Genomic DNA, 144,179 nt, shown 5'->3' on the forward strand with positions numbered 1-144,179 from the left:
GGCTCAATAATCTTAAAGGATTTGGGAGACTTTAGAACCAGCATTTTAAAAAAAGAATTCATTGCCTTCCTTTTCTCAGGCAAAATAGAGTAACTAATGCAAACACGTCTTTCCACATCATCAAATCTAACTCATAAGTAGAAATTCTCCAGAATTCTAGCCCTAAAATTTTGAGATTCTAAAGACATTTAGATAACCCTAAAGTATGGTTAACATAGCTCATGACAGTCTATAATCAAGTCAATTGAACTTATTTTTAACATCACTAATACCATCAACCTCAAAATTTACAGTGAATTTTCCATAGACGTCTGTGTAGATATAATCCTTTAAACTATTTTGCATATTGCAAAGGATTGTACCGTGATTATATAACATAAAAAGGAATTTAAATGGTGCATGGTACAGTAACCTCATCGTTATGACAGCTTATTTTTAATTTCTATGTAGAAAAATTAGGCTACCTAGAACCTTGCAGGTTCCCTGCAAATAGATTAGTGCAGAGTATACTTGTCAGCTACAAATTTGCTTTCCCTTATACTCTGTCTCCTTTCAACTCAAAAAACAAAAAACAAAAAAACAAAAAAAACCCAAAAGAACAAATTCTGGCTTGGTGTTTTTCTAGTTTTACAACACAAAATTTAGTAACACAAAATTGGACAGGATTCAAGCAGGTCTTTTCTATTCTCATCATAGAAGATTAATAGTAAAAGGAGAACATGGAAAACAGGAATTTGGATTCAAGTCAAACGGATCTCAAAGTATAAATGTCTCAACAGTGTTCACTCTCTAACTTAAAGATACTAACATTTTCATAAAACTCCAAAAAATTTTTTTTCCTAGGGCCTGTTAACACCATGGCTAGCGGTTGGGTGGCTCAAGTGTTCATTATCCAGCCCTTTCTATCCTAATGCCATCCCAGGCCGGGCTGGGCATATAGTTATACAGCTGCTGGGTTTCACTCCAAGAAGTGGGGATAGTGAAGTGAGGCCCATGTCTAATTTGTTTAATAGGTTATAAACAGCTTTGGGATATTTCAGGACAAAAGACTGCATTTAAAAGTAAGATATTATTATAAAGAGTTGTGATAAAAGTAATAATAATGAGTAGTGTTCTAATAAAATACAAACAAAGGAAATGAGAACATGTATCTTTAATAATGTATCTTTAATAATCTGATGTTAACACAGCAAACCAAACAAAATAAATAACTGAAACCAGCTTTTTGCTTCCTCTTCAGAATTGACAATGACTTGCCCATTGAATATATTTAGGTATTTTTCAGGGGGCGGTATGTGAAAACTATCCCATGTGATAAGGGAATAAAAAAAAATTAATAGTTCCTATATTTCCTCAGTACATTTGAATCTAACTCCAGCATTTACTGAAAGGAAATAGCAACTTGGTTGGGTACACAGTGTAAACCTACATGCTGTTGATTGCCAAGAAAAAAAAAAAATAGTACTTCCTCTCTTCTAGCCAGTTCTTCCTCTCCTTATGGAAAAGAAAAAAGAAAAAAAAGAGGGCCCAGGTCAGAAAGGATTCTTTGGGCGCATGAATAGTATCTGATAACCTTCTCTTGGAGGTACTTCTAATTAATGTGAGATTTGAAAAATGCATATTTTCTTTTGTGATAGATAGGGAACTGGCAAAGAGCTTCTAAATCTAGAGCTGTGTCCAGAAGGCAATGCAAGGTACTCAGGTGTTCATATTCTCAAAGGCAGAAACTGCCCTGTGGAATGATTCTCAAATGATGATAAAAATAAGTTAATAATAACAACGTGTGTTTATCATAAATTAAGGGGCCTTTCCAACCCCCACGTTTCCTTCCTCTGACACATATGTATTTGAGTCCATGTGTGTGACAATGTGTGTGTGTGTGTTTGTGTGTGTTTGTGTTGTTTCTCTGATCCTTGTGACCAGATACTCCAATGGACATTACCAACAGGAAATGCAGGGTGTGAGTGTCTGGAGGTGGTTGTGCTGGCATTAGACAAAGCAAACCTTGAGAAGCAGGAACCTCTTCCAGGAAGTGGGGGGCTGGGAAGTGTCCTGCTTCTTTGTTAGTCTGTTTGTAAAGAGTTGTCCTTGAAGCAAATAGGGGTTGGGATTTTCTCCTGGGAGAAAGAAGTAGAATTTAGACAAAGTGAGGCTTAATTCATGGTGTAATCTTGCTCCAGAAAAGAATTAGAAATTATTCTCTTTTCACCGATGAATGGTTTGGCTGACAATTAAATGCACATATAAGGTGCTGACATAGATTTGCTGAATTTATTGTAATGGGAATTAAATAAGTGACTCTATGTATTATAGAACTTGAAGGGAATTACCAAGAGAATAAGACTCAGTATATCTGTTGTATTTACAAAATTTACAAAATCATTCATAGAATTCTAGATTTCCCCATTATGGTAAAATGTCTAGGTTGTCAATAGATGAGAACTGTTTCCCTGTACCTTGGGGATCTTAGGTATAAAATGTGGATATCGACCGAATGTTGTCCACTCATGCTTCTCTCATACAGCTCTGTGGACCTTTCTGTAAATAAATCTCTGGCCAGACCCTGTGCTGGGTGGTCAGGGTACGCTGCTCATGCTTGATTTCTCAAAGGGAATGCACACACTCTGCAAGCCTCTCTGTAAACGAACAAACAAAATCTAACTTCGCTCTGAGTATTTAATGAATGGAAGGAAATGACCTACTTACTGTCCTGTATATTTTACTGTGGCAAATGAGTTTAATTACTTCAGATGTAGAAAGCTTTGAGTGGAGATTACATTTAGGTAAAGATGAAAGAAAAATATATACAGATTGGCATACATATTAGAACAATGGCTCCAGATATTCTCTGTCACAATGCAGTATTCACGAAGTACTTTTTAGTCTGAAAAGCACTGTCGTGGGGATTATCTCATTTGTGCATTGAAACTAGTTTTGGGCCACGACAGATTGGGTGCTATGCGTTGTCACTAATACTCCTACTTCCTGTTTGAAGAAGCTGAGGCTCAGCTGGAGATGGTGACCTTCCAGGTCTCACAGCTAGTAGGTGCTGAAGTGGAGACTAGAATCCAAGCCTTCTGATTCCACTCTACTTCAATGATTCCCAGTTTCTTCCACTCCAGTGCTCACCTCTCTGCTTTCAAAGTCAAGTTTGCCGTCAATAACGTCTACTCTGAGCAGCATCAGAAAGTGACCTACACAGAAACAGGTCTTCTCCCCTCTACAGGAATGCTCTTCTATACCCTGTTACAGGGCTGACACCTTTCCATCTTTCAAGTCCCAGTTCCAAGGTTACCTTCTAGAGATTTTTGTGACTCTCCTCTCAAAAGAAGCTTTCCACTTCCATACCACACCCAGTTATGTTTTATCACAGTGTCCTGTTTATTTCCTTTACAGTACTTATTACGTCTGTATAATTACCTTGTTGTGTGTTTGTTTACTTGTTATCTTTCTCCTCCATGACACAGCAGGCTTCATGAGGGGAGGAAGCTCACTGCTCTGCCCTCAGCACCCATAGCAGTGTCTGATACCTAGTAGATGTTCAGTAAAGACAGTAGCTCGGGAAACAGAACACACACGACTAAATAAAGTCATTCTAAGGCTTACAAAGAGAAAAGGAAGAAATTTCATATCCTAGCTGAACCTTTATTCTTTATTTTATCTTGAGAAAATGATTTTAACCTCTGCTGTGGGCTAAATTATGCCCTCTCCAAAATTCATGTTGAAGTTCTGTCCCACAGTATCTCAGAATGTGACTACATTTGGAGGTACGGTTTTTAAAGCAAGTAAGTTAAAATGAGGTCATTAGCTGAGCCCTATTCCAATATTACTGGCATCCTAATAAGAGGAGGAAATTTAGACACAGACATGTACAGAGGGAAGATGATGTGAAGATACAGGGAGAAGATGACCATCAACACGCCAAGGAGAGAGTCATTGGAAGAAACCAACCATGCTGACACTGCGATCATATATTTCCAGCCTCTAGAATTGTGAGAAAACATATTTCTGTTTTTAAGCCACCTGGTCTTGGGTGCTTTGTTATGGCAGCCTTCGCAAACTGATAGAAACCATCTCTAAAATGGTCACTATTATTAAATGAGGATTAATGACATAATATATATAAATGGGTATAACAGTGATGGTAACAGAGGAATTTCTCAAAAAATACTAGCCACAAATTTTCTACTTTCTTCCTAGACTCTAATTCCTTTATATGTTATAGTTATCAGTACCATAATCTTAGTGGATATCAGTACCATAATCTTACTGGAAATAGTTCAGAATTATGCACATCTACCTAATTTTGAAGTAGCACAATGATGGCCTTATATTAAGCATTTAATAAATGTCTTTCTGAGGGGAGAACGCAGCAGTTGCACAATCACCAGGCTTGTTCCAGCCTTCATGCCTCTGTGCATGTTTTTTCTCTTGCTTGGGATACTCTTCCCCAGATCTCTGCATGACTGTTTCCTTCTCATCATTCCCTTTCCACCTCAAATATTACTCATCAGAGACACTTTCTCTGACCCCCAACCCAAACCACATTCTATTATTTCCCCTTCCTCCATCGTCTTCACAGCACTTACCACTCTGAATGTTTATCAAACATTTATTCTTTTACTATTTACTGTCTGCTTTACTCCATGAGACACTAAACTCTATGACAGCAGGGACCTTAATATGTTCATTACTCTCTACCAGTACTTGGATCAAAATTGTTGGTCATTAAAATAGTCAGTGAATCCAGGAAGTGATGATGGAATGGAGAAGATTACTTCAAGGAAAGCTGAGTTCTGGGGAAAGGGTTACTTAAATTTTATTCTGGCCTTATGCTCCAGGGATGTGGTTTCCTAGAGAAGAGAGAAACTGAGGTGCTGAGGAAAAACAATAGTTAATGGGAGAAAGCCAGATAGATGGATGTCCACAGCCCAGCTTTGCCACTAATTTGGTACACTCCTTGGGGAAATCACTCAACCTCTCTAAGCCTCACTCTCAGCATAAAAGATTAGGACTAATACAACCACCCTCCAGAATTGTTGGAAAGATGAAATGAAGTAATGCTTTCAAAGCACAAGGCAAATAGATCAATAAATAATGTCAATTATTTTTAACAGAGAAACTAAAAGGGCAAGCCTTTCAATCTTTTGACCTAATAAAAGGAGTTTAAAGTAAGTGTAAAAACTTAAGAGCCTTGATGACAGTGTAATGCAAAGAGCTAGTGAGTCTTACCCCATCTGGAAAATGTAGACTAGATTTCTGATGCCCTGTTCCTGAGGGTCCCTCTTGATTCTATTGGCCTTCCTTAGATCACAACAAGTCCTACATAATGATTCTTTTACCAGAAGAAGCATCTTTATACTAATAAAAATTACCCAATTTTAAGAAAGAAGTTATTGAAATTGTTTAATATTTAATTACTTAATATTAATATCATGAGAAGAGGATTTTAAAAGAGCCCAAAGACACATTTTAGCAGCATCGTCACCTTCAGTGCCAAGCTGCTGTGACATTTTTCATCTATGACTTAAGGGTGGGAGAGGACTCACAATGCATCTTGTGTCAATTTATGCTGATTTCAGCAGGCTGACCCAAGGGTCGCACCCACATGAAAGATGTGTTCAGGATGTGTGCTAATGTTCCTCACTCTTTATTCTTATGAATGTATGCCGAGTGATGGCAAGTCATCATTTTCCCATGAGCAGCCACCTAGTTTTTTCTCAGACTTCTGAATCATGAGGTGGCCTGGGGCCATTTTCTCAACAGAAGCAGTCACTTGGGAAAGAAAAAGTGCCATGAGCATCCTTTCCTCATCCCCTCTTCCTCTCCTAAACATCCCCAAGGAAAGACACCAGGAGCCAAGTTTATGAGAGATAATACTAAAAAGGACCAGGATATTTATTTGTTAGAGCTAAGCATACTCCAAGAGAATGATGAATATAGTTCTTGAACTTAGTTCTTGCCACATTTCAGTCTTTGTCCTGTCTTGTCTAAAGAGTGGACTAATTGTACACTCTCTCCACAAAGTAAACCCTTTTGTGTCCACTGACCCTTCTGGAGAGCTGTGGCTCCCTGTCTTCAAGAATCTTCCAGACAGCTTCTTTTTTCCTCAGCTTTTCTTCCACCCTCCTTCCCCAAGTAAGAATTCTATAGATCTGAAGAATGATAATTTTCTTTTCTGTAGAGTCCTTGAGTTAGAAGAGAAGAAAGAGAGAGAGAGAGAGAGAGAGAGAGAGAGAAAGCAAGCAAGCTAATTTTTCATCTCCCTCTGAAAGTAAAGATTTTTGGGACAAAAATATCTTGAGTCCTATATTCAACATCTAAGAAATCTCCATTATTTTGTCCATGGATTACTTCCAACCAAATACATTCTTGCCTTTCAATTTGCATCTAGTCTTTTGAAAGCAAATTTTATAATGTCACTTCCTTTTCTTAAACCCCTTAGTCACTACTCATCATCCTCCAAGTGAAAGTCAAACACCATAATTTGGCCAAGAAGTCTCCTCCTAATTTGGGCCCTCCCTCTCCTACATAGTCTACTTCTTTTCCTTGCACCCAAACACAGAACTGGCTGTGTTTTCTGTTTCTGGCCTTCTGTGTGCTGCTACTAAAACCTAACATAGCAATTCTCAATCCTGGGCAGTCTTTGAGACACCGTGTCGCAGAAAAACTGCTTGGGAATCCCTGGGGGTGAATTTAGACAGCTTCCCAAGTGACTTTAAAGTGCAGCCAGTATTGAGAACCACCAGACTGGATTCTCAGCTCTGGCTGCACATTACAGTCACTTGGAGAACTTCTGAAGTCCTAGTGGCCAGCCCATATTCAGATCTATTACATTAGAATCACCATGCACAGGCCTCAGACATCAATATTATTTTTAAAGTTCTTTAGGTACTTGCAATTTTGAGAAGCATGGGCCTCAAGGGTTCTTTCCTACAATTGCTGCATAACTTTAATGAATTCTTTAGTTCTCAGACTAAATGGAACTTTCTGAGAAGCCTTCCTGAATCAGTTGCTCCTCCTGAGGACTCACGCAACACTCTTATGCAATGATGACTTGACTCCCTATTTATTCATTTGTGTTCCCATCAGGTGGCAAGCCTCTTGAGGGCATGGACCAAGTGGAACCTTCAGTATCTAGGACAGGGCCTGTCATAGTAAGTACATAGCCTCCAGCAATGTGTCCTTTGTGTCAAGCACTATGCTAGGACCACCAAAGGGTTTCTGGATCATAGAGTTTCTAGTGCTCTCCAAAATTACCCCATTCTTCCATTCTTTCTAAGGATAAAATGTGGCAACAATTCTGCAGCCTAGTCCTCTGCATCAGAACCATGATACAGATGTGCAAGAGATAGATCATAGCCCTGCCCACCTCTTAGTTTAACAAGGAAATCCTCCAACAGGAGGAACTCCTATGAGAACTATTTTCAACCCTAAAAACATTGACTTTAGCCCGTTAGGTTTCCAAATTAAAAATCCAAAAAGTGAGAACATCAGTAAGGATAATGAGGAAAGGTTAATTTTCAGAACAAATTCTAGACACACCTGCTTTGATTTAAATCATCGCTATGAAGATAAGTAGGCTTCATCTGGAATGTTCTAAACGAAACCTGTGAAGAGTTGACTTAAGGAAACACCACTGGAGTCACTGATTCCATTATACATAAAAGTGTAAGGATAACCATGGCAAGAAGATCCTGACTAAACAAGTCTCATAGCAATTGTATATATGTTCTTACTTTTAATCCCTACAGCAAAATGCTTCTTTCTAGGACTTAAATCCAGATCATATGGCAGGTCTGGATTTAAGTTCTAGCTTTGCCACCAGCTGTGTGAATTGGGGCAAGTTATTTACCCTTTCTGAACCTCAGCCTCCTAGTCTATGAAATGTGAACAATTAGGTGATCCATCTCATAGGTCTGTTGTGATAATCAAATGAGATCATTCAAGTAAATTACTTAGCATAGTGTCTGGCCTATGGTTATGTAACATAAATATTTGCCATTGTTTTTACGATCTCTAGCCAGAAATGAAAAGCCCATAGAAGAATTGCTTCCAATGAATGGTAAGTGGGCTAAGACAAAGACCAGGGATTTCATTGAAATCCCTTCTTGGTGATGCATGTTTAGACTGAGCGATTGCAGTGAACCGCAGGGGCACAAGCTTCATTTCTAGTCCTCACTGGAATTCAGCCCTTTTAAAAGACTTTCCATGAATACTCAACCACAGTGTTCATTCTTGCATACCTCATTGTTTTTCCTTTCTTTTCCTCTTTTTATGTGAATGGGTATGAAGACTGAAATTCTGGAGATGTCTTGCCACAGTTAAATATTAGATCCAAGGACTTTCAGGTTTCTTCAACTTCGTATTAATGGATCATTGTCCTGGTACAACCACCGCCGCTGGATTTCTCTCAGATTCATATTTATAGGACTCTTTTAAGTAAATGGAAATAGATAACTAATTAGGAAATTATTATGGGATGTATAAAACGCTTCAGAGTAGTAGAAATATTAGGATCTGTCTGCTATAATTTTTAAAAGTACATTCAGCTTCATAAAAAGTAATTTTTATATCATTGCAAATGGTGATACTGCATCTATTTAAGTTGAACGTATTTGCTGAAGCATCATTTTGGAGAAAAAATGAGGTGGAATGTGTGTTGGATAGAGAGAAGGCAATGTGTATTTGGAGGAATGGGGTTGTCAGGGGGAGGGAAACTACTAACTTTGTCTGAGTTGGGGTATCCATATGAAAATATATGATACTGAAGATAATTGTCATATCATAAATTTCCTAAGGCCAAAATCCATGGGTAGCAACATTAATTCAGGTCCAGTGAATTCATAATGATCCCAGAGGATCAGAAAACCAGACATCTAATATGTTACCTTTTCTCCAATTCCTCCTCGAGACCTCTTGATGCTGTGTTGGTGAAAAATTTGTGCTGCAACTCATTTTGCCTCCTCTAGACAAGATGATCTCTCCAAATATTCACCATATGTAAATAGTTCTCTACCCACGCTAGCTTGGCTGGTATTCTGACAATCCCTGCTGAGAACTCTGCTGCCTGACATACGATATCCAGCCTGCAGTCCAAGTGCCCAGGAACACGATGCTGGGAAAGAGAACCACATGTCTGACAATGTTTCACCGAGCCTGCCACTTCCAACAGGGTTTGTAGAGCTGGAACTAACTACAAGAGATGATGTTCATCCTGGCATGCACTAGCCGCTCTTTCACCCTGGCCAGTTCAGCCCTGGCAAAGAAGACGCTGCAGTTGTCTTTAGGTATGCACACTATACCACTGAAAAGGAAAGCATTGGCCTGGTTCCAGAACAAATTCAAAACCATGTTGACCACTACAGAGATTATTAGGCTTCATTGTTTGCCACAGTTGGTGGAGGGACCAGTCCTGGTTTTATATCCATGCCCATAATATTGACCTGACTCAGTTAGTTCATCCTTATACCCAATCCTTCTGGTCACATGAAATCCCATCATTTCTGCTGGGAAAGTCTATTATGAGCAACTCTCTTTAGTAGAGAGCTTGGAATAATGCAGTCCTTGCTATGGTAAATATATGGCTCAATGCTGTTTGGCTTAGTACTATATGTTTTTGGATTTATCAATCAATGCCACTATAAATTGAGCCTAGTAACCAATTGGCAGATTGGTGCCTCACTGACTCCAATTTGGAAACCAATCCTAGATTCTCAGATGGAAACCTTGCTGAAATACAATGAGCTGCATGCATAGTCAGTTACTCTACTGTTTTTACTGAGTTCTATGCTCTTCTGGATCTCAGAAAACACAGCAAGAAGGTAGCCACCTGTTAGACAAGGAGAGAGGTCCCAGAAGAGACCAAACCTGCCGACGCCTTGATCTTGGACCTCCAGCCTCCAGAACTGTGAGAAAATAAGTTTTTGTTGTTTAAGCTGCCTAATCTGTGGTATTTTTTTATGGCAGCGCTAGCAAACTAATGCACCTAGGGAAAAATTGTAATGACTTTAAGACAAATGGCTGAAGGGAGAAGAAAAAGGTGAAGTAACATTTTTAGACTGTTGTTTGGGTTTTTCTTATTTCTTCTGTTCTGTAAAACTATTGCGACTCTTAACTGTCAGAAAAAAAAAAAACCTGTTATATTATTGTTTTTTAAAGATTCCCTTTCAGGAGTTTCTATTTGTTTAGGCCTTATCTTTTATGGGGGATTTTTCCAGTTAGTACTTTGTTCTTCACACATTTCAGAAGCATAAGGGAATGGATAAGAGAACAGGCTCTCATCTGCGACACTGACTAGTTCTAAAACCTTGACCTCTCTGACCTCTATGAATGTACACAGCCTTTTCACAGCTCCCCGTAAGTCTGTATAGGGGACTTGGGATTCATCCTTCTTCCCTCTTTTCCAGCTACAATACTTTGTCATGACTTAATCTCCACTTTAGTAGTGCTATCAAAATATTGTTTATAAACATATATCATCGTATGTAAACCATTACAAAAGTAGAAGTCATTTTTTAGTTATAACATGTGGATTCATCTATGTTCAATTCTGTAAACTGTAGAAGATGAGAGTTTGACAAAATGTTATAAGTTGGGGACTGAGATTTTTCGTAGAGAAAAGAATCATCTGTAATACTCAGTAAAAACCATCTGTTAAGGCAACAGACCTTGTTCATGAAGGAATAAAATCCTCACATAAATCACTGTAGAAGGAAACAGAGTGAGGGACCACATCTGCTTAGGGATCCCATCTGGCAGCCTCCTACTTTCGGTGTATCTGACTTCGTGACACTTGCAACTGTTCAGAACTATCAGATCACCTCAGAGGAACTCGGCCCATGCTACACAACTAAGTCCCACACTATCTTTCTTTTCGTTATTTATTTTTAGTTGTAGTGTTTTTTTGTTTTGTTTTGTTTTGGGTTTTTTTTTTTTTTTTTTTTTTTGCATAAATGGGTAAAGCAGAGAGGACAGAAGGAATATACGGTATTTTTGTAGTTGCTTCCTTTCTTTTCCTCCTTTATTCTTAGTCCATTATGGAACTTTATGTCACCCAGACATTTGTCAATTACAAAGATAATAGTAATAACTTAATTTTTCCATTTGTATTATAATTCAACAGATACCTTGACTTTTATAAGACGCAGTTTTCTAATCTGTAAAGTGGGCATAAAAACACTTGGACATTGTGGGATTCAGTGTGACTGGGCACCTTCGAGCTTCTAGCTCAGGGCCTGGCCTATGGCCAGTGCTCACAAATGTTAGCTATGACCCTGGTTACTGTTAGACATAGACCCATGTGTTACCCCAACAAAGACACTGAATATTGTATTCCACTTTCAGGTGTGGCAGTGCAACTGTGGTTGTTCCATCTTCAGGTTTCTGAGATTTGTATTTCTCATTCATCCATCTAGTCATGTATTTATTAACTGCATGTTAGGTACTAAGCAGATTCACTATAGAGAATTCTTGTTTGCTCAAGACTTTGATTTATGCACTTAAGGTTCACAGAAAAACCTCACTCTTGATCCTAATGTTCTTTTGTTTTCTATTCTTCCTTGAATTGTGAGATCCATTTAAAAAAGTCTATTTGCTATGATTATATCTGTTTGACTTTTATGTAGTTTTCAATGATACCGCATTAGTCACTCTATGTAGTTTTCTCCGTGTTAGTCACCATGTATTAGGCTATCCGTTTGACAGCAGAGACCAAAGTATCATTCCTAGAACAAATTTCAAATGTAGCTGACATCCTTTCATCTCGGGCTTTAGACATAGTAGCTTAAAGTTTACCTACCTTACTGATCTTACGTTCCCCTCTTTACTGCTTTTATCCTGGGCATTTTTTTTTGAGCGAGGCTTCTCTCAGCAGAAGCTTTATCTTTCTATGCCAGCTTCTCTCCCAACTTCTCTCCGCTACCTTGACTTCTCCTGTAGTTGCACCCTTTTGCCCACATCATTCACTGCAGTCAAGCATACACAAACTACAGAAGTTTCTGTAGTGATGAAAATATGCACATGTACATGTAAATGTACATTAATATATGTACATATATGTAGATATGTGTGTGCATACTTACTAATATGATAGTCACTAGCCATATGTGGTTATTAAATGTTTGAAATGTAGCTAGTGAAGAAATGTGTTCTTGATTTTAGTTTACCCCATTTAAAATAATTACACATGGCTAGTAGCTACTGTATTGAACAACATAGCTCTACTACTTATGAGATTATTGGAGAATACAACTAGATACTGGTAAGGAACTCTCAGAGGCCCATGGGACCCGCCTGTTTTTGATCAGACGAGACCCACCCTATGATTTTGTCTCATGGAGGAGAAAGTTGAAAGTAAAAAGTAGCAAACTTTTCTCCTTAGTTTTCCCTCCTCTTATTTCTTCATTGGGCTAATTAACAGCTGTTAGTGCATTCTGCTTTGGACCTAGATAAATGTATCATCTGAAATATTCCCAGCATCTCTGAAAGATAGGTATTACCTACTTTTTATAGACAAGGCTCAGAATAGTAATTTGCTTGATGTTGCAAAATTAAGAAGCCACAGACTTGAGACTTAAACCAAGGTCTCTGCCATAAAGAAATCCCCTTTGTGCTGCCTCTACTCTCCAATCTGTGACGCACATCCGTCTTTGAGACTGTCATCATTGCAGTCAAAACACTGCCTGCTACCCAACAAGCCTGACTTCTTGGTCTGATTATCAATTAATACTTTCCCAGCCTTTTCACTGCTCCACATATTTCTTTCCTAGGTTTTTCTCACTCTTGTATTTTTTCCCATAAAGGCCACCATCTACTCAGTCCTTCTGGTTTTACTGCCTTATATCTCTATCCAGCTGGCATGGTATGTATTAAACTGGATCACACTGCATTTCCTTATCATGTTTCCTACATGACTAAGTGATGTACAACTGAGCTTTCGCTGCAGCTCCACAGATTCCTGTCCTAGTTTCCCAGAGTCCATAATTATATTTGAACACTGACAACTCCACCTTGAGTAATAGTCTCCTCCTGAAACTCACCAGTTATTCCTTAAGGAAATGTGATGCTCTTTTAGAGCTCCCAAAATTTTTTGCCATTAATTTGCAAGAGGCTTATAAAAAATCCAGTGGCTATACACGCTTAGCTCCTCCTCACAATTCATTGATGTGTTACTACCCCACCCCCCATTTTACTAGTGAAGAAACAGAGGCCCAGCATGATTTATTCAATTGGCAGCAAATATATCAGGAAATCACAAGAGGATCTAAAAATGAAAGCTTGGTCAAGGTGTAGGATGAAATTAAGGCACTATTCCCAAAAGTGTTAAAAAGTTACCCCTTCCTAACAAAAGCAGGGGTATTTATGTCCAAGCAATTCTTGGAAATGAAAGTAGGCAGAACTGGAAATACTACTTCAGACCACACACCAGGCTGCTGCTCACAATGAACTGGCCCTGGAAATTTTTCCAGACCAATGTAGCTCATCTCCTTAGGCGCACGGTCTGCTGAAGGCAGTGAGTTAGGGGAAGCAGTAATAGCAGGACCTTTTTCCTCCTAAGTGTGGCTAGACTTCTGAAAATACTCCGACAGCAGCATAAAAACAACATCTCGATGCATAGGTAAATCTAGGGTTTTTGTAATACAAGTGGTATATAATGCCTGTAAATGTGTTCTGTAATGGAGTTGGGAAAGGTTTGATTTAAGCCAGTTGACTTATCTTACTAGATTGCTGAGAGGTTTCTGTGGGCTATTATTTCCAGAGCTCATCCTGGGTGAGGCCTAAGTTATCTTCCTGAGTCAAAAAGTACTTTAGAGTACGGGAAGTCAACAACATTATCTTCTAAGGTTTCTTCATTATTTGCATAAAGCAAACTTCCATTATACTACATAAATTTAATGGAACTTCCTTTTAAATCTTCATTGGATTTTTTTTTTTCATCACCCACTTGCAAGGTCAATAGCAGCTATCCCAGCATGGGAAAGCATTGTCCAAAAGCAACAAGAGCAGTGTTGTATAAATGTAGATCTAAGAATTTTTCTCGGCATAACTCATCACTACTCATGAAGAAAACTTAGAAAGACATGGAGGGCATTGGCTTGTCCAGCATCAATATCCAGGTCAGCTAGTCTGAAAATGAAGTGGAAAGAGACCAAGTGTGGCAGTGATGGGAGCAACATGTTAAGGCTTTTAAAAACAATATTAATAAAAATATAAACAAGCAGCACTAAACTACTATATTAGTTGCCGTAACAAATTACTACAAACTGGGTTTCTTAAAACAACAGAACTTATTCTCCCATAGTTCTGGAGGCCAGAAGTCTGAAAGCAAAGCATGAACAGTGTTGGTTTCTTCTGGAGGTTCTAGGGAAGAATCTGCTCTATGCCTCTGTCCTGGCTTCTGGTGGTTTCCAGCAATCCTTGGCATTTCTTGGCACATAGCCAAATTACTCTAATCTCTATCTTACTACAATCCTTAAATGTCATTCCATTTCACAATGACATTCATCACATGGCCTTTCCTCTGCATTCACATGACCTGTTTTAAAGAGCACATCATTTGAATTTTGGGCCCACTCTAATCCACTTTGACCTCATCTTAATTTAACTAATTACATCCAAAGAGACCTTTTTTCCAAATAGGGTCACTTTCTGAAGTTCCAGATAGACATGAATTTAGAGGATGTTATTCAATCAGTATAACCACTTTAGTAATTATCAGTATTCCCTTATCTCAAAACTCTGTGTAGAGATTTGAGATACGGTAGTTGGATTGGGAATCTGGAGGTCTGGTTATGCTACAAGCTTGTTCTGACATTGAACTTGACAGCACCTTAGTCATTCACACTTTAATGAGGGAGTTGGAGGAGTTCATAGTACTTATCATGGGATCAGTGAATGAGCTTCAAGGACTCCATCAATCTTCTAAAATTGTATGCACGTTGTTGTGTCCAGCATGCGTATGCTTTCATCAAAATAGAATTTTACAAGGGGTCTGGACCAAAAAGGCTAAAAAAAAATTACACCAAATCTCCTGTAAAGTCTACCAAACCATTCTGATTTCTAGATGTATATTATCTGTTGTTATGTTTCCCTAGTTTTAGGATACATTCAGAGTTTCTGGATAGCGCATTAAAAGTCTAGCCCTTAAGATTATTTTATTTTGAAATGTTTCTGGCTCATTCATTTCTAATCTGTCTCTTTCTACATAACCCACAAGTGGATAAGTTTCTACTTTTCTCATGTTTTATTCAATAGAAAATGTAAATGAAACTCAGAATGGAGAGAAAACAAGCTAAGTCAGCAAATGGGGAAGAAAAAAACACAGTTGAACAGGTTTACAGCTAGATATGCAGGGTTTGGTATCAAAGGATTTAGAATGGAGCTGGTGAAAGGAGAGAAGGAGGGCAGAGGAGGAAATGTGGGGATTGTTGCAGGATTTGGAGCTTTAGAGCAGGACCCACTTTCCCTTCACACTCTGGAATGTCACCTGTCTGATATGTTAGTGTCTGCCTAGTAAATAACAACTTCTTAGTTGTCAAAAATAATTCCTTTTGATGCCCACCCTTACCAGATCTCACAGGCTCAACTGTGTTTTACAAGAACACACTCCCCCTGTCCTTCAGGGGCACCCGTTATGTATGTCCACATACTGACATTGCCGGCGCTTGAGGAGCCATAGAGAGTTCCATTCACAGATTGTCTTGTCTCCTCTTATTTTCTCCTCTTTTAAAGATTTAAGCTAATTTTAATTTTTTTTATTTCTTTGGAGACCTCCCACAAAAAGATAAGCCAGTAGAGGAAAGGTGAATTCTAGTCTACAAACTATATTGCTACTTTTCTATTAGTTGAAGAAGATGTGGTCCAGAGGAGTGATTTTAGCTATATATGTCTTTTCTTATCCTGTTGCCACAGAAAATCAAATTAATCTTTTCAATTGCTATAATATAGAGTCGAAAATTCGCCTTTACTCTGTGAAACTGAGTTTAAAATAATAAAAAGGAAAAAAAGGAAAAAATTTTTCTTCATGGTAGTTTGCGATTGACTTTCCTAATTTTTTAGACCTAATTTCCATTTCTATGAATATAATAGAAAGAGTGAAAAATACACCAAGTAACAAAACAATTTTTATTAGTTTTTTTTAAAAATTCTACTCTAGCCTAAGAATGTTTCAGAGACTCATATGTTCTTCATCAAAGAGTTTATTCCTCTCATGTGTTCTTGGATTGACACTACTGAGTGTTCCTTTGAAAGTAACACTCTCAAAAAAAGCTCCAGAAAAAGGCATTTAGAAAAATCATCAGATTTGTATGGAAGCACAAAAGACCCTGAAACAGCAAAGCCATCCTAAAAAAAAAGAACGAGGCTGGAGTCATCACTCTGCCCAACTTCAAATTATACTACAATGTGACAATAATTGAAGCAGCATGCTACTGGAAGAAAAACAGGCACACAGAGCAGTGGAACAGAATCGAGAGTACAGAAGTAAACCCATGTATATATGGGAAAATAATTTTTGACAAAAGAGCCAAAAACATACAGTAAAGAAAGGAAAGCCTCTTCAAAAAACGGTGCTGGGAAAATTGGAAAGCCATCTGCAAAAGAATGAAAGTAGAATATTGTGTATCACTACATACCAAAATTAACTCAAAATGGATTAAGGACCTGAATATAAGACCTGAAACAATAAAATGTGTAGAAGAAAACATAGGAACTAAACTCAAGGACCTTGGACTTAAAGAGGATTTTATGAATTTGACCTCAAAGGCTAGGGAAGTAAAAGCAAAAATAAATGAATGGGACTGCATCAAACTAAAAAGCGTCTGCACAGCAAAAGAAACCATCAACGAGGTAAAAAGACAACCATCCAAATGGGAAAAGATATTTGCAAGCGAGACCTCCAATAAGGGCCTAGTATCCAAAATATATAAAGAATTTATACAACTCAATAACAACAAAAAAATAAATGATCCAAACAAAAATGGGTAGAGGACCTGAACAGAAACTTCTCCCGAGAAGACACACAAATGGCCAACAAATATTAGAAAAGATGCTCAGTGTCTCTAGCTATTAGGGAAATGCAAATCAAAACCACAAATGAGATACCATCTCACACCTGTTAGAATACAGGACAAGTAATAACAAGTGTTGGAGAGGACGCAGAGAAAAAGGAACGCTCATGCACTGCTGGTGGGACTGCAAATTGGTACAGCCACTATGGAAAACAGGATGGAGGTTCCTCAAAAAACTAAAAATTGATCTACCATACGATCCAACAATGCCTTTACTGGGTATTTACCCCAAAGACTTGAAAACCATATCCGAAAAGATATTTGCACGCCGATGTTCATAGCAGCATTATTCACAGTAGCCAGGACTTGGAAGCAACTGAAGTGTCCTTCAATAGATGACTGGCTAAAGAAGCTGTGGTACATATATACACAGCCATAAGAAGAGATGAAATACTGCCATTTGCGACAATGTGGATAGACCTCAAAATAATCAATGCAAAGCGAAATAAGCCAGATAGAAAAAGTCGAAAACCACGTGATATCACTTAGATGTGGGATATAAAACTAAAAGCAACAAATGAACAGAACAAACGGAGACTCATGGACATGGACAATAGACTAGTGGTTACCAGAGGGTGGAGGGGATGGGGAAGGGGGAAGGTAGATGCGTTAAAAGGGGTCAAATATGTGGTGACAGAAAGAAATCTATGGGCAGCGAACACACAATGCAATATATATATGTCTTACTGCTAAATTGTACACTTGATACTTACTGGATTTCATTAACCAATGTCACCATAATAAAATAATTGATTAATTTAAAAAATTATAATAACCAATGGAAAAATAAAAAAGAAGTGAGTGCTAAGTCTGCTGCCAGGAGTAGACTTTCTGTACATCCTTTAAAAAACAAAACAAAACAAAACAGTAAACTATGGTATAGCCTGAAACCCCCAGTGCATGCTGAGTTTGTAATTATTTTTAAAGGTCAGTGAAAAAATTACGCAGGTTTGAAATGGAACTCTTAATTATATTGTCCAGGAAATGGATCCCAGGCAGGCAAGATTTGAAATCAAGAAAATAGGCTTGATCTTTGAAGCTTGAAATAAAAGGTAATAGGTGGGATGAAAAAAATGCAAGGGAAACTGCAATCCCTAAAGAGTTGCTGATGACGCAGACAGTGCCGAGAAAGACTACCAGGGTGTCCACATGGCCATTGTCAGTCTTATCCTCCTTTTAAATACTTAGAGTCAATTGATGTCAGTTAAAAACTTAAAACAAAATTGCTTTAGCTATTTTAGATTTGCCATTATAGCTTTCTTATGATCAGTTTGTCACTTTCTAGAGAGCTGATAATAGCCAACCAACTAATATGCTTTGTATTGGGATAGAGTCTAGAATAAACACACATGTGCACACACACACACACACACGCAAATATATATATATATGTTTTTTCTAAGTGGAAGAACAGAAAGCATGTTACCTAGATGAAAGCTTTCTGAGAGGAGATTTTACCAAATAAATTAAAAGTTTTGTGAATAACTTCAGGTTCACAGTTTTTAACAGATTTTTTTAAAATTTTTTTGTAATACTATATTTAAGTAAGATCAGCACAACCGAAGTCATTTATAATTAAGTCCTATGCTCTATTACAGTTTTCCTATTGTTATAGTTTTGTTTAATTTTCTATCTCTAAAAACTTGCAATTCAGGGGCCATCACAACACAGACAAAGCTGAGGCTAAGGATTTCATCTTACATAGCTAATTTCATGAATCTTTACTAATTCAATGATATCTCTGATAGTAATAACTTCTCATTTTCTTTCTGTGTTCTCCCCTCCCTGCTCCAGATCCTTTCATAAGATATGGAGCCCACTATGTAAAACATACAATAATGTCATCAATAGGGATGGAGTAGCTGGAAGGGTTTTTCCTATCAACTTAAATATACAAGTAGCAGTGCTGTTCAAGTATTAAAATGTGAAAGTTATGACGATACCACAAGGAAGGAGTAGTGGCCAAGGTAAATTTCAATTAAATTCATGTCAGAAATTATTTCCTCCAGTGGAAAGTTTCCCCAAAGGAACTAGGAAAAGCCATTGACAGAACCCTTTGAAAGAGAGGGGCCAAAATGTAAAGGAAGCTTATCATCCACACAGAGAACTGAAAATACAGATATCTTTAATAACCCTAGTTTACATGTGTGATAAAGAAGAAAAACAGAAACTGATTAAATATTTATTTAGTTATCGTAAATGACCTTGTGTATTCTAAATCCTAATGACTTTGCGTGCTTAAAATAGAATTCAAAAATAAATAGATCTGTGTAGTACCTTTTTCAGCATTGTGTTACAGAATCACACCAGAGATTTTCCTTCCTACCACACGTGTTGATGATCTGGCACCTTCTACTTAGGCCTAAGGAATCTCGAACAATAAATTGGTTTAGTCCCTGTTAGTGAAACTTCTGCTTGTTCGCCTTAAAATTTGGCTGCCCTTAGAATAGACTTGGACATTAGCTTTCAAGTTTCCTTCAAGATAAAGTGGCATTTAGTAAATAATGGCTTGAATATTTCTCAACATTGGGTGGTACAAAGCTACGATGAAACTCTTCCCAGTGCATGTAATTGTTTACATTAATCAGAGTTTATCTAGAGACCTAAATAATTTGGTAGAATTCTGAAGCTCACTGACTTGAAGTAGCAAGTTAAAATATTTTAAATCAGTATTTCTCAACCTCAACTTACAGAAATTTTGGATTTGATAATTCTTTGTTATCGGGAGCTGTCCTGTGCATTGCATATGATCTATGTATATTACATGGCCTTTTGTAGCTGTCTTTTGAAAATGTAAAAGAGACTTTTATTGATTTAGCAGAGAGCAGAAAATCATTCTCATGTCTAGATAATCTGATTGCTTAGTTCTGCTTGTTTACCTGCAGCATCAGCTAAATGATTTCCTTTTGCTTCCATTATGGTAGCATTAGAATGTCCTGGAATTTCGATAATTGCCAATTGGCTTGGTTGATGTATAAAATTTAATAAATCTGCAGCCTGTTTTCCATTCTTAATGGACTGCCCTGAGGAAGTTAAGAAGCCTCATTGCTTCCATAGCTTTCCAAAGTCATGAGCTACACCAAAGGCATAGCGAATATGAGTATAAATATTGGCTATTTGATCTTTGGCCAGTTAACAAGCTCAAGTTAGAGCAATTAATTCAGCCTGTTGCGAAATAAGAACTTTCAATTACATCTACCATGGAAGTTATTGCATATCCAGCTTGGTAATGCTTTGAGATAAGATCCATCTGTAAACCAAATGAAGTCAGCATTATCAATTGGAGTTTCCTGTAAATTATTCCTAGTAGCAAGGAGTTGTCAGTAAGTAAAATGCACTTATGGGTGTCTTCATCTTGTAAAAAGGGTAGTAAAGTTGCTGGGTTAAGACTGTTACATCAAGCTGAAGTAATATTAGGCACAGAAAGCAGGAGTACTTCCTAAGAAGCCAGTCAGCTGACCAAGTAATGCTGAGTATGGTGAGAGCTGAGCAAAAATTCAACAGAATGAGAAACATAAAAGGTTAAAGGAGAACCCCTAAGTATCTCTTCTGTTCGTTTGCATGACATGAGTGCAGCAGAGATGGCTGTCAGGGAGGGTGCCTATTTGTTACTCAGTCTAATTGCTGGATATAATACCCAATAGGTCTATGATGATCTCCATGATTCTGAGTTAGAACTCTGAAAGCATTTCCTTTATTCTTATTTATGAAAAGAAAGAAAGTTTATAATTAGGGTGTCCCAAAGTGAGAGCTCTAGATAATTTTCATTTAGAGCTTCTTCAGGGTTTCTGTTCAGGGTTCCATTAGATTGGATCAGATCAACCTGATTTTAATACGCATATAGATGTTGAGTCATTAATGAAAAATTCAGAACCCAGTTGAGACAATATCCAGTCAATTCTACAAAACCTATAAGCTCCTTCTTAGTTCTTGCCAGAGAAAAAGATAAGATTCCTCTGAATCTTTCAGGGTTAATTAGCAGCCCATCTTTATATATAAGATAGCCAAGGTCTTTTACAATGGACAAACAAAATTGAAGCTTGTTCTTTGAGACCTTTGTAATGGGTAACTTGTGTCCTTCTGGGAGTCCAGGAAGGCACTAGAGCACGAAAATACATTATCTGTATGACATATTAGAGTGGAATCCCTGCAAAATCAACATTATTTAAAGCAGCCTTTAGTGTTTGAGAGAAATAGGTGGGACTGTATATCCCTGGGGCATTACAGTCTACAGTCTAAGTAAATTGGTGATCTTGCCAGGTGAAGTCAAAGAGATATTGACTGTCTTTTTCTACAGGAATGCTGAAAAGGCACTACATAAATCTATTACTGAAAAATATTGGCAGTCCACAGGAATAGCTGGTAATAGGGTATGTAGTATCTGTACTGGAAAGAGCCTAGAGCTCCAGAGAAATGTCCTGTAGCAAGCATCCAGTCTTGTGATTAGTTTCCTCTTGTGGAGGTTCTTTTAAAATCATGATGTTCTCAATTGGTTCAGCATCTGATTCATTGGGTTCTAACTACATTTCACCCTTCTGAGAAAAGGATATGTGGGCATCATGGGTTTCAAGAAAGTCTTGCTCTATCAGGTGAACTGGGGCAGATTCGATGAGCGAAAATGGATGTTGCCCTGTAACATTCCATAGCTGAAAGGGAATAGGTTCTGATTTTAAAATTGGACATTGTTGATTGGATATCTCTACCACTTGTACAGAAGTTTTGCTCTAAAGGAGAGGGTGACTTAATTGGGTAGGGTTAGGAAGAGATAAAGTAGCCCAAGTATCTTCAAGGGCCTTAGTGGTTTTCCCTTTTGGATATTTCAATTTCTAAATTATTGGTAAGAAGGGGAAATGCCCTCTCACAATCCTCAGAGCAGTCCTATGCTTTCTTCTGTTCCCTTTCTTTTTCTAAATCCCATTTCAGTGTTCTACAATTTTTAAGTTGACCTGGCTTCTTTCTACAGTAAAAGCGGACTCTCATTTCCCTGGTCATTGAAAAAGCTTTCAGAAGGTCTGACCTGATTGCTTAGTTGCTGGAGCTGTAAATTCATAATTTTAGTAGCTTTATTCTTTTTCTTCTTTTTCAATTTAAATACTTGATTGGCCAGAATTGCTAGTTTATCAGCACGCGTTGTCAGCCAGTTTAATTCATATTGTTTAATTAGCGTTACAAGCTCCTCATCTAATCCAGAAATGCTACACTGAACATCGAATCATTTTGATGATCCTTAAAACTGTCTGGAGACAATCCTGAATATTGTTTGAAATTTTTTTTCAAATCATTCAAAGAAAGCAAGTTTGGTTTCCTTAGATTTTGTCTACGTTGTTAGATTTTTGTTTAGTCTATTTTCCTGGGGAAAATCTCAGGAATGGCTTGATGAAGCTCTTGGGCTAATTCTCTGCATTTTTCCCAGCCTTTCTGTCTGTCTCTGTCTCTCTCTGTCTCTGCCTCTCTGTCTTTCTGTCTCTGTCTGTTTGTCTGTCTCTCTCTCTCTCTTTCTCTCTCTCCTTTATAGGAGTTTTCCAGCAGATCTTACTAGCCATTCTGCTGCTTTGCTCTCAGAAACCAATAGGTGTATGAGTTGGAACAGGTCAGAAAAGACAAGATCATATATCCTAACAATTAAATTTCATTGCAAACCAAACAGGGTCTTGGAGAGGATCAGGAAAATCTGTAGTTAGATTCCTTAATTCTGCTTCAGTCTAAGGAGAGCAAATCATTGCTGGTTTCCCTCGTCCTGAAACTGGCTTTTCTCTAAAGGGAGGTGCCAGAATTTCTGGTTCTTCTAGCGTATCCTGATGTCTTTCTGTTCTCAGTTTCCCCTGTGTCAGTAGTGAATGGTGGTGGAGGAATTGTAAAGGAGGGAAGAAGAGGAAGAGAAAGAGAGGGCAAGTTTGGAAAAGGAAGCTCAGAAAGTAGTAGGGTGTTTGGAGAACAGGGAATGAGGGGTGCTGGCATTGATTGAGCAGTTTTGGAAGCCTTCTTTGGTTCAGAGACAGTCTCTAAAAGTTTCTTATTAACTTCTTGAAGAGAAGAAAGTTTTTCTGTGCTTCTTTTAGAGGCTTCTATCTTCCAATAAAGGTAAGCGTCCCATTCATTCCATTCAGTTTTAGAGCCTGCGTTTTCCAATTGAGCACACACACAAAAATTAATTTAGAGGTATTAAGAGAGCCCCATTTCAGCCGCCTTAAGTTGATACCACTTTTACTTAGCTCTCTCCACTTCTATAGATACTCACAAGTGGAGGCTCTGTGCAAATTATACTTAAAATTTGCTGGAGGACTAAAGGGAGGCTGGCTGTCATGAGGCTCCTTGGCCTCAATGGCTCAATTTCTCATGTTAATTTTAATTTTTCTTTTGTGCCACTTTTAAAAAGCTGAAATTGAAAGCAGCCACATAAGAACAGCTCAAATAGAGTCAGGAACTGATACCTACAGCAGGTAGGTTCGGGATTCCAAAAAAAGGGACTCACCAAGTTCACCCGATGCAAAGCAAAGAGTCAGTGAAGTGTATTGGGCCCTTGTTGGTACCTAGCACCAAATTCTGGTCCATGGGGTAATCCTGGGTGGGCTTCTTCAGAATCCTGCTACATTATGCCATGTAATATAAGAAATGTCCAAACATGTAGAGAATTTTTTTTTTTTAAGCGAGGTAACCCTTGGTTGACCTCAGAGATTGAAAAGACCTTGTCAGTTTACAATCCCTTATTTTTTATTTTTTACACCTACAGCACCTGGGCTTCCTAGGTGGTCTCCCATCCAAGTACTAACCAAGCCCAACCCTGCTTAGCTTCCGAGATCAGATGAGATCGGGCTTGTTCAGCATGGCATGGCTGTAGACCATGTAGAATTTTTATATGTTTATTTGAGTCAGACAGAGGCAAGATCTGGAGGCAAGACTCAACAGAGTAGACAAATACTTTGGAGAGTAACAGTTTGCAGTTTCTTTTATTCTTTTGAGATTAAGGAGGGAGCATAAGGAAGATTATATGAAGGAATCAGATTACTTCCTACAGGTTTTAGAAGGAGGGATCTGAAAGTATGGGCATTTCAAAGGTGGTTAACCTAGGTGATCAGAGACAATGGACATGGCTTGCTTAAGGCAAAGAAGGAAATTACATGCCTGGGGTGTGATTACCCACCATAACCTGCTGAGTGAATGTTTTCACTTCTCGTTTTATTGCTAAGCTTGCCTATGCATATACCCATGGCCTGAATATACAGCAGCATCCATGACCTCTATGAATAGATGCCATAGTACTTTCCTTATTCGAAGTTGGGACAACCAAAAAATGTCTCCAAACATTGACAAATATCCCCTCAGAGACAAAATCACCCCTAGTTGAGAAGCATTGCTTTAAATCATGGCAGAAAAGCAAAAGAATTCACTTTACAATCTTATTTTTCTTTTCCTCTTAAATTTACTCACAATAGCTTCTGGAAACCCCTTTTTTCCCTTTTATTTCTGAAAATGTGATAAATCTTTGACAAATGTGTGTTTTAACTTTCTTTGTATGAGGGATGAATCCCAAAGATTCCCACCTTCCTGCCTTGTCCATCGCCCATCCCAAGCTGCTCAGACATACCGTCTACTCTAAAGGGAGAAAAAACCCTCTCCTGTTCAAAAAGGAGCCCTTCATCCTGTACTCTGCTCTACCTTGCCACTGTGACAGATGGGCTGCTGCTTAGAGGGTGGGGATGCTTCCTAGAAGCATGGACTTTATCTTCTTTGTGTCCTGCAGCTCCCCAGCTGGAAGGACCCCAATAGCTACTTTGAAGGGATGTTCTAGGAGTTCCTGAGACTAAGCTTGGGGTGGTGGTAGAGTTTTGGGGAGGAGCTTGGAAGAGATTTAAAGACTCCTACTGTTTGGGCCACCTGAACTTAAACAAGACAATGGGACTCATTGTTTATTAATGAAAGGGGAAACATTTTTTATTCTTTTCTACATATCACCTCTGCAGGGCACAAGTTTTGAGCATTCCTTTAAGTTAAGCAAGTCAACTTTAATTAAAAAAAGTATTTCAAGAACATATTTAGTCTTTTTTTCTGAAAGGGCTTTTCATCCTTCCCCAACTTACTAGTAGCCTGCTGGAAGTATTTTTTCAATGACTTTGAATAGATAATGAGCAAAAAAAAGTAAATTAGGTCTTCTCCCTCTTATTTACCTTCTATGTTTACATCTAAAGCTGCAGAATGCAAAGACAAATTATTATTTGCATTATTAAACATGAGCAAAGTTCATGAAGTTTTCTTTACTGAGCTAGTCTGTTTTATACTGTAGCTTTTTAAAAAAAATTAAAATATACAGTACATTGGTTAGACATCTATATAGTTAGTAAAATTATTCCCCCAATTGCTCCCTCCCTCCCCTGACCCTCCACTTAGCCAATGTATTAATGTTAATTGCATTCCCTGTGTCGTGCTCCCCATCCCCATAACCAACTATCAACTACTAATTTATACTTCTTTAACCCTTCACCTCATTCTAGTAGCCCCCCAACCCCTCTCCCCTCTGTCTGTCACCAAATTGTCCACTATATTTGTGAGTCTGTTTTAGATTTGTTTGTTCTTTTTATTCCTTAAATTTCACATATAAGTGAAATCATATAGTGTTTATCTTTCCCTGTCTGACTAAAATATCTTCTAGGTTCATCAAAGCAACATCTTTTTCCATTCCCTTCCTTTTCACATGTAGGGGTCTTGTTTCCTTATCCTTTCAGCCACTCGATCTTTTGGTTGGAGCACTTAATTCTTTTCCATTCAAGGTACTTATTAATAGGAATGTAGTTGTTGCCATTCTTTATTCCTGTTTTTGATACATGTTTTTTTCTTCTTAAAGAAGTCCCTCCAACATTTCCTATAATTCTGGCTTGGTAGTGATAAATTCCTTTAGTTTATTTTTGTCTGGGAAGCTCTTTATCTGTCCTTCAACTCTAAATGATAGCTTTGCTGGATAAATTATTCTTGGTTGTTTATCCTGGGTCTTCACCCTGCCAAATATTTTTTGCCAGGCCCTTCTGTCCTCCATAGTTTCTTTTGAGAAATCACCTGCCAGTCGTATAGGTGTTCCCTTATATGTAATTATTTGTTTTTCTCTTGTTGCTTTTAATATTCTTTCTTTGTATTTAACCTTTGGCATTTTAATTATGATGTGTCTTGGTGTGGGCCTCTTTGGATCCCTGATTTTTGGAATCTTCTGAGCTTCCTGGGTTTTATGTCCATTTCCTTCACCAGGTTAGGGAAGTTTCCCATCATTATTTCTTCAAACAGCTCTTCAGCATCTTGATTTTCTTCAGTTACTCTGATCAGACGAATATTTGGAGCCTTAATGGTGTCCCATATCCTCCTTAAATTATTTTTATAGTCTTGGCATCTTTTTTCTTGCCATCCTTATTGAGTGTCCTGACTGGCTTTCCTGTCCTCTAGACACTGCATGTGATCCTCTTCTTTATTCACTCTGTTTATTCCTTTGTTTATTCCATTTAATATATTCCTCATCTCAGATAATGTATTCTCCATTTCAGTCTGGTTCCCTTTTATAATTTCCATTTCCATTTCCATCTCTTTGTTGGAGTTCTCTACACTTCCCAAAAGTTCATTGAGCATCTTTATAACTAGTGTTTTGAACTCTGCATCTGTTAGATTACTCAACTCCATTATATCTGGATCTCTGTTCTGTTCTGTCATATGGTTTTTGCTTGTCTTCCCATTTTGGCTGTCTTTCTATGTCTGTTTCTATGTACTAAGCAAAGCTCCTAAGTCTCCCAGTCTTATTAGTGTGGATTTGTGACGTAGGTGTCCAGTGGCACAGTCCTGAAAGGAGTTCACCTGCAGGCCAAATTTAGCCCAAGCCTCTACCCCTCCAGGTCCACCTGTTAAGGTTCAGCAAGCAATCCACAGATGCTGTGCTTATAGTTGCCTCAAAAGGCCACACCAGAAACTGAGGCCAGCTGCCTCCACCAGTGTGAGTCTCAGCAAGGAGCACCAGACTCGCTGAGGATTCACTTGGATGTGGCTTGGGTAGGGGGGCCGAGTTGGGGGAGGTGGGGTGTCAAGGAATCCTCTGGTAGGAGCAACCTTTATTATCCAGTTTGATGATATCACTGCTATGGTGGCACAGTGTCTGGCGCACTGGTAGTGGGGAGGGCTCAACCAGAAACAATGGGTACCGCTGGCACTTCCGTACCGAGCGAGTCTCACCTTAGCCCTCACTCCGACAATGTCTCCCTGTAAGTCCCTGGTGCCCCTGCGTGCAGCCGAATTGGCACTGGTGCTCAGAGCAAGCAGGTCTGTCACCACAAAAATCTACTCGCAGACGCGGCCCCTTTAGGAGGTGTCTGTCTCTGCAGCAGCCTCCATCTCACTCAGCTGCTCAGGACTGGGCAGCCCTGCATCCTCACCCCATCCTACATTCTGCTGTTGCAGGGTACTTTCTTGGATTTCTCCGTAGTTGAATGGCTTGTTCATCTAGATCCTAGGTGATTTTTCCTTGCTGTTGTTCCTTGTTTCCATCACAACTTTGATTTGGTCGCCAGAGGGATGAACAGAGCCTCTATTACCTACGCTATTTTTTTCTCTCCAATTGAAACTATAAACGCCTGTCGGAGTCTCTGCGAGTCCCCCTATAATGCAGCTTTTGACTCTGTATACCACACCTAACACCAATGTAGAGCATGAATTATGACAAAGCACCACAAAGTGATGGCAGCTTATAATAATAATAACACAGATACCATTCGTTGTATATTCACTTTGTGCCAAAGATTGCGCTAGTTATTTTTAATTTTTAAATAATATTTAATCACATATAGTTCTCACTGCAGCCCTATAAATTAGGTCCTATCATTCTATTTTTGAGATAAGAAAAGTGAGGCTTAGAGAAGATAAGGTCACATATTTTAAGTGACAGAGTAGGAATTCAGACTCAATTGTGACTATCCTCAAAGCCTCATAGGTACGTAGACAGATAAAACAGCATGATGTTACAGGATGCTACGCACTCTTCCCTTAATTCCTGGAAAAGAACACCTTAACATGAAAGTTGGCTCCCAAAGGTAGTCAATGAATAGAAGACCCTCTTTACCTTAGGAGGTATTTCTTCTAGTGTGATCCAATGAATAGCTGCTAAATGTCTTTTACTGTTAAAAAAGTAGATTCATGAGTCTTATTTCAGATCTAATGGTTCGGAATCTCTGTAAAGGGTGGGAAACAAGCCCAGGTATAAGTATTAAAAAAAAAATGTTCTTTTGCCCAGGAATGTTTCTGAACTATTGACATACACTGTCTAAGGAGATCTACTCACCGGGCTGCATTATCTCTGGTTTTCTCCTCCAGACCGCCTGCCCCAGGAGGAAAGATGGCTGGATTCCTGCAGACTCTCTTGCCCTCCAGCTTCTGGGTGAGTTCAGGCATGGGGATAGGGGGAGGGTGGCAATAATAAGGGATCAAGGGAGGGGAAAAATTAAAAGACAAGGGATTTAATCCTCAGTTTCCCTTTCAGTCCATTCATTGTAGATTTGCTGCCTCAAGCTCCCAAAGGCCCTAACACCTGTTAGGCAGCCCTTTCCACATAAGGAAATCTTTAGCATCCAGAAACCACACCCTTCTTTTGTCTATTTAGGCTCTGGATATAAGTGCTTCTTTCTGTCGTTAGCTCCAAGGTACCAGACTATCTTCCCTTAGTTTTTTCAGAGTCTTTCCACATCTCTATAAATAGCTCCATTTGTTCAGTTTTCTCCAGTGTCTCCATTTGAGAGTGACCTCTGGTTCCTGGCAGAACCCTGATCTCAACCCTGACAAATATGACATAAACAGCTATAATTTATCTATGTCTTTTGGGTTATTCTTTCTACATTGCACGTATTAGGGACTTGATACCCTTAAGATGCCTCATCTGTTATAGAAATAGTATACTTTCCTCTCTAGCTGTTGTAAGGAATAATAAAGTAAATATATAAATTGCATAACATGTGCCTACTACAGACTTTCTGTTAATGTTATTTCCTGTCCTGCCCACAGCATGCTGCCTCTATCTCATCACTAATGTAATGTGACTGGACTCTAAGGCATTGCTTATTAACTTCAGGCCCTCCTTACTCCTTGCCATCCTCTCTCCCCCAGCCATCTACCAACGCTTCCCATCAGAGGAGCCTTCATTCACTGTCTTTCCTGGTTTTCTCAATCTTACTGAATGTTCATTCACTCCAAGAGCTACCCTGTTAACTTCCACAGTCTCTAAGCTATCTCCTGTCTGTCTCGGCACCAGACCTTCCCACTAACTCTAAATTAACCCTTATTTTTCCTACTGCCCCAAATTGCAGGCATCTTCAGACTTAGCCCTCAGAACTTGCCTGAACTAAACTTCAGTTTAATGGAAGCCTGTTGTTTTTCATCTACCAGATATTGTCCCTATAATCCAATATTTTTCTGAATCCCAGTCATGCTTCTAAACAATAATCTTTCACCACCTGGAGCTTTGCAACCCTCTCCTAGACTCTCATTCTACATCTATCCTCAGGCCATTGCAGCTGTCCAAGTATTCATGTGCAGGTGATAGACCTTCTTAGCCTAGAATCAGCAGAAATTTTTTTCTCTAACCTAGAAGAAAACTTGGGGAGATTGAATAGAATCTGTTCACTTGAGCACCAAACATGTGCCAGGCACTCTGCTAAGCACTAAAGGTAGTTGATTCTGCCCACAGCACAGGCAAGAATACAAGAATAAGTCAGGTTCTCTTCACTCAATCATTTCATAATTCCTAAGAATTAACCAGTGAATTTTCAAAGAAGACAATTGGACTTGTGGAAAATGACAGAGCCCATATCTACAACTTATCTACAACTGAATCATTATACAGGTTACTCTATATACTTATAACCAATGAACTATAAAAATTTACAGTGGGTTATAATACCAATAAGTACTGTCAACACCTGCCTAACCCATTCTAGTTTAGCCATCCATGATTTAGATGGAATATGAATCTGTACTAGAATACTTGCTTCCTGCCTCTACATTCTGATTCCTCTGTCTCAGAAAGGAATAATCAATTCTTTTGATTATGCCCTTATTTATAACATAAAGTATCTGAGTCATGGTCAGTTAGTAGTGCCACAAGGGTTCCTACAGGGTTTTCTTTAAATGTTGACTCTACTTGTCTAGACTTCTGTACTGTTAAAATTATTTTTTAAATTAAAAAAAAAAAAAAGGGAAGCCACTTCATTGAGGGAAGAAAGAATCAAGATTTGGAGATTGTTATGCACCCAGTATTTTACCCAGGACAACTCGTTTAAGCCTTATAATAAACTTAAGAAATAGTAGTGCACTAGAGCTGGTATGCCCTGGTTTGTGAATGACAATTATTAACAACTCTGTCCAGTTCCATGTGCCTATGAAAGCATGTTGAAATCTTGAAATCAGCCATAGTGGGAGTATTCACACCATGGAAATTACTAAATTCTGTAAATCAGTGGTCCTTTTTTCCCTGAAAGAACTGGTTGTAAAATATTTATAAGCATAACACTGGGTATGATGGCTGTAATTTAGAGATGAGAAAAATTAGGAAAGAGAGGTTTTTAAATTTGTTTTCAAAATTTTGTTGATATTTTTGCTTTCCACAAGGGCCATAGGATAGTAAACAGGAAGCCCAGGACTTCAGATCAGTGTTGAATGAATCTAAAATTAGTTTTGTTTCTAGTATTCATGCTACCTCTTTAAAAGGATTAATTGCTATCTATTGTCCAAACCATTTTTCTCGCCCCCATCATTGGTGTATTTGTAATGATAAGGAACATCAATTATGATTAATTAGCTGACCATTTATAAGTGGGAAATAATTCTACCTAACTTTAGGGGTTAAGAGAAAATACTAGTGAAAGTCAACAATAAAAAGAGCTAATTGCAGTTTAATTCTAAGTAGAAAAAAATGGGGACAGAAAAGGTAGCTAATTTGGGGATCCCTGCATTCTATTAAATAGGAAATTGCTAGAAATTGAATATATGAGGCATCTATGTATTAACCAACCAAAGTGTGAGAATATTTCCTCAGGATAGAAAACATTGAACCTAATTTGTCTAATTTGACATTTATCTCTCAAATCAGTATTCATTACCTCTAACCTCAAGTAAACACTTTTAAAAATTATTCCCTGTTTGTACAATTTTTGTCCAATTTTGCATATTTTAAACATCCATATTCCATACACACATGTGGAGTTATGCAGAATTTTCCCTCTGCAGACAACCATACAAATAGTAATGCATGCATAGCCCAAAATGGAAGCTTGCAATGTGTGGAGAATGTGGAAGGATGACATGGATTTTAGTGGAGCAACTGTTTTCTTGTTGTTGTTGTTGTTGTTGTTGTTTTTATAGCAATAATACTAATAGCTCAAAAGTGATCACAATTATAGATATTTAGTAAAACACTGTGCTAGAGATTATGGACATGTGCATTAAAGTACACACATGTAAAATCTCACCACCATACTAGAGATGAAAACGTGACAACTAGGTAACCATGGAGACAGAAGCAGAGACAGCAGCTACTAACTCTGAATACCAATTAACAGCTAGCATTTCTTTATGTTACTAAAATTGGTTGCCAGAGCAACTCACAGGATTGGCTTAGGTTATCAAATGAATTACATACTGAATCCAAAAAGTCAGATTCTTTAGAATTTTGTAGATCTTAACTTAGAGAAATTCTGGGTGGAGATTCATGCTACTCTCAAGATAGTATCTGTTGTCTCTGATTTTTCCCTTGTCATTCTTCCTCCTTTTCTTTCCTTTAAAATCTTCCTTAGGCAGAACTAGGATACATACCTTAACATTTTCATTTATGTTAGCATCGAAAATAAATAAAATGAAGCCACTATCCAATAAATTCTTTTAATATAAACAAACACAAGGTTATATCTACATAAAATGGTTGCTCCCTGGGTAGCTACAATTTATCAAGCAACTACTATCTATGCGAGAGAGGCTTCACATATTGTATTTAGTCTTCAAAAAAAACCTGGACATAAAAATATTAACTATGATTTGCTGAGAAGCAAATATTAAATTGAATTGTTTGCCACAGGCAGGATTCATCCTGAAATCTGGTTGTCTTCCAGAGTCTATGATACAAGCAACAGCAGAGCCCAGTGAATAAGAGCCAGCTTGTCTTAACTCAGTTTCCCACTCCATAGCTTGGTAACCTTGAACAAGAGATCTAACTGCTCTAGTTTAGTGCTCTATTTTACTGAGTTTTTAACTGAGATTTTCTCACCACCTCTACTACAACCACCCCGCTCCAAACCACCTCTTTGCCCTAGGTTATTACAACAGCTTCCCAGCTTCTCCCCAATACCCAGCATGATACTAATAAAACATGTTAGTTCATGTTATTTTTCTTGTGACTCTAATCTCTTAGGATTGTAGTGAGATTGAATGAGAAATTCCCTATAAGAAAATCAGCCTAGCCCCACACATGGTGTAAGCTAAGCATTCACTCATCGGACAGATATTATTGAATACCTACTATGTGCTCAGTGCTGGGGAGATAGCAGTGAACAATACCGAGAAGTATCCCAGACCTTGCAGAGATTCCCTGAAAATACAAAATATGTCAGTTCATGGTAAGTGCTAAGAGAAAAACTTAAAGCATGGGAGGCAAATGAGAAGGGGGAGTCTAAACGGTTCCATGGGATGACTGGAGAAGGCCTCTCTGAGAAGGTGACATTTGATGAAGACCTGATTAGTGAGTGTGTGAGCCATGTAAATGTGTGGGGAAAGAGTACCCCAGGTGGAGAGCTCAGCAAGCGTCGAGTCTGCCTCAGGAACAGGTGCTTGGCATCTGTGAGGAGGAGAGTCTGAAGAGTGGTAGGTTAGAGACATTGTGGAGGGAGGTGCACATCACTTGGAGCCTTGTGGAACATACCAAAGGCTTTGGCTCTTACTTTCAGAGAAATAAGTGGTCACTGAAAATTATCGTGAGCTGATTGTGTTTTGTTAGGATGCTCTGGCTGCTGGTGACAGTTGGGAATCTGTTGGAATAATCCATGGCAGATGGGCTGATGATTTGGTGGCTGCAGCAGAGGTGTCAAAAGTGGTAGGGATGCTCAGTAAAACTTCTCAGTAAGTGATGGCTATTACAACACTCTCTGACATTGTCTCTATATTTTAAGCTGAATTAATGAATCGGTTTAGACAAACTACCACTTGGTTCCATGTTTATGCCCTGTCAGTTCATGCTAAGCAATCAAGCCTACTTGTATTATAGTCGATTTATAATATTCTGACTTACAGTGAATGGTTTCCTGGTCATGTTTTTCTTTTAACACTTTGTCACTGTTTACCCACAGTGCTATAAAACATTAAATAATTAATATGAAAATTATATGGTGGTTGCCACAGGTGGAAGGTAGGGGATGTGAGAGGTGGGTGAATATGGTCAACGGTATAAACTTCCACTTATAAGTTCTGGGATATAATGTACAGCCTGGTGACTATATTTAACAATACTGTATCATATATTTAAAAGCTGCTAAAAGAATAGACCTTAAACATTCTCATCACAAGAAAAATAAATTATAACTATAAGATGATGGATGTTAACGAAACTTATTGTAATTATTTTTCTACATATATGTATATCAAATCACTATGTTACACACCTTAAACCAATACAATGCTTTATGTCAATTATATTTTAATAAACTAAAGGGGAAGAAATGAGCAGATAAAGTTTAAAAAAGCAAATAGAACTGAAATTGAAAAAATATAATGGTTAAAAATACTCAATAAAGTGTTAGAGGATAAATAAAAATTAAAAATAAATAAAATTTATTTTAATGAAAAAAGTAAACTATGTAAATATTCGATTGAAAGCTATAAAGCAAAATCACTCCCCTTATGAAAGATTGTCTTTCCTATCATGCCTTGTGACTAGAAAACACAAAATGGTGAAGTGATACCTGAGATTTTTACTGAAGCAAGTTCAGTAAGCAGAAAGTAATGTATTACTTGAGCTAGTCCTTTAATAAGATGCAATGTATTAACGTCACTGCCCTTTCAATAAAGCTCCGTGAATGGATACAATAGTAAAGTTATGATCGATGGCATTTTTTTTGTTGTTTCTCAAAGCTTTTCTCTAATATACCACATTTCCTCATGAGAAATAATAAGAAAGCTGTTCTCTGTTCTTTACTGAGAAGAATTAAAGATTTGTCAAATATGACAGCCTTGAGCCTTCTACTGAGAGCTCTTGTTTATTTCCTGAACCTTAACTAAATCTTCCTAGAGTCTAAGAATCAATCATATTCCATACGTACACCTGATCTTAAAATGATACAAAATGTAACATGTATTAAACTCACTGTTCAAACTTTTAAGGTTTTTATTTGTGTAGGCAATCAGGAACAAGTAAGGACTTTTGTCCTAATAATAATATTGTTAATAAAACAGCTGTTAACAGTGTTGAAAGTAAGTATAGCATTTACTTTGTGCCAGGCATTGTTCTCTGTGCTTTAAGTCTAACTCATATACAGTGGTCACTACAATCCTATGAGTGAGGTACTGTTGGCATCATCCCCATCTACAACTGAGGAAAGCAAGCACAGTGAAATTTAATTATTTACTCTAGATTACTCAATAAGTAGTACAGTTGCAAGTCAAACCATGTAGTCTGACTTCAGACTCTGTGTTCTTAACCCTGACACCCCACTGCCTATCACCATGTAGAACAGGATAATATTTAAAAATATTACCCCATTTCATTCTTCTTGGACTTCCATCCCTAAGCTTCCCTCACCCTTACCACCTGCAGTCAAGCTGGAAATGACTTTTGCTTTCCAAAAGCCCAAGCCTTTATAGATACTTATACAAATTGCAGACTCTTAAAACGAAACAGATTGCAAAATAGGGGTTGAGGGCAGAATCACTTAAGTTATAGTTATAAATGTGAGCTTGTGACCCAAGATTTATATACACGAATCTACGACGTAGATTAGATGTCTATCTTAAACAGAACATCACAATCAGTATTACACTGATAATTAAGAAACCTAGCATAATCCTTTCCCACAGCCAATATAGCATTTTGTTGCCCTTCTTAGAATATTTTAAATGACTACCAGCATATATAAAGGATGACAAATCAGTTCACAACAGTCTTACTCTAGTATCTAATGCCTAACATATACCTCATTTTGTGTACAAATAGACTTGACCCTGAAGTGCTTTGTAAATAAATTTTATAGCTGAAAAAGACTGCAAATAACCAAATAATGTGGAAGCTGTCTTCCTTATTGTTAATTGATGGTTTTATTTCCATATCATAAACATTGGCTGGATGAATATTGTTCTGGCATATATACTCTGTTCTGAAGTTGGCAGAGAAGAAAATAAAATGCAAACGTGGCAGACAAAAACCCTTAAGTTCTTCAAAATCATAAATTGACGTTACAGATCACAGTCTCCCAAACTGCTAGAAGTTAAAAAATAAAAAAGTCCTCTTAATAGGAAAGAAATTAGTAGAAAAGGCATTCTTACTTTTATGAGAAGACTCCAGAAATACAGCAATGATTAAACTAAACAGTTTGAAAATGAGCATACAGTGTTCCTGATATTGGCAAGATTCTCCAGCAGCAGTCATCAGCTCTCATGTGCTTCTTGTGAGGTTAAAAGTAATTATCTGAAACCCAGCTTCCCAACTATCAGGTGCTCACATCAGTATAATCTGGCAAGCTGAAAGGAATAGAGAGTTCTAGTTCAGAAAATATTTTAATCAGTTAATTCTATTATGCTTCCTACTGATTACCTTTTTAAATGTGGATATCGCAGTCTGTTAGTGATTCAAATGGAATTTAAGATATTGTTGTGGGTTTATCATAATGGATACCTATCATAATGGTATCGAAGCATGGATAAATAAGAAGTGTTTAACAGAGTGCTGTAGAAGAGAGAATTTATGAAGTGTCTGAATATATCTGACTTCTTGACTAGCAGAACAGCATAGTGGCCAAGTTTACAGATTCTAGACCCAGACACTCTGAGTCCCTATCTCAGCTGTGCCACTTACCAGCTACACGAGCCCAGGCAAGTTACTCAAAACTTTGTGCCTCAGTGTCCCCATTAGACCAAATGGGTATACTAATAGTATTAATATAGAATTACCTGAGAATAAATGAATTATATAGTAAGTGTTTAGAATAGGGATTAACACATAACAAATGATATGTAAGCAGTAACTATGATTATTGGCCATGAGATAAATGAACAATGTGGTCTAGCCTCTCTTTTTTAAAAAACCATATTATATATAATCACCCTTGTAAATGTTTGAAAAAACATACATATATAGTTCATGAGTTCTTACTAAGTACTGTTATAAGCAGTACACATATTTTAAGTCATTAAATTTAGGAAGAAGATGTATAACAAAATATTTTATTAGAACTTGGATGGAAATAAAAGATATTCTCCATTAATAATTATTATTTTAAAAATTACTTACTATAGCACTTATAGAGCTAGGTCATGGGAGATGTATAAAGTTTCCACTAATCAATGTAGGGATAAAAAGTAACCTTTATGAAGCACAGAATGACATACTGAATTAACTATGCAGCATACAACTTGAAATTCTTAGTGTTCAAGACTAAAGCTGGCACGGTCTCCTTAACTGCTAGCAAAGCTATTTTAAATGCAGGTTAACTAAAGGCCAGACTGGAACCAAGCTAATTTAGGGTCAAATCAAGCTAATTTAAACACATATACTCCAAATCCAAAAGGCATGCCTATTATCCCTTTCTCCTTTCCATACAAGAATATCTCAATCTGTTCTTGTATCAGCATAATTAGCAACTTATGTCACCCTGGCTCTGAGATAAATACTAATTAAAGAACATTTTTCTGCCAGTAAACACTTGCCTCTCAAACCGGCACTTTGAAATATGTTATCACCTGGTTCTATAAAAAGTAAGCTGGGTGGGGTGGCTTCTGAGACCTGCTGGGATAATATTTGCACTATCCTAGTGGGTGCTTCTTTTGCATACAAGCCTTCTTGCAAATATAGCTCACAATTGTCAATACGAAGCACAGGGAAATGAGTTTCTGTGGAGAAAACAGAACTGTTTGCTTATTCTCACAGATCCGGCAATTCTGTGCCCCCAACTCGTTGGCATGGAGTGACAGCTGGCCATTCCAGGGTGGACAAAAACATTTCCCCCTGGCATGTTCTCTCCACTGGCCTATGTTGAACAGAGGCCAAGTCCATTTATAGTTATTTCAAGGACAGACTTAAGATTTATTTCAAGGGCTCTAACAATATTAGCTTTTCTAAGGAAGCACGGCGTGATACCCACTATTGGTTGGCTCAGAGACTTAAGCCTACAACGTCTCTACAAGTTGGGCAAACTTTCGTAATTATAAAACACACACTCCTGCTATCCAGAAGCCTTAACAAAACAACTCAAAATCAATGTACATTTTCTTCATTTCCTTTGGCATAAACTTCCTCAGAGCTCTCTCAAGTTTCTTGATAGCAGAAGGAGGTTAAATAAATGTTGAAAACAAACCATTAGACTTGCTGGGCTGGATTTTTGAATAGCCTCCAAATTCCACCATGGCCACTTCTTTCTGATGCGCCCATTTTAATCCTAGGATATTAAAGCAGTTGGTAAACATTAACTTACAGATCCTCTTAAAAATCTTTCTGGGTGGTAGAAGTCTGAGCTCACAAGTGGAGAGTGTGTTGACAGGCCTTCCGTCTGGAACTCAGGGCTAATACCTGGCAGTATCACATTCAGAGGGGCAGATGCATTTCCACTTTTCACAGGGGATTGTGTCTGCTGTAATGTGATAGTTCAAGTGCCTGGCTTAGGGCCTGCTTCATCGCAGATGCTCAATATAGCTTTGTTGACTGAATGAAACTGCACTTTATTAAAACAATATTTTCTTTTGCTACTTTGTGGTGTCACTTAAAGTCTAAATCAGGAACAGTGGGGTCCAAATTAATTGGGAAAAATCTACTTTTTAAAAATTTTAGTATAGTTGGCATACATTGTATATGAATTGCAAGTATACAACATAATGATTTGACATTTATACATTTTACCACATGATCACCACACTGTCTAGTAACCGCTGGTCACCATTCGAAGTTATCACACTATCATTGACTATGTCTCCCTTCACCGTTTTCACCCATCCTTCCACCTCACTTCCTCTGGCAATCAGGAATTTATTCAATTCTTCTGAAGGTGAAATGCCTATGTTCATGGAATAAAAATTAGAATCTTATTTCTTTAAAAACAGTTGAACTATTTTCTCCCCCCACCCCGCCTCTAGCTTTAATGAGAGAGAACTGAATAAGTAAAATTGTAGGATATTTAAAGTAAGAGAAACACTAAGAGAAATAATTAGCCATACAATGCGAGTCTAGATGTGGTAGCTTATTGCTCTGTTAATAATATGCATCATAGCTTCTCCTTTCTATAAACTATGTGCATTTACCTTTAAAAAATTAGACAGAAAGAAGGCACACATGATTTTGAGATGCTGTTGTTGTTGCCAACACCAAAACATAACTACGTGATTTTGCCAAAAACAAGCAATAATAAAGTTCACATCATCACCCTAATAAATACTACTTATAACTACAGTTTCTAACAATTACCTTTCTAGCCTCTTTCAACTATAATTTAATATTGTTAAAATTCCCACAAAACTTAACTTTGGTAAAGGTTTAACTGTTAGTGTCAGGGCAAATATTCTCAAATCATTAATTTAAACTTTTTTTTTTTTAATGTATGAGGCATTAGTGAGATATACCATACCCAATAACTTAAACATAGAGAAAATAATATTGTCATTTCAGAGTTAAACTAGCAAAATACATATATTCTGTGTGATTGACCATTTGCGGCAATTAACTAAGAACTTGTCTGTAAGTCTGTGTCTCTCCACCCAGGACTCCTGTCAGAATGCTCTGGAGAAATCTCAGAGAACCAGGCTGGATAAGATTGTATTTTAGTAGGCAATAACTTAATCAATTGCACTGTATTGTATTGGGGGAAATTCTAACACCAGCAGTTAAGTGAAAAGCCTACCTGTACCCTGTGAAAGCAGAGATGAGCATCACCAGAAAAAGGCTGCTCTTAGGTACCCAATCAAGGTGGCATTTGCCTTTTTTGATGCTTTAAGTTCCAGGGTCTGGCCCTCAAATTTATAGTTTGATCTTTTGGCACACAGATTGTATGGATCTTTGGGATTCTCAATGTCCACACTCACAGAGATTGCTGTATTAAAATTCAGTTAAAGAACTGAAATGTCTGGATCAGTCAGTTAATATATTCTTTCTTAGAAGATAAGCTACATGCAAAGCCACATTTTCATTTGATTTGGTAAACTAGGACAAGAAAAAGGAGATTATTAGATAGCAAGAGTGTTTAGCAGTGTCAGGGGTATCATAAATGGTCACATCTATTGGAAAGTACATCTCTTGCTGGCTGGACAGGACACTACTCTCCTAATTTGTGCTTGAGTGGGCCTGGCTTATTTTTTTTTTCTACCTATGGTTTAGTGGTTCCCAGTCCTGAGTGGGCAGCAGAATGTCTTACTGAGCTTTGAAACAGCAAAAATTTATCAATCCCCCACACCCTCTCCAATCTAAGATCAATTGATTTATAATGGGAGTGACTCTCAGAAATCTTCTTGTTTAAGAGATTCTGATACAGACAGTCTTATTATTTGGTAACATTTGTTCTTTGAAATCAGAAAGACTTGAATCAAAATTCTGGGTCTGTTACTTAGAAAAATTAACTTGGGGGGGGCTGAAAAAATTTTCAGAGCCTCTGTTTCTTCATCTGAAAACCAGGTATGATAATGCCTACTTATCAAATAATATTTGTAAATCCAATGCCAGCTAAGCATTCAGTAAAATAGATAGCTATTTACTAACTATCCCCATATAGGGTGTAAACAATTGATTAGGTTGTTGCTTATTAAACTACATTCCTGGATCTCTGAGAAATTTTCCAGTCATTCTGATTGGAGTCTTAGGTGTAGAGATACATGATTAAAAATTCTTGGTTGATTCTCATAGATGGCTAACTACACAAAATGGGTGGGTTTTACTAGTTTAATGCTGCAAAAGTAGTCTTGTTTTCCCCATTCTCAAGTTCTTGGGGATGGACGTTTCTGCAATGCCACAAAATATAGATAAAAAGTCTTTTTGTCTATATTTTTATTACAAAAGACTCAAAGCTCATATCAGTGGGTTGAAAATGTTTCAACAGAAAAAATCTCATCAGAGTTATCTTTTAAGAAAATTTTAATATGAAGCTTGTGGTTGAAATATAGATAGAGTAGTGATTGTTAGCAACTTTAATTTCAAATAATAAGTAAAGGATGTGTGAGATCATTTTGCTCTTTAGATACACTCAGAGAAAAACAGAAGTTGGTAGAAAAAACAGGATAAATGGTGTGGGAAAGTAACATACAGGGCAATACACTTCCTGACGCCAAATAACTCCTGCTAGTCTAAAACTATAAAAGCAACTCACAGAAGTTCCTCATTCACTGAGAGTTACTTTGATCCTGGAGAGAATCTAGTTTACTTTATAACAAGTTGTGTATAATCTATGTTTCTTCGGGTTCCATGAGCCTGGAGGTTATAAATGCTATGATACTAACAGAAATAAACCTTGCTTCTATAGACATTCCCATCCAATCCTGTGTGATTGCCATCTGCCTCAAGGCATCAATCTGGTATTTCTGGGAATGCTCATGAAACTTCTCACACGGCCAGCGACAAGGATTGCCAGTGGCCACGTGGCCTGTACCATCTTGTCAGTCCTCTTATTTTAGGCACCTTTGGTACTATCTGCTCTGTGCCAGATATCTGGTTCACTACGTGCTCTCTCTGAAGACCAACCTCTAGCTATTTGTCCCACAAACTTTGGCTGCTACTGATATAGTGAAGCCATCTTTGTCACAAACCAGGAGGAAAATGCTGAAGTTCTAGAGAAAAAAAGATCACTCTCTAGCTTCGGTGTTAAACTTTGGAACATGTGTATAAAACATTGCTACAAATGCTCCAAATCTTCCAGAAGATTCAGTGAAAATAGACCTTTCAGTATTGACTCACAGCACCATTCTCCCGTTCCCCACTTTGTCGGGATCAACACTTGATTCCATAGGGAGTTCCAGACACAGATACTGCTCTCTTCTCATAGCCGCATACGTGTGCACACACACACGCGCGCGCACACACACACACACACACACACACACACACACACACACACACACACACACCCCTACACTAGTCTTTGTTTGTTATTAGGGCCAGGTTATTTTCCTAATTCCATTTTACCTTAAGATCACCTCTCTACTGGAGGATACTTTGTCCTTAAGTAAATTGATTCTGGTGACCAGTCTCACCAGTTCATTAGTTTTAAGATCTGAAGCCTAGCAACCAACAGCCTAAAATCAAAACTGGGGCTTATTAAATGAGAAAGATGAACATAGAGGTATTAGAAAACACTAAGAAATGTGACAAGGAATACTAATTTTTTCCATTAAAAAATAACCAGCCAGGCAATACGCCCCCCAGGACTATTCTATTCAGGCTATTCCTCTACTTTTATTACATGTGCTCGTATGTATGTTAACCACTGATTTCAAGTAGATGCTGATAGCAGCTTGTGCTGACTCTCCCCAAGTGTGCCTGAAAAGAACATATGTGACCTGTTATCTTTTCTCAGCGGATATATCACTCTCCATTTTACCAGTCCTGGCAGGGTAAAAGGAGAATCCATGAAACTACAAGATTGAAAATAAACCCTCCTTGCTTTAAGAGAAGCCACTGACCAAGGCAAGCAGACTGATGACAGATGTCTTACATTCAAAACAATCCTGATCCACTTCCAGAGATTCAGAAAACTCCAAGCATGAACTGTTTCACTTTACATCTCATAGCATCGCAAGTCTGTTTTCAGTCACTCATCAATTTCCAATGAGTAATTACTTTTTTATATCACTCGATATTTCACTCTTCTTAAATATATCATATATGTGTCTTTTCTTGGTCTTGCGTAAATTTTTTTTTGCAAGGACACTCATGAGCTTGTTCCAGGGAGTGAACATCTTAAATGTCATTACATGTCTAAATATGACAAATTGAATTAGAGGAAATATAAAGAGTCACATGACTCGATGTTAACAAGGAGAATGTTTAAACTGTACTGTAAAGAAACATACTATAAGAATTGTCACAAGCATCAGCATGCAAATATTTCAACACCATTACTTCAAATAATTGCCATTTTTGAAAATTTCAAAGGATGTTTAATTTAACTGAACTCGAGTTAGGCAGCCTCTTTTTATTTCTAAGTAGCATGTGTTCTGCAGACAAATCCAAATCCAGGAAGCTAAGCCAAAGCTACACTTGCAATTTGAAAAATGCAAACCATCTCTGTGAAGCTGCTTCTAAGTCAATGTCCAGATCATGTTTAAGTTGTTTTATTTCTGTATAACTTTGGATTTGTGAGTTAATGGTTATTTTTGCAATGCCTTTGCTATTTATGCAACACATCCACAGTTTTTGCAATTCAGGAAAAATTCCCTTAAAAATTGAGATTAAAAAAAATAATAAAATGTGTTTTGCAATGAATGTGGTGGATGGAAGTAGTGTAGTAGGAACTATGAACCTTACACAGTATAATTCTGTTTCACATTCTAAAGGCATGGTAGTTTTGATTGTGTGAAAAGTGATGGATCTAGGCTTTTCAGCTCTCAGGGTAGGCTGGTAGATGAAAAGGTTCTGGAGGTCTTAGGCCAAAGTTGGCAAAAAGTATTTTAATACTTATCTTCCCATTAGGATATGTACTATATGTTGTTATCAATATTATATTTAGCTATTTGCATCAAAATAACATTATCTTGTATTTACGATATAAATTATGGTTTGTTGCTTTCACATATATTCTATCATTTGATCCATGCAAGACAAGCAATATTATTTTCATTTGTTGGATGACAAAGTTAAATAAAGCCCAGAGTACTCTGTGCTAGAAGGTGATGCTACAGCAGAGAATGGATAGTGAAGTCATAAATTGCTGAACCTCAAAGTGGGAACTATCCGGAGCTTGAAGGAGAGAGCAGAGGGATTTATGCATCCCTTTTTTGTAAGAAGGAGTCTCTTCCCTGCTTCCCTTCCCAAGACACAAATTTATAATAATGCAATCTCAGAGAATAAACATTAGAAAGAAATTCGCATTCATGTCACCTAAAATATAAAAAATCAAATTAGCTTACTTTTCTGAAACCATAGGTGCTTAAACCACACAAATACTAATATTTTATATTGGTCTTATTAAAATTCAGTTACTGTATACACATCGATCTTTTTTTCCTTCCGTATCTCTTGGGTTGAGACAGGAAGAGTTGTGAGCCTGGAGTTCATCTACTTCTCCAGGGACATCCCTTGTCCGCTAAGTAGATACAATCCCACAGGAAAGTGACACCATGGAAAGGCAGCATTTTCTCCAAAGCCCCTGGAACAGCTGCCAATAAGAGCTGCAGTTTAGAAGAGACTCCAGGGCAAATAAATGTAGTGACTGAGTGGCTAACTGCAACAGAAGAGCTTTGCTTCCCATCTTCTCGGGAATTCTAGAGGTCAAGTCTCTGTGCCTCAATTCGGCCCAACAATGTCATTCATAAAATAAGAATATAGATTTAAACAAAAAGTAACCCAAGCCATTTGACCTTCTATCTCCATCCTAGTATCAAGTCCCACTTAACTTTTATAAAGGCATAATTATTATTCATGAGACATTGTTTTTGTCTAAATTCTTTAAGGTGACTAAAGCAAAGGTGAGTAATATATGCCAAACCCTTTCCTGTGGAGTGCTATACAAAGTTTATTTTTTTAATTGACTCAACTCCTTTAAAAATAAAACAGAAATATAAACCAATGCCATAAGTGCACAAACACATGAGATCATGCTTCCACTTCTTATTATGTTAGATGTGTGGAAGGGGAGAATGAGGACAGCAGAAAGGGTGAAGGGGAACAACAACACGGAAACAATAAGAGTAAAGTTTCTGATAAGAGTGCAAAAGTGAGGTCACATCCTGCCTCTAACTTTTATTCAGTTATCTAATAATTAGTCAGTCAATCCCTAAATTTCAAGATAATCATCTGTATTACATAATGAGAAAAGTCTACTGTAGTGAAAATTAATTGCTGGAGTATAAGAAATTAGAGAGGACCCCACACTTAGAAGGACCTGCACTTGGTTTAATGTTCTATTACTTGATGTTTCCATTCTTCATAATTCATGAACAAGGGGCCTTGTATTTTTATTTTACACTGAGCCACACAAATTATATAGCTGGTCTTGGATGTCTTGGCAAGCTCCAGGCTATAGCCCAGCTAACCTCCATTTTAAAAAGTGTGTGTGTGTGTGTGTGTGTGTGTGTGTGTGTGTGTACAATCCTTGAAAAGAAGCTATGTTAGAGTATTTTCAAAAATAAAGTATTCTTATATTTGGAAACTATAATCTTCTCAATTTACCTGCTCTATCTGTGATATAGTTTATATTATTATAAAATATATTGTTTTAGAGGATGAAGAGAAAATGTATTAAAAAGATATAAATGAAAAAAACAATTATTTTTCGTTATAAATAACTTTGAAGATAAGAATGGCAATTATAAATATGTGAACACTCGTGCATCTGGCATTTTTAGCTCTTTGGACAGTCTGAGCTGGAGGAGAAATGGATTCTGAGAGGTTCTGGGATGAAGTGAATATAGCATCAGAGAATAATTCAAAGAAATTCTCCACATTTATCAATTTATTCAGGTTTACCTTAACATCTTTCCCCAAATCAACTTTCTTACTCCCAATCTCATCTTTATTTCTAGGTCTTTTCTAATTTGAGACTATATGTATAATGTCAGCTGCTCACTATGAGAATTGTTCATCACAGAAGCCTCCTCATTTCCTTACTTAGCGCTAGCTGGTAGTCTAGACTCAAGCAGTTATGGCCTCAAGGGACTGTCATTTTTCTCAGAAGTCGATTTTATTATTCTAAGCATTTGTTTTTTGGCTCTAAGTCAAGAATTATATGTTGAATTGTGTCCCCACACAAAAAGTTATGTTGAAGTTTTCATGCCTAATACTTCAGAATGTGGCCTTATTTGGAGAAAGTTCTTTACAGAGGGACTCAGGTTAAAATTAGGTCATTAAAATGAGCCCTAACTTAATATGCCTGATATTTTTATTATAAAAAGGAAATTTGGACTCAAAGATCGACGTAGAGGGACATAGGAAGAAGATGGCTATCTATAAGCCAAAGAAAGAGGCCTGTACCAGAAGGGAAGGTCCCGCAGCACTCGGAACCAACCCTGCTGACATCTTGCACTTGGAATTCTAGCCTCCAGAACTATGAGATAATACATTTATGTTGTTTAAGATGCTCAGTTTGTGGTACTTTGAACAGCAACCCTAACAAACTAAACAACTAGTATTTCAAAAATCTTTAAAAGAATACTTTTGTGGTTTCCTGCAGTGGTGATTTTCAGTTATGACATCTTAACACACTGATGTGTGACTGCTTGTGAGGTTTATCATAAATCATTGTTCTAATTAATAATAGTTGAAGTAATAGACTATTCTGAAAGATTTTCTTATCTTACATATAAGATTTGATTAAAATTCTCCCTATAATAAAATCCATACTCTTACCAATGTAAATTCTCATATGTTCCCTTGAAAGTTACAGAAATAAAAATATAGCTAATGTGCGTGGGATTGCAAACTACCCTGGGTATGCTTAGTAAAGTGTTTAGCACATGTGACTACTGACTGCCTATAAGAAAAAAAAATATTTGCACCTGCTCTCCATAAGATAAGACCAGCTTTCTAACTCTAATTTACAGTTATAATATACCCATTTTGGAAAAAGTTACCTCACCTGGGATTCTATTTTCTGAACAACTGGTATATTGTTTTAGGACATTGTTTCTCTTTCTGATATTATCATTATGGAATTTGTACCAATACAATCTATATCTATATGATGTTACTAGGCTACAGTAGTCAAAAGGGAGAAATTTACCATAACCAATACCGCATAACAATATTGGATGCATTTTTACTAAATTAACAAACTTGTTCAGAAGAAAAAACCAATAGTCAGATACTAGACATCATTGCTACAATCTATAAATTTAATAAAAATATTTTCGAGACAGTTTAAAAACATCATTTTGAAAACAATAAATTTTGATTCATTGATAATTATTATTTAATATTCATTTTCCAGTCAATTTAGATTGCTCATAGCTAGATATTTTGGAGCTTATGTGATATTTAAAAAGTACTTACCTGTAGCATTAATTTAAAGATCAGAAAACTAAATAAAACACTGTAATGGGGCTCCCTTTTCAAATAACAGTCTCTCATAGAATTACATTATTCTCCTCCAGTACTGAACATACTCCATAGAGTTATTTTAAATAGTCATTTCCCAAACTTTTTTGATTTAAAAATCACATATGATGTTCTGAACCTTCGTAGCACTTTTTAGTCTTTTTATCATATTTGCAGGATATTGACTAAGAAATGGTTTTAATAAAAATCTTTTATTTTAGAGATAAGACTAAAGATCATGCTTTTGAAAACTGAGTTTCACTTCAACGTAATTTTTAGTAATATTCATTCTACATAAAAAACAAAATTGCAACCTTCCACATATACCATGCAAAAGCATGCAATTTAATTTACTTGAAATCAATTATTTCATAACAGAATACATTTCAGACAAACTTTTAAATGAAAGATTATGTTGGTTTAGTGACAATGCATATGAAAATGTAGATTGAAATTTAACATGGTTTAGCAATCAAAACTAGAATAAATCTGCTTTTATAACTATTAAAACATCAACTGAGAATTATTTGTTTAAATTTTGGAGGCTTATATTTATGTCTTTTATCTAAAATACTAGTTGAGAGAAGTTTTAAACTACTATTGCAAGCATTTCTTTTTATATTGCCCGCTTTGGTGTGGCTAGTCTTTATTCCCAATAAACGAAAGTCCAAATTTGATATAATAATAATCTATTTGCTTTAAAAATATCTTTTGAAAGCTGTAAAGCCATCTTCTTATTATAAAAAACTTTGTAATTATGACTATAACTTACAGATAAGGCAAAGATCACTGAAGCAAATGTATAGAATTATTATTGTTTTTGTTTGTCCTTAACTTCTATAAGACCAAAGTTTCTTATGATTTCTGCCTTTCAACAATGGTCAGTTCTAAATCTGAACTAAACAATCAATGTCTATAAATAAAGAATACTCAAAGCTGTACAATTGTAAATAGAGGTAGAGGTGGTTAGCTGAGTCATGATTATATTTATCACAGCTCTCCTGCCTTCTTACCCTGACTGTTTAGTAGGCTCCTGGAGGCTCTCATACTATTGTTTTAAAAGGAAAGAAATAGTAAAATGATATGAATTATTTTAGGATTGCATTAAGATGACAGACTGGGTATACATACATGCATCTATTTGTCCCCTCTCTCCTCAAATACTTTGAAATGAGGGGAAAAAAATCCATATTTTTAAAAGAAAAACTCACTAAACTATTAGAATAGAATCTTCCTAGCAGACTAGAAGTCTTAAGAAATTCCTTAAATTTTGGAATCGAATTGGGTGGGAATAACAGAGACACAAGACTAGAGGGCATCGAACCACAAAACACAATAGGAGATGATTGGCAAACTGTTTGGGGAATGCTCAAAATTTAAAATCAACCAATTAAAAGAGCAGGAGGGTCCCTGGGGGGTGATGAAAAGGATCATCATTTGTGTTAGTCTTTTTAAGAGCAGAGGAATTCCGCGCCCCCCCGGCCCCTCCACACACACACCCGGACTAAAGTGGTAAGGATGAGTGGAGAACACAGAAAGCAGAATGGTGCTCTAGGTAGTCAGTGATCCCAGGAAGAAATAAAGCCACCGCATGCAGAGGACTGGCCCTCAGAATAACACAGCAAAACATGTGTGCCACCTGCCTCACCAGAGGCAAGTCCTATAATTAGCTGACACTCACCAGTGGATGAGCATCGCTCTCAGATACTCTCAGAATTATATCACCCTTAAAGCAGGTGACAACGTATAACATCTCAAGTTAATAAACAAAACAAAACAAGCCAAAAGTCTATTATTTAAAGTTATGGTGATTAAGTACCGGAATAACTATGAACCCAAACATTTAAAAGGAAAAGAATACTACAGTGGTTCTGGGCTGGGAGCGGGTGGCAAGAAGCTGTTGCTTTTCATTCAGTAAAGTTTGATCTTGGATTTTGTTTTTCTTCTCGTTTTAAAACATACATTATGGGAAATTAATAAGATTATTAATTTGATTTGTGTGATTTTTAAAAACCATCATCCATGCATAAAAAGAAATTCAAGAAAATATTTTCATTAAAATAGCAGCAAAACTTCAAAATACCTTGGAAAGGATCTTATAAGAATTGAGCAGACTTTATAATGAAAACTGCAATACCTAGGAGTATAAAAGTAGGCTTGAGTATATTAGAGGAAAATCCACATTACTCGATGAGAATAAACAATCATAAAACTATGTCAATTTTGCCAAGATTAATCTAAAAAATAATGAAAATTCCATGAGGGTGTTTTAAAAAATTAAATTTGAGAAGGTCCATGTTGATTTCACCTTATAGAGATGTGCAAGAATATCTAATCATTGCCCTCCCCCACCCTCAAAGGGCACTGAAGGGAACTTACTCAACAGAGAGAAAAATATATATGATAAAATTATAACAATTATAAGAATCATAATGGCAAAGAAATAGATAAGGGGGTCAATGAAACAAAATAAAGTACAATGACAGGCCCAAATATGACTATTACTAGAATGATTAAAGTGGTACTTCTCATCAGTGAAGAAAAGAAAGACCATCCTATAAATTATATTGGAGTAATTTTTATCTATTTGTTTTTTTAAAAAGTTTCTACCTGATGTTATATATAAAAACCATATTACATATGGATTAAAACATACGTTTACAAATAAAACTATAACAGTATTTGAAGATAATATAAAATTTTTTCTTTAATATTTTTTGGGGATGGGAAACAGCTTACATAAATCCCAGAAATCAAAAAGGAAAACATAAACCTGTGAATTTATGCATATGTTTAGGAAAGGGACTAAGATTGGGGCAGGAGGTAGGAAATATGTACTTCATTATTATTTTGTATTATTTGAATACTTTACAGTTATATTAAGTCCATATATTATCTATGTTGTTTACCTGTAAAAATACAGAATCAGCAACATCTCACCAACCAGCAACTTCTTACAATTGCCTGTATATGAGTTTCTAGATCACCTTTAGGAACCCTGACAGACTCGCTGAGTTAAGACAACTAAACTTCGTCAATGGTGTTAGCCTGCTCCCTGAAGCAAGGCATGTGCAGGTGAAGAAATGATCAGAAGCTTGGGCTGAGTTTCATATCAAATCTGTTTATTACTCATATGATATACCAGTTATCTGGGACTTGTTTATTCAAAATGGGAAGATAGTTTTGCAAGAAAATTACCTGGTTACTAGCATTATAGTCATATAGAATTTGTAAGATGATAAATGTATCCTTGGCTTTTAACTTTTGTTTTCTTTGAAACTTTCTTCACTTCCAAAGCACTCAAAGGGGATTAGCTCATGAAAAAAATATCATCTTATGATCCCCCTTTGATGGATAACGAAACTGAGACTTTGAGAAGTTAAATAATTTCATTCACGTTTACTCAGTGGAAGAACTGGGATGCAAGCCAAGCCCTCTGCCTCCATAGCATGGGCTCCTCTGTGTGGAATAAGACCGAGAATCTCTTTATTAGCATAAAATCATTATAATGCAGAAGACATAGAAAATGGGGGAAAAGGAGCTACTAGGGAACTAATTTCTCCACAGAGCATGACTTACTATATTTGTCTTCTCCTATTTATCGTTTCTACCCTTATTATAATGATATATCTACCTTCAGTGCATCTCCTTTTCAGGTGTCAGTATTTGGATTAGAAAATATTTTAGTTTTCAACAGTCAGAATTCAGCTTCGTGAGATACTGGGAATTAAATATATGAGAGGATTTACATGGATCAGTTACAATAGATCACTCTTCAGTGTTCTTCAAAATTATCAGTCATTTCTACTATGAATCAAATTCAACCTATGCACTTCCACTGCTGCCAAGAGTTAGTTTCTTATCACTCTGCTGAATTCCTTTCAATTTCTCCATTTGAAGTCATTGGTCTCACTTAGTTCTTCAAACTGATTTCCCTTTGCTCATTCTGAATAATTGTCAGGAAAGCTATTATCAAAAGATTTTTCTCTCCTGCCAAGGAAAGGTTTCAATAGCAAAATACTGCATGTTGCTTCAGATTGCATGCTTGTGTCACTTTCATAAACTGAATTGAAATGGTGACACACTATCCCTATAAGGACTGTAACATGATACCCCAACCAAGCTGTTTATTCTTGCTACAACAACTATAGAATAATATTTATTTGGCTTTTATAAAGTGTATCAAGTGACGGGGGGTCAGCCTAAGTAGGATGCTGAATAACACCTCTGCTATATGCATTAAGCTTCAACACTTTTTCTCTTGCATTTATTTACTAAATTACAGATGCTCAAAAGAAAAAGGATCTTGAAGTATCTACCTGCCTGTCCTCTTGATGTAAGTGTTGGTCTCTCTTAAAATAATTCTAGAAATTGTTCAAATGAGATATCTGTACTCCCGGCATATTCACAATAGCTAAGGTATGGAAACAACTTAAGTGTCCATCAATGTAGTATTTATTACAGGGTTTATTGTCATTTTTCATGAAGGAATATCAGGTACTGTTTCAAATACAAATACTTTACATAGTAAACACTGAATTTCCCTTCTACCTGCCACTCCAACTAATAAAGTATCAAAATCTCAGACTGTCTGATTTCCCTGTTACTGTCAGCTCATCAAAAGATTACACCATCTGGTAATTGTCTTCGGGCAGAAATTTAATTAGTACAGGGTCTACAATTGACACCAATGGAAAATGACTTTGGGGAAGAATATGAAGTAGAAGGAACACTCAGTTTCTTCTTTATCGATCAAATAAATCTTGCTTTCCTTTTTTTTTTTTTTTTTTAATAAGGGCAGTTGTAGTTGTTCTACCTGTCAGGATTCCTCCAATTTTAAGGTCATTGATGTCCATCACTGGCAGATGACATTGTTTCTGTTAAACTAATGGACATTGTCTATTTTCTTTAAATCATCCCTATTTATGTTAAACTAATGGACACTGTCTACTTTCTTTAAATCAATGCCTATTTCATGAAAGGCAGATCTAAAGATTTGTTTCTTTGTTGTTTATTCGTTGGTTGCTTGGTTCGTTTGTTTTTTGAAGCAGATCACCGGGTTTCATGTCTTACTGAATTAAATATACTGTTTTTGACAAGATACTAGAGCTAATTAAGCTGTGTTTGACATGGTCCTAGCCTCTTCATCTGTACTGTGAAAGGCCGGCCTAAAAGCTGTCTAAATCCATGAAATCAAAAGAGATCAGAACAAAGACATGATTTCCTCTCAAGTTGAAATGGAAATGAATGTGTTCCTGGTATCTGTTAATCTGCCTAAAACCAAGTCGATCATTTCAGAAGCTTTCAGCACTCTATCGAAGTGACAGAGGTGGTGAGGTTGCAAAACTGAAAAGCACTTACAACTTCTATTGACTAGATAAATAATCTTCATGACTCAGTGTGACGAAGCCAACCAAAAACAGAAGTAAAATGTTCATATATCAGTCCATTAGTAGGATTTGAATTCCATCAGAGGAACAACAACAAAAAAATAGATGAATAGACAACACTGGGAGGATATCAACACAAGTTATTTAATAATGATTCTCCTCATTGTTAGGTCACTCGCTCCCAGACATGTTTCACTAAATTGTTGCATGTCTATTTAGTTTAAATGCAAATTTTGCATGGATACACAAAATAGTATATATGAGCCTAGTAATGTGCTGGGTGCTTTATACATATGAGCTTCTTTATTTTGCCCAAGAATATTTTGATTCAGTTTTTATCATCACTGTTTTTTAAAGATGAGAAAACCGAGAGTTAATAGAATTCAAAAAACAATTTCTCAACTATTCAGAACTACTAAGTAGTGAGTACAGGATTCAAATCCTCATCTATATAACCCACAGCCCATATTCTTAATCATTTATACATGTAAAGGAACCTTCTTAAAGCTCTAATTATGATAATATAATCTTAGAGGAAAAAACAAAGTAGGTTGTGTGTTGTGAATTTTCTGATGCAATATAATTATGGTTTTTTCCATTCAAAAAAAAGAAGCAGCATTAGACTAATTATGCTTAGAGCCCAGCTAAAGAGCATATCTTGATTTAAAATATAAAAGAAATCATGAACAACTCATGGTAGACATCCCAACCTGGCCAGAGAAACATTTTCTTGTTTTTCTTAGTAGTAAGTCTCTGTGAATGTGGATTTAAGCCACGGAAGCTTTGACTATGTTTTACTAGGATATAAGGAAATAAAAAAGAATCCCTACTTCTGATGTAGTAGCTTAGATGAAAGAGGTTGATGAGAGGTTCTAATGTAAGTATGATGAATTCTGCTGTAATCTGAGGAAGCCTATGGACCTTTTCTCAGAATGATGTTTTTAAATTCATAAAATGATATACATAGAATTACAAAGAAAGCCAATTTTACAGAAGTTTAGTTATCAAGAGAATTTTAAGTGTGATACATTAATATACGAAATTCGTTATTATGCATTAAGCAATTAGGTCCATTCTTATAGCTACCACACATTTGAAGCAGGGGTGAATGCAAAAATATTGGAATATCTGTAACAATTGTAATGTGATACGAACCAATATGTGATTTCTGTTGGTGGCAGATTTGCAGAAACTGCTAAAACTGTGACATCATTCATAATTAAAAGTAATGCTAATTTTTTCTTTGAGTTTAATAAGAATAAAGATATACTTTCCCATCCAAGTTTACCCAGGGGTTTCAGGGATATTATATTAGGACCTCTGCCCTAAGGAATGATAGCTGGTAAGAGGGAGTGATAGAGAGGAGGCACCATAAGAAATCAGGGACTGGGCTGCTGTGGCTCATATTTTGCTTGTGCAAATGATGCTTTGAAACTCAACTCAACGCTGATGACTTCTTCCACAAAACAAGCCAAGAAATAAACAAACAAAAAATAAATGCTCATCCTAGCCAAGGAAGGCCCCAAGAGAAGTCATCAATGTCACATCTTTGCTAGCCACCGTGACACAGATTTTGAAAGTTACCTTATATGAGGGAAAAGAATGGAAAATATTTGGGAGGAGATATTTTGTGCCACTTAAATCTTTTACTATTTTCTGTATAACTCTAAAATAAGTAAGCTACTCCCTTAAAATGCTTAACATACACAATGCCGAAATCAGATGGTGGCCAAAGAGATTTACAATAGATTTTCTATCTACTGGCCAACAAATAATTATTGTAATATAGTAAAATCCAATTAATAAAAGAAGAATAGATGATTCAAAACATTTAATAACTAATAAACTAATGAGTAAATAAATGGAAAAGAGAAAGCTCTACATTACATAAATTGCCAACTAATAATGTGAAAGAAATGTTGCAGTTATAAAATCACCACTTTGCAACTAACAGTAATAATTAATTCAGGCAAGAATCCTCAGTGGATGAGTAGTAAGTAAAAGCTTAATAATCAACAGTATATTTACATGGTATCAAAGTATTGTCTCGTAATTACTTATTAATTACAAAGAGCAAAATTAGTAATTTTATGGTGTAAAAACTTGGAAGACACTACCTTAGCCAACATTACCAATAATGAAAAAAATTAATCTTATACACCTCCTAATTGGGACTCAGTAACACTTAAAAAGTCTTCTTAAAAATGCTTAACCCAAATCAAATATGAAAGAACTCCATACAAACTTAAATTGAAGGGCATTCTATACAAACAACTGGTTAATACTTTTGTTCCTCCTTCCCTCCCTTTCTCTCTCATTCTCTCTGTCTTTCCCTCTCTCTTCTTCACTCCCACCTTTGTTAAACTAACCATGTTTTCTTTTTCTCTCTTCCTTTTCTCTCTTCTATGACTTTGGGAGATATACATTCATTTCTATTCCTTTAAGTATTACCTTTACACTGGAATATGCACATTTGACTTAAAGTCTAAAATTAGTCAACATTTCTACCCTCCTTTCAAACAACGTGAGAGTTTTTAGAAAACTTTACATCTAAACCTCTCATCTTCTGAATGACATGCTATCGTTTGTCGTCCAGTATTTTCGTATCACTTTCTTTTCATACCTCCCAAGTTAGTTGTTATTATATTTGTGGTTTTACACAGTGCACATTTAGATGTGTCCATGTTTACCTTTTTTTAAAAAAAGTTTACCATTATTACTTGCATTTCATGATATCCTTTTTGGTTCAATTTTCTTCTTCTAGAAGTATATTCATTAGTAGTTCTCATGGAATTTTAGAGGATCTATAAATGGTAAATACCACTAGTACTTGCCAAAAATGTGTTTGCTTCACTCTAATGTTGAAAGATATTTTGGCTGCACATAGAATTCTAGATTGAGAGAGTTCTTTTCTCTGTTCTTTTTTTGAGAATTTTCTTTATAGCAAACTAAAGATGGTATTTCCTTCTTGTCTGGTTTTTGTGTGTGTGTGTGTGTGTGTACAAATAAACCAGAGGATAGTATATATATTTGTTTTTAAAAAAACTCTTGGTACGAGAAAGAGCTCTGGGACATTTAAATATGGTAGCTGAAATTTAAAATGTAATGAAGATTTGGACTATCTGCATCAATAAGCTTTTCCTGATGTATGTTTTCTATCACTGCTGTAACAAATTTCCAAAATCTGGTGGCTTAAAACAACCCAAGTTGGTTTATATTCTGGAGGTCAGTTGTCCGGCTGGTTCTCACTAGGCTAAAAGCAAACTGTGGTCAGCCTTCTTTCTAGAGACTCTAGGTGAGAATCAGTTTCCTTGCCTTTTCTAGCTTCTAGAAACCATTCACATTAGCTGCCTCACATTTCCCTTCCTTCATCTTCAAAGTCAGCCATGGTGAGTCGAGTCCTTCTCACATTACACTATTCTGACCTCTTCTGCTCCCTTCCTCTTCTATAAGTAAGGATCCTTGTAATTATATTGGGCCCACTCAGATAATTCAGGATAATCTCTCTAGTTTAAAGTCAGTGGATTAGCAAACTTAATTTCATTGGTAACCTTTAATTTTAAAGTGTACCGCTTGTAATATGTGAGGGTGTTGCCTCTGAAAATATAATAGAATCAAATAATTAGGAGAAGTCACTAGGAAATTAAGCATGGGTACCTCTTCAATGGCACAAATTCTTGTGAGCACCTTGGATTTCATTAATCCCACAATAAAATGATGTATTGGAATTAAACCTTGAATGTAATACTACAACAGATGCTGACCATCTTGAATATCTTTACTAGCTGTAGTTGTTTTGCACAATTGGAATGTCAACTCTTTAACCTTCTTTGTCTGAATTCTATATATCCTTCTGGGCTCAACTTTGGTCCTTTTTTACCATAAAACCTTTAAAAATTTTTTTCGACTGCAAGGCATTTTCCCTTTTCTAAACTCTTCTCAGACTTATAGTCCATATTTTATAATGTTGCTTCTAATTAGATATTTTATATTATCGTTTACTATTGTTTCATCATCACAGTCATCAACAGAGCTCCCATCTACTGAACCTCACTATGGGATCATGATGAGCATTATCTCGCTTAACTCTCATAACTACCTTCCTGGGTAGTTATTGTCATCTGCAGTTTGCAGAGGAGGAAATGGAGACTCAGAAGATTACATTTGGGATCCGGGTTCAGATAGCCCAGAAGTGAGAGGAGAGGAATTTGAACCTGAATCTGTCTGACATGAATTTGGTGCATCTGATCTCTTTTCTGTACTTACTACTCCAGATGATGCTTGTTTTGCTTTTAGACTATAAGCTCCCTCATGGTGGGGACTTTCGTTACTTTTCCTGAAACTCCCACAGCACCTATCACAGACTTAAGCATACAGCAGGAACCCAATATAAACACTGAATAAACAGATTTGGCACAAACATGAACTTGAAGCAGAATAGTGCTGTAAGCATTACAAATAACCCCAGCTTTAGTTTGTTGCATGAGTGAAGCAGTTATATAGCAAGTTGAAGTACTTATTTAAAAAGCTTTTGCTTTGTGCCTTTAAGGGATGCCCTGTAGGTTAGGAAACTTTTGGCAATTCCCTTTACAGTTTTGGAAAGAGGACTAGATAACCTCAGTCAAGAGTAGTAACCTAGGTGAAACAATGTAGCCAGGTGACTACCAATGCCTGTAACCACGTAATCTACATAGTTTCCTCCTCCAACCAGTTGTCACTAAAAGAATTGCAAATAATTTCACACAAAAGAGTAGTATGTGGTTATGTCTCAATTTCTGTGAGCCTGCTCGCTGCAGCCCTCAGCCAGTCCTTCAGGGAAATTTAAAGTGCTAGATCACAGAGCCATGCCCCAGAATAAAATTCCAGAGCATTTATACTTGTGTTTAATGATAATGATTAAAGATTAAAAAAGACTCTTTAATGTACACAGATGATGCATTTTCTTAGCCATGTAGCAACATATCATTTCTTAGATCAGAGCATCTTCTAGTATGAAGTATTCCAAGTCTGTGCCTTGCCCAAAGGGGCACAGACGCGCCCAAACACATTTCTCAGACATTCATGCACTTTGTGCTCATGTGGTTGCAGGAGGACAGATAAAAACCCTCCTGTGTACTCTGTGTCCTTTAGGCACTGCTGCTTTAGGCAAATTGGCCAAACTCAGACTTGGACAAGCAGATGGAATGAGGGAAAGAGGAAAGATGCCATTGCTGAAAAGCAGGCCCTTGGGCTAAGGTAAGGCTTGTAGAAAACCCCAGGCAATGAGGAAAGGCACCAACGAATATTTCCTGTCCCTATGTGAACATCCTGCTTTGTTTCTGAATTCGGTGGTTGGCATGGTGAAGGTGTTTGTGGGTTGGAGGAAGCCATTTTTTAGCTCACTGACACAGGATCCTTATATAAAATGAGTATATAGCTGGGTCCAAGAAATAAGCAGAATTATAAAGTTGGCAAAGCCTTTAGAGTTATTCTTATTGAACCGAGTCTTTGTCCGGCCTACTTTTTTCTTTTACTCTTTCTGCCCGGCTCTCTGGGTCTGGATTGGGTCTGTCATGTGGCAGAATCCACCACTTTGGCCGCCCAAATGCTGTCTCCCACAGTCTTGTTGCATTTTCCTGTGTCCCATCCCCTTGGCATTGTGCTCTAGCTAGACTGCCAGTCCATTACCAGAGCTTCCCAAGCCACATGCCCGTGTACACTTAGAAGGAGTGAAAGATGGTCTAAAATGGTCATCCCTCAGCTTTGGGGACAGTCAGGGCCTGGATATGAGAGATACCCTCTTCCATACCATCACCAAATACACCTTCGAGGCACAGACAGCTTCCTCTATTTGCCCCAGTGAGTCATGTAACTATTGCCATGAGTGGGAAGATTCAGATGGCACTATCAATTGCTGCCAGTATGATCAATGATAAAAATTCCTGACTGCAGCACTTCTTAATCTTTGGTGTGCATCATATTTACTGACTGAGCTTTTTAAAATCTTGTTGCATGTCCTCTAGAACCAAAATTCTAATTCAATGTACAGAGTGAGAATCTGCATTTTAATAAACTCTCAGTGCTATTTTTATGAACACTGTATTTGTCAAGATAGATGAGGCGTTTGTAGCAAATAATCCCCAAACCTGGAAGGTTTATTTCTTGTTCACATTACATGTGTTTTCAACACATTGGCTGTGCTTACAGGATGGAAGTGGGGGAATCACAAATGAGGAAACCGAGGCCCACTTAGGTAAACTGACTTCTCAAAATCACAGAGACAGTTAGAGGGATACAGTCCTCATTCTTCATCTGGCACTTTTCCCACTATTCGTGCTATATTCCTTTTTCAAGCTTTAACATGAGTTAAGAGAGAATTGTTCCCTCGATAAAACCCTGACGTATTAGGAAAACAGTTATAGGGAGTTGGAGTCAGGACTGAGATGAAGGTTGAAGGAGAGGCAGCCAATGTCACTGAAAAATTTTAGGTAGGATATTATCTTTCTCTAGTGTATTAAAGAGTTTTTAAATCTGGGAATTAAGAATCTTAACATAGTATAAAATCATAACTGCTGAATTTGGGAGAGATATTACAGATTACCAAATCTAATTTCCAGATGAGACTAATGAGTCCCCTGAATGGATCCTAATCATGACAGATCTATGATGAAAACCCAACTTGATTGATGTCAGTGGTCTTTCTGCTACTTTGCCTTCCTGAGTCCTTGGTATTCTTTCCTGTTATGCCTTATAGTATCCTAGTAAAGGAAACTCATGATCTTTCACCTCTGAGAAAGTACTTTTCTGTGTAGCAAAATTATCCACTTAGCCCACATTGCTCTCCATATCCGTACGGGTGCTTCTTCTAGTGCCCTTAGAGATTCAGATAATCAGGCAAGAGATTCTAGGCATCTGTCACGTACTAATCACTCACATAATTCTGGGTACTAGTTGGTTCTCAATAAATGACTGACAATGGATGGAATAAAAGAGAATCTGCATTTTCATGAGCTCCATGGATCAGTCTACTGCATACTGCATTAATCAAGATAAGTTAGTCTTCTTTGGCAAACAGCCCTAACGGCTGATCTTTTTTTCATGTACCAGCAGTAACATATTGAGGAATTTTTTTTTATATCTTGGATAACTCTCTAAAGTTTAATATGCTATAATTTCTTTCAAACCCCAGCCTGTGTTATTTATCTCCGCAGACCTAGAACAGTGCCTGGTGAATAGTATATCCCAGCTGAATGGATGAAGGACTGTCTACCCCTCTCCACCTTCCACACCCTCCCCTTCCACACCCTCCACATCTTCTTCCCTGCATAATCCTAGGGGTCCTCAGTAGCTCGTCAGAAATCTTGTAGGTGTCAAGGAGCTGAGCAGTCCGGTGGTGTTTGTAAATATAAACAGGGTCTGCTACTCCACATGAGAATTCAGACAAAGGACATGGAATCTGTGTCAGGGCAGCTAGCATTAGCAATGCATTTCACAACAGACTCCTTGGAATGCTGTCTTTTCCATAAGGTAGCCCAGCTCATATCAAGCTTTGCTGTGTTTCTCAGATCTTATGTCCACCCCCCTTTCTGCTCTTCCTCCTCCTCAAATGTCCTCTATGTCACTCCTGGTGTATACATGCGTCATTAGCAACCTCTCGCTGCAGCTGTGGCAGAAACGTTGCTTTCATCTATGAATAGATTTTAACATCCTCCTTCAAGCTTCCTCTCAGGGCTGCACTGACTCAGCTACGCTGGGAACAGGGAGTGCTTTGATTGACAGTGAGCTTTACCATTTTAAGGTGTAATGATAAGAATACAAGAAGAAAGGTGCAAGAAGTCCCGGCTTTACGGAAACCTCCCTAAAGAAATAAATTTATCATGACCATCTAGGCAAAGGAGACAAAAAGAAAGACAATAAGCAACTAGAGAGCTATTGTGAGTTGTTGTGGGCGAAGTGGTACTTTGGGATATAAAATTACTGATTTGAAAAAAAAAAAGACATCTTTCAGATTTGAGCTTTGATCCAAAGATGAAAAAGAAATTGCCTCCCCTGAGAAAGGACATTTAGAAAGCCATTTGCAAGTAGACAAGCTGGGGGCAAAGAGGATTTCCAGAAGGCAAATCTGGGTCATCTGTTCATGAGTGATGGGTGCTAAGGCTCTCACACTGAATTTACAGCTACACCTTTAATTAGTGACAGGATACAGTCACAGCAGCAGCCAGCTGCAAAACCTGCCTCTACGGGCTTTTACAGACAAGAAGAATGATTTCTGGCTCAGGCAGACACAGCTGCTCCATGCACCCAGAATGTGTGGGGACAAACCTGGCTTGAGCCTTACGTAGGATGAAACCAGCCAAAGAGGTTTTTCCAGAAAGAGGTAACCTCATGGCTGTTATTAAAAGGACAATGGATTCACCCAATAGAAATGTTTGGTGGTGTCTGCTTAATTGTTCTCAGGCAGTTATTACTGCAATTAGGAACCTGCAACATTGCAAAACCTCGTCTAGACTAGTATTTAAAAGAACCTGTTTGTGATTGGTTTTGTTGGAGAGAGCAGATAAACAGTTCAAACCAGTCTCAGTCTGGTGTTTATTCAATCTTTCTCTATTTCTCTCTCTAAATTTAGACTATAGCCTCTCCTGGCTCTTCATGAAGGTAAGGTGCTTTTTGAGGAACACACTAAGATGCTCCCTTCATAACACCTGCCTTCAGCTCCAACATGCAACACTTCTATTTATGAATATATTTAGTGTTCCTATAAGCAATGACTATTAAGGTTTTGGTTTTTATTTTCTTTATCTGGAGACTGTACCCATAAACTAAAATGAGAGGGGAAACTTCAGAAAGGGTCAAGTGGGGTTTAGAAACACGGTGATGGGAAGATATCCATGTCTAAGAACACCGCTTCATAAAAATCCCCTCTGCCTCAGATCCTTTGACTATACACTGCTGGGGGTTTCTCCTGCTACTTACTGTGAAACTTCTTTGTCTCCTCTATCTCTAACCAGCCTTACTATCAATTCACCCTTTTTTCTAAAGCCATTGTCAAGTGGAGTTCAATTCACTTTCTTAATTTCATGCTGAATTTTTTCTTCTCCGAAAGATTACAGCATTTTATATCTATTCCATTCATCTGTGCACTTAGCTATGTGGATCCTTGAGTTGTTACTTAACAGTTTGATGGGTATACAGTATCTTCCCAATTATATTTTAAGTACTTGGGAACAATGATATAATCAGGAGTCTCTGGCATCAACAGATTCTAATATATAAGAGGCCTTTAAGAAATACTTGTAGTTTGAAGATGCTTTTTTTAATTAATAAAAAAAAATATTGAGCAGTTTTAAGTTTACAAAAAAAAAAGAAAAAAAACAAAAACTGAGCAGAAAGTACAGAGTTCTCAAATACCCCCATCCCATCATATCCCCACTCCCAGTTTCCCCTATTACTGACATCTGACATTAGTGTGGTATATTTGTTATAATTGATGAACCGATATTGATACATTATGAACTAAAGGCCATAATTTATATCCACTCTTTGAGTTGTACATTTTATAGATTTTGACAATGTATAATGTCATATATCCACCATTATAGAATCATACAAAAGTGTCACTGCCCTAAAAGTCCCCAGTGCTCCACCTGTTTACCCCCACCCCTACACACACACACACACACACACACAAACCTGGGCAGCCACTGATCTTTTCACTGTCTCTATAGTTTTATTTTTCTCAGAATGCCATATGGTTGGAATTGCACAGTGGGATGTGATGAGTGAAGACTGGGAATTAAGATTTAAAGACTAAAAAGTTATGATTTCTTCACTTTCAGGGGTTAAGTCCTATGAATAAATTATGGTTTAGTGACTAAAGGAGAAGTTTACTGATTGGCCTGTATTACCAAGTAATTATTGACATATTGTACCGCGGCTCTCCCTCTGTCCATACACAGATCTAGCATTATGACCCACAGAGAACCCCAGCATCCGTGAGCTGTGGAGGTATAAAGTTGCTCCAACAATACTTTCATTAAGAGGAGAATTTTATAATTTTAAAATTCTATATTGACGTATAAATGCCAGTAAGTAGAAATTATACTTTAGGCTATATCATACGGGAAGAAGATTGGTTACATTTCAGCAGGAGTTTGAAAAGATTATATTACCATGTTACTTACTTGAAGAATGATATTTTGGAATCAAAGCTCCAACATAGCTATAAGACTAAAGGAGGTTTTTTTTTTTTTTTTTTGGTACCTGAAAATAGATGGCTTGGTATTTTCTAAAGGAAACAGAACTATGCATTGGATCACGATTTAAATCTTTATATTTCCACAAAGTAATAACTAAACTAAGGTGATCAGACTGTGTAGTGCTCACTCATGCTTCATATTTCAAGTTGCAAGCAGATTATAATAACTAGATTCAGCATTCCATTTTCTGAGATATAATATTAGCTATGTTAATAGTTTTATTTTATTAATATTAATCTTAAAGAAGTTGGTGGTTTTTCTCCTAGGCTTCATGACTAAAGTTAGATAATATTGGCTTCACTGGCCCAACTGTTAAGATTTCTCTGAGTGTGAGTAATCAAGAAAGTAGAAATGATGTAGATAGCTTTTACTTTTTAAAACAAAATTGTAAAATTATTTCCAGGGCTGAAATTTTGCCTGTGCTTACACATGTGGCTGTGCTGCTTGTTAAAATACTGAAATTCTTCCATAGAAATTGATAAATAGTTATTGTTTAGAGCTCCCCAAATGTCCTCCCAGAACCTTAGCTGACTCAGAGCTTCCCCTGGACCCTCCCCCTTTCCAGGTCCCCATTAGAGTAGATAGTATGCAAAAATGGTCACAGTCACTTTCTTCTTTATATCCACATCCCTTTGTAATATGACTTGCTGTTTGTCCCATCAAGAGGTGGAGTCTCTTTTTTCTTGAATTTGTTTTGACCTTGGGACATGATTTTACCAGTAGAATGCAGTGTAAATGATATGTAATATAAACGTAGGCCTAAACAGGTCTTGTGCACATCTACTCCCTCTCACTCAGAAACATACTCTGGAGTCAAGAACAAGCCCAAGATACCCTGGTGGAAGATGAGAAACCAAGTGGAATAATGACGAATTGTCCCAATTCAGGCCGACTCAGCCCAGACTGTACTGCAACTGATGGAAGATGGAGGAGTATGCCCAGCTAAGAGCAGAAGAACCACCCAGCCGAGAGAAGCCCAAACGACTGAAACTCAGATCTATGAGCTAAATAAGTGGTCATTATTTTAAGCCACTAGGTTTTAAGATACTTTGTTATACAGGAACATTTATTGCACATTTATAAGTTTATATATAATTTATATTATCCATATAGAAATCAGTAAGTAATATACCAATGATCCAGCATCTAATAGAAGGGTAGCAATTGGAACAGCAGAGGTCCTCCAGAAACCTGCTTCCATGCCAATTCCAGTCTCGTTTTGATTGGTCGATCCTCATGGTAAGCAATAATTTCCTTAGGAGGGAGAATCTGAGCTTTTACATTTTAAAGTTCTATATCGAGTTTTCAAAGGCAAGTAAGTAGAAATTATACTTTAGGCCAGACAGTATGGAAAGATTTGTCACATTTCAGAAGGTACCTTTGAACTGGTAATCTAGTGTAGTAACTCAAAATCTGTACTGCATACATGAAAGTTATGAGATGTGCTTGTTTAAAATATTGTTTGAGTACCAGACCATAACTACAGAATTAGATTCTTTGGAGAAGGAAGGCAAAGGAATCTGCATCCTTCAAAATCTCCCCAGGTGATTCTGAAGTAAACTAAAGTTTGGTTAGTAAACTAAAGTGGTTACTGAAGGAATCTGGCTGGATGTCCAGCACCATCTAAGGAAACAATTCACAGACAGTGACAACCTGCCCCTCCCAGAGTCTATGGACCCCAAGAAGAAAGATTCATTTGATATGAATCCCAAGAAGGAATTTATCTGCTGAGATGCACTGTCCATGGTCAACCAAGGACCCAAATTTTATAAATAGTGAGAGTCTAGCAGCCATCTGCTGACAGCAGCTTCTCATGTACTCTGTATTTCAGGAAGAACCTCACACCAAACTCTCAATTTCCCACACTATGCTTCTTGTTAGGCCATCTGAGTCAACTATTGTAAGGTTTCACCTTTTGACCAATGTATTGAGAGCGGCCTGGACTGTGCAAGTCCAATCAAGCAGACCTGTGTGGATTTGGACACCTCATTTATATGAAACGAACCTAATTAGGAACCTAAATGGGAACTTTCTCATAAAACGCAGAGCACAGTTTTGGTTTCTGCTGGAGGCTGGCACCTCCCCAATTTGCAAACTGAACAGTCTCTCCTTTCTCGCTCCAGTGCCTTTTGGACTTGTTAACAGTCTATCTCCATTCTGGAACTAAGTAAGGGAGACCCCCCTCCTACACCTCTTCACCCCCATCCTCCCGCTCCAGAGAGAAGAGCCACTTAGTAGAAGTTCCAGTAGAGGGGGAGACCTCATCCTTTTTTTATCAAAGCAGCAGAAGATTCCTGGAACCAGAAATTTCCTTTGGGCCTGTTCTTCACCCTAACATTTCCCAGAGGGAAGGAGTGTTTGAGTAAGTAGTTGAACTCTTAATTATGTAATTTTTACCTCTTTACCACAGAAAACCAGGTTACATACACACCAAGAGTTTATTATCTAGATTTTCTTCCGTGAAACTACTTTAGGGCCAAAAAGTACTACTACACTATATCAGAAGGTGACTTCTTGATGCTTCAAAGCCCAATAAGACCTGTGTAGGATAGGCTAGAAAATTCAAGGCCTCAAATCATTCTTTTTTTGTCTGTTTCCCTCTTGCTAGAGTTCTCTTGTTAAGTTCACAAGAAATAGGACAAATAACTGTGCCTTGAAAGAAAAGGGATCAGACCCAAAATAAAACCAGGCAGGTATAGAAAGGAGTAGGCTATGGAATTACAAAGGCTTTATTTAGGGGAATTTGGAAATCCCTAGGCAAACCTGGAGTTCCCCAAAGTTTCTAAAGGGAAGTGGCTGAACCTCCTTCTAGCCTTTTATCTTATCTGTAAGACAAAAGATGATGCTGGAATTGCACCCCAGGGCTATTTCTAGCATTCTTTCACTAAGGAGTTCTTTGTCTTCTTGGGATAAGCTACTACCATTCTGGAGTCTGGTGCATTTGGAATGTTTGCTGTCAGGTAAAAAATCTCCATTATTTGATTGAGGAAGGAAGTTTTAGAGTCTCCATCTGAAGGGTATTTATTAGTATATGACATAAGATTTGAATTTGGCACGCTCAAGAAAAAAAGGATCTGTTGGAAACACTAAGGCCTCTTTTTTTAACCATTTTCTGATTCAAAGATAATGTTTCCCGTGCTCCTTTCTCTCTTTATAGATGGAAAGTCAAGTGTAAAATACAGACGACTCTAAATCTAATTCAATTTTAACCTCATCACAGCACTGATTTTCTAGGCTTGAGCAAATTGAACCACTGGGGTACTTTGACCACTATTAAAATACCCCAGATTATAATATGCAGTTTCTTTTCAACCTTTCTCCTTAGATTCAAATTCTCCCAGTGCCTTTAATTATCATAATGAATTTTTAACTGTGCCTTCATCACACAAGTTCAAGAGGCAAATGTTTGCAAAATGCAGTATTGCCAGTGTTCCAGAAGCTGCCTGGTGTTGTTGCTTCTCTCCTTAACTCTCAGGCCTTCTGCTGTTGCGATGGTGTGGTGTGCGCATGTGCAAGCCACCATGTGCGGTATGCATGCGTGCATGCAAGTGTAGTGTGTGCTTGTGCGTGGGGGGTGTGTGTGTCTGGGGCTTGAAGAGTGAAGGTGCAATGTCTGTTTTCTAGAGCAATATCAACTCATTAATTTATGCAAAAATTTATTTTCCTCTTTTCATTCAGTTTCAATTTAATTATTTGAACTTCTAAAATAACTTCACTATTTACTCATAACATGTGACTTGTCATTAGCCCTGATCAGCTTGAAAAGTGGAGACAATTGGTCTTTTATCACCACCAAATATAAGGAATCGGTATTTTACAATGGAGAAATTACTAGCATTTAACATTGTATATCTATACTATTATTGAACTGACTGAAATATAGGATTGATCTTTGTATATAGTAAATTCTAATAAGAAAGACAACTGAAAAATAGAGAAGGGTAAAAGAAATACTAAGAATAAAGCCTAGTTAAATGGAAAAAGCAATTTCTTAAATATTGAAACTTACCAACCTTAATAAAATTTGAAAGAAAGTGATGAAAGGTGATGCCCACATGAACCAGAATTAGTATCCTTTGCTTAGGAAAATCACCAATTCAATATCTAATCTTAATGTGGAGACAAAAACAGGAGTCTTAGTCATTATTCATTAAGTACTGGGAGGAAACTACTACTTTAAATAAATGAACAAATGAACGAATAAATAAATAAATACTAGGTTAAATATAAACCAGTAGTCTCTAAATAAGTACTAAATTTCCTCCCCCAGAAGAAACAGTTGTATGTTGTGTTCTTTTAGATAATCTGCTTTTCCAGGGAAAGACATCCCAATCTTGCTTAAAATATCAAACAATTATACATACAAAATAAAATAACAAAAAAATCAAACAACAACAACAACAACAAAACCCCATGATGGTGAATTTAGTTTGTACCAGAAGTATAGCTAGAAACTCTAAAAAATTGCTTGTGTACAGCAATAGCGCCAATGGCCTTGGTGCCAGGTCCTTTGTACACAATCTCTTCATGCACTGTTAAGTTTCTTCTTGGCAGCAACCTATCAAGGACTGAAGTGTAGTGAATGTAGTATTCTGAAGCTTGTTCGCTAAAGCCATAAATAAGAGTGGCCAGTGCCATTATTCATGTCTGTTGGCTGAATATTACTCCTGGAAAATACTTGGACACCGGACATTTTTCTTAACAAATTCTGGTCAGTAGTGACTTGGAATGAATCTTAATTCATTTCTTTGGATTTTGGTGAAACAAAAAAACAATTTTAATCACCTCCCTTTTGACAAATCCAGGGCATCTTTTATATTACCTAAACCTACTTAATTAATGTGGCAGAGATTTAAAACAGAGTAGGTTCTTGCCATGTTTAGAAAAATATTTATTTTCTAGATTCTAGAATCACATACCCCAATTTTAATATTTTTTATTTAAATCAATATTACATAAGGTGGATTTTTTGGCAAAGCGCCATGTTTTATAAACATGCATGCCTTGTACATAAAAGTCACAAAATATTTTAAGTGTTATTCTATATTTCTGTATTTAATTTAAAGTTGTATTCTATGTTTTTCTAGAAACATTTTGGATATATTGGACAGAAATGTATAGGAAGAATTGTCCTTGGAATTATATCATTTTTAATTTTTATTTTTTTTGTTCATGTTTGCCCATCATAAGGTCTATACTACTCTCTTTCTCTCTCTCTCTTCTTCTCTAAAGACAAAATTTTATTAATCTGTCTGGTCTATAGATATCTGTCTTTGAGTTGTGGTTTGTTATTCAGAATCTTCTTATGAAATCAAAGCTCTTCTGCATCAAGGACTGAACTCAGGAAGCAATCCATTTGCTGTAGAGAAAAAGGATGTTTGTTTCCTGGCTAGATTAGCTGGTAGGACGTACAAATAATCTTCTTGCTAGGAAAAGAACACACTAAAAAACAATACTATTTTTTTCTGCAATCTTCTCTTCCACAGATAAAGACAGTTCCTGTTACATATCTTGAAAACTTTGTTGATGAGTCATATACAATAAACTTCTTCAACCTTGCACAGAAGGTCCAAAAATTTAATTACCTACAGAATTTTATTAATTTGTCTGTACCCATAGGGATATGTGAAAAAAATTATAAAGAAACTCTTCTTATTCACTATGAGCCTTGATTGAATCTTAATAATTAACAAGTGGCTGTTTTCAAAACTACTCTTTAGAAGAAAAGCATTAATCTTAGAAGTCGTACAATCTGTTTTTAGTTCTAACCCATCTAGAAACTCAAACTCAAAAAATTCATGGCTTCTTCCCTATTTGGCCTTTCTTCTTTTAACTGCTACCTAGCTACCCAAGCTGGACATCTGGGTTCATCCTTAAATCCTTCCTCTTCCATGATCTTCAAATTTATACCTTTTAAATAGTTCTCCAGTGCATTTACATCTCTGCATATGAGCAGTCATTAACCTAATTGGGACTCATCTGTCTACTGGACTATTGTAGTCATGTCTGAATTGGTTTTTCTCTCTCTATTCTTAGTATCCTAAGTCCATCTTCAACAAAGATAGGAGAATGATATGCCTAAAACTGGATATTTGACAATGCCACTTCTATAGTGATAACACAGCAATGCTCTCTTGTCATCCATTATTTTATAAACTTCAAGCTCTTTCCCATTCCTTAAAAGGTCTTCATGGCATAGCACTTTCTTTTCTACATTACATAACTTTGTGAATTTTGTTAATAATGCTGGTCATTCAATCCCTTCTAGTCCTACGTCCTCTAATCTCTACATCCTCTAGTCCTACTCCTGACCCTTTTACATAATTTCTAACCTTTTAGGTGTAACCTTTTCTAGGAAGCTTCTTTCATTTTCATTCCTACGTCTGGACTAATGTAACTATTTGCCTCTGGGTTTCCAAATATTCCTTGAATATCTCTACAATTGGACTCACTACATTGAATTATAATTTTTGTTTATATATGTGTCTCTCATTATAAAGCTAGAGCTGAGACATTTATGCCTGTTCTTATAGAATACCTGTCACAAGATAAATGCACACTCAATGTTGGCTAAATGAATTTGGTCTTTAATAAGTCATGGAGTTTAAATGAAAGATTATAAAATCTTGAGATATATTATTCAGGGAACCCATGAAATTACTTATTTTATCAACAAACCAGGTGATGATAATTTCTAAATCTCAGAGCTGTTGTGAAGATTATATAAAGTAAAATAGAAAATGAAGTACAAATTTCATCTTAAAAATCTATCCTTTCTTCAGTACTTACCATCTCAGCAAATAGGCTATCAATACTTCTGTTAGAATTTTAATATTATCCTTTATAGCTCCCTCTTCCTCATTCCTACATTGAGAATCATGTTGATTCTACCTCAAAAATATATCCGAATCCCCTACTTTTTTGTTACACTACCACTATCCTTGTCCCGGACATCATTTTTGTTTTGACTGTAACAGCATCCTAACTCGTTATTCTTATTTCCATTCTTGCCTTATTTCAACCTTTTCTCATTTCAACAGTCAGAATAGTTCTTAAAATAAAATTATTATCATAACTTTCAATGCTTTAAACCTTATAAAGACTTTGTATTTTCCGGAGTGACACTTCTTACCTGGCTGACTTCTACTGAATCTTTTCAAGTTCAATGTCACAACCTCAAGGATGTCTTGCCTGATCCCCAAGCCCTAATTATGTTCCTATTATATTGCACCATAGTATGCTAAATATTTTCTTCTTAATATTAATCACAATTGTGGTAACAATAATTTTTGTATCTCTATATTCATGGTTTGATTCCTTTATTAAATGATATGTTCCGTGAAAACAGAGATAATATCTGTCTTGTTTCCTGCTCTCTCCCTAGTGCTTAATACAATGCCTGGGATATGCAGGGCACTCAAAATATATTTGTAAAATAAATGGCATAACATTCATAGCACATAACATTGTTGATATATAAAGTGGCTTTTTTTTTCTTTTCATTCTGTAAAAAACATTAAAGATAAACAGCAGTTTCAGCGAATGGATTTAAGTAAATCAGTAGATACATATGGAGTAAAAGAGAAATTTTTTCAATGTCTTTTCTGTCTCTAAGATCCCATGGTTTATCAAAAGTTATCTAATATTATAACACTTTAAATTCTTTCACTAAATAAAATATAAAAAAAGAACATAGCTATTATTCACCAATCATTTAATTAAAAGGCTTAAAGTCCATGTGTATTAGTTTGCTAAAGCTGCCATAACTAAGTAGCACAAACCAGATGGCTTAACCAAAAAGTTTATTGTCTTACGGTTCTAAAGGCTAAAAGTTTGAGATCAAGATGTCAACAGGTTATGGGAGGTGAACACACAGTGCAAATATATATATGCCTTACTGTTAAAGTGTACGGCTGAAACTTATTGGATTTCGTTAATCAATGTCACTATAAAAAAATATTAAATAAATAAATAAATAGATAGATAGATAAAGAAAGAGAGAGAGAGAGAGACATAGAGAGAGAGAGAGAGAGAGAGAGAGAGAGAGAGAGAGAGAGAGAGAAAGAAAGAAAGAAAGAAAGAAAGAAAGTAAGTAAGTAAGTAAGTAAGTAAGTCGACAGGGTTGGTTTCTTCTGCGAGTTGTGAGGGAGAATCTTCTCCAAGCCTCTATTCTTGCTGCCGGTGGTTGGCTGGCAATCTTTGGCATCCCTTGGCTTGTAGAAGCATCGCCATGATCTCTGCATTGATGTTCACAGACATTCTCTCTGTATGTGTGTCTGTTTCCAAATTTCCTCTTTTTCATGAGAACACCAGTCATCTTGAATTAGTGCTTACCCTAATGACCTCATTTTAACTTATCATTAAAGGATTTCTTGTTAATTAATATAAAAGAGATAAAGTTCTTATTACCAACGAGTGATAAAATAGTTCTAGGATCCATTGACAAGAGAAGAGCCCTACCTAGGAGAGAAGGCTGAAACAGATTTGGTTTAGTAGGCCAGAAGTTTGTTACTCAGATAAGTAGTATACATGAATCCTATATGAACAACTGTTTCAGGAGTTTAAGAGAAGGAGAGCCCAAGAATAATCTAGCTACAGGAGCTTCGGAAGATGGAATAGACAAAGATAAGATGTAGAGACTACAAGAATCTAAGGAATCCAGAGACAAGGATGCCTGGATCAGAAAAAGGCTAAACTAGAATAGCAGAATAGAAGGATCTAGAATTTCCAGAACTCGATTATTTTGGAATTTAGCATGAGGATGGAGAATAGGATGGTATGGGGAGTTATATAATATATCTCCATCTTTCCCAGATTCTGAACCAATATAGAAGAAGGAGACATGGTCAGACAGATATTTGGGCAGTGGAGTGGGGAGGCTTTTAACTAGTGATAGAGGTTTGTTGTTGTTGGTGGTGGTGGTGGTGGATAAGAACAATGTATCTGGTTAAATGGGCTTGCTAATTCTTCTCTCCCAAATTTAAAAGCTGCTCACTCTATGTGCAAGAGACAAATGAGCCCATCCTAGAAATAGGCCACTTTTTAAAAGATTCCGGAATGGACTAAACTATATAATCTAGGTTTTGTTCTCTCCATCTCACCAATTAGATAGACCATTTCTCCCATAGGAGAAGTATGGAGTGAAGGGCTAAAGTTTCATTATCATCATAATGAAGAAAGCTCCCCTTTTCCTGGGCTCAAATAGGAAAACAGAGAGTAGGAAAGACTACTGGTAGAATATATTTCTTATGTTGAACTCCTATATAATCTGCATACATATTATTTTCTTATTAGTATCATTCTGCCTTCATTAGTGATTACCTACAATAGAGCAGGCATTATTTCGCTAAGGAAAGAAACGTCCTCAAGTTACCTGCTCTTTCATTGTGATTATCCTAGTTTTAATAAATTGTTTCCCTATTAATATTAAATTGATACAGGAATTTTTTTCATTCAAATCTCGAGTTATCGCATTGCAGGGTATTATATTGATCATTGAGTTTGAATAATTGTATAAATCTCATGAGGATATTCTTCTACATTGTATCAACTTTAATTCTTATTAATAAAAATTAAACTATAGGTGATGCATATTTAATAAGGAAATTTCTCTTAGTATAGGTACAATGTGTCTATGGTATAATTTATAGTCAAAGGAGAATTTTTCAATGTGTATGTTTTATTAACTTAATATCCAAAGAGTGGCCTCTTCTGTCATGTCCTGCTTTTTCTTAAGATCTGATTGGTACTGTCCTAGTGTTTTAAACTTCGGCAGTGCCTACATGATGCCAACTAATGTACTCAGCGAAAACTAATCAGCCCTGTTGTTGGTTTCTTGTAGAACAAGCAATAGGTTGCTAGAGACTATAGTTCTTGTTGTCAGCTAGTTCTGGTCATGCATATGGTTTTATTCAGTTGTCTCCTTTAGTTTATGTTTTCTTATCAAAAAAAAAAAATCTTAACTGGTATGAGACAAAAATTTTTTCTTAAAGAATATATACTAAACTTAGGGAGTCTGCCTGCCCTAGAATGTGCCCTGCTGTTACATAAATTTCAGTTATGACATTAGTTAATAAAACTTTTGTAGATTTGGGTCCCCCAAATGAATTAATTTTCTTGACTCGTAAAACATGTAATCAGTGGTTCCTAAGCCATATGAGACTTTATGGATGAAAACTTTCAAGTTGCGCTGAATTGAAATATTAAGTTGCGCTTAATATTGAAATATTAAGTTTTCAATATTCGCCAGAAGTCTGTTTGCCTACTATCCTTTAGATCAGAACAAACAAACAAACAAACAAACAAACAAACAAAACCAGAAATTTAAATTTCAAAGAGAGCTCATACTTAAATGGAGTACTAATTCATCATTTTATAGTTGATATTTTTCTTTTGTTATAGTTAAATGTCTATGTTAGTGTCTATATAATCAATTAATCCAAATGAATAAATTTTATTGAATAAATAGAATTTTTTTGACTAACCAATGATTAACTTCATTTATACATAGGGACGATCTTGAGGATTTGACTGGTAGCTGATAATCTAACCCAGTAAATTTATTTAAGCTTTCTGAAGTTGTTAGTTCTAGATCAATTTAGTGCTATCAGTGTCTTTGTAATCAAACAAGCAAACATCTTCTTTTTGTATTTGGTTTTGCTCATAAAGTCTAACAAAAATTTTTAAAAAGTCTCAAGGCAAAATTGCCCTAATGCCTCAAAGACTACAAACTAATATTTTGAGGGGAGTTAGGTAAGTGTACTCTCAGTATTTCATACCCTAATCCTACAAGATATGTTCCTCAGAAAGAAATTATAGCAGCTTATTTTACATAACTAAAAATATAATAGTGTGTGGTATATAAACAGAGGTTTTGGAAAAAGACTCTTCATAAGAATCTCTTGGGCAGTTACAAAAAAATGTAGCTCCCTGGTCTCATTCCCAGAGATTCTGATTTAGCAACAGATATTTTTAAGGAGGGGCCACCAGAGAAACAGGGCTTTTCCAGAAATTGACCACTTAAACCTCTTCTTAAAAGTCAAATATCTTTCAGCCTCACAAATATTGATCATCTAAAAAACATCGCTAAACATGAGGCAGAGAAAGGAACACTAGTAAGTAGCCAAAAAGATATCTTCCTGGCTCTAGCATGGCAGATGTTGTTTTTGACTAAATGGTAATGAGCAGTCAGCAAATAGCTCCCCTATAAAATGCTGAAACTATTTTCCAGGGAAGCCCAACTTTCCATTTTAGAGAAATGTGACTATTTGCATTACTTTATCTATAATCTCAAAGCAAACTCCCTTGGGAGCCAAATCTCTTATTTAGTTTCTACCAAGTAAAAAGGTTTTCCTTGTTGGTAATTAAAGAGAAAAGAGGAAGGAGGACAGACAAGTAAACTAGAAACAGTATTTGCCCGGGGAGTAGAAGCCATTTATTTTGAGAAGTAGAGAGCCGTAGGATATTCTTAGATATAAAACTGAGAAGTTCGGTTGAGCTGTCCCAGTGTTGTCTAAAAAAATAATTGACTTAATCTCTGATGCACACTATGCTTTTCCTGATCCTTTGAGGCACAGAGCAGGAAATGCAATGCCAAGTTAGCCTTACATTGCCCAAGACGGGAGAAAAGTGAGTCCCCTGTACTTAGAGAAGTAAGAGACAGCGAATCACACCATTTGCTTCCTTCTTCATCTGGAAAACGCTCACATGTCTCTTTAAGGACAAAATTGCCTCTAATCCAAATATCGTATTTTTAAGGCCACAGATTCTTAAAAGAATAGTACAGATCAGCCTTCTCAGGAGCACAGTCAGATACCGCATAATGGCTAATGAGCACTTGCAACTCTATTTAGCCAGCAACTTCTCCTATCACATAACCCTGTTCCTCAGGAGTTCCAGTAGATAACAGCACAAAGGACCGACATTTGACCTTGGCCCTTTGGTGTTCAGCCTCCAAGCGAGTTGTAGTTTCAGTATGTTTGTTTTAGATCTACCTGGATCTGCCTGTGGCTGTGAAGACCTGTCAGAAGGCAGATTGAATAAATGCTATCTCTATGTCCCTAGGATGCCTCAGGAGTAGGGCCATAGGGGCAGCAAACTGTGCAATTCAATTAACTACTTAGACCAGGTATTAACCTCCCAGTCAACTTGAGACCATCAAAACACAGACACTATTAAGCAAACGGTTAAAATTAAAACTCTCAGTCTGAGTCACTGAAAAAACATAATGCTGCCAAGTAGATAACTTTAAGTCCTTGAAAACTAGAACACCATTTTTATTATGACCTTTGAAAAAGAATGAAATATTTTCTTTAATGTAAAAGGCTATTTAGTAATGTGGACTATTTATGGGTTTGCCCACACTCGATGCATGTTTACTTCCTTGTGTAAAACAATACAGCCAGGAAACCAAGTGGATCTGAACACTATTTAAGATGCAAGGTAAGGAGCTAGCAAATAAACTGCCCTAGACTGGTGATAAGTACTGTGTCTGTCCACCCCGCCCCTTCACCATTGAAGCCACCTGGAACTGGAGATGAATAAGTATCGGCTATTTTAGGTTGCAAATGATAAGGATTCCAGAGAGAGAATATTTTACATTTTGTTTGGGTACTTTTCAGATATGCAGTTGTGCAATTTTGGCTCAGCACTTTGCATGTTTGTTAATTCATAATTGATTAAACACCTGCTATGTGCCAGGTCTGTAACACATTGGAATTAGAAAGCCAGAGAAAAACCCTACCTGCCCTTGGGGAATCTCACATTTTAGGGAGAGATTCAGAGATGAACACTGATATTTCATTACAAGATTTGCAAGTTAACTGAGGGGTGAGGGCTGGCACTATGGCAGCGCCTAGAGAGCTTGTGGAGGCCAGCAGGGAAGGCCTCTGGTGTGAGGTGACTATGAAATAAGGATTTTGGCTGAGGGAGGAGCATAGCAGAGGTACCAAGGAAAACTTAGACCAGGTAAGGAGCTACAAATATTGTAGTTTAGTCTGACTAAACAAGGGAATAATATGAGATGAGGCCAGGAAAATAAGCAGGGACCAGATTATGCTAAGGAGTTTGAATTTTATCCTGAGGGCAATAGGCAGCCACTGAAGGATTCTAATGGAAAGTGACATGATCAGATTGGCAGTTTAGAAAATTCATTCTAGCAGCCTTAGGAAGGATAAATTGGAAGGAAATAATTTTGGAGGCAGGACAAGATGGTTAAGAAGCTATTATAGCTAGAAGAAGGAACTTGAAAAGGAACTGAATAAATCTGCGTTGCTGAGCAACATCAGCACATACATGACTGTGTGCAGTTGTGAAGCATGAACAATGTATGCAACAAGCATTTGCAAAAATTATGTCCATATGGTTTTTGAGGATATGTGTCTACACTAACAGACATGATTTACTCATTTCCATGTATCTTTTAAACATATTCCTGAGCACAGGTGTTTGTGTATAGTTCTATGCAAGGCTTGACAATTGCTATTTCATAAATTTCCATAAAATTGGGTTTGGGGAAAAGAGATTAATGAGGGTCTTCTTTCCCAGAATGTAAATTTACACACTGCTTTCCTTATTGGAAAAATTATGATATGAAAAAAAGTGTCCACTTACTGGTATAGTTGGCTTTCTTCTAGTCAAGCTTGTGTTTCTCTTGTTGCAGCCCAGTAACAGAGTCACAGACAATAGGCACTAGGTCTTGGACTATATTTGACTAGCAATAATCCAGATCATTGTGTGGCTGCCAAATTCATCTGATGAAACTATCCCAAGGAACCTGTAACAAAATATTTCATGAGCCCATAAATGCATCATAATTAATAAATATTTCACTAAGGAATAAAGAAGTTTACATAAACATGTTTGAAATTTTTGAATGAGATACAGAAATCTTCTTTTTAAAAATTTTCACCATATGTTGTATTCCAAAATGAAGTTTACTTTTTTATTTAGAGTTCTGAAGTAGATCGAGTGCTACAATTATACTCTGATTTTGAATACTATACTTACAGGAGTTATGATGATTACATTATTCGATGATTTTTGGGCACATGATATATTTAGTTCACGTTAACAGCTTTTTAATATAACCTTTAAAAGTTGCTTTATATAACCTTTATAAGGTGCTTCCTAGAATTATATAGAATTATATACATATTAAACTAAAATAATAGAAAAGAAGAGAATCAAATGAACAATTACCCAGTTCTTCATAGCTAATAACTTTAATAAGGTTTTCATGGGATATTTCGAAGCTATTTTGAAAAGCACGATTCCCAAGTGTAATACAGTTCTGAGGTCAATAATGTTTTTGTCAAAGTCTATGCTTGATACAAAGACATTTACCAATAGCGTACAGAAGAAGCTTTGTTTACAACATCTCTAGATATCTTTCTTCTTCCTTCTTTTCTTTTCTCTTTCTGTCGTTCTCTCTCTCTCTCTCTCTCCTTCCTGATCTGTCCAAAACAAAGTCTAGCGCCTTTCTAAATTCTAAGAAGGCAAGGACACTGTTATTTAACTTAATGTTTATAGTTTGGCCAGGAGCAATTTCAAACTCAGTAGAGATATTATAACTTTTAATTTCGTGTATACCCTTTACAGTACATTGAGATTTCTTATATGATTTTGAAAACTGCAGGAGGCTGATGCCCATTGGTCTTAGAACATAATTTTGCAATTTTGAATGATGTTAATAAAGGTTTATAGTTGTTATATTTTTGCCCATTGCCTATCAGATGCTTGGTCAGGAATGCAACATGTATCTGTCTAATGAAGCAGGAACTATTTATATGGGGTTAAACTTTTTAATTCAAAAATGTTTACTGAGCACCAATTCTGAACAAGTAATTAGAAAAAGTCTTAGCCCTGTTTCTGAAAGGTACTAATGGAAAAAGTGTTATTTTTCCATTTAAACTATAATTCTGCTCCAAAAATAAAGAGCAAAAATTATAAATGTCTTTTTTTTTTTTTCCTCTCTAGAATCAATAGGCAATTACACTGAGCTGGGAGGTCACCTTAATATATGAGTTAACCGTTCAGCAGACAACACATAATTTTACATGCCTCTTTAAACATATGCTATTACAGTCACTTCTGAATTCATGAGAAAATTTTATTTATATATCATTAAAAATGTTCTCCCTAACTTACAAACTAAAGGATGTTAGATGTTCAAATAATTCTTTGAAAAGATAAATTATTTTCAATTTCTCTTTCAGGGGATAATATTGAGGTTCACTGAAAAAAATATTTTTGTTGATATTTGGCACCTGGAATAATCTTAACATCACAACCTTAAAGATATTACTTCAATCCTTACTCTGTATCATTATGCAGGTAACAATGCAGTTTGGTTAAGTAGTTTAATAACATCATCTTTCGCATTCTGATAGCCTTCTGAATTCCAGTGCAGAGTTGTTATTCTCATTTTACCATTGAGAAAACTGAAGGTAAGAGAGCTAAAAGATTTGAAGCGTGGACTTGAAGTTGTCTGCCTGGGTTCAAATCTTCACGCCACGACTTGTTAAATGTATGTGATTTGGGGCAAGGTACTTAATTTATTTTATATCAGTTTCCCCTTCAGTGAAATGGGAGTTAATAGCACCTAACTTACTGGATCGGATCGTTATGACAACTTGAGTTAGTTAATGTATGTTAGGTACTTAGAACAGTACGTAACACCTAGTAATGCTGCATCCATGTCAGAATTGAACCCGGATTTCTGACTGTATGTCTAGCATTTCTTTCATTATAGTAGTGTTTCAGTTTTGTCTTATCTCACTACTTCCCGTGGTTGTTGGTGGGATACTGAAATGTAGAGAAAGAGTTACTACAGAAATATGCTCTTATGCTATAGTTTCTACAACTTCTTGAATTAAAAACTATCTATTTAATAATAATGTCAATATAAACTATTTAGTAAGCCTTCATATTGGCCAGGCTCAGTACCAACTGCTTTACTCATATTTTTCTACTCAATTCTCACAATAGATCTATTAATCCTCATTTTACAAGTGACGAGACAAGACGTAGGCACTAAGACCTGAAATTATGCAGCTAATAAGAGGATAGTGATACATATCAAAAAGGAGTTTCACATCTGACTTGATAATGGTATCTGTGGAATGAAGCAAGAATGTGCTTAATTATATCAAGTGATCTGATACTCAATGCTTATCTTTGCCAGAGGCCACTGGCCTGGCAGTTACATTACACTGAAAAACTGAAATCACAGCTAAAACCCTTATGAACTTTCAGTTTTAGCAACAACTATTTGTCACTGGTGAATACCCAGTATGGGCTTCAGTATAAGTTGAAAATTGAAAGCGAGGAGAAAGTAAGTTAACAGGCTTATTAACCCATCCACGGTCTTCTGTAAATTATTTTTTCCTACTGTTATGGACTAAATGTATTTTCCCCAAATTCATATGTTGAAATCTAATTCCCAATGTAATCACTTTGGGAAATGATTAGGTCATGAGGGTGGAGCTCTCATGAATGGGATTAGAGTCCTTATAAGAAGAGGCTAGAGAGCTCACTCATTCTTTTTTCTCCATATGAAGACACAGTGAGAAATCGGCCATCTGGAAATATGGCTTTACATCTTTCTAAGAGTGACTATAAAACCTATTTGGGGGCTCTGTGGGTATGGTTGAGAGAACTTGTATGCCTCTTCACATCTCATCCTACCTTGAGAAGCTGCTGACTCCACCCCAGGGGTAGACTAGTCCTGACTAACTTTGTGCCCACTTAGAATGTGGGTATAGCCTCAAACTCTTTAATCTTCTCTACTTTAAATTTACCCAACAACTCCTCAGTACTGTCCCCTGACCTAAAAGGTGAAAGAAAAGGGAAAATGCCTGGTCGGGGTAGGAAAGGGGAAGAGAATGTTAAATATGGTTTTACTATTGCCTTCTTATAATTGGCTGATATCCTGCCTCGGAAGGAAGCCCCCCACTTCTGATTTCTACATGCTGAATTGGTCCATCTAATCCTATTGCTTCTTGATTTCTTGTCTGAACCTCACTATCTCAGCTTCGCTGCTGCACTAATCCATCAGAGCACAGCAATGACTGCTAATGGAGAAGGGGATGGGAGATGACAAGAAGAAGAAAAAAATTTCCTCTAGTTGATACAATGTCTTGCAAAGACTTCTGCACATTCTTCATAGATCACCTCATTTATCTTTACTGCAACCCTAGTGACAGAGGAACTGCAATTATATGGTAATTCTACTTTAGAAGGAATGCAGTGACAATGCAGAGACTGTGACTTGCCCAGATTCAATCAAATTCACGAATAGAATTGTCTGAGTTCTGTTTATTGTTGGTGTGTAATAAGTATTAAGGTATTTCTGATGACACTCAATGAAGACTGCAAGCATTAATATTTAAGGAGCAAGAAAACTGAGCTGACCTTGATTCTACCCTGCCTCATGTCCAGTCTTCAGTCACTTACTTCCCATGTCCTTCCATAACAAAACACAACTTGATTCTGATGATAAAGAACCTAACTATGCCAGGTGTGAAAGGATCAGTGGCTGTAAAAACATTGGAATAACTCAATTGGTCAAAGAAGGGAAAAGTATATAACAGAGGGCTTTATATCTAACAAATTGCAAGTGTATTTAATGATGATGAACTGAGAAGAGGTAAATGAGTTTCAATATTCTGATGTTCAAAGAAAAATATGTTTGGAAAATTCCTAAAATGTTGTTATTTTATCTATATTTTTAGCCACACTGAACTTTTAGGCTCACCAAACTTCTGTATTCCGGCATCCCTGTTGTCCCAAAGGTTAGACTTGAAATAAAATTCATTTTTTTTTTTCCAATGAGGAATCTAGATCCAGATAGCTTATGTGAGTTACTCAAAGACAGAGTTATTAATGTGTTGTAGCTAAGCTGAAAACTTTTTTTCCTAGACTTCTCCTCTTCATCCTGCTAATCTAATTGATCACTTCCTTTAAATTTGAGTTCGATCCTGTTTTAAAAAAGTTTTCCTAAGTAATTCTGATCCTTGATCACTGCTTTAAACATTTGAGTATCATGGTTATATTCTAAATTCTAAAGCAGATGTTAAATCCATTTCATTAAGTAACTGTTTTTTAAAAGTGTAAATCTTTTTTTACTACAAAAACTTTGTAACAATACTTCTCTTTTATTTGGCAAAAAGGCTAGCCCAATTTTATATATAGTAAGTGGGAAATGTTACTTTGCTATTGGGAATTTTTTTCAGGTTTAAGACGTAAATAACTAAGGCATTTTCTTTGATAATTTAGGGTGACTGATAAGCCTGTTGATATTATAATTTTTGTTATATTTCATCGTCCTACCAGTCTATCACATGGTAAGCTTATGTCTACAGATATTTCTGTTTGAATAAAATAAGAGTTTGTATTTTAACTGGAACATCATTTCATGGTAAATTAAGGAAATCCAAAGTATTAATCTTATGGATAAATATGTAGAATAACAGACTCTATGTGTAGTAAAAAGATAGGCCAATGTATCTAACAATTTAATGAGAATCAACAGTTATTCTTTTTATTTGTTACATTGAACAATGGCAAGATGGATTAACTAAAGCTAGATTGTCTTTTGCTACAGGTATAGTAGATGTGAATTGAACTGAGGATGCTAAAGGGTGTTTAGTGGTGTTACAAAGAAGTGTTAAGGTGCTACATCAGCATTCTGTCTGCCAGCAGAATCTAAATGCAACTAGTGAGAAAGAACACAGCAGGCAAAGAAAACATAGTAGCAGGTTCAAGTTCAAGAAAAGACAAAAATGCTATTCTCAAGATAAGAAATGGGGATGTATGCAGTATTCTGAAGAATATGTTGAAGGTAAGCACAGTCTTGTAAGGCTATTTACAAAAAGTGCTTTAAGTGTGTACTGGAATAAAGACTAAAAGCTATCTGCAATTAAGAACAGGGGCCTTGAAATGACACAGATGCATTTTAGCATACAACCACATCAACCAAGAAACCTTCATGGTTCCTCCAGAAGAAGATCAACAGAACTGAATAGTATACTAGACTCAGTTAGGGAGAATTACCAGATCCTTAGTGAAAATTCATCTTGGGTGTCCAATATTTAAATATGTAAAAATGTAAGTTAATACACTGAAAACAGTTCCCTGACAGAGATCCACGGATTACTGCCAATATGACAGGGCTTTAAGTATGTGCTATTGTCTGCTTTCCTACCTCCTCTGTGCGGGGGATTGTAGAAAAATGATGCAAATGCCCTGTCTATAATAGAATAATGAAACCTTAATGTTTTTCTTAAACCAATAACCAGTCTTTTCAATCATAAACCCTAAAGTTTCACCCTGAAAGGAAAGGCTATATGCTATAGACTAAATGTTTGTGTCCACCCCCCCACCCCCAATTCATATGTCAAATGCTAATAATACCCAATGTGATGGTATTTGGATATGGCCCTGTAAGAGATTAGATCATGATAGTAGAGCTCTCATGAATGGGATTAATGACATTTTAAAAGAGACCCCAAGACAGCAATCTTGCCCTTCCCTCATGTGAGGACACAGCAAGAAGACAGCTATCTGTGAACCGGGTAGCAGGCTCTCACCAGAAATGAATTCCTTTCAGCAGTAATTTATCCAAGGCTGGATAACAGGGATGAATCTGCTGGCATCTTGATCTGGACTTCCCAGCCTCAAGATCTGTAATAAATGTTTGTTGTTTATAAGCCACCAGTCTATGGCATTGTTATAGCAGCTCGAATGTAGTAACTCCCCATATCTAAGATTTTGGAACCCCTGGAGTCCCACCAAAATTTGGGCTACTTTAACAAAGCATCACAAATTGGGTGGCTTATACTAACAGAAATTTATTCTCTCACATTTCTAGAAGCTAGATGTCCAAAATCAAGTGTTTCGATTTTGGACATCTAGCTTCTAGAAATGTGAGAGAATAAATTGAGAGAAAAAAATGTGAGAGCATAAAGAGGAATAACTGTTCCTCTTCGAGGGCCTTAGGGTAGAATCCTTCCTTGTCTCTTCTAGCTTCTGGTTGATGCCAGCAATCCTGGACATGTCACCTTCTAGTAATCTTGACCCAGATTAGCTAGCTATACTAAATTGGTTTCTTTCACTTCTGCAGAGAGGTAGCCATGCATTTTTGTTTTTTATCCAGAGCGTTTGTGTTTACCTCTGCCCTGGGTTTTATCTTGAGGTTGGTAGCTTTTCATACCGAAACTATAAAACATCAAGGCAGAGCACACGAGGACTAGAATGAATTCCTTCAGCAGTAATTTACCCAAGGCTGGATAACAGGGATGTTTGCCAAATTAAATAATTTCGGTTGGCTGACACAAGGATTCCTATCCCCTTGCCCACCTCTCTCTCTTCTCTGCTTTCTGATATACGTTGTAATCCTAGAATCAGCATACTGTCCCTCCTTTCCAAGTCATAAACTAAAATATCTTTTACTGTGAGCCTTGATATTCAGAAAGATTAACAGTTTGTTATTTGGTTCTGATGAAAAGTGGACCCTTCAGAAGTAGCATCTATCAATTTCTCTCAGCATCCAGCCTGAGATTCTAGGGCTGCTGAGAGAAGCACGGTCATTCCGATATAACGAGTCTCTATGTGTCCCAGCAGAGTCTGTCCTGAGACTATAGTCCCAAATTCCTATTTCTGTGTATTGACCAAGGGATCCCAAGGAAAATCTATTTTCCATTCTGCCCAACCATTATCTCCTGCTTCTTTCTACTCCCAGCTGAAAAACTTTCTTCCTCCATTATAATAGATGGCAATTTTCATGTGCCTACTGACTGCCAGCATTATGCCTTGTGTTTTACATAGATGTAAGTATTATTTCCATTTTATGAGGAAATTGATCATCATAGGAGTTAGGGATGTATTAAGGATATTACACAGCAACAAGTAGCAAAACTGGAAAGTTTAACTCAATCTGGCTGACTTTCAAATCTCAAACCACCCTTCTACCTCACCATTCTATATTATGATGATTTTCTCCTTAAAAATTTCTTTTTCAGATTTATTTCAAAGTTCACAAGTATACATGCTCAAGTACTGAAGTTTGCCAAAATAAAGTCCCAGATCTCCCTGGCACTGTCCTACCATTCCTCTACCTCAGTTTCACCAACACAAAGATGTACAAAGCTTATCAATATGAATGATTTCATGTTTATCCTTCTGTATTGTTCTCTATGCATATAAATATGTACATATATAAATAAGTGAGTGTTTTTCCTATTTAAAAATGAATGGTGCTATATATATTGTCCTCAATTTGATCTTCATATTTAGTTTACATGGCTATTCCTCTAGGTAAATTCTTATGCAGCTAATTTATTCTTTAAATGGTTATATAATTTTCTACAGAATAACTGATTTAGAAATTTTTGAATCATTCAAACATTGATGAGAAACTGTATTTTTCCTATGCTTTCTTGGTTGGTTTGTTGCTTTTGGCCATTATAAATAAAGCTAAAGTTTACATGTTTATGCATGTATCCTTTTATTTATTATGTACTTTTATTTCCATAGAATAGATTCCCCAAAGCAAAAGTGTACTAATATATTTATTTAATAGAAATTTCCAGCTACCATTCCAAAAATTTTGTAGCAAATCATTTCCCATCAACAATGTATAGAGTACCCATTTCCCTATATCATTATCAGCACTGGATATTACCTATTTTTTAATTTTTTTGCAAAGCTAAGGGTGAAAATGGCTTCCATTCAGTTTTTGCAAAACTGTTTTAAGTTTTAGCACAAGATTAACTTCCCTGGCAAACCCTTGTTTTGCAGTCAAGAAAAAAAAAATGTACGCGTATGCTTGTATGCTTTCCAAAAGACAAAAGAAATAACAGTGTTTGAAGGTAAAGGAGACAGATGGCTGTTTAAACCTAAGAAAATCAATATGTGTGATGATAGAACTTTAATATATAGACATTTCTCTTTCATTGAGCAGCCAGATGTTGGCACTGGGTCCTTGTCTATGAAATCAGGAAAATAATCCCTGACTCTTAATTACTAAGAGGAGAATAGGAAGTTCAATGAGTTCATATCTTTAGCACATTCGGACACCCCTGAGAAAAGATGCTTTGGACATGCAAGATGTTTTATTTTTGTTCTATAGATTACATAATGCAATTTCAAAGTATGCAGTACCTATTTTCTAAGGAACTCCGAAAATTGTACTTTGTGTATAAAAAGAATCTCATTAAAAAAATCTTTTGCACCTATTATATAAGATGCATATCATAACTAGATGTTTTTCAGCTTTATTCTCATCGCAAGAGGCTGCTGACATCCTCTATCTAATGTGTTTCTAATTCTACTTAGGGGATATTGCATTCTAAAGTCTTTGAGCAGGAAAAAAAAAAAAAAAGGATGAGAATGGTTAAAAAGAGGTCCAAGATATTCAAATGGTGGGTTTTCCATGGGTATGTGGAGCTGTCCAGTTGGTGTAAAAATTTCTCTTGAGTAAGGATAGTCAACCAAAGGTGTTTCTAATTGTACTCAATAATGTGTATCTTTTGAACAATTCTAAACAAGTAAGATGAAATGTTCCTAGTCTCAGGTAAAAGTCACTGGAATTATTTTCTACAGAAAGAATAAACATTTATCCACTGGGAACAATTATGAAACATGTCACTTCGAATGTTCATTCTGGGCAGAATGCTCACAAGAGGATTGGCCTGAGAGCAGATTAGTTAGGACAGTCTCCACAATGTCAGAATAACTGGTCAATTCTTCCAATTGTTCCAGTAAAAATGACTCTCAGATAAGCTGTTTGGTTTCCTAGAGACATGCGTAAGTCACACTTACATTTACCATTTAATGAGTGTTCTAAGAAAAAAATAAAAACAGGTAATACCACAAATGCTATTGTTTGAAGGTGATACTTCTTAAGCACTATTTTCTAATCTACCTCATTGTATTTATGAATATTCCAGTCTAGCAAAGAATATGTATATTTACATCTGTAAGTGTAAGCATAGATTGCAGCCAGACAATTACTTTATCAAACTGCATCTGGTTGATTGTTGTAAGAGAAAGGAACAGTCTCTAGAAAGATAAAAGTGGGGTGGTGAATAGACTGCCACAGCCAGGATCAACAAGAAGATGAGTTTTGGAGGCAGATAGATTTGAATCATCAGAACCTGAGGTTATTGGTTCTGAGAGTTAGGAGAGGGATTTAATTTGTATAGCCTCTATTCCCTCATCCACCCTCTTTGTTTTTCCTCTGACGTGCTTTAGGGTCTTTGCTCTGCCTTTTCCCTGGGCCTGGAACTCTCTTTCTGCAAGTATGCACATAGCTAAATCCCTCACCTCAGTCAAATCTTTGATCAAATGTCATCTTTTCAATGAGGCCTACTTGTCTGCCTTGTCAGCCCACATCCTACCAGGAACTATTTATTTCCTTGTTCTTTTTATTTTTAAATATTATGTACACCTTCTAAGATATTTTAACATATATTTATTTAACTTTAATATCTACCATCTATTTTTCCCCTCCAATATAATCTCCACAGTGGCAGGAAAGTATAGTTTCATTCCTGATATATCTCAATACCTAGAATTGTGCCTGGAAAATAGTGAGTGCTTAAACAAATCTGGTGAATGATAAATAAAATACCTGCTAGGGTTTCTGGTACATTAATAGATTCGCAAACATATTACTTCCCTTCTCTTCCCTTGAAGCAGCTAAATATCTAAATACAGATTATTGCTTAAGCCTTTCTTGCTATTATTTAACATCATATGTATAAATACAATTGAGTCTTGAATGTTTCTGCTATTTTCTTTAAAGGTACAATCATCTGTAGGACTTAAAAAAATAATAACACTGTATATAATAAGGATTTAGAAATGACAGCTGCCTCAATGGAATAGATAATCTATCTTTTTAAAAAATACCAAAAGGGAAATTCCATGATCCCCTTCAAGTACTTATTTAATGCTTACCAACTCTCCAGTGTCTACCTTCCATGTATTTCATGTGTCCAATTTTTTCCTTGTATTGTTTTCATCGATTATATTTTTGTCTGGTAGATTTCCAATATAGTTAGAGGAATCTTTATCTTATATAGTCTTCGTGTAAAAAGAACCTTTTCAGTCTAACTTTCCTGTTGACCCATGTAGATTATTCTTTGGTTTAAGTCCAAAGGTTGACATTTTCCAGACCTCTCTTTGAATTAGATATTTGTCGCAGGTTGGGTTGCCAGGAAGCAGACACTGAGATGATGTTAACACAAAACAGGAAAAGAATTACTAGGTAGTAACACCTGAAAAAGAAAAAAGAGATGAAGCGTGACTGAGCAGAGGAAGCTGTCAGGCTGGAATGAACCTAAGAAAGTCTACCATCAGGGTAGAGATCACTCGTTATAAGAGTCCTGCTTTTGGCCTTGTACCTGTACCACCACTTAACTTAGTCATTAGCTTGGTATCATTCCAGGAAGAAAGTACCTCAGCTCTACACCTAAGGAGCAACCAGAAGGCACTTAAAATAGACATGAGATGTTGTTCTTTACATATATGTCTTGCATGTTTCCTGTAAACAGGATACATAACTTTCTACTGAGGTGCTACAATAACTCTCTGTAACATACTCATGCCTTTGAGTTTTAACAATACTTTCATTTATTTAATCTCATTTTTTCACAGTAATCTGGTCATACAGCTAGGGAATAGAGGCTCGACTTTACTATGAGTAAACTCAGGTTTAGAGAAATTAAATGTCTTCATTTGCCATAGTTAAATTATTAGTAACTGGAAGAGATAGGACTCATGCCCAGATTTTCTTGCTCCAAATATTATCACCTTGATATTTCTTATCTTGTTTTTTCTCAAAAACACACACAGTCACAAGCAATAATTTTTCCTTTATTCCCTTTATTCCAATTTAACATCATCAAGATATTTGTTCTACATATGCACATTTTTATATTGATATACTTGCATTCTGCTAATCTCTGGGTATGTGATTAACACATTAATAAGTAGAAAAATGAGAACTCACAAGTAATACAAATACAAATATAGTTAGCTTTGCTGTTTTCTATGAAAATTTTCTGCAATTCTGCTGACAGAAAAAGGTATGGCATATTTTCCTCTGCTATTTGATTACCTTTACCTTCTTTCTAAGTTAGGGTTCAAGAAAAAAGCAATGACAAAATAAATCTAATAAGAGGAATAAAGAGAAGTCATTTAAGTAATCTACACCCTGGGAAAGAAATCCTTGACAAGTTTTCCTACTTTAGATCTATATATGGAAAAGCCGTAATTACTCACTGTGTCCAATAAACCCTGATATGATTTTTGAAGAGTTCCCTACAAGCAATCTTTTCACTTCATCTCCAACTCTAATTATTTAATCATTATTTAATCATATGGAATTTAGTGCCTTCCACGTATGCTGACTTGGAGGGCAAAAAAGTACATTAAATTATATTTCGAAAGGGGAAACATTTAATTTCAAGTTTTAGTGGTGGAAATTAAGGCTGGTTGTTTTCGTTAGAGCAAATTGAAACATGAGTGGTAATGAGTGGTGTGAATTTGAATACAAAGTGAGGGACCCTGATGAGAGAAGTCAATCACTTGCATCTTAATAAGCAGGATGATTATACTTGACCTTGGAAATTGTTTGTTTGGATACTTATACTTCCACTTTAGTCAGAGCTACATAGTTGGTGCCTGGACATAAAGGTTGAGACAATAGATGAGGGGAGATCTCCTTTGACCATTAATTGTCCTTACATAGGACTTGACAACCCTAAAATCCAAAACCTAAGTCTTTTCTAGAAAATATAATCTTTCTCTGGATAGAGACCAAGTAAATAATGGGAATAAAAAAATATTCCCCTCAGGTCTGCATTAGCTGATCTCACTCCTTTAAGACCAACAGTAATGCTCAGGGTTATGATCAGAGGAGCATGTCTAAGTTGATCAAGATTAAAAGAACCAGTGCTCCTTTAGCGCATTCCTTGTGTCCTGGCTGATCCTGCTGGAAGCTTGTTCTGAGTTTCTGCCTAAATTCCAAACTGCTGATTTTGGATCCCTGACCTATAACCCTGTCTCTGTCTGTGATAAATCCCAAATAGAGCAGACCCTATGCCATCACTAGCCTCCCTCACCTGGTATCTGCCTACCATTACCTCATTACTTAATGGCTTAGGAATTCCTTCCATGCTCCTATGGGGATTTCAGGACCTTACATAAAAAGGAACTATGTTCAAAATCCCAAATTAAGTATCACCTTACTTGAATAAAAAAGGCTCATACATATACCTTCTCATCTCAAGTGCACCGTTCAATTGTGCAAGCCACAGATGGTGATTTTTGCATTGGTTCGGTCAAAGAGGATGTAAAGATTTTCCAGTATAAGATATAGTAGGCCAGATCTTGCTCTGTGAACAACCTTCACTTTGGGAGGCAAAACTATGTGGAAGATAGACTTCTGTGAATAAAAATTAGTGCAACTGCCAAAGCCTGAGTTTTTGTCCACAGCTGTCTCTAATCACTTGGCAGCAAAAAATGATTCTAAAACCAGACCATAGCTTTCAGAAAAAGCAGGATTTCTTTGCACAAGTATCCAATAACAATAATCTAGAAATATCGGTCATTTTAATGACATCACTATAGATCCTAACACTGGATTGTAGCTACAGCTCAACTCAGTCATCTCAGCATTGGCTTAGTTTGAAACGATAATACCATATATTTTTTCAGAACCTCAGAGCTCTCCAAGAGTTCTCATGTGCATTACTTTGCTTTTATTAGGAAGGCATGCCAAGGACAGATTTTGCCATTTCAAAGACAGAGAAAGTAAAGATCATATTAACTTAAATAACAACCCCAAATCACTATTATTAGATGGCAATACTAGGATTTAAATCAACATTTTACCAACTCCAAAATTCACTTTATAGAAAACTAAAGTGCAACTTCCAAAAGCTAGTTCACAGCAGAGCCCAGTTAAGAAACTAGAATTTTCAGCCCTTAAAGATTATTTGTATTATACAACAGATTCTCAGGGTATTTTTATATATTTATAAAGTTTTGAGTTTCCATAGATAAGAAACTAGTTGTCAACTTAGTGTTAACAGAATTCACTCAAACTATGGAAGAGAAATAACAATAAAGTCCTCAAGTGAAATATCTGTACAATTGCAATGTGATAACCACTGAAATATTTCCCTAATATGGAGAAGAGGAACATATTAATTAATCACAGCTTAATGAAGTATCTTCAAAGATAATTTTTTCTGTGTTTACAATTTTCTATAAGGAATTTTTTATGTGAACAAATTCTTGCAAATCAAAGACATAGCCTCTACAAGGGAATTCACCCACACAAGACAAAATTCTTATGATAAGAATGTAAGTGATGATAGAAACTGAACCTGTGAAATAATATGATTTTGTTTCTACAAGTCTTTCCAGATAAAAATTTCCTGATTAATTCTGCTCAGATCCACGGGAATATTCTAAAGTAGGCCAACCCTCATCTTTCTTTCTCCTAGCTAGGACTGGTTTTTATTTTCCATATCTAAACAATGTTTCCTATTATTTTTAGATACACACTGGTTGATATCACTGTTCTGTTTTGAATGAGAATCCATTAACTGTCAACTTCATTTGCCAGTGAATGTGTTCCAAGAGACTAAAACAATTTGAGATAAATTTTCTTTTATAGAAAAGTAAATGATGATGGAAACAAAACTGCCAAACTACCAGAGGAAAAAGGTTTTAATCATTTAACTCTGGTTCTAGCATGTTATAGGAAACATTGAAGAATCAGCAGAAGCTTTATTTAGCCCAACAGGAAAAAACACTAATATTTGGATTTCTTGTCGTATTCAATTTTAGTTTCCTAACACATAGACAATTTTGCTTTACTCTCAACTCTCAGAAAAGAGATGAGCAATTACCTTAGTCAAAAGCTGTTTTTGTAAAAGGTTATTTTGATGGTCCCGATGAAACTGTTAAAAATAGTCTTGCTTTCAGAACTGGCAAAGGAAAAGGGTTTTATCAAACTTAGAAAACAGTTGCATGATTGGATCAGAATTTCAATACAATGTCAGACCTTTGGAAATTCTAGATAAAAATTTTGCTTGAAATAGAAAAGGCAAAAAAAACCAACTCAAAATGGACAATAAACATATACTCTTTATGAAACTAAGAAAGAAAGATATCAGCTAACCACAGGTTTTTATTAAGCTTTCCTATTTAAAATGTCCATGAATTTAACAGATCTTTTTATTTTATTGAAGTCTCTACTGAAATCTCACTAATATGGTTGTAATTCATTTCTCGACTTAGTTCACATCTCTTACTACTACTGACATTTTATAATAGAGTTTATGAAATTCTCCCAGATGTTCCACTTATTTATGTTGCTTTTACCCAGATTTTGAATTTTGTGAGAATGGAGATTGGTTCTTGTTTAATTTAACTAACCTCACAGTGCCCTGATGTTCAACAAAACATCTATTGATTTAAAAGAGATCACTATTTTTTTTCAGGTTAGCCAAGATTACCTTAACTCCATCTTGTTTGCCACATTTCTATTAGGTAGAAGACAATTATAACTATATTCTACATATTTACTCAAGAGGACACGGTGAATTATTAAAAATGATGAAAATGTGCAGGGCTCCTTTCTCTCAGTCTGTAATGTTAGTTCATGATCCTCAAATACATTTTGTGGTTTTATTATCAAAACCTATTAAGATGCCTCAGGGCTCTTCCAGAGATCATATGTGTTGATGAGACAAATGTGTGCAACATGTTAAAGGATGTCTGATCAAAAGATGCTTTCAAAGTATAAATATTAATTTAACATCTCGGCCTTGGTTTGCTGAAACTGGTGATATGCACAGTTACTAAGTCTCCTAAAAGAAACATAAAAAAAAAAAATTAAACATGAATGAAATTGTCCTGGATGCCTTTTATGTTACCAGATTTTGGTGCCCAAAGTTAACCCCAAATCTTCAGCATTTGCCATGTCGAGATTGGTCAGAATGGGCAAAAGTTAAAAGATTGCCCTTTTACAGATGATGAAATAGCTGGATCTCCCTGGCAAGCTCTAGTGTAATTTGCCTAGAAAATGACTATATACTACTAGCTCAACACGCTGGTAAAAGGAAGCAGGCTTTAACCAGCTGGAAATGTACACTGGGCAAGTTCAGTTCCTGGGTGGTGTTCTATTCGTTCTCTTCATCTTGCATTATTAGCCCCATGCTCTCAATCAACAAGGCTGGGATTTCCTGCTTTAATGAGCCACAATGCCAAAATTCTGGCAGGGTGCTTTTCTCTGTGTGTCATCATGTAACGACAGGTCCAGAGAGAGAGGAGCTCTTCTGAAATTGTTGCAGATTTTACTCCAAGAGAAATAAAACTTATGCTCACACAAAAACTTGTACACAAATGTTTACAACAGATCTATCCTCAAGTTTCCTGACCAGGTGAATGGATAAACAATCTGTGGTACAAGGAATACTCAGTATAAAAGAACAACATATTGCTACATGCATATCATGGATGAATCTTCAAGTCATTTTGCTGAGTGAAAGTAGTTGACTCAAAAGATGACATAATATATGATTTCACTTATATGACTTTCTCAAAAAGTCAAAACTATTGTGATAGAAAACAGATTAGTAGGTGTCAGGAGTTAGGGGTAGAGGAGAGTTTTGTTATGAAGGGGCAGCATGGAAGATATTTTTTGTGATGATATAATGGTTCTCTCCTCTGATTGTGGTGGTGGTTACACAAATCTAGACATGTATTAACATTCATAAAACTGTATAACAAAAGAAAAAGTAAGTTTTAATCTATGATAATTATAAAAATATAATTTATTATAAAAATAATAAACAAGATATATATATATATATATATTATACACACATATGCACACACACACACACACACACACACACACACACATGCATTCACACACACTACTTTTTCTTCTGGAATCTCAATAGGATCTTCCCAGGGTAAAACTGGCATATCCTTCCTAGGGTTAAATCTGGTGGTGATGATAATAATGATGCCGTCATCAAGTATTCGATCTGTGCTAAACATTGTTCTAAGCCCTTCACAGGCATTATCCACATTGCATATTCATAGCAACTCCGAGGAAGTAGGTCTCATTAGGATCTCCATTGTATAGTGGAAAAAACTGAAGCATAGAGATGTTAAATAATTTGCTCAAGATCACTCAGCTAGTGAGTGGCTGACTTTGTGTTCGAATTGAAGCAGTCTGGCTACTATCTGTGCCCCCTAACCATACTGCTATACTTCCTCTTCCTAAGGTCTGCTGGGTAAACCTTACAAATAAAGAAACTCTATTCAAACACCTTGGCTAGACTTCATATCTCTAAACTCTTATGAAGGCAATACAGACACAAGATCCTTCGTTTTTCCTTCTTCCCTTCAGCTATACCCTCTATTCCTCCTTTTTCCGAAGATGTATTACTAGAGCTCAAACATTTTAATAGTTTGTAGTTAAGTATTTGAGTACAGTGTCTGGATCTGAAAAACGATCATCTGCCATCTTCCTGTTGCTAACATAGGTTAGATTTTAAAAATATTTTGCTTTTAGCGTCATATTGTTTTGTGAGAGGATGACACATATCACTGTGAGAGGGTCATGTAAATGCAACTAGTTCCAAGCAGAAAGAATTAACTAATAATTTATCTTTATCATTTACAGAAACACAAGATGATTAAGTTTGGATCTGTTTAATTTCTATTACCCTATTTTACCACTGAATATTAAACTGAAGTAGGATTTTAATATCTAAAGAGAAAACACTATACAATAGAAAAAGTATTATTTATTTTAGATATTGAAATTTCCTCCCTCAGTTTTGTTGATATTTAAGTTATTTGCATTTTATCATTATTCGTCATGTCAAATACAACTGTCCTCACCATGCTTACCTCTCCAAACATACTAAATAGCAGTACAAAGAGTAAAGTTGTTACCAATAATAAATCTGTCTTCCTACCCGAGAGAAAAAATTTATGGTTGCGGATTTCCCCCACTGTGACGTATAGCTCGGGTCTCACTTCAAGTCCAGAAAAATGGAGCCAAGCAGCCCATCTGAAATAATATAGAAGGGCTCAAGCAATGATAGGAATTTTAGCTTCAGGATATAGTGGTGCACCATGAGGGCAGGAAGAAATAAAAAGAACGAGCATCACAGAAATGAACAATAGAAAAATACAGGAAGGCAGATCATGGCTGCTGAATGACAAACTGGCAAAGCCAGACAAGGACACCTTAAAACAGGCTCTGAAATCAAAGGGTCCACTTGGTGGATATTAGTAGTGGGGTTCCTTTTCTCTCTTTTTAAATGGAGAAACAACAGAATGACTGTGACCAAATTATTCAAACTAACTCAGCTTGAATAACTATTTGTATAATTTATTGGTATCAACTAAGCTACTAAGGGAAGTCCTAAGAAGTCTGACTGCCTCATGTATAATGAGCTGATAAATGTGGAAGACACTCATTCTTTCCATAAGCCCAGAAGAAAGGGACAATAGAGAAACATCTGAGAAAACATGTATCATGCCACTCCCCTGCCTGCAACCTTCCAAAGGCTTCTCCTCACACTTAGAATAAGACCCAACTAAAACAAGTCAGTCTAGATGGCCAAGATCATAAATGCAATAGCCTATCTTATAAAGGCATTTCTAGGAAGACGAGAAATAGAATGTAGAAACAATCACCTTTGACCAGCCTACTTCTAACTGATTTCCAACACATCAATGTGGTATTATAGAATAGAGAATTTGGAATACAGAATTAAACAATGGTGCTTACTGTATCAAAACTGAAATATTAAAGTGTTAGCCTACTACGGGAATTTGATTTTATAATATTTACTCATCAGGATTCTCAAAGAAGGATGAAAATATTTCAAATAAATGCTTCCATTAACAGCTCTCAAATTTTGTCATTATATGGGAAGTATATTCCTGCTCACAGTAATATATTTTACATTCTTATTTTAATTTAGCCTTTAGAATATATATGATATATATATTTACAGAGCATTGACAAGGAGTTTTGACAGAATAAAGAATTCAATTCCTGCTTTTTTGGAGTCGGGGGGGTTCTTATTTTGTAGACTATCAGAAGTGCTCTTCTCAAGGGCTTAAAGCATGAGGTAGAAGAAGGGGCTGTCAGTCCCCATGGACCTTTCACACAGCATTGACATCACTTTGCAGGAGGGGATTATTTTCTCATGCTGAGTTTCATAAACACGATGGACTCTTCTACTTCTTCCTGGATCCACATCAAACCCTAGTGCAGCCTTTTTGAAGCTGTAAACATTTGCCGTACAACATTAGCATGCCACACACGGCCTGAAACACCGCCTGCTCTCCACAAAAGCCCAGGCAGGAAGGAAGCTTCACATTTGTGATTCATAAAGGGCCACAGAATAGCCCAATTTCTCTGAGATTTTTTTTTTCCTTCTCAAATCTACCTTAGAGTTTATATTTCTGTCATAAGCCAACAGAAATAAATGCATGACATGATGAAAGCTGTGGAAAAGGAAGCCTCCCACACTCATTCACTATTAGTGGAAGGATAAACTGATATAGCCTTTCTTGAGGGCAATTTTGTAACATGCATCAAAGCCCTTAAAAATAGCATATTTTAACCAGAGTCCCACTACTATGAATACAACCAAAGGAGATAATCAGACAATTGAAAATATGGACCTTTTAGGGCATTCGTTCCAATGTTGTTTATAATAACATAAAATAGAAACAGCCACCTAAATGCTTAACAATAAGAGACTTCTTAAATAAATAGCGGTGTATTCCTGCAAAGGATACCCTGTAGCCGGTAAACTCTTGATGCCAATCTATTTTTTTGACCTACAAATTTTAAAAAATCATTAAATAGAAATAGTCTGTTGCCATTAAAAATTTTTAATTATATAAACATAATGTAATTGCATAGGAAAAGTTATGAAGAATTTATGTATTGAAATGTTATGTGTAGCAATATATGGTTACTGTTGGATAGGAGGATTGTGGATTTTTTTCCTTAATTTTTATAATTATATTTTTATCTTCTGTGATGTGGAAAATGGTAGCTCTTTCTGTTTTGAAGAAAAATAACTGAGGGGAAAGTAGTAGAGATTTTTTTTTTCTTTCCGCTTTCAGACCTCTGATTCAGAGTAACAGTAGTCCCCTTTTTTTGCAGCTCAGACAGAAATAGACCAACAGGTTTTGCTATTTTCTATCAATCAGATGGCTCTGGGAAGGCTTAGGAAGAGTCAGACTACAAGGCCAAAGGACTGATAGGGAATTGAGGGGAATCTCGAGTAGTAAATGGCCTCTTTGCAGGTTGTGTGACTTATACATATCTCAGAAGTTGTTGCTTAGAGACAATGCTAAGTTGTGTGTGGTGGAGGTGGGGGACGGTGGGGGCGATACGAGGATGGAGAGCTTTCTGTGTGAAGACACATAGAGGGTTTCCGCAGAAGGCCGGGCACTGGTGAACCACCAGTTTCTCACAGATCCTCAAGGAACAGCTTCCTTCCTAGGGGACTTCACAGACTGCAGGTGTGTCCTACTATACACTATGCATTAACACAGCACATTTACATGGAATTTCAGTTGTCAGTTGTGCATAAGACCAAAGGGAGGTGCTAATGACTCTGTGTCTATATTAGATACAAGATTATGTAATGGACTAATACTCTTTCTTGCGTAAAAGTGCTTTGCATCCATCAAAACAGATTCATGATTATTTCAAAGCCATTTAATCAAATATAAGGCTAAGATAAGCAAATTATTAGCTATTTAACTTGACCTGGTGTATTTTATTCTAATTTTGCTTCAACGACACCTGTGAAAAATTTTAAGCAGGAAATTAGTAATATTACTATCAAAACAATTTAGTAACTTTCAAGACATTTGAAGAGGCATTTCATGAAATCTATTCTAGCCATTTTATAAGGGTCAAATTCAACCCAGAAATATCTATCTCGGTTTTTCTTTTCTAATAGTAAATTTCATGAAAAAATAAGTCTGTTTCAAAACTATTAACTCGGCAGCTATTTTTGTCCTCAGAGATATAAAATTTAATGTTCTTCTGTATAATAAGTACTTTTATAGCATTATATATCTTAAGATTAAATAATGTTTACCCATCATTCCCCAATCTCACCACAAATCCTAAAACCAATAAGTTTGAAACATAAAAATTCCAATACTTGACTAAACTGGCAAAATCATAACTTTCTGGCAAAATAGTCGATGTCTGTCTTAAAAATATCTTTGAAGGGACCCGTAATATAGCCAGAATTACTTTTGATTAGAATGTTGTCTTTATACTATGTTCTGATCCTGTCTTTTTATCTACTTCTACCCCCTGAAGAATTCAATCTATTTTATAACTTCAATCTCAAGAGTGAGAAGTTTTGGAGCAACAGGGGGGACATGGCTGGTCCTACAGTTGAGATTATTTCTCTATCAATAAGACAGAATAATCCTACTGCCATAGGAGAGACATTTGAGCTTGACTTTACATCTACCATTGACATTTGTGGCTATGTCTATAGCTACAAATTTTTTCATCTATAAAATGGGAGATGCAACTAGATGATCTATATGATATTGCTGGAATATATGGAATTCAATAGAAACGTTTTTCCTTATTCTCAGACAATTCAGGATGTGATTAGGACTTCAGAGGAACTCATGTGAATATTCACAATTATGGTCTAATTCTAGAAAGTGGGCTAAATGTATACTGACGACAGCAAATAATCTATAGGATTATTTACTTTAGTGAATCTGTAATAGTTATTTTTTTATTTTATGTCTCTTTTTAAATTTTGATTAATTATTATAATTGTAATTATGTGATCTAAATCAGTGATTCTCAGCCAGAAGTTATTTTGGCCTCCAAGAAACATTTGGCAATACCTAAAGACATCTAATTGTCACAACTTGGAGAGGAATGGGATCCTACTGGCATCTGGTTGGTAGAGGCCAAGCATTCTGTTAAAGCATTCTACAATGCATAGAACAGCCCCCCATAACAGCACGTTAGCCAGCCCCAAATGTCAATAGACTCAGGTAGAGAAACTGGACTAAATAAAGAAACTGTGGTATTTGTGTTCTTGTCATTTGCATTTTTCCTAAATGTAGAGAGTCAAACAAAATTTCAGTTATCTAAGGGCTCCATTTAAATGAGTACTTGTAGAAACAAGTAATCAATAATGACCAAAAATCAAGCAAACGAATAAACAAACAAAGTAAGCAAACCTGTTAAATTTGGATAAACTTTTTCAAGCCAGCTTACATTGTACAGAGAAACAAAGATGAAATTTTTTACTTCTCAGCTAGGCTGCTAGTTCTCCCTATAAAAAGTCCTTTAAATAAGTCTGTGTCATATCATGAAGACCAGCCTAAATTTTCTCATGGTATTCATAGTTAGTGAATATTTAGTAAAGAAGCATTAAATATCTGAGTTGTGAAAAATAGAGACCATTCAGCACACAAATCCAATAGAAACAATTAAAAGACACATTTATAGTGCTAATTTTAAAAATTATGTTCTGTTTATCTTTAGCTGTACCACCAGGAATAAATGAAATATTTGCAAACTGGGCCGCACGTGCACCCTGTCTCTCTTGGGCTAAGCCTAGGACTTCCCAACAATCATTTCACAACTATGCTATTTGTAGGAGTGTATTTCCTTGAACTTCCTTATAACGCGCCCCTGCTATTGTGACATAAATTTATCTTTGTCATTCTCAGCTGAAATATGCAAAGCTCTTGCTGATGTCATCTGGGAAATAGATGACCTGCTGGCTAAATATATACTGCATGGCTTTACAAACTATCACTCTTCAGATTCAGAACTTAGTTTTTGGTATGTTGGGCTTATGAACCTCACAATTTAAAAGGAAATGTTTCCAGGACAACAATCCTGTCTTCTAATGATCATGTGATTTTTTTTTTCCATTTTAGTGAAGACTTGACTTCATCTGAGACATTTGAAAATTCACAATAACAAAACACAAAAATAGGGCACTATTTTGCTAGTTTTCAAAGAAGCTTTTTCCCGGTCCCTGTTTTAAGCATTGATATATATTTTTCTAAAGTAGGTCCAGATAGTTAACAGCTTAATTGTCTTTTTATTTTTAAGAACATTCAAATTCATGTGAAAATATAAAGTGTATAAGTCAAAACTAAATACAATTTCTTTATTGTGTAGCATTATTTTTTAAAGATAATGTCTTATTTTTTTCTTTGTACTTTTACCTTAATTTACCTTATTGTTTTCTACCTTAGTTCTACCTAAACTTTCTAAGTTCTTATTTATTTATTTATTTATTTTATTTCAGGGAATATGGCAATACAGGCTTTCCAAAATTTCACAGATATTGTCCTATTCGATGTTAAACATGTTAAAATACAGTGATGGTCAGCATTGAACTCTATTAATTTAAAGACCAAATTTTACTGGTGTAATGAAGATTGAAGACATAGATTGAGCATATCAGGAGAATTGATTGACAACCAAGAATTAGCACAACACTAAAGAGAGTCTATGTACTTAAAAGAAGCTGTTGAGATAACTTGATATTATGTAAAGTATGCTGGAAACTAAAAGAAGTTAAGATACCACAGTATGCTCCCTTAGAAATTTTCTTTTTTCCTTTAATCAAGAATTCTTATTGGGTACCTATTATGGGCTACACAGTATGATAATCACTGGAGATAGAGAACTGAATCAGGCATTGTCCTTACCTTCTGAGAGCTCCTGTGTAGGTGCCTAAGGACTACAGGTAATAAGGTGAAAGCATATATTGTGTCCAATGCAATCAAAAAGAGTAGTCGATTTTTCTCCTGGGTAGTCAAATGCTGGAAAAATGTGACTAGGAGGCAATATGGAGATTTATAGGAAGTTATTTTTTTGTATAAAAACTAAAAACTTTTTTCCATAAAAATGGATAAAGGCATTTTAAATAATAATTAATATGTGCATATTAATTATAACTATGGAAAATATAAGTTATGAACAGGGTTCTGAAATTTATTTGATCCCTTTTCTTTTGTAAAGTTGCCTGCATTTAATAAAGTTTTAATTGACAATGAGAAAGAAAGTCGCTTATAGTCTCTTTAATTTTCTAAGTCCTTAAAATAAGGATTCTTACATACACTCTAAATGTGGAGAGGAAATAGAACTAACTTTTTGAGAGACACTATGCTCTTAGTTTTATGTATTTATGGTCCATTTATTTAATCCTTTCTTCAATTCTATGATTTAAAAAGATTCTTATAGAATTAAGAAAAGTGAGACATAGAAGGATTACACAATACATGCTAGAAGGAAGAGTCCAATGGATCCTAAAGACTACCTTTCTCACCATACTAATTTTTTAGATTAATAAATTCAGTAAAATAAAAGAATTATGTTTTAGCAATGCAATAATTCTCATTTTAAAAGTTCATTGAATGGCTATTAAGCTGCTACATATTAGCCGTGTCCCTTCGGGGATGTTTCTGGTCTCAGTTTCCTCCTCTGTAAATTGAAGACGTTGTACAGGAGGTTTGCTAAGCAGGTCTGAGATGCTATGCCTCAATGGTTTATGATGGTATATTATTCTGAATAGTCAAAAAGTATACACTTTAGAAACATCTTTCATCATACCAAATAACGAAAATTTTATAGTCCCTGAGGAAATGTACTGCTCCAATTTGCTTGAAGTGGGACTGTGGGCACTTAAATGGATAATAAGTGTTTAAAATATTTTAATTCCTGTTAACATTGATGACATACTCATTTGACTTCTCTTAGTTTGTGCTTATATCATATGCAAAAGCAAAATAAATGAGTAAAAATAAGGGTAATGGCTGATGTATAATTTTGTTTTCAAATTACATGTTTGATATTGTTCATTTGGCTCATTTAAAAAAGGAATTAGACTTTTTTAAAAGTAATTTTCTACAAAGTTCATTATAAATAACATTTAATTCAACAAGGTTGACTGAGCACTTTTTATGAGGTCAGTGTATATCACCTTCATAGGTCTGTAGGTCCAAACTACCTATACTATAAATTGTTTAATATTTTCAATTAACACTGACTTGGAGTTTTAACCTAAATATGTTTATTTTGGAAGAAAATTCAATAAATATAGATCACTTGCCATAATTATAAACTAAAGGTAGAAATAAACTACATTCTTTTTTTTAAATGTCTGCTCATGTATCACCTAAAGCCATATTAAATTCTACCACCAGTAACATGTCTGTAAATATTGTATGCTAGGATTGTGGGAGCACATCCCAGCCCACTTCACCCAAAATGGTCTAATCAAACTAGCTCTCATCAGAATATCTCTAACCAGCTATGTACTTGACAATTAGGTACTTTTATTTAGACTATAAAACTGATGATTATTCAGGACAAATAAATTGGTTATAACCTGACATGTCATAGTAACTTTATTTTATCTGCTTTATTTAGGATTCTTGTAAACACATCCAAAGATAAAGGCATGCGCTAAGTATTGGCTTTCAGTAAAGTGATAAAGCTAGCAGCTTGCCTTTGAGAACCCCCATCCCAACTACCCACTCTCTTATCACCAACCTAATTGTCAAATCCAGGCCATGTTTTCCTTCCACATTATCCACTCTGCTTTCCTGATGCCCTAGGGATCCTTTTCGCTTTTCAAAATCTTCAGAAAAGAATTTGAAACACATTTACACTAAGCTGATACAGTTTAAAGGTTTCTGTCTCCCAGCGATTACTGCCGTCAAGAAGGGTGAAAGTCAACAGTACAAAGTCTAGTGTAGTATAGTATCCTTGGGTTTGAATTCTACTGCCCCCTTAACCTACCCTGCACACCATCATCCCACACCAGTTAATATCTACATGATACTGAGCAAGTTATATAAATTCTCTAAGCATGTTTCCTTATTGGCAAAGTGGGAATAATAATATTTCCTTCCTCATAAGTTTGTTATGAGACTTTAATGAGATAATGTAAAGTGCTTAACATAGTGCCTGGTATAAAGTGTAAACATCATAAACAAGAGCTGATATTATTATTATATAACAGTCCACTAAAGAGGGAGATTGGCCCTAGCCCTAAGTGAAATTCAAAACATTCTGTAAACTACAGTTAGAACCATTATGTTGTTTAGCAAATGTTTGTTTACAACTAGCTTTATTTGTCAAGGTATTAGTTTATCTCCTGAAAAAAGTGATGTAATTAATAGAAATGACTCAACAAGTTTGCAGGAATACTATTCAGAAGTGGAACACTTTAAATCTATTTTACTCACACAGAAAAGTTACAAAAATACATTTTATAAACAAAAAGTCATTCTTCTTTCTTGCTTTCTACTCCGCTCTCTTGTAAGGGCTGAACTTACCTTTCCAATTATTTCTATAATATGTGTACAAAGGTTATTGTGACAGACCTGTCTGGACTAAAGTCTTGTTTCTACTCTTGTGGGAGTTGTGGGAGAATTACTGAGAATCTGGAAAACTGGCAAGAGTTTAGCTTTACAAGTTCCTCAAACAGAAATAAAGCAAAAGGTTGCAATCAGCACATGACATGTGTTATTTCCTGAATGTGAAGATGTTTATTCTGATTCCTTCCACGGGGTCCTGTTCCAGGGTTATCAACTGAGAAAATCATCTCTAACTGCTGTTGTTGTTGTTTAGGGGATTCCCCACTCTTCTGAAAGCACCTGCTGGTTGACATGGGAGGAAAGGTCATGAAAAAGTCAACAATGTGACAGCCACTTCCCGAGACATCCTGATTTTATCCAACTGAACCTGTTATAAATAGCAGTTAGATAGGTAGTACTAATAAGATTTAGAAGACTTAGCATAGGCTCTGGCTAGAAACTGATTCTTTTTATCTTGGGCATTAGTGAATTCACATACTATTGTATACACTCCATCGTCTCTATCTCTAATCTATCTTTTGCTTCTTACGACCAGCCAAGATGATTCTTTTAAGCTTGACTTTCTGTAGTTTGTATTATAGAAAAAAAGATTAAACAGGTGTTATATTTTATTTAATGTAATTTTTCAAATTATATTTAACCTTATTTGACATGGCCACCAAATAGTGTCCATCTTTCATTATCTGGCCTCACCCCTTTAAGAGTCACTAGCTCAGAAGTTTTAGACTTATCTTCATTCCATAGAAGGCCCAAGAGCCAAGTTTAAGAAAACTGTTTTTATCCCAGTTTCAACATAAAAGGAACTGAACACGCAGGATGGAAATCAAACCTATATGCAGACCCTTCTGGTCATCCTAAGGTGATGCAAGGGACCACCAGCCATCACAAAAGCATGACGAAGCCCACAAGAATAAGCACAGACCAGAAGTTTCTATCTGAATAATTCATAGAGTATTAGCTTCCAGAAAATGCTAAAAGGATGTTTTTAAAGTAATATTTGGTAGTAATGTTGTATACGTGGTTTGTTTTTTCCTTCAATATAGTGTTTCAAGAACATCTCTAACGTTTAGCTAGTAGAAGAAGTATTAGAATTTATCAGGAATGTGAGAACATGTGGCCAAGTCTTAGATGATAAGAGTTTTTGAACACATACCAGGTGCTCAGAGGAGTAAAAGGTTCCCCTCCCTTGTAGAGAGTCAATCTAGTGGAAAACTTCTTAACTGAGGGAAATAATAATGGACAAAGAATCCTGATGTCCTTACCGACAATATTTTTAAAGAGAAAAGCAATGCTGTATGGTTATAGGAATCTTTAATTTTATTGGAAATTGATATACTGCAATGAGCTTCATTTACATTAAAATTGTATTAGAGGCTTACTATGTAACAAAATATCTCTGGGCCTTTGTTTCGTCATCTCTAAAGATAAGCAGTTAGGTGAACTCTCAGCTTCCTTCTAGCTCTACTATTCTAGACCCATTATTATATATTTCGACAATATATAGAACAAAGTTCATTGTTTGACAAAGTACTCGTTATTTTTCTAAAAGTTACACATAGATGCATATTATGATACTATATTTTAGTTGGGAGGTGCTAGTTGTGAAGATTATACCTTATTCTAATTCTTAGTCTTATTATACGGATTTTGAGAGAGGCGTTTAGTTTTCAACAACAAATATATGTCGAGCGCCCACTGTCTATGGCATTTAAGTTGATGCAGGATCAGACAATGGTGTTAAAGAAGAAAGTGTTCCTGTGTCTGAGACCTTCCAACGCTGCTGCTCTGAGCCCTGTCCCTGCCTGGCCAGTGCAGAATGGTGAGGGTGACCCACCCTCTGACCTTATCAGCTGCCTTCAACCTGGGAGAATGGCTGTTCCTAGTCCCATTGTTCAGTACTTCCTGAATCTACTTGCTCCCTCTGACTCACCAAACATGAAATCATAACTAAGGAAGCTTCAAAGGGACCATGGAAAGCCCTAGCTAGACACACACAATTTAAATAATAAAATGGTGTTAACTATAACAGGGCTATAAACAAAATCGAGGCAGCTGTGGTATGTTAAGACTTGCCCCCTCATAATGCTGGGATCCCTTAGGCTGTTCCCCAAGGACTTACAAATCTAAACCAACCTACCCATTTTTTCAATCAGTACAAAAATTATGCTCCAACAGTAACAGTTCTCTGTATGTGTCATGCTTGTTTCTAACTTTTTCCTTTGAACTTACAGTATCATATGCCTACTATGCCTTTTTCATCTTTCTACTCCACCTGATAAAGCCTTCTTTTCCTATGAAGCCAGATAAAATGCCAAGTGCTCTGTGAAGCCTTTCTTGATAACCCTGAATAGTTAGCGATGCCCTCTCTCTTACTACCTGTTCACATTTCCATCAAAACCTTACTGGAATTCTCAGTTGATATCTTTCTCTCTGCCACCAAATTTTAGCTACTTAAGGAAATGGCTTTTATTTTATTTATTTCTGGATCCCTAAAACTTTCTGGTCCTCGAAGCTCAAAGTTTGTTTAATAAATGAACAAATTCTGGCTTCTGCTTCAAAGCAGAGATGACTTAAATAAGAGTGTCCATAACTAAATGGGGATGGAGGGGTAGGGCTGGGTAGTGAACCAGAGTAGTTACCTCTAGACAAACTAGAGAGGTTCAGGGTGCCTCCCCACAACACACATCCAGTTAGTGAGAGAAGACAAAAAGCAAATCTCAATTTAGTGCTCTTTTCATTAATTGTGCTCATAAAAATTGAATAATATAAGAGTGAAAGTTGATATCTTCACCCAGTGTGTTTTGTTTCTCTCTGATGAATGTTGGAGGAAAAAATTGGGATAATAGAATGATCAGTAAGTTGAGGGGTCACCTAGGCCCACTTGAGAAAACATGGGCTTTTAAGCTTCAATAGGCTACAACTGAGATTAAAATTTTTTAAATTTAAATTAAAATTTTTCAATTAGAGTTGACATTGAATTTTATTTTATATTAGTTTCATGTGTATAACATAGTGGTTAGACATTGATATAATTTATAACTTACCAAGTGATCCACGCCCCCCGCCCCCACCCCCGCAATTACTCTGGTATCCACTTGACACTATACATAGTTATCACAATGTTATTGACTATATTCCCTATGCTGTACTTCACATCCTCGTAACTATTTTATAACCACCAATTTGTACTTCTTAACCCCTTCATCTTTTTCACCCAGCCCCCAACCCCCTCCTCTCTGGCAAGCATCAGTTTGTTCTCTCTATGAGTTTATTTCTGGTTTGTTTGTTCATTTATTTTGTTCTTTAGATTCACATATAAGTAAGATCATGTAGTATTTGTCTTTCTCTGTCTGACTTACTGAAATTAAAAGTTAAAAAAAAAAGCAAAATGAAACAAAGATCTTCTTCATCTACCTTGTCCAGTTCCAGAGTAAGAAAAGAAGGTGTGGGAGAAAAGCTAGAAAAAGTCTTCTCTAAACATCATATGAACCTTTTCAGACTTTTGCAGAACTTTAAGAAGTGCGGAAGAAGTGAAGGATTATCATTTTAAAAAATGAACACTTGCTGCTGTAACAAACACCCCCAAATCTCAATGGTTTAATGAGTCAGATTCCTGTCTCCCTTACATTAAGTAGGGAGAAGTGGGAGCTCTGCTCCAAGCCAATGCCCAGCTGGAAGCACACAACTGATCATGGGAAAGTGTTTAGAGTACAGGCCTGGAAATACTGCTTATCAATTTCCTGATGTTTCATTGTCTAGAAAGCAATAAAAAGGCCCCTTCTATCAGTAAAGGGGCTGGTTAATGTAAGGTCACTGTTTCTAAAAAGAGAGGAAGCCAAAATTCTCTCACAGAAGAAAAGTAAAAAGGGAAGGGAAAAGAAGTTCAGAAAGTGCTCAGGAGAAGTTTGCACTCTCTGGATTCTTTTACATAAAGTATTTCACACAGCTGAAGAATGGAATATATATAAATATGGGATGATCTCAACATAGATGAAGACACGACCATATAAGTTCCATTCTTCAGCCGTATGTGCGTGTGTGTGTGTCTGTACGTGTGTGTGTATGTGTGTGTGTGTGCGTGTGCCAAAGTTCAGGTCCAGGGTATATAAAAGGACAGAAAAGATTTAAAAACATATATTAAAATATATTTATACCAGTTATATGCTATCCTTTTAGCAAACTCTGGTTTCTTGTCATATGCAAATTATCTGGGTCTCACACTGCATGCCTTTCTCCTTGTAGGCCATTTTCTTTCATGGCTCTTCAGTTTGGGGAATATACTGTTCCTTCTGCCTATTTCAATGAGAAAAAATAGTGATTAATTCTAATCTGTTTTGTCCCACCTCTCAACTTTTTTCTTATCTTCCAGCCGACCGCTACTATTTTGTCAAGACCTAGGCAAGTTCTCTCAGCCTCTTGTACTCATTTCTGTTAGAGCACTTACTGAATGGTAATTATTTTGTTAGTGTGTTTGTTTCCCTTGTTAAACTGTGAGTTTCCTGAAGTTTTCCTTGCATATCCAGTGCCTCATAGAGCTCCAGGCATAGAAGAGTTAGTATGAACATATAAATTATTGACCAAACAGAGAAACTTTTGAGTGAAAGGGTGAAGTACTAATAATTATATTAAACTGTAGGAGGAAACTGGGGCTATCCTTAGAAAATGGAGACAGATATGCTCCATGAATATGTGTTGAACAAGAATACAAGCTCTCTTCCAGCAATTCTCTTTTTTTGTTGTTAGTTTGACATTGCTTTTTCCTGTTTCTCTATTACTTAGACCATGTTTGGCACATAGATGGTGTACAATAAAAATTTGTTGATTAAATGAACGACTGGGAGAAAACAAATATGTGGCAGTTATACAAGTTCTGGTCCAAAACCCTTCACCAGCTTTCTTCTCACTTTTCCACTCAATATGTTCCTGTAACAGCTTTTCATAACACAGTGGACTTCCCATACTGTCTTTCCGTAACTCTAGAAGGACTCGAACTCCCCTTCTAATGCAACATGGCACATAAATCCATGATTCTTAAAATAGGAAACAAACCTGCTACAGAGAATGAGCTATTTTGATTCAGGGATTTCGTCAAAGTGATTCAATATTGTCATGCTAGGTTAGAGGCCCCAGCTTGCCGTCCTCCCCCTACCCCCACCAAGAACCTTTTTTAAACCATCCTGACATATCTCCCCACCTAGATGTGGGCACAGAGTTAAGCGGCAGGAGCAGTGGGAGGCAGAATAATTCTCTCTGTTCCATTTTGATGGCTGTCACCCAGAAGCAGCTGCTGCTAGGGAAGAATGAGGAGGTGAGGGATGTTGAGGCCATTACAATCAGAGGAAGAAAGGGAGGGGCTGATGGCATTGAGAAAGACTATGTTGAATTCCACTGAGTCATCACCCATAAGAACTGAATGTCAGAAATAAGAGATTGTGTGCTTGTGGAAACAGGTGATGGTGAGGGTGAAGGTGAGCTGTCTTAGCCTTTCGGAAGCATCATGGAGAGATTTGGGGAAGCTACATTAGAATCGTAGAATTAATTATTTCTGAAGTCAAGGTCAATTAAGATCCCAGAAGCTGAGGCTACTGGCCCAAGCAGGAAACCCCTCCTGAGCAGCGCACATCCTCCTCTTTCTGGGCAGGTTGTGAAGCAGAAGCGCAATCTTCCATGCCCTAATTAGCACTCTTGATTTGACAAGGGTGGCTCCCTTTCTAAAGTTTCCTCTCTGTGTTATTTTACACAAGAAAGACCACAGCCTCAGTTCCTCTTCAGTTTCATGGAAGAATGTCAGCAAATTACAATTATTCAGGATCAAAATTTCGTAAGCTTGGCTGCAGAATATTCATGATGCAAAAACAATCGCAAAAGGCTTTGCTGTGCTGCTTTATTGACACAGCCTTCCTGTCCCCACATCTTGCTTCCTCTCAGGAAAGTGGGACGTGTTGGATGATTTCCCAGCTTCTATTTGGAGAGGAAGTCTACAGGTTTTCCACCATCCAGCCCCCGCCAATCTGCGCTTGCGAGAAACACCTGCGACCAAAGGCGATGCCCATTCTCTTTTGTGCATTTGCAGCTATCAAAATAAATGAGCCATTTTGAATGGGAAAATTACATATTTTTTTCAGAGTAACCTCACTCTCCACATGTGCACAAAGATGCACATGCCCTGATGTTTTATGTATATTGCCCATGACCAGAATTACGAGTCAGGCATTTTGCCTTCAAAACCAATGTTAATAATCGTCTCGAAAGAAAGGATTACTAAAAGATCTCATGTGTGGGCATTTTTCCCCTATACAATACTAATAATTCTTGCTGGATATAAGTCCTTTTCCCACCTACTCATGCATTTCCATGCCGAACATCTGTCTCAGAAGCTGGCATTCTATAAAAAAAACAACAAAAAAGATAGTGCTGTGTTTCTCACCCAACTGCTCATCCTGCCAGGACTCTCAAGTTGGCTCAGACACCCCAGGAGCTTATGACAGCTTTACGCTCAGCCTGAGGCTTGACGCAGGGATAAAGAGTGTGCTGCTTGCTCATATGGATGTTCATCTATTGCTTATTATTTGTAACCCCGGCTTTGAGAATGGAAATAGTCATTTGAAATTTCTTTGATGGGAAAACAAACAAACAAACAGGAATTCACAGGCAAAAAAAAACGTGATCACTAGATTAAAGGAGCCTCAGTGCCTCAGTGGCACTCTAATGTGTCTCCCTCTAGTGTGTCTGCTATTGGGGCATCTATAGCTGAGTTTATAATGGTGGCACGAGAGGAGTAAGAATGAATATAAATAGGTCTGTGTACATGAAGATAGATTGCTCAGTGCTACTGAACCCAACTCCACTCTAGAATTTCCTCAGTCAACATGACTGGGTTTGATAAGAACCAAGAACATAGTACATGACCATCCTTTCTCAGACTTCCTGACACTAAAAGAGACCCCCACACCAAAAGTAACCATATCCTGTTTCATCAATCACTCTTCAGGGACTGGTCACTTCCTTTAAAGTGAGTCAGTGTCAGGAGATCAAAACTTCAGATAGTGTCGTTCCTGTGTCCCTTTCTGCTCAGACTGACATCATAGAAATATCCACTCCAGTATCCATCTCCTCCAAATCTCCCTGAAGTTTTTAGTCTTCTTGCATAATACTCATCTCATGCCTTCACTAGAGTTTTTAGATTATTTTAATATCATTCAACTCAGAAAATGTCACGTTTTCCCTTTACATTGATTTTTGCCATCCTTCCCAAGCTCACTTTCTTTTCTGTTATTCTGAAGTCTACCAATTCTTTGAAGTCCCAACAGAAGTCCTTCTCCCAAAATTAAGGCCATACTAATTTTTCCCTCAGTAAGCCCTGAACTCAGTTGGCAGTGGTCATGTTCTGCCTTCCATCGTTAGTCACTTTTTATATATACGTATCTTGCCAATCAGATAGATTGGGAATTTTCTTAAGAGTCAACAATTTTCCTTGCAACAGTTTATATTTCCAACAAAGTCTAAAATATGCTAAGTTCTCTATTAGAGAATTTGAATGGTAGAGCAATAGGAGTATTGATGGCTGGCCAGTGAACTTACCTCCCGTATCAATTAAAAAGAATCATAGTCATGAGGCATGACCTTCAATCTCCTTTCCCTTCTTTCACACCTTTAAACAACAAACACTCTTTCCTTTTTTTCTTTTCTTAATTATAACAGCACTAATTGTCTCTTGCACAAAGCCAATCCCTCTACATGTTTTAATAATTCTATTTCTTCCATCCTCCTGCCATAGATTGTTCACTCTTTCCTGTGATTCCTTATTTATTTTTCATCTATAAAATAGCCCTTCCTTGACCTCAAATTTCAGTTATTCGGTTACTTCACTTCCAGCCTCATTCAGTTTCTCAGAAGACTGATCTTTATGTGCTATTTCCATTTCTTTCTCTTTTTATTTTCAACTTTCTGCCACCTGGTTTCAGCCCTACCACTCCACAAAACTTGCTTTAAGTTCATTGATCATCTCCTAGTTGTACAATACAATCAGCATTTTTGTAGTCTATCATATAGGTCTCCTTGCTATATTGGACGTTGTTGATCATTTTCTTCTTGAAACATCCTACTTACTTGGCTTCTTTACCTTGAACCTTCTGGTTTTCCTCCTACTTCTCTAATATTTTTCTTCTTCAAATCTTGCATTGGCTCTTCTTCCTTGAAACCCCTTAAATGTTGACTTTTCCAAGGAGTCTATGTACATACAATTTCTCTTTATACATATTTTAAGGTAACAACTCTGGATGCATGAGATTAATTCTTACTGAAGTAATAATAATTATTACCAATAGTCATGGAGCACTTTATACCAGATATTGTCCTGAGTATTTTATATGTATTAACTCGATTCTCATACACATTCAGTTTCATTTGAGGCTGTACCCCCATCCTTGTATTTAGTGTCATTGCATTTTTACCAAGTATTCATAATCTGTGCATGTATCTGTTTTCATCACTAGGTTATTAGCTCTTAAACATAAGGACTTGTATCTATTTTTCTGAATTTGCAATGCCTTGTATAGTGCTTGATATAAAATAGGCACTTTATAAATGTTTGTTTTAATGAATACATTAGTGAACAAATAAATGAGTGAATAGATATAAATCATGGTTTTTCTTTTTCCATGAGTTATTTTTCAACAGAGTATGTGCACACATGTACACACACACAATCTTAAATAAGAGAATGTTCCTGTTTGTACTGCTGGACATTTTATAGCCATAAGTACTAATTACATGTTTATATTCCTTAAAGCAAGACAAGCATTATAGAAAACACTACTAAATTTCATAGTATTGTCCCCTATATGTTTTTCTATCTTCCTTCACCAAAATTTCCACTTATATTTTCCTAATGCAAAAAGTCTATTCAGTCATTGCATGTGCTCACTAGCAATTGTATTATGTTAGGATTAGCTGCATGTTATAGAAAAACCTACCATAATAGTGGCTTAAGAACAATGGAAATTTATTTTTATCTCACATTAAAGAATTCCTAAGTAGGCAGTCCAGGACTGATATGGCAGTTCCAAGGTTATGAGAAATATAGGTTCCTCCTATTTTGCTGTTCCTTGATGCATTGCCTCAAAGTCCATGATGGCTTCTGGAAATTTAGGTATTATATCTGCATTCCAGATAGCAGGAAGAAGGAAAATGAGAAAAACAGTTTGCCCCCTGCTTTTAAGAATGCTTCCTGGAAATCCCATACAACATACCTATTAACAACCCACACTGGCAGCCAGGACAATAGTAAATACAGTTTTTGCTTATTTGCTTGTGGTTTTGTTGTTGTCGATGTTGTTTTAGTTAAGGGTAGTGTGAGAAGTGAAAAATTTGAATTTTATTCTTAAGGATTTTATTCTTAAGGTGCAGTGGATATTGATGTAGGCAAACAATGGTCTCTTCTACAATTTAGTCTGAATATATGGAAAATATAGAAATCTCAGAAGTATTGGTGAACAATCTATGATGAGCTAAAGAATGACCTAGAGGTGATTGTTATCTAAATGGTGGACCTGAAAATAAAACCAAGAACAAATAAACAGAGTGAAGCTGCACATCTGGCCTCAGAGAACTGAGAGTCGAGAGTAGTGAATTCAATTTACTGAACCAAAAAATGTATTGTGGTCTTTCTGTCATTATTTAAATAGCAAATATCAAGCAGTTGATACACGCGTTTTGGTTATATATATTTCTTAACAAATATTGAGATTATAAAGATAATGAGATTTGTTTACATGCCAATTTTTTGGATTGACCTATTACTTTAGACGAGTGTTTCTCAAACTTAACTATGCTTAGGAATTGCTTGATATCTTGCTAAAATGAAGATTCCAATTCAGTAGGTGTCAGGTGAACTCAAAGTTCTGTAGCATTTTGAATAGCAAAGCTTCGAGAGCCACAGTGCTTATCAATCCATGTGTCAGTTCAGGTTTCCAGTGATGTGGATGCCAAGATGGTGGAGATATGCAAGATATTTATGAAAAGGCCTGTGGAAAACAGAAGGGAGGAAGCCAGAGAATGTGGGAGAGCCCTCACACTGCAGTGAAAGTCTGTCCTGGATAGCAGAGAAAGAAGGAAGGCAAAGTACAGTGGGGGAGTATCATTCTATAGAGAGACCATTAGGGAAGCATGAGCCAAAGATACCCAGTGGAGTCCTGCAGCTCACAGGAATGGGCCTGCACTGGCACTGCAGCCATACTCAGTCACTGGCTAGGAACAGTTTGTGGGAAGCATGACATCGGTGCTTACAGGTGGTGGATCCAGAAGGGCAGCAGCTGGAGCCATTAGTCAATTACACTCCATGCCGTAGGACATATGAGTGGTATATTCTAATAGCTGCCACAATCCATATTCTTGCCTTCATAAGTACAGTACACTGAATATAATTTCACATTTATTTGAGGTCCTTGCAATATTTGAGAATGTTTATTACAAATATTAATTTTCCAACATGGACTTACAGTGCAGGGCCTAGAGGGCTTTCGGTAAAAGCACTTTCGGTAAATATTTGTTACTGAATACACACAACTGATGATGAAGAAATTACAACAATAAAGAATGAATTGTTATAGGACCCAAGACACACCATGGAATTTGCATGGGCAGCAAAGATAAATTATTTCCAACCTATAGTCTTAGTAGTTGCTTCTTTCTCAGAAAAGTTGACTGCAGGAAATATTATCCAATTTTAGATTCCAGTTAGTTGATGTTTGATTGCAATTAGTTTAACAACTTGGAGTCATTTCCTCTAAAGAGATTATAGAAAAAATAATTTAATGGAAACAAATTAACCATCATGGAATTTATATAACTCACCCATATGCACTTTGAACACTGAATGTAATTACATAATAATTTTGTTTCAAAATTAAATCATTTGGTACAACTTTTGTAGAACAAAATTAGCAAAGTCCAATTTAATTTGTGTAAGGTACCAATATTATCCACTTTTGAATATAAAAGGCCTTGGGAGAAAAAAATCCAATTGAAAGTATTGTATTTTCACTCAGATTCATTTTTAATTTGTTACACTTCATAAAATTACAAATCGAAATGATCATTTCTGAACTTATAAAATGTATAAAACTTGACAGAAAAGTACACTATGTTTTCTATGAGTTTGAAATTAAAATTTTCTCCAGTTTTTTTCTTTCTTACCATAATCATAAGTCAAATGACCTATGGCTTTATTATTACACAAACAGTTATAAAACTTGGTACTTCTTACCTATAAGCAATTAGTAGAATTTATAGGAAAATCTACCATGTATTATAGAAGAAAATGTTATACTATAAAATTTGGGGGGAGGGGATTTCCTATGCACACCAAAATAGAATCAACAATCTATTTATCATGTCATTTTCATCATTATGACTCTACATCTAAAAGCATCATTCATTCATTCATTCAATTAATCAAGATATCATTATTGAGTAGGCTAAAGACAAGTCACTGTGTAAATTGTATCAGAAATTCAAGAATGAATGAGGCCTGCAATATATCCTCAGAATACTTCAGAACATATAAGTGCTGGGAGCATTTGGCTAAGTTAACCCACATCACTTTCACTGTGACCCTTCGAAACAAGCCTGTTTTCCCCAGTGTAATAGTGAGCATATGGAAGTTCTATGGCAGATAAGGTCTGTGGTTTCCTGTTATATTTTGAGTTCAGAAGATAGATTGATGGTTTTCTTATTGGGATAATCAAGCTTCTCAAAGAGATTACATTTGACTTTAGAGTAGAAGGGTAGTAACATTTCAATGAATGAAAATGACAGAACAGGCATCCAAGACTATAGGAATGGCAAGATCAAAGACCCAGAGAAGAAAAAAACAGCCAGTGTTCCAGAAATAATGAGTGATTGATGATTTAGAATGTAAGGAAGTAGTAAATAGAAGGAATACAAAGATTTGGATCCAACTTAAGAGGGTTTTGAATACCAGGCTAAGAAATTGGAACAAATGTCTCATAGGTTATGAGGAAACATTTCAGGTTTTAAAAGAGGGTGCTGATACTGTTCTTCAGGAAAGTTTATCTGGTAATAAATAGCATATAATATACAGAGAGAACGAATTTATTCCTTCTTAGAAGATAAAATTTTTCAACTGCTGTTGTAGAGTATCACTGAGGTAACCCACAAGAGATGACAAGAAAGATTTCTAGGTAGAAAGGAAGAAATAAAGTTAATTACTAAATATACAGTGGACTGAGTCTGCATGTTTTACATGTTTCTAAATAAAACTGGAAGTGGGAATTGAAAGAAAAGAAAGGCGAGGTGATACAAAGTTGGAAGATGGCACAGCAGACATGCAAAAGGCCAAAGGAGTAAAAGAGTCTGGAGTCTGTGCTGTTAATGAGGACAGCATGGAAGCAGCTGGCCACTTCCGGCACTGTCCCCTCTGTCTTTTTCAATTCTTTTCTTTTTTCCTAAATGTACAGACATACTGGACAATTTGTACAATTGTTAGGACTATAAATTTTGGAGTAAGTCTTATTGGGACTTGAGTTCCAGCTCTGAGAGTTAGTCACTAGCAATTTTATCTTGGGCAAGTTATTGTACCTCTTTGATTCTCAGTTGCATAATACGTAATATGGAGGCAACACAAATAGAATTATGAGCTTTAAATGAGTAAATACATAACTCACTTATGAAAATGTCAGTTATGTTATTAAGTGCTGAAGTGTTTATTATTATGATTCTCAGAAAAATCAAGCAGTCATATTTTCTCACCCATCCCTTCCCACTATCAAATCTTGAAAGTAGTCTTATTTTATTCCTCTAGCTTTGGCAGTTGGACAGGATTCAAAATACAGCTCTACCTCAAAACTTACTGGAACTATTGTTTCAAAGGTAACCAGTGAGCACAGAGGGACCAGAGGCAGTGACCTATGCTCTGTCCTCAGCCTCTTTGATCTTGATCTTTTTCCTTTGATCACCCTCCATAATAAAACTCTCGGCTTTGTGACATACTCTCTAGGCTCTATTTATCTCCCTGGCTGCTTTTTATTGAACCTCTTTCTGGATTCTCTTTCAGGTCAATAAATGTAGATGTTTCCCAAGCTCTGTCTTTGGCTTCTATTCTTTCTCCATGATCACTTTTTCTCCCAAAGCTTGAGCAAACCTTTCTAGCTGACACCTCCAAGATCTGCATCTTTAGTTTTGATGAATATCCTAAGCTGCCGTGCTACATTTCAACATCCCTGTCTATGTGACTATCAACTCAACAAGTTCAAATCCAATTTGTACCTAAACAGAAGCTTTCAATCTTCTCATTTCTATTAGTAACACTATTTTTTTAACTAGGCAGCCAGAGGGGAAAAAAGCTCAAAATAATCTCATAAACTTCCCACCTCTCACCCCAAATTAGGTAGTTGCCAAGTCATATGGGTTGCACCTATTCAATGTCTCTGAGCTGTTCCCAAGAACTACCTCTCACTTACATTACTGTTTAATAAAAGCCAAAGTTATCTCTCCACCTCCATCCTTTGACCCTTCCAAACCTTCCTAACAACTGTTGCCACATTACTGTCCCAAACACAGCTCTGGGAAGAGATCTTACTTCTCCAGCATTGTTGACTTTCTTAGGCTAAAACTACACTTCATTAATGTCGCTAATAGTATATGCTGACATATTAGCTATATACATGCTGTCTTACTTCTCCACTAAAATTGAGCTTATTAAAGTCAAATCTCATATTACAGAGTTGTATCCATTTATACTAGAGCCAGCACCTTAAACACAGCAGGTTCATGCTAAGTGCTTACTGAATTAATTTTATACTGAATAATGGCATTCCACTGCTCAAAAATCTTTAATAGTTTCATATTTCTCATTAAGTAAGATAAAAATTCTTTAGCCTTAACTTTAATACTTTCCACAATTTAACTTTAATCTACCTCTCTTATTTCTCCAGTTTAATTTCTTTTTTGTACCGTGGTGCGATGGACATGAATTACGTCCTCCCTCTTCCCCCAGAAAAAGACAAAAAAAAAAAAAAATGCGTATGACGAAGCCCTAACTATCAATGTGATGATATTTGGAGATGAGATGAGACCTTTGAGAGATATTAGGGTTAGATAAAGTCATGAGGGTGGGTTTCTTGTGATGGGATTAGTGACTTTATAAAAAGAGAAAGGAGAGAACACTTTCTCTTTGCTGTGTAAAGACATAGCAAGGAGGTAGCCACGTGCAAGCCAGAAAGAGAGCCCTCTCCAGGAAATTAATTGATTGTGGACTTTCCGGCCTCAAGAACTGCAGGAAAATAAATTTCTGTTGTTTAAGCCTCCCAGAGTATGGTAATTTGTTATGACAGTGCAATCAAATTAATATACATAATTCCAGCCAAACTAAAATACCTGTGTCTTGCACATTTTTGCCTTTTTAGCTTTTCTCATATACTCAGTTTCAAATATCTTTTTTCCTCTCCTCCCATGATTATATCCTCCCTAACTCAAAAGACAACCTCTCATTTGAGGTTTCCCTTATCTTTCTTTCTTCAGAAATTTCTTTATTCTCTAAAATTTCTCACCTCTTGTCCCTCTCTTCTAGCACTCATCATGCTGTATGTACAAGATAATCACTTATGTACTTGTTTTTTTGACTATGAACTTGCTAAACGCAAAGACTGTGGCAGATTCATCTTGTGTGCCATAGTACAGAGCACTGACTTTTTAAGGAACATAATTTATATCATCATGTTCAGCCAAACATAGATGCAAGTACAATCAGATTTTTCCTAGCCAAGTTGAAGCTCTTGAAAGACTGAAATCTGCACTTACATGAATGGTGAGTGGAGCGGTAATTGGTGAGAAATGTTTTGAAAAGAATAAAGAGAAAGAACAGTGAAGTTGAAAAGGAATCCCCAGAAGATCTTCAGTATCTGGTTCAAATTGGTAAACATGATAACAAGAAATGGGATAAAATGGGCAAGTGGGATTTCTCTACTAAGTCCTGAAGTAAGTTGAAGGCAGATTCAAGAAAGATGTGCAACAGAAGAAAATTTTTGAAATGAAGAGTAGAAAGCTATAAAGAGGATTTATAGATCTCAAATGAAGAACTTTTAGATGATAGTTTTATTTCAATGGTCTGAAATAACAATGAGAAGTGAGATGAAGATGAATCCATGTTCTAGCTTTGATCCATGAGTGGAGAAGAACACTATAGCATAAGCGATAAAACATTTTTTTATTAACACATTCAGGTAAGAAATAAAGCTCGTGATTCTATAGGAAAGCATAAGAAGACCAGCAAAGGAATGGACATGGCAGAGGCAGGTGCACAGTGAATGGGGAAAGGGAGAAGGCTGAATTAGACCAGAATCTAAAACATAGCAGGGCCATGGTTTTGTTCTGAGAAGAGCAGAAATGGAGAATCAAAATGAAATAAGTAAGAGATTGACAGGAATTATAGAAGCACTTGGAGTACAGCTCTGAGTAGATGTTACCGGGCACTTAGATGAGAAGAGCAAGCAGGTAGGGCATAGTGCAAGCAGAGGTGAGGCCCACCCCTAGTGCTTCAGGTAGTGTTCTGGGCAGTAATGGTGACTTTCTCAGCCTCACCCAACCCTTTTTACTCACAGTTCTATATCTACTACCTTTTGAATTTGAGACTCGGTATACCATAGACCAAACTTCTCTATTTCTGTCTCTAATTTAATCATTTGCCTGTCCCTTTTTTTTTTCTTTCTTTCTTTTTCTTCTTACATTTTGTAAAACAATTTTTCATTATGCCTCTCTTCTCATGGTCACGTGGCTTCAAAAACCTTTGACGGACTTTTTTCCACAGCCCGAAAAACACTCATCTGTTGCCACCTTTATTTCAGCTCAGTGACAATGATTTCTGATTCTAGCATCTAGAACTGTGAGAAGATAAATTTTTGTTGTTTTAAGATGCCAAGTTTGTGGAAATTTGTTACAGTGGTCATAGGAAACTCATATAAATGGCCTCCCTCCTCCCACACAATCATGAAGTCCATCTACCAGGAAGCCATGTTGAAGTAGTGGTTACTCTGGCTCTTCCAATTACTGGCCATGGGACTTGAGCAAGTTATTTAGCCTTTCAGAAGCTCATTTCCCCCATCGTAATAAAGTGAGATTTTGGAGAATATTTTGGGAACTGAAACAATCCACGTAAAGCACTTACTCATACTGTTTTTCTACACCAAATGACCAACAACTATTAAATATTACTATTATTGTCTATGAAAGGATCTTTGTTTTTCTAGTCACCCGACTTTCTAATCCATTCTCTCTAACACTCCATATTATTCATCCCAAAATAGTGCTGTGATATGGAAATCCCTCCTCAGCCTCCTTTAGTAGATTTGTAGTGCTCAGTGCAGAAAATCCCAAACTCCTCAGCATGGCATGAGTCCTTTCAGAGTAGACATCCCCTTTATGAAATAGACATCCTCTTCTCTAGAGAACTGCCTTCAGGCCAATGTGAGCCCCAAAAGTGAGCTCACCACTCCTCAGAGCAGCCTACAACCAAGGGAATACAGGGCAGGGCCAACTCTATAGTGCTATTCAGAGTTATATCTCTGTGGCATTCACCTCTAGCCAAGCTCCAACCAAGACCATGTTCATGCTGAGCATCTTCGCTTGCTGAATCCTACTGCCCCTGATCCCTTGCTCCTAACAGCACGCATATAATAAAACACATGGACCTGAATCCCTGCTTCAGACTTTGCTTCCAGAAACCTGACCTAAGTCATTCTTTTAGCTTGTTCCTAAACTGCCTTACTAGCCTTATCTTCTATTTCTCCCCTATATAAATCCAAACCCCTGGTCACTAGAGCCCAAACATTTCTTTTACTCTCTTTAACTCATCTTTTATGAAATACCACCTCCTTGCCTTCTGCGAGTCCAAATGATACACATATTTTAAGTTCTGCTATGAGACCATCCCGGGCAACCCTGTTGCAGTGATTTTTCCTTCCCGCTGAACTTCTATAGTGTATATTTTCTGTATCATTTATTTGGAAATAATTCAAATACTTTCATTCTTCTATCAAAAAAGGAGATAATATCTATTCTGTAGGTTTGCCGTAAGGATTTAAATGACATTTTTGTAAAACTCATGGCACAATGTGCGGCTTGGGAGAAGACTCATATGAGCTGCTGTTGTGATATTTGATCTCTAGAAGACATCTCTGCCCCTCTCCCGTTGCCCCTCTTGGTATCTTCACAACAATAGGCTGGAAATTGGAACACTGTTTACCTGTGGAAGAAACACTGTGGTTTATCATCCTTCTCAACACATAACCTACAGCAGAGCATCCGCCATGTGGGTGTGTAGCTGAATATATGATTTGAAGGTTAGACAAACAAAGGTAAAGTCCCTCAAATACTTTTCTGTTGAGACATGAAAACATCTCAGTTATTTGTTAAAAAAGGGGTACTTTGTTTCCCTGACATCCAATATAGGAAACAGATATAGCTGAGAGAAAATGCTAATGGGCCTAAAATATCCACATTAAATTTCCACTACAATGTACCTCATTCAAAAGATAAAAGGAAATACATTTTGGCTAAATGCCCAGTCTAAGCTTTCTGTAAAACAGAATGAAATGTTTAAACAAGCTTTGAAGAAACATCAACTTTTTCTATCTGATTTATGGTGGAAAGTCCCATAATTCATTTCTTGTCAATCATTTTTTTAAAAATTACCCTTAAATTGTGTTTCACTTTTGTTTAAAGAAAAAAAAATTAAGATCGTATCAACAACCCTAGTTTGGTGAAAATCAAGTAAACAGGAGAGATAAAAGATGATTGTGGTGGGAAATAATCATTTTAATGTTATATTGATTTTTTTGTTTTGTTTTATGCTTTTAGTTAGCCATTTTAAAGAGGTGCTTATTTAATATGTTTGAATTTTGTTTCAAAGACCTGATTTAATAGGCTAGTAATATATTATTTAAGGATAGAATTGAGAAAAATGTTAAAAAAATTCAAATTTCCTAAGCAAACTAATCAACACCATTTTATAATGTCCTTTAGTTTCTTCTCAAAGTAAATTAAAAGAAGCATATTGTACTTTAAGAACCTATTAATCTATACTATATTTCAAAATGTTTGCTTATGTCCTTCTTATGCCAGAAATGGCTTTTTTTTTAATTCAGACTTTCCTGATTCCCTCCCCCCAGCCATAAACCATCTTCTTTCTCTGAGCCCCACTAGAGTTGACCAGTTCCTAATCTGAGGTGCCTTCTCAGGTCTACTGAATAACTTTCATGCCTTGTGAGCCTCTTTCTCCATAATAAAATATTAAAAGTTATGTTTTAAAATTGCATTTGCATAAAAAAATGTAATCCAGGCTGAATTTATTAATATATATCCATGTAATAATAGATATGTATTTAAATAATATTCATTTTGTAATTCTGATTTTTTTTAAAAAATTAAAATTAAACATTTTTGGAGGCCCCTAAATGTATTGTGGCACCGTGCCTTCTATTAATGGGTCCGTGGCCCCGTTAGTGTCCCCTCAGGCTTGTGTGGTAATTATTTTTGTGCATGCCATATTCCTTCCTAGGAAATGAGTTTTGAGTCAGAAGCTTGAGAGCCCCTTTGCAGCAGGTGTCTGAAAACATATCATCTTCCAGAGAAATAACACTCAAGAACCTACTTAGTCCTAGAGTTACTGAGTCAGGGTGGCTACCCCTCTTTGGTATGACTAACTATGATTCCTACTTTTTTCCAGTGATAACGCTACATTATTATTGTTAAACTGAAATGTTCCTATTTTTAATAAAGCATTAAGGAAATAAAGTTAGAACAAACTAGTAATTGAGAACCCTGGAGGCTTGTTTCCATTTTCAAAGTTTCCTTTGTTGATTATACTTTGTTTTTAGAAAAGGGTGGATGTGTGTGCATATGTGTGTGCACTCACACATGTTCAAAAACAATCTGAAAGGAATTTGGAAAGTAAGGCTTTTCTTTATTTCAATCTCGTAAATTAGATTAACCAACTTAAAACCAGGCTGCCACCTAAAATGTATAAACCCATGTCCATAATTGATAATAAGCCTATCATGCTGTGCACATTTGTGAAATTTCCAGTGTTCAAGTCATCACACTGCTCCTCCCCTAAAATCCCTGTTCGAGTGACTTGAAAATGAAAATTGCAAAAGTTTATGCCATTAACAATGCTTCTGACCTAGATAGGTATCCATGTGAGCGGTTCTACAGACTAAGTTGCTGTCGCTATAACTGGTCTCACAAGTCAAGGTTGCAGCCAGGATAAATCACTCAGACTCCTGGTCTTGAAAGAGCCGGCACATGCCCTGATCGCTATTAAGATATGTTTTCCTGCCATGGCAGATGTCTGGCAGAAAGCACTTAATTCTGAGCACATTGTTACAGGGCTCAACAATAAAATTCCTCCAGCACACACTATCTCCCAAAACTTCTTAGAATTTTGAAACAAGTGATTTGTTTGAGTCATATAAAATTTCTTCTAGACAATGTCACCTGATTTTGTGTGGCAGAGTCACATAAAATTTCTTCTAGACAATGTCACCTGATTTTGAACTTCCCTAATGGTATTTGCAGCAAATATTTGGAGAAGTGGTGTTGTGGGAAATAGTCAGGCAATTTGAAAGCTGTTTGTTAGAGAGAGCTGCTGAATGTATTTAGTTACTTTATTTTCTCTCAGTGGGGGCATCAAGGGCTGGCTTTGTGTAAGTGTGAGGGGCCTTTCACCGTTATGCTCCATTAGGACTTCACTCAATGCTTCTTCAAATTAAAAAATATAATAAAGCTCTTTATGGGGATAATTGTCATTTTCTCAGACTTATATAGAGTATGAATAAAAACATCTTTAGAAATATTATTTTTCTTTGTAACAATTGAGCTAAATAAAGGCAGCCCCAAAATCTGTTCCTGCATACATAAATGGCTGCCTAGATAGGCCCTCCACTCCAATATGAATATATGGTATCTTCCCCAAAACCCAAGGGTTATTGGCACCCTGCACTTACATTTGGAGAGCAAAATCAAACAAAACTAAAACAGAAATGACATACACAAAACCACAAACCTTCTGATGTACTGGTACTTTTATTCAGAGAAGAACAATAAACATAAAATAAAACAAAATCACTAGTTTCAGAAAGTAATAAACTTGCTTGTAAATAATTCGGTTAAGGTAACAGCTAATTTACCCCGAGTTTAGATTAAAAGTATCAGATTCCTTCAGAGGGACTTTCCCGAGTTCAGATGGAAATCAGACACAGCTGTAGTCATTCCTTTGGCACGCAGCACGTTTTAGTGACTGGGGTAGCTGTGCAGGCTACTTTCCAAGGGCATTTCCAGCTCTCCTTCCTTCTGTCTGAAAGAGTGACAAAGTACATTCTTGCCTACTCATTGGCTGTGTGATCTATGGAGAGTAAAGGAGTACAAGCCCAGCATGAGTCAGCAATACCGGCTGTTAAAAAAGAAACTGACCTGATGCTGGGATATGAAATATGAAGAAGTAGGAAGGGAAGAACAAAACAATCCCCAGAGCATCCAGCCTGGCTCATACGCTTGCTGGGTGACTCGTCCAATGTTAGGTCTCAAGTAAGTTCTATGTAATGTTGCCGGACAGAACAAAGAATGCCCAGTTACATTTTGAATTTCAGATAAATGGCAAATAATAATCAGTGGGATGTTAAGACATCTACCTTTCCAAAATCTGTTCCTCTTTGAAGCCTCCCGGGATAAATAATAATGGTAACAACCAGCATTTATGAAGAGCTTTCCACTTTCCAGAGCACTTTTCATACCCTTTAGCTTACTTTTTAGTTTATCTTTATTGTTCTTAAAGGTTGATATTATTATGGCTTATTGATTGATAGAAGATGAGGCTCACCTGAAATTAAGTCATTTACTCATTCAAGTAAATATTGGGGTTAGGATTTAAAGCTCTGATACCAACTCTAATTCCTCTCCAAAGCACTTTGTATCTGCATTTTTTTATAATAGAGTTTATGAAATTCTCCCAGATACTCCACAGGTTTATGTTGCTTTTACCTAGATTTTGAATTTTGTGAGAATGGAGATTGGTTCTTGCTTAATTTAACTAACCTCACAGTGCCTCGATGTTCAACAAAACATCTATTGATTTAAAAAGGATCGCTATTTTTTTTTCAAGTTAGCCAAGATTACCTTAACTCCATCTTGTTTGCCACATTTCTATTGGGTAGAAGACAATTATAACTATATTCTACATATTTACTCAAGGGGACACAGTGAATTATTAAAAATGATGAAATGTGCAGGGCTCCTTTCTCTCAGTCTGTAATGTTAGTCCATGATCCTCGAATACATTTTGTGGTTTTATTATCAAAACCTATTAAGATGCCTCAGGGCTCTTCCAGAGATCATATGTGTTGATGAGACAAATGTGTGCAACATGTTAAAGGATGTCTGATCAAAAGATGCTTTCAAAGTATAAATATTAATTTAACATCTTGGCCTTGGTTTGCTGAAACTGGTGATATGCACAGTTACTAAGTCTCCTAAAAGAAACATAAAAAAAAAAAATTAAACATGTATGAAATTGTCCTGGATGCCTTTTATGTTACCAGATTTTGGTGCCCAAAGTTAACCCCAAATCTTCAGCATTTGCAATGTTGAGATTGGTCAGAATGGGCAAAAGTTAAGTTTGCCCTTTTACAGATGATGAAATAGCTGGATCTCCCTGGCAAGCTCTAGTGTAATTTGCCTAGAAAATGACTATGTACTACTAGCTCAACACACTGGTAAAAGGAAGCAGGCTTTAACCAGCTGGAAATGTATACTGGGCAAGTTCAGTTCCTGGGTGGTGTTCTATTCGTTCTCTTCATCTTGCATTAGCCTCATACTCGCAATCAACAAGGCTGGGTTTTCCTGCTTTAATGAGCCACAATGCCAAAATTCTGGCAGGGTGCTTTTCTCTGTGTGTCATCATGTAACAACAGGTCCAGAGAGAGAGGAGCTCTTCTGAAATTGTTGCAGATTTTACATTAAGTTGTTTTGACAAAAGCCCAATTTATTAAGCAATGTAGCAGAATGATTAGATAACTGCATGGGTTTGGGAGAGAGGCAGAACTAGTTTCAAATCTTGTTTTTTCCCAGAGGAATTTGGACTTAACTCCTCAAATCTTTGTCTCTTCTGTAAGACAGATCTAATGATCTTGACCTCACAGTTTTTTGGTGAAGATTAAATAAAAAACCATTGATTCTAATCATGTAGCACAATGCCTATTATATAGAATATTCTGTAAAAGTGAGGGTAGCTATTATTCTTAAATTTTGAAGCATTAAAACATAGTTCTAAATTATCTACCTCAGTTTATGAATATATGACAAAGCTATACTCTAATATCTGGAGCTGGGATGTAGCCATTATTCATTTCTAAAAGCTCCTTAGGTGATTCTAATATGAAGAAAGAGTTGAGAACTACAGCTCTGGAGCAGTGGCAATATTAAAAATACTTAAGTCCCTGACAGGTACCCACCAATTAGAAAGAAAACTTGATTAATCAAGAAGAGACCTGGCAGTAAACAACGAGCATAGATATGCAGTAGACCAACCAAATATCAGCCAACACTCTGGCATGAAAATATGTTCCTTGTTCAGATAAGTTTGTAAAATGCTTCTTATTAAAGATTCCATGGAATTACTAAAGGCTCTGAAAGATCATGCAATTAAAAACAAATAAATACCAGTTTACAAATTTTCCAGATTAATCAATGCATGAAATGTTTTTGTCTCAAGGAACACATTCAATGGAGATGCTGAGGGAAAAGGAAACATCCCAGCCTGAAAAGATTTTGATAGTAGTCACTACTTGAATTTTGATTCTATTGACTTATTTATTTCTCTGTATACCCTCAGCAATTCTGGCTCATTGGAAATTGTAAAGTCTTAGGCAGAATTCTATGATGATCCCCAAGATCTCCCACTTTTGATGTACATGCTGTGTATAATTCTCTTGAGTGTGGACAGGACCTATGAATGTAATAAAGCATCACTTCTAAAACAGGTAATATGGCAAAAGGGAAAATGCCTAAGGGGGGCCTGACTTAATCAGGTGATCTTTTAAAGGAAGAAAGTTTTCTCTGGCTGGTTGCAGAGAAATCAAAAGGATGTACTTCTGATGGCATGGAATTCTACAATAGCTATGTCATGAACTGCCTATAGAGAAGAGTGGCCTCTAGAAGCTGAGAGCAGTCCCCAGCCAACAGCAACCTCAGTCCTACAACACAAATAACTGAATTCTGCCAATAACTTCAATGAACTTAGAACAGGATTCCTAGTCTCAGATAGTACACAGCTCTGGTTTGCAATACCTTAACTGTTCTATCCAAAAGTATATTGGTTGATTGGATACAAAATGAAGGACACTGGTTTACAATATCGGAACTGCTTGTTCCATAAAGGGTTAGATTTTAGGGAAAGGGGAAGTTAACTAGACTTGGAATGAACAGGAAAGGATGATATCATTAGATGTGCTGAAGATAGGATAGCATTCAGAAAGAACAAGCAATCCGTGAAGCTCCATAAAATTATAAACTATGTAAAGGTATGATTGATTTTTGTAGGTGAAAGCAAAAAGTCATATTATGAGCAAATATTAAACAATAGCAAAATAAGAGAACAATGTGAGGCAGCTTGTTATCATGAGGAAGTACTAGCAGGAAAAGAATTGTCAGGTTCTCTTTTCAGCTTTGTAGCTAAATAGCCGCTTGATGACTCTAATGCAATTGTTCAGTCTTTCAGTCATCAATTATTGAGCATATTCTGTGCATAACCACTGTTTTATGTTTAGGGATACACTGATGAACAAGGTATGCAAAGCCCCTGTCCTCAGAGTTTACATTATATGTGGTGACAATGTTTTAGCCATATGGTATACAGTGCAATTTCAGATGGTAAAGAGCTCCACAAAGAAAAGCAGTCTTTAGGAAGAGATGGAATGATTTGGGGGGTTGTGGGAGTCAGGGATGGTGTTTTTAAAGATTGCTATCATGTTCTGAGTGGAGGCATTAATTTATACTGGCTGATGAATTGGATGTCAGGCTGAGAGGGATAAACAAGTCATAAATGGTCTCAGGATTTTTGGCCTCAGTGATTGAGTACATGCTCAAGAAATTTATTTGATTGGAAACACTGTAGGAGGGACAGATGTGAGAGAAAGTAAGAGTTCATTCTAGGACTTATTATATTTGACTTGCCTATGATCAAAGAGAAGATGTGGAAGAGGCCCTCATATTTGAAGCTGGAGCTCTTGGTACCTGCTATGTGTTAAATTGGATCATTTATGAGACTCTTCTAATTCTAATATTCTGTGATTCTATGAACTAGAAATCAAAGCAAATGAAAATAATTGTAGATTAAAGAAGAAAATAATAGGAAAGAAAATGAAATCAATTTCCAATAAAAATAAACAAAAATGTTCATTTAGAAAGGAGGCAAAGGTAATTGGCTAAGATAGGAAGAGGAACTAATGAAAATGGAATAAGAATAAGATAGTTCTTATCTGATACATAGACTTTTTGTTTCCATGAAAGATAAAACAAAATTTCTCAAAATTGCTTGGTAACAAATTTCTTATCAAATGACGTTAAACATAGTTATCTCCTTTATATGAATGATTTTCAAAGAGCTTTGATTAACATGGAGTATTTATTGAATGAAATATTCCCAGCATAACTCTGTATCCCAGGAGTAAGCAGTTCAACAAATCCATAGCTATTAGATATGTTTTATGCAGTTTTTCAACATTCTCATGGAAATCAAAACCTGAATTTATCTTTGAATATGATACTTTTCCTTAATAACGCCAAGGCAGCATGAGACATAAATAATTCATAAAACACTACTAGTTTCCATTTAAAAAAAAATGAAGCAGGACGTTGATGAACATTAAAAATAATCACAATGATTTTTATTTTAAATGTTTAATAAAGTATATTTCAGTATATCAGTGACCAAGAAACTGACAGGTATGGATTATGGGAAAGATGCTCCCAAGTGAATACTTATATTTCTGCCCTCTGTAGTTTCCATGGCTACAAGCCCATCTGAACTGCATTAGTCACACATAACACCAAGAAAGAACAAAAGGAAATGGAAGAATAAATGGTATCAAAATGTTATAGAAAGGAAAAAGGAACACAATTTCTCATCAAAACCTCTCTGCTTTAAAATCTCACTTCTTCACTAGGAGATGTTTCTAGTCAGGTCTGGAAATTTTTAAAGTAGCCCAAGACTTTAAAAATAAAATTGGAGAAAATGGTCCTGTTAAAAACAAATCAATTTATTGGTGACTATGTGGTAGTTAGGGCATTCATAACATTCTGACATATTCACAGAAATGCAAACTTAGATTGTCCAAAGGGGAAAACAAAGTCATGACCCATTATGAACTGATTTTGTTGGTTTATTCAAGTTGTCTTATTGTATCAGCATTATTAACATAGGTGGGCTCCTGGCTTTTATTAAAAATATGTAAATGGTATTATTGTAAGTATAAAGTTAGGTACTTCTGGCTATTTACAAATAAGTACTTTTCTGAAAAATGAAATAAAAATGAAATAAAATCTGAGGGTGGTTCCCATCCAAAACTCACTGTTAAAGTACAGACGCAGAAATATAAGAATCAACTTGATCCTCAAATTGAGGCCAAGATTTCCTTTTAGATGATTTTTCAAGTTAGTAATTATTCGATTAAATACTGTCTCCTACAAACTGAAAACTTTATTAGCAACTCTGCCTAGATTTGCCCTGCATTGAATCCTCAACATCTCACACAATGAACTGAGATATCTGATGAATGACTAAATAAGTGATGAATGAATAAATGAATGAATGATGTAAATGTAAACTTAGCAATCGCTTCATTTCTCTTATACTTTATTTATGGCATCCACCAAGATTTAAAAACTAATAACAGTAACAAAAAACATACCATGATTTGAGATTCTCAGGTAAAATAAATCCTCTGTATGCATTAATGTTACATATTTTTTACATGCAAATATTAAAGCATGGAACTTGCAGCAATGATTCCTGACAAAGATTTGGTAAAAGTGTGGGCCATTTGGGTTAAACCATCCTAATCACAATGACTGTTTGGTTGAGGATATTGATTGGTACAATGTCTATGAAAAATGTTTTTCCCTTGATGGTATCTCTAGCCTTCTGTGAGAATAAAATAAATCTCTGCCGCTTAGTTTAGCAATGTTTCCAAGATTTTTAACTTTAAAGGAATCCTGAAATTACATTGTTGTCGACAATTAAGGTATCTATTTCACATTTTACAGATGCCCAGGAAGGTTAAAATGCCATTTCTATGTCTGATAGCTTTGCATTAAGTTGTTCTTGACACAGATTTTCTTAATAAACTCATACCGTCAGTACTTGTCTCCATTACCTTTCTCCAGCTTGCTTCTGTCTACTCTTTATTCACATACGTCTCCTTCCTACCCTTCCTCATTTCTCTCCATTTTTTTTCAATCTTAGGTTCTTCTAGTTCTGAGGAAAGCAAATCTGGTAAATCATGCACACAGTATTTGCATTTCAAATTAGAACGCTAAATAATGGAATTGGGAAAAATAGGTTTATAAAACAGCCTGGTCTTAAAATTTCCTCATTTACAAACTGTTAGGGGGTGGATTTGGATGTTCTTTGCATGTTTTAAATCATACTTCATAGCAGAAAAGTATGCTAGTCACTAGAAAAAGGTCAAAAATTTTGTTGGCTTAACTTCAATTTCTTCTGGACCAACAATCTACTACCCTTAGCCTACTAGGGCAGATGAGGATTAAGGGCAGTTTCAATCTGAAAAGTGGAATCACTTTGACTTTGTAAGGGTTCCTAAAGGTCATTAAATTCTATTTTAATGGTGTTGGCCATTAATTCCATAATTGTGTCAAGTGCAGGAGTTTAGCAGCTCCACCAGGCTTTGCCTGCGTCACTTCTGCAACCTGTTTCCTGCTCACCTTGGCCTCTGTGAGAGCCCATTTAAGCTTCTGGCAACACTCCATCCTTGTGGATGTGGATGTCTCATAACTACTTCCGCCCTCTCTTCCCCACCCACCCACGCAGTGAGCAAAGGTGCAAGGATGACCTCTGACATTCCCATAGGAATTAAGGTACATATAGACTGAATCTGGCACAGGCTTTAATTGGTTTTCCATAAATACCGTGGTTCTAAAATAAGAAGTAAAAAGACTTTTCTAACTATTGTTTAACAATTACATGCATTGGAAATAATAAAAAAAAATTATTAGCTATGTCCTTTGACATAGTGCTTTGTACAGTTTCTTAATCTGCACTTAGAAGCCACTTTACATATATATGTTGAATGAATGAATCACTAAGACTAGGACTATGGGATTTGAAAAGTGTAGGATGACAAGAAAGAGAGAGAAAAGGGAATAATAGAATACTGTAATACCAAGCAAAGGTAACTAAAATATACTCTATTCTTTCATAGTAGGTTTTTTGAATGCCACCAAATATTTGAGGGTTAATTTGACTATTAAAAAAAAAACATTTATTAGGCAAAAACTACCTTACTGAGTGCCCATTGGGTAATAAACATATGACACAGACCTTTATTACAAGGAATTTATACTCTAGGAGAAAAGAGAAAATTAAACAAATAAAGTAATTAGTGGCAAACTGCATTCCATAATTCATGATTCTGAATGTAAGACCTAGAGGAATTGAGACACAATGGTGAAAGATATGCCAAAGGGAAACACATACCCGTAATTAAAAAGGAATTCAGTAAGCTGTCATTACACACACATTTGACTCACAGAAACTCAATTGCTAGAAGAAAAAAATTTTTTGAACTAGAGAAATAATTTAAATGTTGTGGGGCATTCAGTTGGCCATTCCATGCAATAACAACATGAGGAATGGTAACCTCTTGCAATGAGTCTCATTCCCTTTTGCTTCATAGTGTGAGCACCTCTCTTCTTCTAATGTAATTTCAGTGCTTATGACTTTTCTATGCTTGATTTAAGGGAATTTCCAAGGGTAGTGTAAACATTGTAATTATCAACTTTAAAACCATACTTTATACATTCCCAGTCTTATACTATTTAGGCTATTCCACTAGCCTAAACACTGCATTTTCTCCCTTTTAATCAACTAACTGTCTGAAGAAATTAAAAAAAAAGTGATTGGTGTGACAATTAGTTAATTGTTTCTTGATTGATTCTGTCATTCATTCTTTTTTAACAGCATAGTGGTTAGACATTTATATAACTTACAAAATGAACCCCCAGATAAGTCTAGTACCCACCTGGCACCATACATTCATTTTCAAGTAAACAGCAAATTTCTATCAAGTTTCTACTTCTGCAAAGCACCCTAGGCATTGGATAGGTGTTTGGGTTTGTTTTATGTTGATATTAGAATAAGAATTTTCTGTAGGTGTTTATTCTAAAATGATACTTAATGTATATTTATATAATATCATAAAATAATTATTCTTTTAATACTTTTAACATTGACTTAATATTTAGAAAACTAGGGAGGCATACCTTTTAACCTCATTAGAGTCAAAGCTTGGGATACTGACAGATAGAGCTAATTTTCAGTATCTCCATACACAAAGTTTGATTTTATTTCTAGCTAAGATTGGGAAGATGTTTTATTTATATTCACAATAAATGATATACAATAATTCAAATGCACACAAGAGGAAGCTTCCTTTGCTTTGGAGCAAATGACTGTGTTGACTGTCAGAGTTTGCAAGCCACAGGAGATACACCACTGTCTTGCACAAGCATTATACTTACCTTTCATTATCTCTCTAATGGGAAATCAACAGACACTGCTGCTGGCTCATGAATAAAAGCAACACATGGAAAATCTGAAAAAGAGACAATCCATTTCCAATTCTGAAACTATCCATGTACTCTCATGTCTCTCAAGACCATCTGAAAATAGCATTTGGCTACCTTTGATAAAGTCTAATGCCTCAGACTGCTACATTATGTAAAGGCCCAAATGTTGTCATGTTTGTTTCATTTTTCGTTTTTTGTTTTTTTGTTTTTTGTTTTTGGTAAATAATCCTTTGCACATACTATCATAAAGATAACTCTGCTACTTTTCCTTTTCCAAAAATCCTGAAATTTAACTGACTCCCTCGAGATAGACAGAAATACAGCAAAAGCATATTTGTCTATAAGAGTATAAATTTGTTCACAATTTAGTGGCAAATTTAGTTGCAAAAAAAAGCTATGAAGAAGTTAGTGACGAATTAGGAATTTGCGCTGAGATATTTTGTAAGACCCCATTGTATTCTACTGAAAATAGCATCAATTTTCTCATGGCTAAAAAGGGAAGCGAAACATTTTCTTGAAGATTTTTATATTAGGACATATTAGAACAGTTTAAATTTTAAACAATGAGATAATTCAACAATAGAATAAAATAAAATGCAAATTTGTTTTAATAAAAAGCACCATAATTTCACGAGGCTTGCTCCTATCCCGTGGGGCGGGGGGGCGGGAAGGAGATATGTGATTTCTTAAATTGTGAATATTTTAATTAAATCTTTCTGTACATCATATATATGTTTCAGAAAATAAATTTTAATAATTTTTACATAAAAGCCAAGTGAATTATGCATAAACCTATCCATTCTTACAGCAAAGTCACTTCAATTGTAGGAGGAAAAAAAAGTGATAGAAAAATATTTTTGTCAAAGAGAAAGACTTATTGATAAACAAAACCCATACTTACACCAGCATATTATAATTTTAAGGACCAAATATAATACAAAAACAAAATTGAGAGAAGGAAAGCTAGACTTAATAAGTTTTTATTATAAAAAATTTTCATGATCGCTAAATCAGGACTAAATATATACAGAGTCATAGTGCGTCAATCTTCTGGATTTTGTGACATCCTTTATCTTTCATAGTTTTGATTAAATATCTAAGATTTAGCATGGTTGTGGCAATATTTTAGTAGGTTTAAAGAAGATTCAGTTCACCTAAATGAATAATTTCAGGCATAACAAGAATAAGAAAGTTTGTTCTTTCTTCACTAAAGGATGAGATTGGGGAAGGGAGGTTGGGGGAAGTTGGGAGATTGGATATTGTTTTTTGTTTTTTTCCTCTTCTTAAATAGGATCAGTACTTTGAAATTAGAGCTAAAAGAAATGTGAGCCTGATTTCTGGCAACCAGACAGCATTTTATAATCCAGTTCAGCAGATTTCTGCTAAGAATATCTGCTTTAAACTAATGTTAAACTAAGACTGATTGTCACTCTTCCAAAAGGAATTCCTGTTTTCCTTCCTTACACACACACACACACACACACACACACACACACACACACACACACACACAGCTTATCTGGCAATCTTGAGAGAACCCAGAGAAATCTGGGAAACTAAAGAGTGAAATTCCAAACTACCCTTGTCATTCACCATTTACCTTAGCAGAAAGGAAATGTATTTTAGGTGTCATTGAAATTTAAACAATATTATGTGTACAGCTGTGTTTCAAAAGTCTGATGTCAATAGTACTAAATACATGTTTTCATCTTGGGCAAACTTGTCATAAACATGCAGAACCAGATTTTAAGATTCTGTTGAAAACAACCCACAGAAAATATATCTGTTCCCTTTGTTGCCATGTCACATGTGTTTATTATTAGTTATTGCAAGCATAACATTTATTAGTATTAACCATCTCTGTTAGACTAGCAAAATAAGATTTCAAAAGCTAAAACTTTGAATTTGGGCACAATTTCATATTTTTAGTTAATGTTCAGCATCATGTGTTACTGTCACTCTAACTACAAAATAAAGAAAATATCTCTTAAAGTTTTGTAAAGTCTGTATTCTGCTATGAAAAAAAGAAAAAGAAATACCGATAAAAAAAATGAAGACATAATACACGGTATTCATATAATATTAATAGGTTGAAATTAAATCATTTTTCCCTAAATAAATGCTTTTATTATTTCTGCAAGATAGAGAACTCTATTGTCTCCAACCGGGGGTGGACTAACCTATTCATGGGATATATCAAGGCCAAAAAGGAATGATTCATCAACATTAAGAAGACACATGTTGTGATGCTTTGGTTCAATGTCTCACCTCCCCGCTGTCATGTTAGCTATCCTAGTAACAACATGTCATATTACAAGGTAAAATTTTCTTAAAAACAATTTAGCAATGTATCAAGAATCTTTAAATCATTCATATGCTTTGCTTCAGTGAGCCCATGTTCTGAAAATATTTTTAAAAGTAGACAAAGTTATCCATCACAATATTAGTTCAGAATCAAAATTGAAGACATAAATGTCCAGCAATAAAAAAAGGAGCAAATAAATTGTAGAATAGTCATACTCTGAATAGTCATACTACAACCATTAAAATTATGTTCTAATAAAATATTTAATAATATAAAGGCAAAAGTGTATGTTAAATGAAAAAAATTCAGAAATATATATGTAACCTTAATATAAAAGAAAATATATATGTATACCTATATATGTACATGAACCTAATAGTATTAAAAGATATATATGTGTATACACATGTACATACACATGTATATATCCTTTAATATAAATATTAGAAGAAAAACAAGCATGATAATGCTTTTTTAAAAATTTTTGAGTGGCCAAATCAGAGATTTTTACATTATTCTTTTAACTTTTCTGCTTCTTCCAAACTTTTCACATTAAAATTTTTAAAATTATATCTTAAGGTATTTTATTCTTATTTAAAATAATTTCCACTGACCTCATGTGACGCCTTATTCCTTATAAAATTACTGGAAAATAATAGAAGCCCTTAAAACCTCTTAACAATATTATTTCTATAAAAATAGTCCAGCAAAATTGATGTTTTAGCATAAGAAATTAAGTCTACATTAATGAAAATTCCAAAGGATAGAAAACAAAAAATCTTCCAGTGGAAATTTGGAAGCATAGTTATAAATATTGTGCTTGCGGTTTCAAACAACTCCTATTTACTCTTGGTATGGTAACCTTACTCAAAAATAAATGTTGAAATTTTAAAATATATTTAGAATGTAATTAAAATTACAAATGTCACCCTCAAGCAACTAATGTGCAAAATAGACTTAATACATAATTTTCTTCAGAGAATTAAGCATGTCTCATTGTAGCTTCATGTGCATTATTACTTAAGGAAGTCTTTTTTTTTCAGATAAAATATAAAATGTTGAAAATTAGGAAGAGAATTATAATGTTTTGCTAAATTAGACCTATAACCACTCTCCCTCAGAAAGGTAGAGGTAACTTAAAATCCACAAATCTTATAATTTTACACAATTTTAAAAAGCTCTGTAGTAAAATTTTCAAGACTTTGGAATACCAAATAAAATATTTATTGAGCTAGATAGCCCCTGGATTTTTTGAAATTTTAGAGGACGAATTTTTTTTTAGCTTTTTGTGAAACAATTCTGTGGGATTGCATGCACTACAACATTATAAACAAATGCAAATCACTTTTCTAACTGTGCATATGGCTCAACAAGCCTGATCTTAAATGGCTTCTGAAAAGTGAGATTGCAGAAGCAACAGGTAATATTCTAAGGAACAATATAAAATCATTCACAATATTTTCCCAATGTCAAGGAAATAATAGGTAAGATAAACAAACAGGAGAGCCAATAGACATATGTACAATTCTTCTCTTGGTCTCATATTTCCTTAAACAATATCAAATATCAGGATGATTTTTTTAAATTACTAGTTTATATGATTTTTTTATTATTTTTTTAAATTACTAGTTTATATTATTTTTTTAAATTACTAGTTTATATTATTTATTTTTATATGCAGGCCATTCATTTGAGAGATGGAAGCAAAACACGTTGCTTTGTTTTTAGCAATAAGAGAATAAATTAGGTGGAATTGCTGAAAAAATACTTTGCGGCTTATAGGTGACAACATTGGAGCCAATCATTTAATCTTTCTGAGTCCAGGTCATACATCTGTAAAATAGAGTGGGGCAAGGGATGATCAAATGCTTTTTAAGACTCAGTTTGTAAAGAAAAAGGAAAACAGGCACAAACTATCAAAAAAATTTAAAAATAGCTAGTTGAATTTGATTTTTTATTCTGGACCAGTTATTCAAAAACTGAATATTTGAGTGATCCCAAATGTTTATTGTTAAAAAGTATTCATGTTTTGTCATTAGGAGTTAAGAAGTAAATTTATACCAGATGATTAAAATTAATTTTCAACTCCTTGGTCTCAACTGGTCAATCTACTAGACTGTACAATTATTCTTTCACACCATAAAAATAATTATTTCAGAAACATTTTAAATATCTTAATAATCATAGTATACTGTTGAAATAAAACAATAAAAGAAAAGGTCCTATTATCAAGATGTTTTCTTCCTTTCAAAAGCCCCTTCCTAGTTTTTTGTGGCTTGAGAGCACCTGTTCCACCCTCCTTCTTCATCTTAAGAAAAAATTCCAGATGGCTTCAAGATGGAAGGAGTGTCCAGTAAGAACTTAGCCATTATTTTATTGTATCATTGGATCATAAGAAGTTGTTGCATTCAGTTGTATCTGAAAGGGTCTTAGTTGTAAAGAACCCAAATAAGCTCTAAAAATGACATTTATGGAAGAATATTAGGTTGTTTAAGAATTTCTTGGAGGGCTGGAGAACCACTTAGGATGTATACATTCAGAAACCATGCCCAAAATATATTATAGAACTGCCCCAGTGGTGAGTCCCAGTGTTTTCCCCAATACCGTTGCCTTCAGTCATTAGATATGTTTGCTATATCCCTTACACTGTCATCTCTGAAATCTAAAATCTGAAATCTGCCATTATCTGTGCTAGAATACATACTACATGGCTTCTGCTACCCAGTGCCTCTAACTTCCTATTCAAAGATTGGCTTGGATTTGTTTGCTTATGGGAGCCTAGATCACTTTCTTACTCCCTGGTTTCAAGAAAAGGGAACATAAGGTTTTATGGCTTCTATAGTGAGGAGTAAAGGCTTGTAAAATGAAGAATTTTCCCAGGAGACCAAAGAACAAGCAGGGATTTTGCTTTAGTGTAATGAATGACTAGAGGCTTCAAGAGACCCTCCCGTTGCAGCTAGACCATGGATAGAACATACTCTTTGAGATGGTTGCTGCCTCACATCACATAAAAGAGGTTTACAGGAAACTCTCCACTGCCCAGAACAAACAGACTAATGTGAGTGGGACCCAGAGTAGCTGAGGACTGCTCCTCGGTGCTCAGAATCAGGACTTTTGAAGCAGTAAGCCTGAGGTTGAGCATCTAGGAGCCAAAGGTGGGAGACTAAAAGTTAAATATGCACAGATAGGATTCCAAAGCCAGAGCAGTAGAGGGCTAGAACAGCTGGGAGCCAGGGTGGCAGGGCCAGAAGGCATCTGGGAAGATGTTGGGGTTCCCCTGGGGTGCATTCATATAGCAATACTCCTGTGGGATAATGAACCTTAGAAGAGCTAGAAGTTGGAGAATTATAACCCGGCATTCCTGCTCTAAACCAAAACTTAGAAAAGGTGATTTCACTAGCTACCTGTAAAAAATAGAAAGTAAAACCTCTCAAGTATCCTTAAGGACTACCACAGAATAAAATCAATCAGTTGATGATTATCAGAACCACTAGCAGACAAGCCACTATGAGTGAGAGAATAAACAACAGATACAAGGACTGCAGGTATTGGAATTGCCAGACACAGACTGCAGGATGGCAGTATATGATACGGCAGGAGAAATAAATATTACGATTTTTTTAAAGTGAGCAAATAATAAGAAACTTTCAAAATGAACACACCAAAAAATCTAAAGTGTTCTAAAAGTCATGTTTTGGGGGGCGGGAGTGCCAAGATGTTTAATTTCTTACTTTCTTAAGTTAAATAAGCTTAGAAAATGTAAAAGTAATGGCTAAAAGAATGGGAATACATTATTATACAAACTCCAGACATGCTAAGAAAAAAAAAACCTTATAATTTTAAAAGAAGGCAAGAAAGGACAATAAAGAAATTCAAGAAAAGAAAAACAGAAATTTCAAAGTAAGATAGTAAGAAAAAACTCCAGATTTTTCAATAATCACAATAAATATACATAAAATGGCCAATTATATATATATATATATACACAACATATATAAACATAAAACTAATTAAAAGATAATTAGATAGAATTATTTTTAATGTAGTTAGATGTTGCTTATAGGAAATATTCCTAAAGAACAAAAAACTAATGGGACAAAGTGTAAAGATAAAAAAGATATATCAGGCAAATAATAACCAAAAGTAAGCTGGAGTAGCTATATTATTCATAAACCAACTATTTTTTAGGAACAAGGAGAACCGTTGGAATATATAGGATCACTATGCAATGAGAAAAAGTTTAATTCACTAGGAAGATATGACAAGTCTAAACAGGAATAGCTATAGCAAAATAGCCTTAAAGTATAAGTAACGAAAACGGTTAAAACTGTACAAAATTTTGACTTCTCAATCAACATAATGAGAAATTACAAAGCAGTTCTATCAATTATTATTGATAGCAAGCTGACAAAAAAATCAATAAAAATAAAGGAGAATAGAATAAACAACAAGCTTGATCTAATAGTTCTATGTAGAAATCAGCATCCAATAGTTAAAAAATACTTGTTCTATTCAAGGATAGATACAATATTTTTAAAACTGACTGTGTACAAGGCCATAAAGCGAGTTGCAACACATTTCAAAGAATAGGCGTAGCACAGAACAGCTTCTCAGATGAAGTGCAATTAAAGATAAGTAATAATAAAAAAGCAAATTTTAAAATCTCCATATATTGAGAAGTTAGAAACATATTTCTACTTAATCCATGGGGCAAAGAAGAAAAGTTAGTGGACGTTTCAAAACAAAAACACCGGAGCCTAGAACTAAAAGGCAACAGAATTCTACATGTTAAAACTTGTAGAAAATAATAAAAGTGGTATTTTGAGGTCTATTTAGCTTTAAGTGGTTATATTACAAAAGAAAAAAGATCGAAAAGTCATGAGATTTTTCAAATTAAATTTTATAAAAAGAATAGCAGAATGAACTCAAAGACAGCAGGAAAAAGGATATAACATAGATAATATCAGGTGTCAATGAAATAGAATATAAATGTACACTTGAGAGCATCAATAGAGCTAACTTTGGTTTGAAATAAACTTTATGCGAGATTGATTAAAAAGAGAGAGAGATACATAGAGATAAAAAACCACCAATAAGTAATATATGAAGTGATAAGGGGAATATGACAAAAGATGAGACCAAGATTAAAATATATGAGAATATCACCAACAATTTTATGCCAATAAATTATAAAATTTTACAACAAAAATATTAGGAAATTATAACTTGCCAGGAACCATCCTTGGTGGATTCTACAAGGTCAGTAAAACCTTGATACAAAAACAGGTAAGGACAAAACGAGAAAGAAAAGTTATAATACTCAATTTCTAATGTATATAGATGCAAAAATCCTAAATAAAATATTTATCAAAAAAATACAACAATATATAAAAAGATAATACATGATTTCCAGGTTGGGATTACTCCATGGATAAAAGGATGATTTTTAGAAGATGTAAAAATATTATTCAAGGCATAATTCCATGTTAGCATGGGCCACAGGAGGCGGTTTGTGTGAGTTTTGGAAAATCAAGTAATGGAGCACCTGTGTTGCTTTGTCCTTAAGAGGTCTGTGCATCGCACCCTAGTGTTGCTACTTGCTGGCTCTTCTGGTTACAAGGTGATAGCTGGGCTTGCAGCTGCTGGCTCCTGCCACATTTCTTGCTTTGGGGTCAGGTATGCGTTTAGCTTTGTGATGAAGGGCAACCAGCTCCTCCTACAACACATCCCCATCACTGAAACCGGAGGCTTGGAGACAAAGGAAGTCTCACACCGTTGTCAGTCCATCCTTGTGGGTTTGAGCTCAACCTTGCAGGTTCCAGCTTGACCTTGATTCTCCAGTTTCATGTCCATCTGCCTGTCTCTGCTGTCTGCCCTTTGGCCTTCAGGCTTCAGTACCAGACAGTTTCACATACACTGTGAAACCAGATCCTTCAACTGTATTACATAGGATCCTTATAATAAATCTCTGTTATATGTACCTCCCAGTTCTGCTTCTATGATTGAACCCTGAGTGGCACAGAAGACAATCAAGAAGACACACTTTTCACCATGTGTTCACCAATATCAAATTCTGTTTGGAGGCAATCTGGTACCACAGGCTTAGAAGTAAAGTTGATCAGCTATCGAATTCAAGTTTCTTATTTATACGTGGGCTTGTACCTTCATGTCTCTGATCATCAGGATCTCCATGTGTAAAATTCTGGTGATAATCCCTAGTTTAGAAGATTCATGGGAGAAAACTTAAATCCTGTTTTTCAAGCCCTGAACCCAGTTTTCGGCGAATGCTATTGTTCTTTCTTTCCAACCAGGGCTTTGCAGTCTTTAGAAAACTGTTGGTTGACTGAATTCATGCAGCTGTAGTTTCTTGGCAATTTTACGTAATTAATTTACTATTTCATTCCTATTAGTGAGCTCTTCTACACATTTTACAAGACTGAAGATAATAATATATTTGTTAATTTTTAAGCATATTGGAATATATATACATATACACACATGTATATATGTGTGTGTGTGCATATATATATATATATATATAATATATATATATTTCAAATCTATGTCTTCATGGACTTCAAAGTTGGTCACCATGATGATTTCTGAATTAATGCACAAGTTCAATTAGTTTCTTTTTTTTTTAATCTAAGTATAAATAAGCTAAATTCTAAGAATGCACAAAGCACAAAATAATGGAAAGGTGGAAAACCTAGCAAAACACAAAATGCATTTTATGCATTCCAGGGAGGTGACCTTAAGTGATTCTATGTGTGTTTGTGTTTTATTATTCTACTAAAAATCCTTTTAGAATACATAATATCTATATCCAAAATTTCTCGCTTCAATATTAAAGCTGCTGCTTGGTAAGTTAGGTGCTGAAAGAAACAAACTCTTTCCAACTATTAGGCCATGCAATGCCCTCTTAGAATGATATAATAACCTGCTACTCAAGGCCGTCTCTTACATACTGTTTTAAAACAGCACAAAAGTCACAAATTACATAGAAAATGCCACCTCCCCTCCTTTTTGGGAGTCAGTGAATACCTTTCCTTAGATAAAATAAAAATTTTCACAGGATAATGTCAATTTTACTGAGAAGTGAGCTACTCTTAGAAATAACTCAGTGCCAAGAAGAAATATTTGACCCTGTGGCTTTGCACTGATTTGGGCCAAAATTCAAGTACAAATGAAATACTAGGTTAAAGATTTGTTTGTAAGCAAAGGAAATTAGGCTTTAATAGCACTGAGCTCTGCCTCCCTGGCCTCTCCTCCCTCCCTAGGCCTCCTCCATTCAAGGAAGACTTCTTGAGGGAGCTTTGCATATTCCAGGAGGCCTCCAGAAAGTACCATTTAAAAAGCTCTGTTAAATACTAGTGATTACCAGAGGGGAAGGGAGAGGAGAAGGGAGGGAGGGAGATGGGGTAAAAGGGGTCAAATACGTGGTGACTTTAAAGAATTAAAAACAAAAAAACAAACAAATAAATTCTGTTAAAAAAAGGGGAAGGGGACAAAGGCAGTAAGGTATGTGTTGGGCAGAAGAGGCGAGAGACCTACATTTTTATTTTGATTCTGCCTACTACTTACAAAATAATCCTAGGTGAGTCAGTCAAAGTACCTGGACATTCTTTTCCCATGGTTAATACAATTTGCCCTCTCAGGGTTATCTTGGTGGTCAAATTAAGAAATGCACGAGGAAACACTTGTAAAGCTTAAAATGGAATGTAAGCTCCTTGCACCTGCTTTTTCTCAAGTCCTCAGATGATAAGCATCCTCCACAGTTTGCTCTTCCACTCTTACCTCCTTTCTTTGCCTACATCATATTCTCTTCTCTGGTGATTTCAACAGCATTTAGGCTTAAAATATCACCTCAAGACATTTGATTCCCAGGCTTATTCTATACTCATCAAATCCTTTTTCAAATTCCACATCAGAACTTCCAACTGTTTCATAAAAATACATATTACCAACCTTGAAAATTCAGCTGGTTTAAAAATCTTCACCTCTCCTCAATCTCCTCCTCCTCTTCATAATTTCCCTTTACTTCATTGAACATTGTTCCAACCATAGAGACTAAAATATCCCAGAAATATTTGGCCTCTTTTTCTCCCTAGACCCGCATCTCCATAGGTAGCTTCATATTTAGGTATTTTCCCTTCCATCCAGTCTTCTATACTGTTCATTCCATCCACCATTTCATTTAGGCATTCACTACTTCCTGCCTGAATTACTGCAATAATACCCTAATTGATCTCCCCATCAAGAATATTCTTGATTTAATAAATTCTTCATACCATTCCAAGTAATTCTTTTTAAAATACAGCATAGATCATGTTGCTCTCTTGCTCTAAAACATTTCATAGCTCCCTGATGTCTGAAGAATACAAAGTCATATTTCACTGTGTTGTTCCTTTGTCTCTTTGACTCACTTATATATGTATGCTAAAATAAATAGCAATTGTTACACACCACTTACTAATTTCTCTGTTACAGCTGGCTACTTCTGTTACTGCAATTTTATACTATCGAGAATAGCAGTCAAGTCTGTCCATAAATTATCCCTAGTTAATCTTATAAACTTTAAATTTCACTACTTCTCAAATATCTAATGTCTTCCTTGCCTATACTATTATTTACTAAATTTTTTTTTTTCCCATCAATCGTTGATGTGGTTTGTCCCTGCTATTCCTTGTAGATGAAATGCTTGTACTTGCAAATTTGGTGGAGGATGTTCACCTGGTGTTTGAAATGGAATATGCCTCCAGTCCCAACCTGAAGCCAAAGCACACACTCGCATGTGGGTCAACTACCATGGCACAAGATCCAATTTATACTTGGAAGGGAATTAAACATAAAGATTACATCACTCCAATATGTTTTAATGCATGTAATAACTTAATCATAATGATCAGTCTGATGTATCTTAGAATTTAGATGAAAAAGACAGCTCATTTCTAAATTCTTTACCAGAAAAAAATAACCTTTATTAATATATAAAAACAATTCTTTAAAGATACTAAAGCAATGTACTGACATATTATAAGTATAAGCATATACAGACGATAATGCAATTAACCAATGTCATCTCAATAATTTTAAATAAATAATTAAATAATAAAAAATAAAATGCGAAAAAAAGAAAAAGAGAATGTAACACAAGGGCTATTTAGGAATGAATAGACCAAATACACTCCCGAATAAAGAACCAATTAACATATATCTACACAGTGGTGACAAGCATGTCTTTGCAGGTTCTTTCCTGTTTTAGTGATGGCCAAGTTACAAGAAACAGAAGTGTTGTGGAAGATGTTAAATGATGACTTCTCCTGTTTGTGTATAGAGAGCTACACCAACCATAACCATCCTCTCTCCACTTATCCCACCCACGCACCCTTCACTGCACCTCCAAATTACATTTTAAAAGAAGCTATTTCCAGAGACTGGTAAGACACGGTGTTCTGAGCCATTACGATTTTTACCACTCACTAGTTTAGACAACGTTAGGAAGGGGAAATATGTTCAGCATCTCCTTCTCATCTGTGTCCAGATGTAAAGCTAGAGCTTTGAATAAAAGACAGTGTTTGTTGTTTATTAGTCTCAGGAGGAAACTGATGACACCCTCCAAAAGGCTTATCCAAGTATATTAGTGAGAAGAATATATATATAGAATAGGAGTGTGGTTAGGGAACAAGGAAATATAATGAATAACCCAGGAACTAGCATCAACAGATAGCTACAAACAGCCCTAGGTATAAAGCAGTAAGAGAAGAGAAAATTACCAAATGCTGTCAGAGATGGAAATGAGGGAGGTGGGTAGGGCCTCATGACAAGAGTTTTGGCTGTAGAAGACACTGATTTCCCACTGACATCTCCCGTTGTCCCAACCTAAAAGCAGCAGGGTGCAGAGGACCCAGGGGGAATTCAGTCCATAGCAGACAGCCTCAGAGCAGGGCAGAGAAGACTACAGAATGGGTAGAAATGAGACACAGAGAAGGGCCAGAGAGAGAGGAAAACTAGCACTCTCATTTTTAAAAGAACTCGAAAACTGTATTTAATGACATATTAAGGAGGAGCATATCATCATAACTAATAGTCTAAATTATTGGGTCTTAATAAATGTAACTGATACTGCAATATAGTGACTTATAACAAGGCCAGTAGATTTGGCTACTTTAATGATTTGAGGACACAGTGGTACATATAGAATATCTGCTCCGCACCTAAAATTGTTAAATAACTTGTACTAGGTCAATACATAGAGAGTGAGAGAATCTGAACAAAACTTCAGCCATCATGAGTTTAGTCTATGTGTTGAACCACTGGGCTCTAGTGAACTGTGCAGTCTTGTGCATCATCAAATACTGAAAGTTAAAATAAGATAGAAATCTCTAGGGAAGTTTTTACCTCCGTTGTGGATGGGGGATAGTTCATTATTTTCCCAGTTTTGAGGATAACTAACCACACTCATTTTGTAAAACCTAAGTGCAACTGTCACCACCAATACTAGGAGTAAAGTTGACAATATTTTAAAATCGTGAACCAAATGATTGTTTAAAGTTACTTTTAAATTATATTTGCATACTCTAATATAATAACTTATTTCTTAATCTACATCAGCCCATATGATCCAAACGAAAAAATTAGAATACACAGAGGTTAAAAGATGTGTCCAGAATCACACACCTCATAAGTGAAGGAACCAAAATTCAAACTGGCTGACAACCAGAGTTACCTCTGGATATCTTTTAAACAGATAGTCCCTAAGTCCCAGCCTAGATCTACAAAAGTGCATCAGGATTGGGTTGGGAGTTGGTAAGGGAGACATAAAAACTGATAACTATACTTTTAAAGCCTCCACAGCAAGACTGAGGCACTAGCAGGGTTATAATTGCTAAAGATGCAAACCAGTCAAATGCTGTAACAGCAGATTAAAGAGCCACTACATACATTCTTGATTGATTCTCTGTCTTCAAGTGAGTCTTAGTTACAACTAGGAATCTTCTTCTCAGGTCAAAATTTTGGTGGAAGCTATATTTGGAGTCATGTTATTTGACCTGTTATTATCAGGTCATGAAATGCAGTTAAAAAAATGCTTTCTCTAAGATCTGATGTTAGAGTTTAAAAGTCTTTCTATCCCACCTTTATGCTCATTGCAGTTTACATTGAAAATGGGAACTTAGTTCTGGAAGCAGCAGTTGCACATCGCTCAGTCCACTTCTACCAACACTGAGGTTATGCCAGTAATGCAGCTCCAAGCAAAGACAAACATAAATTCACAAAGAAATACCTGCAGAGAGAGACAAGACTCTCCATTCCACCAAAAATATATATAAAAATAATTCAAATTAACACCACTCTAAAGGAAGGGGGACAGAACCGAAATAATAAGAGAAAAGTACAATGAACAAT

The 144,179-nt window shown here is 36.0% G+C and overlaps 1 long non-coding RNA gene and 1 pseudogene across 1 annotated transcript; one reads left to right on the forward strand and one right to left on the reverse strand.

Moving 5' to 3' along the window:
* Positions 1-9,807: 9,807 nt before the first annotated feature.
* Positions 9,808-63,101, forward strand: LOC120608295 (uncharacterized). Its single transcript, XR_005654370.1, has 4 exons — positions 9,808-9,910; positions 28,404-28,467; positions 50,783-50,833; positions 62,921-63,101. It is a non-coding gene; the product is annotated as an uncharacterized LOC120608295 (long non-coding RNA).
* Positions 23,791-23,909, reverse strand: LOC120608419 (uncharacterized; annotated as a pseudogene).
* Positions 63,102-144,179: the final 81,078 nt, after the last annotated feature.

This window comes from Pteropus medius, unplaced genomic scaffold, assembly GCF_902729225.1.
Source record: "Pteropus medius unplaced genomic scaffold, Ma_sr-lr_union100, whole genome shotgun sequence".
Lineage (NCBI taxonomy): Eukaryota > Metazoa > Chordata > Mammalia > Chiroptera > Pteropodidae > Pteropus > Pteropus medius.